The sequence below is a fragment of the Scyliorhinus canicula genome, chromosome 2 (genome assembly GCF_902713615.1).
Source record: "Scyliorhinus canicula chromosome 2, sScyCan1.1, whole genome shotgun sequence".
NCBI classification, from domain to species: domain Eukaryota; kingdom Metazoa; phylum Chordata; class Chondrichthyes; order Carcharhiniformes; family Scyliorhinidae; genus Scyliorhinus; species Scyliorhinus canicula.
Genome location: NC_052147.1, coordinates 154,520,013 through 154,664,191, shown reverse-complemented (window position 1 = coordinate 154,664,191; position 144,179 = coordinate 154,520,013). Strand labels below are relative to the sequence as shown.

Sequence of the window (144,179 nt, the reverse complement as noted above, 5' to 3'; positions counted from 1 at the left end):
CTCCACGTTCTAGGAGGAAATGCAGGCTGTGGTCAGGGGTGAAATTATAGCTCACAAAGCACAAAGAGATAGGGAAGAGAGGGTGGCTAGGTCACAGCTAGTTGACTCCATACTGGAGGTAGACCGGCAATACTCCGAGGCCCCAACTGTAGAGCTGCTGGCGGAGAGAAATAAGCTACAGATGAATTTTGACCTGCTCTCCACATGGAAAGAGTGCACCTATTCCGCCAGGCATGGAGGACCCTGCAGGAACATGGAGACAAAGCCAGCTGAGAAGTGTAGCCACCGAAGTTGGCCACTTCCCGACATAAAATGGAACATTGAGTTGCATGCAGGGAAAATTGGACAATGACAGAGAGGCAAGCAGGTTGCAGAACCTCTCTGTGGATTCTGTCTGTGAAGAAACCAGAAAGCATAGAAACGAACAAGCTGCACATATTAATTGAGCGATTCCCGGTGATTCCCGGGCACAATGGACACAATTAAGAATAACAAAGACCAAGCTAGAGTCTTCGGCGCCAGCAGGAGTCCCGGACAATAAGATACAAACAGCCCCAAGAACCGCCCAGTGATCGAGGAACAGCCCTGTTATTGGGGAAATTCAAATCAATCGATTGGGAAGAGACCCAATCAATTGCAAGTTTATAAAGGGTCCGCCCAGATGGGCGCAAAACCCAAAACGGTATAAGACAGAGACCCCGACCCCAGCTCTCTCTCTTAGCCAGCCCTCCTCGCTCTTAGCCGGCCCTCCCAGCAGAACACCTTTGCAGCAGCTCTCCAGGAACTTGGACGTGAGAAGGAGAGGCCTGGCCAATTGCTACACCGACAAGTAAGTGTCATACAACACACGCTACAAGAGTAGACACTCCTGACCCCTTTAGTCCACACCAACTGGAAGCCTGCAGATCCAAGACAAAGCAAGAGGCCATTGTTCCCTGATCCGGCAGTTCCCTTATTCCAGATAAGTGTTGGCCTAGTAGTGGTAGGAACAGTTTAGTCTTAGTATTATATGCATGAGTAGTAAATAACTGTGTAATAATAAACGTGTCTTGTTTGAACTTACTAACTGGTGTATTGAGTCATTGATCTGAACTTGAACTTGAACCTCGTGGCGGTATCATCAAGATACCTGGCGACTCTAGAGCTTAGGAATAAAACAGAGCCAATTGAGTGTAAAGCACACTCACCCAGAACGAGCAACAGAAAGCAGGCATGTGTGAGGGAAATAGCACAGATTAGAGACAATAGGACAAACTAGTAGTGGAGCCGGAAAAGGTCGTCAAGGCGTTCAAGACCTTCTACTGGGACCTGGAGACCTCCGAGCCTCCAGCAGGGCACTTGGGAATTAAAGAGTTTCTCGATGGACTGGACATACCAGTTGTGGGGAAGGATAGGAAATGGGGACTGGAAGCACCACTAGATCTGGGAGAAGTCATGGAGAGTATTAACTCCATGCAGGCGGGGAAGGCACCGGGATCAGACAGATTCCCAGCGGACTTCTACAATACATTAGAACTGCACTGGCCCGGCACCTGCCTCACTGGGGAGGGGTACCCTGCCGCCTACGCTAGCACAAGCCTCAATCTCGCTGATACCCCAGAAAGATAAAGACCCAGCAGAATGCATGTCCTACAGACCCATTTCATTACTAAACTTGGACGGGAAAATACTGGCCAAGATCCTAACCAGGAGACTGGATGACTGTTTACCAGGGGTGGTAGCAGAAGACCATACGAGCTTTGTCAAGGGTAGGCAGCTAACATCAAACATCAGGCACCTGCTGAATGTGATCATGACCCCATCCGGGAGAGAACACCTGAAGCGATCATCTCCCTGGATGCAGAAAATGCATTTGACAGAGTCAAATGGAAGTACTCCATAGAGGTACTGGAGTGGTTCGGGCTTGGAGCAGGGTTCACCACCTGGGTGAAACTCCTGTATAGCACTCCCACAGTGAGAGTATGGACAAATACTTCCAACTGCACAGGGGTACAAGGCAGGGGTGCCCGTTGTCCCCGCTGCTGTTTGCCCAAGCGAACGAACCACTAGTGATCGCGCTCAGTGCGGCAAAGAATTGTAAGGGGATCCAGAGAGGAGACAGAGAGAACAGAGTCTCGCTCTATGTGGATGACCTGCACTTCTACATCTCTGATCCATAAAGCAGCATGGAAATAATCATGGCGCTCTTGAAAGTGTTTGGAGCCTTCTCGTGCTACAAACTCAACCTGGGCAAAAGTGAGATCTTCCCGGTGAACCTGCAAAGGGAAGGTGCAGAGCTGTAAAGGCTGCCATTCAAACAGACCTGACACAAATTCTGATACCTGGGGATCCAAATCGCCCATGAGGCTGGACAGGGATCCCCAAATGGAACCTGGCCAGCCACATGGAGAAAGTTAAAAAGGACCTGCAAAGGTGTGATACACTCCGACTCTCCCTGATAGGGAGAGTGCAGGCAATCAAGATGAACGTACTGCCAAGGTTCCTCTTCCTGTTCAGATCCATCCTGATCTACATCCCCAAGGTCTTCTTCAACTCATTAGAAAAACTGATCATGGCGTTCATGTGTGTATGGGGTGGGGGTGGGGGGACCCAATGATCCCCAAAAAGGTGCTGCAGAGAACGAGAGCCAGTGGGGGACTAGCACTTCCAAACCTACAATATTACCACTGGGCGGCAATCACAGAGAGAGTAAAGGGGTGGATAAAAGAGCCAGAAGGGTGTGAATAGAGGAGGGCTCCTGCAGAGGGACCTCCTTCCGGGCCCTGGCCATGGCTGCACTCCCATCCCCACCGAGCAAACACTCAACAAGCCCAGTGGTGATAGCAACACTCCGGTTGTGGAACCAACCATTAGAACACTTCAGTTTATCTGAAATGTCCATTCAGGGCTCCATCTGCAATAACCACAGGTTCACGCCCACAACAATGGACGCCACCTTCAAAAGGTGGAGACAGAACAGGGGGACGTTGACAGTAAGGGACTTCTACACTGACAACAGACTGACAACTTTGAGGAACTAACAGAAGTTCCAGCTGACAGAGGGAAATGAACTAAGATATATGCAGGTCAAAAACCTCTTACGTAGGGAAACAAGGACATGCCAACGACAAAAGCAACAATCCTTGCTAGAGGACCTACTGGACTTGGACATCTTTGGGAAGGGGAACTGTGTCGACCTCTGTGGGTAACTACTAGGAAGGGTACACACACCACTGGACGAGACAGGGAAAAATGGGAGGAGAACCTAGGCTTTGAAATAAGGTGGGGACTCTGGAGCGAAGCACTGCACAGGTCAACTCCATCTCCACTAGTGAAAGGCTAAGCCTAATGCAGCTGAAAGTGGTACACAGAGCTCACTTAACCAGGACCCAAATGAGCAGGTTCTTCCCGGAGGTGGAGGATAAATGCGAACAGTGCCAAGGAGACCTGGCCAACCATGCTCACATGTTCTGGTCTTGCCCCAGACTTGTTGGGTTCTTGTCAGCCTTCTTTGAGGTAATGTCCAAGGTGGTGGGGCTGAGGGTGGAGCCATGCTCGAGGGTGGCAGTTTTCGGGGTATCAGAACAGCTTCATGGGGAGGAGGGCCAATGCCCTTGCCTTTGCCTCCCTAACTGCCCGCCGGAGAATCCTGCTCAGCTGGCAGACAGCAGCACCACCCGAAGCTGCAGACTGGCCGTCCGACCTTTAGGAAGTTCTGCAGATGGAGAAAATTCAATTTGCTATCTGGGGGTTGGAAGAAAGTTCCACAAAATATGGGAGCCATTCACCCAGTTGTTCTGAGACCTGTTTGCAGCCAACAGCCAGTAAGCCAGAGGGAGCTGAAAGCCACAACACAACAATGAATGCAAATGAAAGAGGGAGGGGGGGGGGGCGACAGGAGTCCAAGCATGCGCGGATGACGTCATCACGCAGATGCGTCAAACCCGCGCATGCGCGGGCCGTCATGATCCTGCGGGATGGCGGAAGAACAAATAGTGCACGGGTATCGGACCCGCTGCCCGCGATCGGTGTCCACCGATCGCAGGCCCATGCCACCCTTGGCACGGCCGTGGTGCGGCCGCGCCAATCGGTGCCATGGTTGTCCGGGACGGCACTTTGCGGCCATTTTCATGAACGGTGAGAACAGGTGTGATTGCGTTCGTGAAAACGTAAAAAATGGCGAGCAGCGATTCGTGTCGTGGGGCGGCCGTGGAGGGGGGGGGAGAATAGCGGGAGGGCGTGAAAATTGTCGGGAAGGCCCTCCCGCTATTCTCCGACCCATCGTGGGCAGCAGAGAATCGCGCCCATAGGATCTGAAGAGGGAAGAGGATGTGCCAGATGACCAAAAGTGGAGAGGGTCAGGAAGAAAAGGGGGAAAGGAAAGTTGGGGACCCGGCTGGAAGTAAACACCTGTTATATTACGAAATTGTAATATAAATATTACTCTTTTGTCTTGCCGAGTTGTCTTGAATTCTAAAGAGAAATAGTCAAAGTCTTCCAGATGATGACAAAATGTTTATTGAGTAATATATAATAAACTAGTGAGTTCTTGCACTTCAACACTAAACGAGTAAAACAAGTAAGTAAGTTTAGATTAAATTAACAATTAGAATTATAATACACTGCATTCTGATCTGATCACGTCTTCACTCTAGCTGTTCTCCACACGCACTAACTCACACACACTAAGAAAGAGCAGGAAACTCCTTTAAGGTCCTGTTAGTGTTGCCATGTAGTGATCATTTGTCTGTACTTACTTAACTTAACATGTATTAACACATACAAAGATCACTACATCCCCTTTTTTGTGTTACACTTCTCTATTTACATTAAAATAAAGAAAATTGTACATGAGAAATGCAGTATTCTGATATGCAGAATACAGCAAATTATGAATCACTTAAAAGTTCATAGATTCATATGAATTGGTTTTGTTCTACATCTTGTAGGTCTTCTCAGTTTGATCGGAGAGGTAGAAACTTTAATGTTCTGTTGTTCTGGTTGAACAGATTGTTGTTTTTGAACATGGCTGGTTACAGACTGGTTTAAGTTTAGATCTGGAAAATTTGGTTTGTGAACTTGAACTTTTAAAAGATCACTTTGATTTCTTCTAATCAGTCCAGAGTCTGAAGTTTTTATCAGATAGGATCTAATTGAGATTTTTCTAAGAACCATAGCCGTGTCAGACCAACCTCCATCAGGAAGTCTGATTCTTACAACATCTTCTGCTATGAGAATCTCTAGCTTTACTCAATAATTGTTTTACAATACGTACATCTTTTTCCACCTTTCCATTTGTGGAAAATGAGGACTTAACGTATCATGACTGAAATTGTATGTTGTTGAAAATTCCGTCCACTCCCAGCTTGCAAAGCACGGACCATTATCAGACATAACAGTTTGCGGTATGCCATGTCTCGCAAAAAAATTCTTTACATGCTTTGATCACAGCTGTAGAGGTGAGATCAAGTAGTCTCATTAATTCCGGAAAATTAGAATAGTCGTCAATCACAAGAACGTAGCCTTTTCCAAATGAATTGAATAAGTCTATTCCTACTTTCACCCATGGTGACCTAGTACTGTCATGTTGTTGTAACATTTCTTTGCATTGAGATGGTTGATGTTTCTGACATGTTGAACATAACATAATCATTTCAGCAATGTGCTTGATAATACCCGGCCAGCTTGCTTAGCTCTTCATTTGCACTTCTCGATGCCGAGATGGCCTTCATCAAGTTTGCTAAGCATATATCTCCTGAGACTTTCTGGAATGACAATTCTATCATTTCTGAGTAGTATGCCATCTAATATTGTCAGTTCAGCTTGTATACTTTGGTATTGTGGACAGTGTCCTTTTCACCATCCATGCTGTAGATGATGTATCACTCTACATAGGGTTACATCCTTCTGTGTTTCCTCACGGATCTGCTTCAGTTTTTGATCTGACGCAGGAAGTTTTTCCCTGTAGAGTTGTAAATGAGCTTCTATATCATTAATTGATTCCATTGGTCGAATTTCTGTGTTGATAGATCTTGAAAGTGTGTCTGCAATGACTAACTCTTTACCAGGAGTATAGATTAGAGTGAAATCATATCTCCTTAATTTCATCATCATTCTCTGTAACCTTGGGGTCATATCATTGAGATTGTTATCAATGATATTTATGAGAGGTCGATTGTCAGTTTCAACTGTGAATTTAGGTAGACCATAAACATAATCATGAAATTCCGAAATACCAGTTACGAGTCCTATTTGTTCTTTGCGATTGGGAGATAATTTGCTGATGATTTGCATTGAGAAGCAAAGTGGTTTAATCCTGAACACTTTAAACAGTGTTTTCCTTGAGCAGGACAATTTCCCTTTAAGTGGATGTTACCACATCTAGCATATCATGACATTGTCTCTCTGACTCATAAGTGACGTTCGCGCATGCGCAACTTCTGTTGCAGTCTCGCATTTCGGTATGAACTGCGCAAGTCCCAAGTTGGAACCTGCTCACGCAAAATAGCTGCCATCTCGAACATGCTTCTTTGCTGTCTGCGAAACCATTTTAACTTTCTCAACCTCGTGCTGGACTTTTGCGCCTTTTTCTCGTGGATAAAATTATAAGTATTGATTTTTACTGTGCTCATTTGAAATGCACTTTTCGATAGCGATTTTTAAAGTTAAATCATTTTGCTGTAATGGAGCTTCTCTGAGACTTTCGTCTGTTATTCCATAAATGATCTGATCTTTGATTAGAGATTCATGCAAATCAGCAAAATTACAAGTCTGGGCTAGAAGTTTAAGATCAGTGATAAAGCTAGTGATGGATTCTCCATTCTTTTGTAAATGCTGGTGAAATCTGAATCGCTCCAAAATTTCATTGGTTTGCATTTTGCAATGATCATCAAATTTTGCGACAATCACTCCAAATTTAATTTTATCTTTGCCTTCAGCAAAAATGAACGAATTATAAATTTTGATAGCTTGCTGACCTGCCGGGGACTGACGCGATGCATCTAGCTTCAGAGGCTGTATTTAAATTGAGAACTTCTAACTAAAGCTGGAATTGTTATTTGAATAACTTCCAATTAAGATTTAAGTTACCGGTAGTCTTCAGATGTCTGGGAGCTTGCACTTGTCCATCAAATCGATTTGCTGTAGATTACTATCCCCGTGTACTCCGCCCCCACCAGCCCCACCAACACCTCAAGGCTCATCACAAAGAAATCAATTCTGGAGTATACCTTATACACGTGCGAAAAGGAGTACTCCCTCCCCCCTGGGTTCTTAAATCACCACGGGTCCACCATACCCATCCTTTCCATAAACCCTCCTTTGCCTTCCCATTGACCTGGGGCTCGACCTGTCTTCCCTCAGCTCCAGCACACAATTAAAGTCCCTTCCCATAATCAACTGATGTGTGGCCAAGTCCTGAATCGCTCCCAGCAACCCCCTCACAAACCCCACGTTGTTACAATTCGGTGGGCATACCTTCACTAGTACCACCGGAGTCCCCTCCAACACTCCACTCACCACCATCACATATCTCCCACCCGGGTCCCTTTGCACTCACAAACCCAGGGCTGGATTCTCCGTTTCTGAGACTAAGTGCTGACGCCAGCATGGAAACAGTGGTGCTTTATGGCAGCAAAAACGGCGCAACAGCTGCACCGATTCAGCAACTCTAAATGCACCATCGCCACGTGGAACACAACCGGTTCCAAGCGAAGCGGCGCCGGATTCGCCAGGTCCATGATTGGCGCACATGAGGCTCACACGCCGCACTGAAATGATCCTTCCCCCCACACACACCGACCCAGCCAACAAGCTTGCTGCCAGGAAAGCAGCACCGCGGTTCAGGGACGCTGAGCTGGGGACGCTCCATTCAGGAACCCATTGGACGCCCTGAAGGAGAGAATGATGACTCTCTACCCCAGCCCGAGAGGAAGGCCACCAGGTGTGGTGGTATGATTTGCATAGCTGTCTGCCATTAGTGCAGAACACTGGCTTACCATTGGCCTGGTCAGTCATGTGCCTCTCGACCGATTGGTTGAGACCAGTCATGTGATGGCTCCCCAATTGGTCGAGAGGCTGAGTTAACCCCGCCTCCAGAGCGAGGTATAAATACCCAGAATGCCCGACGGTTGTCCATTTACTGTAGTCGACCACAGGGCTAACTTCTATCTTATTAAAGCCTAACTTTTGTACAGCAACTCGTCTCGCGTTCGATTGATGGTTCATCAATTTGATAAGCTAGAATTTTGAAGATGGAGCTCCAGATCAAGCCCGAATGCCTCCTCATCAACCCGCAAACTCAGAACGCTTCAGAAATCTTTCAACATTGGCTGGCATGTCTCGATGGATACCTGGCATCCGCAAATAGCCCCCCCATCATGGCACAGAAGCTTCACATCCTCCACTCCAGCGTGGGCACGGCGGCCTACGCGATGATAGCGGAGGAAAAAGATTACGATGCGGCCATGCTTAAGCTGAATGGACAGTTTCTTAAACCGGTAAACAGGGTATTCGCCCAACATCTGCTGGCTACCAGACAACAGCTCCCCGGTGAGTCATTAGACTATTTTTACCAGGCCCTCGCTGTCCTGGGATGGAATTGCTCCTGCCTCCAAGTTTCAGCCACGGAGCACATGGACTTCTGATTAGAGATGCTTACGTGGCTGGGATGCAGTCTGCCGCTATCCGCCAGCGGATGCTGGAGAAAGGCGACCTCAGCCTAACTGAAGCACGGACTCTCTCCACCTCCCTGGAGGTCGCCGATCTAAATGCCCGCGCCTAGGTCCCCAGCCGCGCTGCAGCACCCTGGGCCTCCTGGCACGCTTCCCCGCGGCTCCCGACCCCCCTCAGGCCTGCACCGCGGGACGCCCCGACAAGTCCGCGGGGCCCCGCTGCTATTTCTGTGGGCTCGCTAAACACCCTCCCCCACGCTGCCCGGCCCTCTCTGCCCTCTGTAAGAGCTGCGGGAAGAAGGGCCACTTTTCATCCGTCTGCCAGGCCAAATCGCTCGCTGCTGTACTGCGCAGCGACCGGGGATCCCCCGCCGGGCCCTTGCGGGCCCTTCCAGTATACCACGCCAAACTCTCACCCCCCGCCCCGGGCCCCTGCGCCCGGCCTGCGTGCCTCCCCCTCTCCTCCGGGCCTTTCCAGCGCACCGCGCAACTCTCTCCTCGCCGCCCCCGGGCCCCTGCGCCTGGCCAGCGCGCCTCTCTGCCCCCGCTCTCAGCCGCTCCGGTCGGCCCGCTGGCACCGCTAACTCCATCCCCAGCAACCACGAGGGCCCCGCGGGTGCCGCCATCTTGGGCCCCGGACGCCACATGTGGGTCCTGGGCGCCGCCATCTTGGGGCGCCGACTCCACGTGCGGGTCCTGGGCGCCGCCATCTTGGGGCCCCGACTCCACGTGCGGATCCTGGGCACCACCATCCTGGACTGGCACACAAGGTTCTGCCAGCTTCTACTCGGCCGATGACGACGATGGTTCTTCTCCACGGCTCGTGGCCATTCAACTCGACCAGTCACGGCCACGCACCCTCGCCAAAACAACGATGCTGATCCACCTCAACGGCCACGAGACGGGCTGCCTGCTGGACTCCGGGAGCACGGAAAGCTTCGTTCACCCTGACACGGTAAGACGCTGCGCGCTCCCTGTCCATCCTGTAAAACACAAAATCGGGTTAGCCTCAGATTCGCACTCCATCCGCATCACCGGCTGCTGCATCGCGGACCTCACGGTCCAAGGGAAGGTTTTTAAAAATTATAAACTCCTTGTCCTCCCTGACCTTTGCGCACCGGCACTCCTAGGACTGAACTTCCAGTGCAACCTGCAGAGCTTGACCTTCCAATTCGGCAGCCCTATACCCCCCCTCACTGTCTGCAGCCTTGCGTCCCTCAAAGTGGACCCCCCCTCCTTGTTTGCTAATCTCACCCTCGATTGCAAACCCGTCACGACACGGAGCAGACGGTACAGCGCCCATGACCGGACCTTCATCAGGTCCGAGGTCCAGAAGTTGCTGAAGGAAGGGGTCATCGAGGGCAGCAACAGTCCCTGGCGAGCCCAAGTGCCGGTGGTCCGGTCTGGGGAGAAAAACCGGATGGTCATCGACTATAGCCAGACCATCAACCGGTTTACGCAACTGGACGCGTATCCTCGCCCCCGTATTTCGGCCATGGTAAACGATATCGCGAAATACAAAGTCTTCTCCACGGTGGACCTTAAGTCCGCTTACCACCAGCTCCCCCTCCGCGCGAGTGACCGCAAGTACACCGTGTTCGAGGCTGATGGGCGCCTCTACCACTTCCTTAGGGTTCCATTCGGTGTCACAAATCGGGTCTCGGTCTTCCAACGGGAGATGGACCAAATGGTCGACAAGTATGGATTACGGGCTCCCTTCCCGTACCTCGATAATGTCACCATCTGCGGCCACGACCAGCAGGACCATGACGCCAACCTCCGGAAATTTCTCCAAACCGCAATACTCCTTAACCTCACTTACAATAAGGATAAATGCGTGTTTAGCACCGACCGCCTAGCCATCCTCGGCTACGTAGTGCGTAACGGAGTGATAGGCCCCGACCCCGAACGCAAGCGCCCCCTGATGGAACTTCCTCTCCCCAATACCCTCAAATCCCTTAAACGCTGCCTGAGTTTCTTCGCTTACTACGCCCTATGGGTTCCCAATTACGCTGACAAGGCCCGTCCCCTCATTCAAACCACGACCTTCCCGCCATCGACAGAGGCCTGCCAGGCCTTTAGCCGCATCAAAGCGGACATCGCAAAGGCCACAATGCGCGCCATCGACGAGGCCCTCCCCTTCCTGGTCAAGAGCGACGCATCAGAAGTAGCTCTGGCGGCCACCCTGAACCAAGCGGGCCGACCCGTGGCCTTCTTCTCCAGAACCCTCCAGGCTTCTGAACTCCGCCACCCCTCTGTGGAAAAGGAAGCCCAGGCCATAGTCGAAGCTGTGCGACATTGGAGGCACTATTTGGCTGGCAGGAAGTGTACCCTCCTGACAGACCAACGGTCAGTGGCCTTCATGTTAGATAATGCACAGAGGGGCAAGATTAAGAATGACAAGATATTACGGTGGCGGATCGAGTTGTCCACGTACAACTATGAGATCTTGTATCGTCCTGGGAAGCTCAATGAGCCTCCTGATGCCCTGTCCCGCGGTACCTGCGCCAGCGCACACATCGACCTCCTCCGCTCCCTCCACGCGGACCTCTGCCATCCAGGGATGACCCGTTTCTACCATTTCATAAAGGCCCGCAACCTGCCTTTCTCCATCGAGGAAGTCAGGACTGTCACTAGGGACTGCCACATCTGCGCAGAGTGCAAACCGCACTTCTACCGCCCCGAGCGCGCACATCTGATCAAAGGATCCCGCCCCTTCGAACGTCTCAGCATTGACTTCAAGGGGCCCCTTCCCTCTAGCAACCGCAACATTTACTTCCTGCCGGTAATCTACGAATACTCCCGCTTCCCCTTCGCCATTCCCTGCCCCGACATGACAACATTGACCGTCATTAAGGCCCTCCTCTCCATCTTCTCCCTGTTCGGCTACCCCGAGTACATTCACAGCGATCGGGGGTCCTCATTTATGAGCGACGAGCTGCGACAATTCCTGCTCAACAGGGGCATCGCCTCTAGCAGGACGACCAGCTATAACCCTCAGGGTAGCGGACAGGTTGAGCGGGAGAATGGTACCATCTGGAAGACCATACTACTGGCCCTCCGGTCCAGAGATCTCCCTATTTCCCGATGGCAAGAGGTTATCCTCGATGCCCTACATTCTATCCGCTCACTCCTCTGTACCGCAACAAACCAGACACCTCATGAACGTCTTCTTGTTTTCCCCAGGACGTCGTCCTCCGGATCCCCTCTCCCGATGTGGCTGGCCGCCCCCGGACCCATCTTGCTCCGGAAGCATGTGCAGGTGCACAAGTCCGACCCGTTGGTGGAACAAGTCCAGTTACTCCACGCTAACCCACAGTATGCGTACGTGGAGTACCCCGACGGTCGGCAGGAAACGGTCTCCCTCCGGGACCTGGCACCCGCCGGCGTGCGGCCTTCCCCCCGTTCACCACAGACCCCCCCTTTTTTTCCCCCCAGTGCCCCACCCTGGCCACCCCTTCCCCATCCATGGCGTCTCCGCCACCAGCCCGGGTGACGGAGACTGTTCAAGGACCATCGCTCCCGAACTCCAGGACATCAGCGGAACCACCACCATCGGCTGACCCAACGTCACCAACTCCACTGCGGCGGTCTGCCAGGACGTCACGGGCCACAAAAAGACTGATCGAGTCTATTTAATTTTCATCAACTCCATGGACCTTGTATGGACAATATGTACTATTGTTAATTGTCTGGGCCAGTGGGAAGCCAAAAAATTTTTTTCTCCCTTCTCTGGCTGCTACTCATACCACCAGTTCTCTCCCCCCACCCCCCCGGCTCTCGTTGATAACGCCCCCCCCCCCGGCTTCTTTCTCCGCAAGGGGTGAATGTGGTGGTATGATTTGCATAGCTGTCTGCGATTGGTGCAGAACACTGACTTACCATTGGCCCTGGTCGGTCATGTGCCTCTCGACCGATTGGTTGAGACCAGTCATGTGATGGCTCCCCGATTGGTCAAGAGGCTGAGTTAACCCCGCCTCCAGAGCGAGGTATAAATACCCAGAACGCCTGGCGGTCGTCCATTTACTGTAGTCGACCGCAAGGCTAACTTCTAGCTTATTAAAGCCATCTTTCAAGCCAACCATTCGATTGATGGTTCATCACCAGGTACCACCGTTCTCCCTGGCTGTGCGCAGGTGACACATACGGTCAGCGCTGTGGGGAATGTCATCTTGACTGGCATCCAGTGCAGGAAGAAACTGCATGACCCCCTCAGGGCGGCCAGGGTGAGTAGGCAGCGCTGTGCCCCTGCCACAAATCCCACCCCCTCCCCACACACACACACACACACGTAACCCGGCCCCTCACCCCAGAGAACAGCAGACCCCTCAACCTGTCCCACATGCCAGCACCCACCAGACCTGCAACCCCTCAAGGTGCCCGATCAGAGGGCACCTAACGTGGTCGGCAGCCCGGAGGAAAGGGAGGTTGCCGGCACGGCAGGCAAGCAAGTGAGACCCCACTTAGTTGCGGATCCCCATGACACATGTGTGGGCACCCCGCACCCCACCCCCGTCCATTCCCCTCAATCCACACCCCTCAGCCCCCTCCCACCTCCATCACTCACTCCCACGCCTCCTTAACCCCTCACCCCCGCCTCAGCCAGAGGGATGTGGCCCAGTGACAGGCTGATGTGGCACAGACCCTCAGGGTGGTGGCACAGTCAATGGGTGATGTGGCACAGTCGGAGATGGAAATGGTCCCTCCCTGTGCTCATGGCCCTGTATGTGCAGACCCTGGTCGAGTCCAGAGTGGGCCTCCAAGACTGACAGCGCCAGGTGGCGGGTGGGCCTCAGGGGATGTCTCCACTCGCACCCCTGTCCCATGGAGCAGCCCAGATATCATCGGGCAGCCCAAGGGAGGAGGAGGTGCTGGGGCCCATGCCGTGACTCCCGCAGGGGAGGTGCCGGAACAGAGCAGCACTTCGGACTCACCCATCCTACCCCTGGATGCATCTGGTGGGCATGGGCAGAGCAGGGCGGCACCACGCCACCCTGGACGCCCGAGCAGCGGCCGGGCCTATCCAGGCCAGATCGCCCCAGGTGACATGTACCAACAGGGACCCTTGTTGCAGGGCAGGAGTCACAGCAGGCCGCCTCCACTCCTACTGCACCGTTTGGTAGGCGCAGTGTTAGGGCCAGAAAGTTAGACACCAGTTAAGGTGGCACGGGTGCAGGGCACAGTTGAGTTATAGGGGCTAGGGCACAGACTGTATATAATCCTCAACAATAAACCCCTATTAACACCTTTAAACCTTGCCTCTGTGCTCTGTCTGATGGGGGTGGGGATGGGCCGGTCAGTGCTGGCCAAGGGGAGTGGGGGGTGAGGGACGAGTGCTGGCCCCATGGGTGGAACGTGCCTTCCCCCCTTCCCTCCCTCGCTGCCTGCTCCGACCGTCCCTAGCACCCAAACCCCAGTGATTCGACGGGACCATGTGATGAACTGGCCAGCTCTCATGCAGGGATGACCCGGGTGGACGGTGGTACTGTGGGCATGTCAGACATTGTCAGGCCACAACGATTCGGGCGACCCTCCTAGCCAATGTCCCACCCCCCAAGAGAGCATCCCCCAGGCGACCCCTAACCCTCCCTCCATCCCTCTCTCCTTTCAGCACCCCCTCCACCCCAACCCTCCCTTCACCCCCCCACAACTGTGAACCACGCGTGTGGCTAACGATGCCCTCTCTGTGTCCCATAAGTGGCAGGAGAGGGCCAAGACTAGCGGTGGTGTGCTGGACTTGAGTATCCTCACCTCATTCGAGGAGCAGGCCCTGGAGGTGACTGGTGTGGTCGAGGACAGGGTGGTCACCAACGCGGAGGCTGGCAGACGCCACAGAGGTGAGGAACCAAGCTCCGCCCAGAGGACCTGTCAAACAGAAGTAGTGATTGTCTTACTGACTGACCCATCCTCTCACTGACCACATGTCCATTCTCCCGCAGGCCCTCCAGCTGACAGCGCCGGCCCATCTTGGGCAGCACCCTCTCTTGACTCCAAGGAGAACATCTGGGAGAGCTCCAAGAATGCAACTGTTATCATCGCGACACAGTTGTCATCCCCACCCTCCACCAGCGCAAATACACACACCTCGGTGGGAAATGTTGGTGGTCAGGCTTCTAGGGCACAATCTGGTGACCACCACATAGCTGATGATGTACTTCAGGCGGAGGCAAGAACCCCCAGGCGAGGCAGCAGTCGGAGGTCAGCTGGATCCCAGGACCTATCTGGGTCTCAGTCTGATGCTGAGCTTGTGGAACAGAGCTTCCCGGAGCTGATGGAGATGATAGGGAGCGGCTGGGACATTCAGAGGAAGGTGTCAATGTCACTCCAGCAGATCCATGGCCGATTGGAAAAGTACCACAGGCTACAGGCGCAGGAGGTGGCGCCGGCAATGAGTGGCGCTGAGGCCAACGCTGCCAGGGTAGCAACCGCAGTGGAGAGCCTGCTGCACGACGGCAGCATGAGTGAAGGTGTCCAAGGTGTCGCTCAGTCAGTGACGGCCATGGTTGAAGGTCTTAGCAATATGTCTGCCTCACTGGGGGATGTCACCCAGTACCAGGCCGACCTTGATGGGGTTCTGCGGGACATGTCCCGCCCGCTGTCAGATGGGAATGGCTGAGGGGCTGCGGAGCTTGTCCCAGTCACAAGTGGGCATTGTTAGAGCATAACAATATAATAATAATCTTTTATTGTCACTGTGAAAAGCTCCTGGTCGTGGCCTGGTCACGGTGTGAGGGAAGAGGGTGGGGCTGATCACATGGAACGGGATGTGGTGATCCACCACTGTGTAATTGTGTGTGTGCCTGTATTAGGGGATGTACAGCAGTACCTGTATTACAGGTTCGCCGGTAGCCCCTGCTGGCTAGCTCCACCCACAGGGAGCAGTATAAATATGTATGAGTTCTCCTGAGCTGCAGTCGGAGGATAAACATCTAACTGTAATAAAGCCTCTCTTGTACCGATTCGAGTCTTTAAGTGCAATTGATAGCACATCAATTTATTACCGTGAGATTTTCCGCATCATGGACATCAGGATAAAACCCGATCGCTTGCAGCTGGATCCGCAATCGCCAAATGCCAGAAAACACTTTAATCACTGGCTGGCTTGCTTCGAGGCCTATATCACCTCAGCGGATCTCGCACCAACGGAAGCTCAGAAAATTCAACTTCTCTACTCAAGGTTGAGCTCCAGCGTATTCCCGCTGATACAGGACGCGCCGAATTACGCAGGCGCCATGGAACTCCTTAAAGAAAATTACGTCCAGAAGACGAACACTCTGTTTGCGAGGTATGTGCTCGCCACTCGCGTACAACTACCTGGTGAGTCGATTGAAGACTTCTGGCGGGCCCTTATCCCTCTCGTACGGGATTGCGACTGTCAGGCTGTCACGGCCACGGAACATTCCAATCTCCTCATGCATGATGCATTTGTGATGGGGATTGCATCGGACCCCATCCGGCAACGACTGATGGAAGGGGCCGCGCTCTACCTAACGCCGACAAAAACTTTAGCGCTCTCCATGACGGTCGCTTCTCGTAATATACAGTCCTACCCCGCTTGTCGCGCGGCCTACCCATCCTACCCCTCGTGGACCCCGCAACCGACCCACCCCCCTGACTGGGGCCGCTCCCGCACAATATGCCTGCGCTGCTCGCCACACCGCGCACTCTGGGGGTCCCCACTGCTACTTCTGCGGCCAACAGAAGCACCCCCGCCAGCGCTACCCAGCCCGCGCCGCCACCTGTAAATCCTGTGGCAAGAAGGGCCACTTAGCGGCGGTGTGTCAGGCCCGCGCAGTAGCCGCTATCGCACCCGACTTCTCTCCCTTCCCTCAGCCGATCGCACAATGGGCGCCGCCATCCTCTGCTCCCGGGGCCATGTGCGACCAGTGGGCGCCGCCAACTTCTCCCCCCAGGTCTACGTGCGGCCCATGGGCGCCGCCATCTTGCGCCGTCCCCACAACGTGCGCACCATGGGCGAAGCCATCTTCCCCCCCAGGTCCACGTGCGGCCAGTGGGCACCGCCATCTTGCCCCGCCCCCACAACGTGCGAACCATGGGCGCCGCCATCTAGCCCTGCGCCCGCAAAGTACGCTGCATGGGCGCCGTCATCTTCTCTCCCACAGGTACTTCGGATGCCGCCATTTTGTCCTCCCCTCGGGACTGGACCGCAGGACCCAGGTTGCTGCCGCTCCTCGTCGGACTCCTCAGATGATCGCCCGCTGCTCGCCTCCATGACGCTGGACCAGTCCCATCCTCACAACCTGGCTACCGCTTCGACGACGGTGCTCATCAATGGCCATGCGACCTACTGCCTACTAGACTCCGGGAACACTGATAGCTTCATCCACCCGGATACGGTAAGGCGCTGCTCCCTTGCGGTCCATCCCGCCAACCAGCGGATCTCCCTGGCTTCCGGATCCCACTCTGTCCCGATCCGGGGTTTCTGTATGGTCAACCTCACCGTACAAGGCGTTGAATTCAGCGGTTTTCACCTGTACGTTCTCCTCAACCTCTGTGCTACACTATTACTGGGCCTGGATTTCCAATGTAACCTCCAGAGTCTCACCCTCAAATTCGGCGGGCCCCTACCCCCACTCACCGTTTGCGGCCTCACGACCCTCAAGGTTGACCCTCCCTCCCTCTTCGCCAATCTGACTGCAGATTGCAAGCCCGTCACCACCAGGAGCAGACGGTACAGCACCCAGGACAAGACCTTCATCAGGTCCGAGGTCCAGCGGCTGCTTCGGGAGGGTATTATCGAGGCCAACAACAGCCCCTGGAGAGCCCAAGTGGTGGTGGTTAAAACTGGGGAGAAACACAGGATGGTCGTGGACTACAGCCAGACCATCAATCGGTACACGCAGCTCGACGCGTACCCCCTCCCTCGCATATCTGATATGGTCAATCAGATTGCACAGTACCGGGTCTTCTCAACGATTGACCTTAAATCCGCGTACCAGGGCAGCACGGTGGCACAGTGATTAGCATTGCTGCCTACGGCGCTGAGGACCCGGGTTCGAATCCCGGCCCTGGGTCACTGTCTGTGTGGAGTTTGCACATTCTCCCCGTGTTTGCATGGGTTTCACCCCACAACCCAAAAAAAGATGTGCAGTATAGGTGGATTGGCCATGCTAAATTGCCCCTTAATTGGAAGAAATTTTTTTAAATCCACGTACCACCAGCTCCCCATCCGCAAATCGGACCGTCCCTACACTGCCTTCGAGGCGGACGGTCGCCTCTATCAATTTCTTAGGGTTCCCTTCGGCGTCACTAACGGGGTCTCGGTATTCCAAAGAGAAATGGACCAAATGGTTGACCGGTACGGACTGCGGCCCACGTTTCCGTACTTAGATAATGTCACCATCTGCAGCCATGACCAGCAGGACCACGACGCCAACCGTGCCAAATTTCTCCACACCGCCTCTCTCCTCAACCTCACTTATAACAAGGAGAAGTACGTATTCAGCACAAACCGCTTAGCATCCTCGGCTACGTAGTCCAAAACGGACTCCTGGGGCCCGATCCCGACCGCATGCGCCCCCTCATGGAGCTCCCCCTTCCCCACTGCCCCAAGGCCCTCAAACGCTGCCTGGGGTTCTTCTCCTACTACGCCCAGTGGGTCCCACAATACGTGGACAAGGCCCGCCCACTGATACAGTCCACTCAATTTCCCTTCACAGCCGAGGCACAACATGCTTTCGCCCGTATTCGCTCAGACATAGCCATGGCCGGGACGCGTGCAGTAGACGAGACACTGCCCTTTCAAGTAGAGAGTGACGCTTCAGATGTCGCCCTTGCCGCCACACTAAACCAGGCAGGCAGACCCGTGGCATTCTTTTCCCGCACCCTCCATGCCTCTGACATTCGACATTCGTCTGTTGAAAAGGAGGCCCAGGCAATCGTTGAAGCGGTGCGGCATTGGAGGCATTACCTGACTAGCATGAGATTCACTCTCCTCACTGACCAACGGTCAGTAGCCTTCATACTTAACAACACGCAGCGGGGCAAGATCAAAAACGATAAAATCTTGAGGTGGAGAAACGAGCTCTCCACCTATAATTACGAGATCTTGTATCGACCCGGCAAGCTCAACGAGCCCCCAGACGCCCTCTTCCGAGGTACATGTGCCAGCGCACAAGTGAACCAGCTCCGTGCCCTGCACGACAGCCTTTGCCATCCAGGGGTCACTCGGTTGTACCACCTAGTCAAAGCCCGCAATCTGCCGTACTCCGTCGAGGAAGTATGGACAGTCACCAGAGACTGCCAGGTCTGTGCGGAGTGCAAGCCGCACTTCTACCGGCCAGACCGCGCGCGCCTGGTGAAAGCCTCCTGCCCCTTTGAACACCTCAGCGTGGATTTCAAAGGGCCCCTCCCCTCCACCGACCGCTACACGTATATCCTTAGTGTGGTCAATGAATTCTCTAGGTTCCCATTCGCCATCCCATACCCGGATATGACGTCTGCCACCGTCATCAAGGCCCTCGATTCCATATTCGCTCTGTTCGGTTTCTCCGACTATGTCCACAGTGACAGGGGATCCTCATTCATGAGCGATGAGCTGCATCAGTTCCTGCTCAGCAGGGGTATCGCCTCCAGCAGGACGACCAGCTACAACCCCCGGGGAAACGGGCAGGTGGAGAGGGAGAATGGGACGATATGGAGGGCCGTCCAGCTGGCCCTACGGTCCAGAAACCTCCCAGCCGCTCGCTGGCAGCAGGTCCTCCCGGATGCATTGCACTCCATCCAGTCTCTACTGTGCACTGCCACGAATAACACGCCCCATGAACGTGTTTTTACCTTCTCTAGGAAGTCTACATCCGGGGTGTCGCTCCAGACTTGGCTCGCAGCTCCAGGGCCGGTCCTACTGCGTAGGCATGTCCGACTCCCCAAGGCAGACCCTTTGGTGGACAGGGTACGCCAGCTCCACACAAACCCCCAGTATGCCTACGTGGAGTTCCCCGACGGCCGCCAGGATACGGTCTCGCTCAGGGACCTGGCTCCCTCGGGTGCCAATCCCACTCCCCACCCATGCGCCGCCCTCCCCTCCCCCGGCACTCCCGACATCAGCCCCACCAGGTCCCTCCCTCCTTCCCCTGCCCACGCTAGAGGACAAGGAAGATTTTGGCACGCTCCCAGAGTCATCCAGCCACTGGCTAGCACCAACACCGCCAGCACTAACACCGCCAGCACCGACGCCGTTGACGCCGACACCGCCTGTACAGACGTCGCCACCACTGTTGCGTCGCTCCCAACGAACCGTCAGACCACCGGACAATCTTAACCTCTGACGGGCACTGGGTTGCAAGATGGACACTTAATTTTTATCCCCCTCCCCTCTGTAAATAATTCACGGATTCTGTATATAGTTCCACGTCACCTCGGCCGGACTCATTTTTAACAGGGGGTGAATGTGGTGATCCACCACTGTGTAATTGTGTGTGTGCCTGTATTAGGGGATGTACAGCAGTACCTGTATTACAGGTTCGCCGGTAGCCCCTGCTGGCTAGCTCCGCCCACAGGGAGCAGTATAAATATGTATGAGTTCTCCTGAGCTGCCATTCTACCAGCTTCAGTCGGAGGATAAACATCTAACTGTAATAAAGCCTCTTTTGTACTGATTCGAGTCTTTAAGTGCAATTGATAGCACATCACGGGAGAAGGCTGAATGGACCGGTCAAGAGGGCCTGCGTGTTCGCGCTTCTGAGGAGTTTAAAGGCGGATTTGGCATTCTTAAGGGAAACATAACTGAAGATCGGGGATCAGACGAGGCTCAGGAAAGGGTGGGTCTTTCATTCAGGCTTGGATTTGAAGACGAGGGGGTAACGATCTTAATAAATAAACGGGTAGCTTTTGAAGTGGGCAGCATTGTGGTGGATTCCGGGGGTGGTTTGTTATGGTGAGTGGGAAACTGGAGTGAATGCCAGTGGTGTTGGTGAATATTTATGCTCTGAACTGGGATGATGTAGAATTTATGAGACGGGTGCTGGGGAAGATCCCGGACCTCATAATGGGAGGAGGGGATTTAACACGGTTCTGGAGCTGAAATTGGACCGGTCGAAGGTCGGGGTGGGTGTTGCGGTGGCGAGGCAACTGAGGGGGTTTATGAAGCGCATGGGGTGGGGGGTGTGGACCCATGGAGGTTTGGTAGGCCGAGGGCGAAGGAATTAATGTTCTCCTTTGTGCGAAGGGTGTACTCCCAAATCGACTACAGTGGAGGTTAGATGTTGGCATATGAGGAGGTTTGTGAGCGGGTAAGGGCTGCTATTCGGGGTATGTGGAGCTGAATAACATTGGTGAGGTTTTGGCCTCTGGGAGGCACTGAAAGCAGTAGCATGGGGGGAGTTTATTTTGATACGTGCACACAGAGATAAGACGGAGCGGGCGGAAATGGCGAGGTTAGTAGATGAGATTTTGCAGGTGGATAGGAGGTATTCGGAGGCGCCAGAGGCGGGGTTGTTGAGGGAGCGACAGAAACTTCAGATGGAGTTTGGACTAATATCCCCGGGTTAGGCGGTAGGGCAGTTGAGGAGAGCTAAAGGGGCAGTCTGTGAGTACGAGGAAAAGGCAAGTAGAATGTTAGAGCATCAATTGAGGAAGCAGGAGGCAGCAAGGGAGATCGGAAAAGTGAATGATAGGGCGGGCAAACACGGTCTTGGATCCGGTGGGGGTGAATGGGGTGTTCAGGGACTTTTATAAGAGATTGTACGAGTCAGAGCCCCAGCCGGGGTGGAGGAAATGAGGAGTTTTTTGGAGGGGTTGGAGTTTCCTAGGGTGGAGGAGGACCTGGTGGAGGGATCGAGCCCATTGGGCTGGTGGAAGTGGTGGAGGATATGGGCACGATGCAGGCAGGGAAGGCCCAGGGCCTGGGCGGGTTCCTGGTGGAATTTTACGTACATTTTTCGGGGAACTTGGGGCCACTGATGGTGAGTGCGTTTAATGAGGTGAGGGAGCAGAGGGTGCTCCCCCTGATGTTATCACAGGCCTAAATCTCCTTAATTTTAAAGAGGAACACGGATTCATAGATTCATAGAATTTTACAGTGCAGAAGGAGGCCATTCGGCCCATCGAGTCTGCACCGGCTCCTGGAAAGAGCACCCTACCCAAGCCCACACCTCCACCCTATCCCCATAACCCAGTAACTCCACCCAACACTAAGGGCAATTTTGGACACTATGGGCAATTTATCATGGCCAATCCACCTAACCTGCACATCTTTGGACTGTGGGAGGAAACCGGAGCACCCGGAGGAAACCCACGCACACACGGGGAGGATGTGCAGACTCCGCACAGACAGTGACCCAAGCCGGAATCGAACCTGGGACCCTGGAGCTGTGAAGCGATTGTGCATGGGTCGTGCAGGCCAATTTCACTGTTAAATGTGGATGTCAAGTTATTGGCCAAGATCTTGGCCTCAAGGGTAGAGGACTGTGAGCCGGGCGTGATAGGGGAGGACCAGACGGGGTTTGTTAAGGGGAGGCATTTGTCGGCCAACATCAGGCGGCTCTTGAATGTTATAATGATGCCCCCTGAGGGACAAAGTGTGGAGGTGGTGGTCGCCATGCATGCGGAGAAGGCCTTCGATGAGGTGGAGTGGGGCTATTTGTGGGAGGTGCTGGGACAGGTTGGGTTTGGGCAGGGGTTTGTGAACTGGGTCCGGCTGTTGTACCGGGCACTGTTAGCAAATGTGTGAACTAACTGGATGAGTTCGGAATATTTCAGGCTGCACCGGGGAACGAGCAGGGATGCCCATTCTCCCCATTGCTCTTTGCCTTGGCTATGGAGCCATTGGCAATGGCGCTGAGATTGCCACGAGAATGGCGGGGTATAGTGCGGGGGGGGGGGGGGGGGTTGGAGTACAGGGTCTCGCTGTACGCAGATGATCTGCTGCTCTACATTGGAAGGTATTTTGGGGGTTTATGGGTATATTGGAGGAGTTCTGCCAGTTTTCGGGATATAAACAGAACATGGGGAAGAGCGAGGTTTTTCCGATTCAAGCGAGGGGGCAGGAGAAGAGGCTGGGGGAGTTGCCATTTAGAGTCGTGGGGGGGGGGGGAACGTTCGATATCTGGGTATTCGGGTGGCGCGGGGGTGAGAGCAGCTGTACAAGCTGAATTTGGCTCAGTTGGTGGAACAGATGAAGGAGGATTTCAGGAAGTAGGAAGCACTCCCGCTGTCACTGGTGGGACAGGTGTAATCGGTGAAGATGGCGGTTCTCCCGAGGTTCTTGTTTGTGTTTCAGAATCTCCCGATCTTCATTCCTAAGGATTTTTTTTGGAGGGTGAATGCGCTGACTTCGGGGTTTGTTTGGAATGGTAAAGCTCCCGCGGGTGAAGAAGGTGCTGCTGGAGCGGGGTCAGTGTGGGTGGGTTGGGGGGGGTGGGGGGAGTGTTGGTTCTCCCAAATTTGATTAATTACTACTGGGCGGTGAATATAGCCATGGTTAGGAAGTGGGTAGTGGGGGAGGGGTCGGTATTGGAGCGGATGGAGGCAGCTTCTTATAAGGACTCGAGTTTGGGGGCACTGCTGACGCCGCCTTTGCCCATCTGGCTGGCCAGGTACACCACAAGCCTGGTGGTGATGATGGCCCTGAGGGTGTGAGGACAGTGGCGGCAGCACCTGAGGATGGAGGGGGTCTCGGTTTGGGCATCAATTTCACGGATCATAGGTTTGCTCCGGGCGGAGTGGGGGGGAGGCGGGGTATTGGGGTGGCAACGAGTGGGATTCAGCGGTTTGGGGACCTATTCGTTGGGGTCAGCTTTCTGAGCTTGGAGGGGTAAGTGGAGGAATTTGAGTTGCCCATCGGGAATGGGTTAAGGTATTTGCAGGTGAGTGATTTTGTCCGGAAGCAGGTACCGTCCTTTCCTCACCTGCCGGCGGGGACTACAGGACAAGATAGTGTCAAAAACAGGGGTAGGTGACGGTAAAGTGTCGGAAATTTATAAGGAGTTGATGGATTGGGAGGGAGCCCCGATAGGCGTAATGAAGCACAAGTGGGAGGAAGAGCTGGGTGGGAGATGGAGGTTGGGTTGTGCAGAGGAGGCTCTGAGGAGGGTGAACACGTCCTTGTGTGCAAGGCGTAGCCTTATACAGTTCAAGGTGGTCCACAGGGCACATATGACTGGGACCAGGATGAGCAGGTTTTTTGAAAGGGTGGTGGATAGGTGTGGGCGGTGCATGGGAGGGCCCACGAATCATGTTCACATGTTTTGGGCCCGCCCAAAGCTTGAGGTTTCTGGCGGGGGTTTGCTGACGTTAAGTCAGAGATTTTGGGGGTGAAGGTGGTACTGAGTTTAGAAGTGGCGATCTTTGGAGTGTCAGAAGATCCAGGAGTCCAGGTGGCGAGAGAGGCCGATGTTTTGGCCTTTGCCTCCCTGATAGCCCGGAGACGGAATGGAGGGACTCGGGGCCACTGAAACCGGGGGTGTGGGTGAGTGACCTGGCAGAGTTTCTTCGGCTGGAGAAGGTAAAATTCACCTTGAGATGGTCTGTGGAGGGATTTGCCCGGAAATGGCAGCTGTTCATCGACATCTTTGAGAACAGTTAGGATGTCAGTAGGGGGTTGGGAACGGGGTTAGAAAAGGAGGTAGGGGGGCTGGGGAGCAGAAGGCGGGATGTTGGGGTGTTAGGTATTTAGTTGGTTTGATTATTTACAGCCCTGTTGACTTGTTTTGATTTATGGTTGTGTTTGATGTGTAAATATATAAATGCCTAAATAAAATATTTTTCAAAAGAAAAGAAGTGCTTCCTGATTGGTCCAGCCCTAATTTTTAGATTATGCCCCCTAGTTTTAGAAACTCCAATCAGTGGAAATGGTTTACCTGTATCTATCCTGTGTATTCCTGTTAATACCTTGAAGATTTCGATCAGATCACCCCATAACCTTCTGAATTCCAGTTAAAATTTGTGTAATCTCTTCTTGCACATTAACGCCCAGTGATCATTTTTGTGAGCTTACGTTGCACTTCCTCCAAGACCAATATATCCGTCCTAAAGTGTCGTGCCCAGAACTACTCATGGTACTCCAAGTGGGGTCTAACCAGTGTTTTGTACAGCTGCAGCATAGCTTCTATGTCTTTATACTCCAATCCTCTATATGTAAAGGTTAGCATTCTATGAGCCTTTTTGATTATTTTCTGCATTTGTTCGTGGCATTTTAAAGATCTATGCACCTGAACCCCAAGTCTCTTTGGATATGCACTGCACTTAACCTCTTCCCATTTAAAAAGTACTCTGTTCTATCCTTTTTTGGTCCAAAATGGATAACCTCACATGTTCCCTCTTTTATCCACACAAAAGGTTGCTGCATAAGATAAAGATGCATGGCATTAAGGGTAAAGTAGTAGCATGGATAGAGGATTGGTTAATTAATAGAAAGCAAAGAGTGGGGATTAATGGGTGTTTCTCTGGTTGGCAATCAGTAGCTAGTGGTGTCCCTCAGGGATCCGTGTTGGGCCCACAATTGTTCACAATTTACATAGATGATTTGGAGTTGGGGACCAAGGGCAATGTGTCCAAGTTTGCAGATGACACTAAGATGAGTGGTAAAGCGAAAAGTGCAGAGGATACTGGAAGTCTGCAGAGGGATTTGGATAGGTTAAGTGAATGGGCTAGGGTCTGGCAGATGGAATACAATGTTGACAAATGTGAGGTTATCCATTTTGGTAGGAATAACAGCAAACGGGATTATTATTTAAACGATAAAATATTAAAGCATGTCGCTGTGCAGAGAGACTTGGGTGTGCTAGTGCATGAGTCACAGAAGGTTGGTTTACAGGTGCAACAGGTGATTAAGAAGGCAAATGGAATTTTGTCCTTCATTGCTAGAGGGATGGAGTTTAAGACTAGGGAGGTTATGTTGCAATTGTATAAGGTGTTAGTGAGGCCACACCTGGAGTATTGTGTTCAGTTTTGGTCTCCTTACTTGAGAAAGGACGTACTGGCACTGGAGGGTGTGCAGAGGAGATTCACGAGGCTAATCCCAGAGCTGAAGAGGTTGGATTATGAGGAGAGGTTGAGTAGACTGGGACTGCACTTGTTGGAATTTAGAAGGATGAGGGGGGATCTTATAGAAACATTTAAAATTATGAAGGGAATAGATAGGATAGATGCAGGCAGGTTGTTTCCACTGGCGGGTGAAAGCAGAACTAGGGACATAGCCTCAAAATAAGGGGAAGTAGATTTAGGACTGAGTTTAGGAGGAACTTCTTCACCCAAAGGGTTGTGAATCTATGGAATTCCTTGCCCAGTGAAGCAGTTGAGGCTCCTTCATTAAATGTTTTTAAGGTAAAGATAGATAGTTTTTTGAAGAATAAAGGGATTAAGGGTTATGGTGTTCGGGCCGGAAAGTGGAGCTGAGTCCACAAAAGATCAGCCATGATCTCATTGAATGGCGGAGCAGGCTCGAGGGGCCAGATGGCCTACTCCTGCTCCTAGTTCTTATGTTCTTATGTTATGTTTAAAAAGTCACGGAAGTCCCCTATATGCAAAAGGAATTATGCTTTTTAAAATCCCAGCTAAGAGCCTTCAATTTTATGAAGAACTCCGCTGACGTTAGCTGTCAGAGTGTCTCAAAACCCTGAAGGATAACTTGAAACACTGGTTCTTAGTGGTGTATATTTGTTTGGAATAATGGGAGGAACAATGTACAACCCAGTGATGAACCAGTCCAGTCTCTAGATGCCTATTAATCTTGTTACTGGGCATTTCATTATTCCTCTAGATGCCTGCTAGTCTTATTATTTGTCTCTTATTTTGTTTTCATCTTAACTTCAGTTAACTTCATTAATTTCCCAAATTCCTAACAAGATGACAAAGAGGTTGTTTTCATTTATATAAAAGGAAAATACTGAGGATGCTTGAGATCTGAAATAAAAACACGAATTGCACCTTTTGAAGATGATTCATATTGGACACAAAAGGTTAACTTTTTCACTTTGTGTAGATGTTGCATCAAACTTGCTGAGTTTTTCCAGCATTTTCTATTTTATTGCTTTTATTATTGTAAGTATTAAAGAGCAGCACCTCAGAATAGAACACACTGCATGGAGAAAAGTAGAATTTTAATGCACTTGCTGTAATATTAAATTTAAAATGTTTTATGATGTACTTTTACAAATTTTACAAGTATGGTTTTGTGAAAGAAACTAATTGATCACTTTGAATTTGCAAGGGCAGCATGGCCAGGGACGTGGGTTGAATTCCAGCCTTGGGTGACTGTGTGGAGTTTGTGCATTCTCCCTGTGTCTGCATGGGTTTCCTCTGAGTGCTCCTGTTTCCTCCCACAGTCCAAAGACGTAAAGGTTAGGTGGATTAGCACCCCACTTAACTTTTAGGGCAGCACGGTAGCACAAGTGGATAGCACTGTGGCTTCACAGTGCCAGGGTCCCAGGTACAATTCCCTGCTGGGTCACTGTCTGTGTGGAGTTTGCACGTTGTCTGCATGGGTTTCCTCCGGGTGCTCTGGTTTCCTCCCACAGTCCAAAGACGTACAGGTTAGGTGGATTGGCCATGATAAATTGCCCTTAGTGACCAAAAAGGTTAGGAGGGGTTATTGGATTACAGGGATAAGTGGGTCGGTGCAAACTCGATGGGCCGAATGGCCTCCTTCTGCACTGTATGTTCTGTGTTCTAAGCCCACACGCGTAACGCAGTAATCCCACCTAACCTTTTTGGACACTAAGGGCAATTTAGCATGACCAATCCATCTAACCTGCACATCTTTGGACTGTGGGAGGAAACTGGAGCATCCGGAGGAAACCCACACAGACACGGGGAGAACGTGCGGACTTCGCACAGACAGTGACCAAGCCGGGAATCGAACCTGGGACCCTGGAGCTGTGAAGTAACTATGCTAACCACTATGCTACCGCGCTGCCCCTGGTTACAGGCATCAGGAGGGGTGGGGTGGGGTGGGGTGGGTGTGTGCGTGGGCCTAGGTAGGGTGGTCTTTTAGAGGGTCAGTGCAGACTTGATGAGCCGAATGGCTTCCTTCTGCACTGTCGTGGTTGTATGATTCTAAGCCAGTTTGTATGCCTATATAAGATGTCAGAGTAATAAACTGGCAGTTGCACAACACATTTGAACCTGAATCAATAGGAATTGTTCAACTGCATTAAAAAAGTTTCTGAGGGCAGCACGGTGGCCTAGTGGTTAGCACAACCGCCTCACGGCGCTGAGGTCCCAGGTTCGATCCCGGCTCTGGGTCACTGTCCGTGTGGAGTTTGCACATTCTCCCCGTGTCTGCGTGGGTTTCGCCCCCACAACCCAAAAATGTGCAGAGTAGGTGGATTGGCCACGCTAAATTGCCCCTTAATTAGAAAAAATAATTGGCTAATCGAAATTTTAAAAAAAAAAGTTTCTGAACAGCAGCCAACACCACCATTTAAATCAGAGACGAGTAGGTAGGAAATGTACACAGGTGACCACAGTCGGTTCATCTACAGATGAGGGCTTCATTGCAGCTACAAAAAAAACATTGTGGACCCCACAATACGTCAAATGGCTCCACATCCACAACAGCATCAGACCCAGGGTTATCCATATCAGACCCAGAGTTATCCATGTCAGACCCAGGGTTATCCATATCAGACACAGAGTTATCCATATCAGACCCAGGGTTATCCATATCAGACCCAGAGTTATCCATATCAGACCCAGGGTTATCCATATCAGACCCATGGTTATCCATATCAGACCCAGGGTTATCCATATCAGACCCAGGGTTATCCATATCAGACCCAGGGTTATCCATATCAGACCCAGAGTTATCCATATCAGACCCAGGGTTATCCATATCAGACCCAGGGTTATCCATATCAGACCCAGGGTTATCCACGTCAGACCCAGGGTTATCCATATCAGACCCAGGGTTATCCATATCAGACCATATCAGACCCAGGTTATCCATATCAGATCCAGGGTTATCCATATCAGACCCATGGTTATCCATATCAGACCCATGGTTATCCATATCAGACCCATGGTTATCCATATCAGACCATATCAGACGCAGGTTATCCATATCAGATGCCCTATTATGTATTATCATGTATTTTCTTGAATTTTGTTTAATTCCCTTTTCTTCCATGTACTGAATGATCTGTTGAGCTGCTTGCAGAAAAATACTTTTCACTGTACCTCGGTACACGTGACAATAAACAAATCCAAATCCAATCCATATCAGACCCATGGTTATCCATATCAGACCCATGGTTATCCATACCAGACCCAGGGTTATCCATATCAGACCCAGGGTTATCCATATCAGACACATGGCTATCCATATAAGACCATATCAGACCCAGGGTTATCCATATCAGACCCATGGTTATCCATATCAGACCATATCAGACCCCTGGTTATCCATATAAGATCCAGGGTTATCCATATCAGACCCAGGGTTATCCATGTCAGACCCAGGGTTATCCATATCAGACACAGAGTTATCCATATCAGACCCAGGGTTATCCATATCAGACCCAGAGTTATCCATATCAGACCCAGGGTTATCCATATCAGACCCATGGTTATCCATATCAGACCCAGGGTTATCCATATCAGACCCAGGGTTATCCATATCAGACCCAGGGTTATCCATATCAGACCCAGAGTTATCCATATCAGACCCAGGGTTATCCATATCAGACCCAGGGTTATCCATATCAGACCCAGGGTTATCCACGTCAGACCCAGGGTTATCCATATCAGACCCAGGGTTATCCATATCAGACCATATCAGACCCAGGTTATCCATATCAGATCCAGGGTTATCCATATCAGACCCATGGTTATCCATATCAGACCCATGGTTATCCATATCAGACCCATGGTTATCCATATCAGACCATATCAGACGCAGGTTATCCATATCAGATGCCCTATTATGTATTATCATGTATTTTCTTGAATTTTGTTTAATTCCCTTTTCTTCCATGTACTGAATGATCTGTTGAGCTGCTTGCAGAAAAATACTTTTCACTGTACCTCGGTACACGTGACAATAAACAAATCCAAATCCAATCCATATCAGACCCATGGTTATCCATATCAGACCCATGGTTATCCATACCAGACCCAGGGTTATCCATATCAGACCCAGGGTTATCCATATCAGACACATGGCTATCCATATAAGACCATATCAGACCCAGGGTTATCCATATCAGACCCATGGTTATCCATATCAGACCATATCAGACCCCTGGTTATCCATATAAGATCCAGGGTTATCCATATCAGACCCAGGGTTATCCATATCAGACCCAGGGTTATCCATATCAGACCCATGGTTATCCATATCAGACCCAGGGTTATCCATATCAGATCCAGGGTTATCCATATCAGACCCAGAGTTATCCATGTCAGACCCAGGATTATCCATATCAGACCCATGGTTATCCATATCAGACTCAGGGTTATCCATATCAGACCATATCAGACCCAGGGTTATCCATATCAGACCATATCAGACCCATGTTTATCCATATAAGATCCAGGGTTATCCATATCAGACCCAGGCTTATCCATATCAGACCCAGGGTTATCCATATCAGACCCATGGTTATCCATATCAGATCCAGGGTTATCCATATCAGACCCAGGGTTATCCATATCAGACCCAGGGTTATCCATATCAGACCCATGGTTATCCATATCAGATCCAGTGTTATCCATATCAGACCCAGGGTTATCCATATCAGACCCAGGGTTATCCATATCAGACCCATGGTTATCCATATCAGATCCAGGGTTATCCATATCAGACCCATGGTTATCCATATCAGACCCATGGTTATCCATATCAGACCCATGGTTATCCATATCAGACCATATCAGACGCAGGTTATCCATATCAGATGCCCTGTTATGTATTATCATGTATTTTCTTGAATTTTGTTTAATTCCCTTTTCTTCCATGTACTGAATGATCTGTTGAGCTGCTTGCAGAAAAATACTTTTCACTGTACCTCGGTACACGTGACAATAAACAAATCCAAATCCAAATCCAATCCATATCAGACCCATGGTTATCCATATCAGACCCATGGTTATCCATACCAGACCCAGGGTTATCCATATCAGACCCAGGGTTATCCATATCAGACACATGGTTATCCATATCAGACCATATAAGACCCAGGGTTATCCATATCAGATCCAGGGTTATCCATATCAGACCCAGGGTTATCCATATCAGACCCATGGTTATCCATATCAGACCCAGGGTTATCCATATCAGACCCATGGTTATCCATATCAGTTCCAGGGTTATCCATATCAGACCCAGAGTTATCCATATCAGACCCAGGATTATCCATATCAGACCCATGGTTATCCATATCAGACTCAGGGTTATCCATATCAGACCCATGGTTATCCATATCAGACCCAGGGTTATCCATATCAGACCCATGGTTATCCATATCAGATCCAGGGTTATCCATATCAGACCCAGGGTTATCCATATCAGGCCCATGGTTATCCATATCAGACCAGGGTTATCCATATCAGACCCAGGGTATCCATATCAGACCATATCAGACCCAGGGTTATCCATATCAGACCCAGGGTTATCTATATCAGACCCATGGTTATCCATATCAGACCATATCAGACCCATGGTTATCCATATCAGATCCAGGGTTATCCATATCAGACCCAGGGTTATCCATATCAGACCCAGGGTTATCCATATCAGACCCATGGTTATCCATATCAGACCCAGGGTTATCCATATCAGACCCAGGGTTATCCATATCAGACACATGGTTATCCATATCAGACCCAGGGTTATTCATATCAGATCCAGGGTTATCCGTATCAGACCCAGGGTTATCCATATCAGACCCATGGTTATCCATATCAGACCCAGGGTTATCCGTATCAGACCCATGGTTATCCATATCAGATCCAGGGTTATCCATATCAGACCCAGGGTTATCCATATCAGACCCAGGGTTATCCATATCAGACCCATGGTTATCCATATCAGACTCATGGTTATCCATATCAGACCCAGGGTTATCCATATCAGACCCATGGTTATCCATATCAGATCCAGGGTTATCCATATCAGACCCAGGGTTTTCCATATCAGACCCAGGGTTATCCATATCAGACCCAGGGTTATCCATATCAGACCCAGGGTTATCCATATCAGACCCAGGGTTATCCATATCAGACCCAGGGTTATCTATATCAGACCCAGGGTTATCCATATCAGACCCAGGTTTATCTACATCAGACCCATGGTTATCCATATCAGACCCAGGGTTATCCATATCAGACACCGGGTTATCCATATCAGACCCATGGTTATCCATATCAGACCCAGGGTTATCCATATCAGACCCCGGGTTATCCATATCAGACCCATGGTTATCCATATCAGACCCAGGGTTATACATATCAGACCCAAGGTTATCCATATCAGATCCAGGGCTATCCATATCAGACCCAGGGTTATCCATATCAGACCCATGGTTATCCATATCAGACCATATCAGACCCATGGTTATCCATATCAGATCCAGGGTTATCCATATCAGACCCAGGGTTATCCATATCAGACCCAGGGTTATCCATATCAGACCCATGGTTATCCATATCAGACCCAGGGTTATCCATATCAGATCCAGGGTTATCCATATCAGACCCAGGGTTATCCATATCAGACCCAGGGTTATCCATATCAGACCCAGGGTTATCTATATCAGACCCAGGGTTATCCATATCAGACCCAGGGTTATCCATATCAGACCAGGGTTATCCATATCAGACCCAGGGTTATCCATATCAGACCCAGGGTTATCCATATCAGACCCAGGGTTATCCATATCAGATCCAGGGTTATCCATATCAGACCCAGGGTTATCCATATCAGATCCAGGGTTATCCATATCAGATCCAGGGTTATCCATATCAGATCCAGGGTTATCCATATCAGACAATATCAGAACCCGGGTTATCCATATCAGATCCAGGGTTATCCCTATCAGACCCAGGGTTATCCATATCAGATCCAGGGTTATCCATATCAGATCCAGGGTTATCCATATCAGACCCAGGGTTATCCATATCAGATCCAGGGTTATCCATATCAGACCCAGGGTTATCCATATCAGATCCAGGGTTATCCATATCAGACCAGGGTTATCCATTTCAGACCCAGGGTTATCTATATCAGACCCAGGGTTTTCCATATCAGACCCATGGTTATCCATATCAGACCCAGGGTTATCCATATCAGACCCAGGGTTATCCATATCAGACCCAGGGTTATCCATATCAGACCCAGGGTTATCTATATCAGACCCAGGGTTATCCATATCAGACCCAGGGTTATACATATCAGACCCAAGGTTATCCATATCAGATCCAGGGCTATCCATATCAGACCCAGGGTTATCCATATCAGACCCATGGTTATCCATATCAGACCATATCAGACCCATGGTTATCCATATCAGATCCAGGGTTATCCATATCAGACCCAGGGTTATCCATATCAGACCCAGGGTTATCCATATCAGACCCATGGTTATCCATATCAGACCCAGGGTTATCCATATCAGACCCATGGTTATCCATATCAGACCCAGGGTTATCCATATCAGACCCATGGTTATCCATATCAGATCCAGGGTTATCCATATCAGATCCAGGGTTATCCATATCAGACCGAGGGTTATCCATATCAGATCCAGGGTTATCCATATCAGATCCAGGGTTATCCATATCAGATCCAGGGTTATCCATATCAGACAATATCAGAACCCGGGTTATCCATATCAGATCCAGGGTTATCCATATCAGACCAGGGTTATCCATTTCAGACCCAGGGTTATCTATATCAGACCCAGGGTTTTCCATATCAGACCCATGGTTATCCATATCAGACCCAGGGTTATCCATATCAGACCCAGGGTTATCCATATCAGACCCAGGGTTATCCATATCAGACCCAGGGTTATCTATATCAGACCCAGGGTTATCCATATCAGACCCAGGGTTATACATATCAGACCCAAGGTTATCCATATCAGATCCAGGGCTATCCATATCAGACCCAGGGTTATCCATATCAGACCCATGGTTATCCATATCAGACCATATCAGACCCATGGTTATCCATATCAGATCCAGGGTTATCCATATCAGACCCAGGGTTATCCATATCAGACCCAGGGTTATCCATATCAGACCCATGGTTATCCATATCAGACCCAGGTTATCCATATCAGACCCATGGTTATCCATATCAGACCCAGGGTTATCCATATCAGACCCATGGTTATCCATATCAGATCCAGGGTTATCCATATCAGATCCAGGGTTATCCATATCAGACCGAGGGTTATCCATATCAGACCCAGGGTTATCCATATCAGACCCAGGGTTATCTATATCAGACCCAGGGTTATCCATATCAGACCCAGGGTTATCCATATCAGACCCAGGGTTATCCATATCAGATCCAGGGTTATCCATATCAGATCCAGGGTTATCCATATCAGATCCAGGGTTATCCATATCAGACAATATCAGAACCCGGGTTATCCATATCAGATCCAGGGTTATCCATATCAGACCCAGGGTTATCCATATCAGATCCAGGGTTATCCATATCAGACAATATCAGAACCCGGGTTATCCATATCAGATCCAGGGTTATCCATATCAGACCCAGGGTTATCCATATCAGATCCAGGGTTATCCATATCAGACCCAGGGTTATCCATATATGGGTTTTCTTCCTAGTCTGGGGGAGAATATCCTGACTGATTTCAATACAAAAAAAGTTGGCATCTCAGCTCTTCCAGGTGTGAAAGATGTACAGCAAGGCTGCTTTTTCCACATTATATGATTCTGTTTGCATCAATTTCTTGTTCCGGCAACAGACATTTCCCCCAACCGTCCAAACAGAAAGGACAATAGTACCCGCCCCCTCCGCTTCTATTGGGTAGGTGTGTGTGTGTGATTGACAACGCATGGCCAATAGAGTTAAGAGGGTAGGGATGATTTGATTGACAGCGAACTACGCCAATCAGGTGATGGGATGCTGCAGGGTTCGGCCCTTGGAAGGAGCTTCCGTGTGGCTGGGCATGCCTTGCTCCTGTTGGATAAATGAGCGTGTGTGACAGTTGGATTGTCCACTCGGACGCACCGTGTAGAATACGGTGGGTGGGACTGCGCGAGAGAGCTGGAGAGGTTCGCCTGGTGGGTGGGAATAGCACGCCTGATCTCACTGCTATTGGACACGCGTTTCTGACTGACAGTGAGGTGATCCAACCAGTCGAGCCGGGGTGCAGGTGCGAACCCCCTGGTTGTCCAAAGCTTATCTTTGTTCCCATTGGATGATTGACAGCGGAACAGTCCAATCAGCGACCCCGTAAGGGTGGGGCGCGCGGGTTTCGAACGGCCGGGTTGCCGGTGGGCCTCGCGCCCAATGCAGGGAGGACGATGCGGAGGCGGCAGGAGCAAAATGGTGGCGCCGAACACCAGGCTTGTACTTCAGGGCAAAGCAACAGCCTCAAACAAGTGGAGGTGGAGACCGCCTTCCAGGAATTGTAAGACTCCTTTCGTATATTTTATAGTTGCGCGCCCCGCGCCGGATGAATAATTCGCGCGATGATTCGTTATGCCGAACTGCCGAAGAGAGCAATTTCAGGGTGGTTACGGAATTCGGCATTTGCGAAGTGTTCAAGCTGCTGCAGGGAGACCAAGTGAAATGCAGAAACAGAGGCTTTCTTTACAAACGATTCTCCAGGTCTCCATGCAGCTGCCATGTGGAAATAAACTTCGGCCAGGCGTGTTTTTAAAAAACCATTCCTTGGCGTGACATTTCCAGGGGGACTCCGGGACCATCACCTCACTCGGCATCTCCGGTAAAACGCCATGCGGGAGACCGAGCTGGATCATCCACTTGGCGCTTCGGCTGAAGATTGTTTCCTTATCTTTTGCACAGGTGTGCTAGACTCCTCCATCTTTGAGGATGGGAATATTTGCGCAGCCCCCTCCAGCGAGCTGTTTAATTGTCCATTCACGGCTGGATGTGGCAGGAGTACAGAGCTTAGATCTCATGTCCTTTGTGGAATTGCTTAACTCTGTCTATTACATGCTGTTTGGCACACAAGTAGTCCTGTGTTGTAGCTTCACCAGGTTGATGGCTCATTTTTAGGTAGGCCTGGTGTTGCACCTGACCTGCCCTCCTGCACTCTTAATTGAACCAGGGTTAATCCCCTGCCTTGGTGGTGATGGTAGAGTTGGCAATATGCTGGGCCATGAGCATGCTGGTTGTGGTTTAGTACAATACTGCTGATGGGCCACAGCACCTCAAAGATTTGTTGTGTTTGGGAAGGTTAGCAAAATGTTTCATATTTTTTCATCAGGTGAAAACAAGTTTAACATTTCTGCAAGTGAACTGAACTGGATTGATTATCTTAACTCTGAACAGAAAATTCTGGGAAAACTCAGATCTGGCAGCTTTTGTGGGGAGAGAAACAGTTCATGTTTCAAATTCATGCGACTTTTCTTCAGAGCTCTATTTTCTGTTTTTATTTCAGATTTCCAACATTGACAATATTTGTTTTAATTTTTGTATTTATTTCCTTTTTGTTTTTATTGAACCATTTGTATTTATAGCCCAAATCTTACATTTATTCACCCTTTTTGAAATTTAGAAAAACATGAGACTTGTCAATCCAGTGAGCAAATTACACTAACAACTTTCTGTTCAATTCCTGGGCCACACATCACCATTAGATGTTATGCATACACGGTCACACTTCCTTCTTTGGGGACAGTTGAGTTTTCTTAAGGAGTGTCCTTGTTGAGTACAAGATAAATAATTGGGTTTTGATGTTCATTATCCATTCACTTGTCTTAGATCTATTATCATTTTCAGCTACTTGTGTACAATTGTGGAAGTCAGTTTGATTCAAATTATTGAATATCTATAGACTGACTTTTGAAGACATTTCTCGAAAAGCGATTTGACTGACTGTATTCCTGAACTACAAACCTGATATTGGTCTCACTGCTTTATGTACCATGGAGATCCAGTGTATTAATTGGCTTTATTTCACTCTGCACTCTTTTTCAGTTTGAATTTAAGCACCATTGGAAATATATTTGTGGCATCAGTTAGTAATGTGAGCCAGCAAAAAAAATTATAAATTAAAACAGGACAATAATCTTGTTGTTTTTTAAAAAAATATTTTTATTCTCTCCCTTTTTCACATTTTCTCCCAAATTTACACCCAACAATAATCAGTAACGAATGTATTGTCAATCACCATATCAATAACAACGATCCCATCCTCCCACCAAACCCCAGACATTAGCCCGCATGTTAACATAAACATGACAAAAAGGAATCGAAATCGCCATCGTCACCATTAACACACACAGTCCCTCTCCCCGCAACACCCCCCAATGTTCAATATGATCCAATTCTTGAAAGTCCATAATGAATAACGGCCATGAATTGTAGAACCCCTCCATCCTTCCCCTCAGTTCAAATTTGACCTTTTCAAGCATTAAGAATTCCAGCAGGTCCCCTGCCACGCCAGGGCACAGGGTGGAGAGGTTGATCTCAACTCTAACAGGATCCAACTCTGGGCATTCAACGATGCGAAGGATACAGCATCTGCCTCCGCACCTATTTCCAACCTCGGATGACCCGACACCCTGAATAAGGCCTCCCTAGGGCCCGGGTCCAGTTTTACGTGCACCACTTTAGATTACCCAAAACCCTTCCTTCCAGGAATCCTCCAACTTTGGACAGGGCCAAAACATATGAATGTGGTTTGCGCCCCACCCCACCCCTGCAACATTCTCACAATCTTCTACCCCCTCAAAGAGCCGGGTCATCCTTGCCCTTGTATGGTGCACTCTATACACCACTTTCAGCTGTATCAGCCCCAACCTCGCACACGAGGTGGAGGCTTTCACCCTCCGGAGCACCTCACACCAGAACCTTTCCATACCCTCTCCCAACTCTTTCTCCCACTTTGCTTTGATCCCTTCCAGTGGCACCTTCTCCTCTTCCAAAATAGCCCCATAAACCGCCGCCACTAGCCCCTTCTCCAGTCCACCTGTCGTCAATAATCTTGAGTTAATTTTTTTTTGGTTCCCCATCTTGAGAAATGTGTGCGTTATTTACTCTATTACTTGCGTTACAGGTATAGTTCTTTGCTTGGTAACAAAGAAAAAGTTCAAAAATCAGCACCAACAGACAAGCATTGTGCTCACACCAAGCCACGTAAAGATTTGTACAACCTCCTAGCACTGGGCAATGTCCCAAAAAGTAACCTAATAAATGCCCCTCGGGATGTCCTTAAAACGGGGTGTTCCATCCTATCTGAGCACGTACTGCTGAGGAATAGTGGCAGTGGCCCAGCCATCACTAGCATCTGCAGCACTGAAGCTGAAACTGCAAAGCCTCCCACCAAAAGACCCAATCTAAAATGTACCACATTTCCAGGGAAGGCAGAAGAAAACTTGAAGTCAGACACTGAGTGTCCGTTCTTTGCTCGAAAGCAACCAATTCTCCGAGCAGTGGGATCAAGCTGCAAAAACAGCAATGAGAATGGAGAAGACATTTTTGAATTATCTTCTGATGACGATGATGCTATCTCGACAAACTCTGGAGAGGATTGCAGAGAAACAGTCACCTGTGAGGCCTGTTCAGAGATGTTTTGGAAAGTAATAAATAAAAAGGAAACTAAGAAAAAGGGGCGCCCATCAGGCAAGAAACAACCTTATGGTAAGATGGTGCACTTTCACAATCCTTTCTTAATGCTGACTGTACACCAAGTACAGTGTATATGTGTGTCCTGGTATAAGCAACATTTGTACCATGGGTGAAAATCGCCGATCATTTGTATCCATTGTTTCATTAGTGAGAGAGCCTGATATCAGTTTGGGTGAGAAACACTGATTTAAAAGTTCACTTGTATCCGTTTTAGGAATTATTTGTCTTTTACATGTTTACTATGTCGTGATACAGTTGTAGAAAACTTTATTCCCAGGAAGATCGTGTGTCCAACATTTAGGAAATGGTGCACAACTTGCTTTACATTGAAATTTTCAGTAACTTCATTGCAGTGTTAATTCATGTAAGCCTACTTGTAACACTAATAAAGATTTTAATTATTATTACAAAATATAAATTGACCTTTCAGTCACGAAAACTTTTTTAGAATTGTCATTCCCTATAGAATCAGAGTGGAAAACATTGCAGGGCTAATGGGCGAAGGTCAGTAGATTGGCAGGAGGTGAAATGCCTTTTCAGAGGGCCAGCACACTATGAATAATGGCCTCCTATGCTGTAACCATCGTAGAATGCTGGCAACACTCAGGAAGTCCAGCAACATCTGTGGAGAGAGAGAAGTAGAGTTAACGTTCCAGGCTGATGAGCCATCTTCAGAACAGCTCTGAACCATTGACTCTTTCTCTCTCTACAAGTTGCTTTCAGACCTGCTGAGTGTTACCAACATTGTTTTGTTTTTATTTCAGATTTGCAAAATCCAGAGTATTTTACTATCGTATTTGCATGAGAGTACAGAAGAATAATTAGTGTTACCCTAGTGTTCTAAATGCCAATTAAAAAATCGTTTAGAAAACTCCAAACGGTGAGAATGGCTGCCCTTGACATCAAGGCACCCTTTGATCGAGTATGGCATCAAGGAGCCCAAACAAAACTGGAATCAGGGGGATAACTCGCTACTGGTTGGAGCGATACTTGACACAAAGGAAGATGGTTGTGGTGGTTGGAGGTCAATCATCTCTGCTCCAGGATATAATTGCAGAAGTTCCTCAGGGTAGTGTCCTAAGCCCAACCGTCTTCCACTGCTTAATCAATGACCTCCGTTACATCATAAGGTCAGAAGTAGGGCTGTTCACTGATGACTGTACGATGTTCAGCACCATTCACAACTCCTTAGATACCAAAGCAATTCATGTCCAGATGCAGCAGGAAGACCTGGATAATATTCAAACTTGGGCTGACAAGTGGCAAGTAACATTCGTGCCACAGAAGTGTCCGGCAATGACCATCTCCAACATGAGAGGATCTAAACATTGCCCCATGACATTCAATGGCATTACCATCACTGAATCACCCATAGTCAACATCCTGACAGTTACTATTGACCAGAAATTGAACTGGACAAGCCATGTAAATACTGTGGCTACAAGAGCTGGTCAAAGGTGCACTGCAGGAACTCAATAAGGTTCTTTAGGCAGCACATTCCAAACCCACAAACATTATCATTAGATCTAGAAAGGAAAGAGCAGCAGATATCTGGGAACCCCACCACCTGGAGGTTTCCCTCTAAGTCACTCACCCTGACTTGGAAATATATCACTATTCCTTTACTGTCGCTGGGTCAAAATGTGAAAACTGTATCTCTAACAGAAGAATGTGTGTACTTACAGCACAGGGACTGCAGCAGTTCAAGAAGGTGGCAGCTCACAACCATGTTCTCCAGGGCAGCTAGATATGGGTAATAAATGCTGGCCTAGCCAGCGATGCCTACATCCCATGAATGAATTTTTTTTAAATGTAAAAATTTGCTTTCACTTTTTTTAATAAACAATTTTAATGAGGTATTTTTGGCATTACAAACAACAGCATGTTTAAAAACAATGTATAAAGAACAAGAAACATAGTGCAAACACCACTCCCATCCTGCCAAGACCCGTCTAATTGACCCCCTATTCTACACTACCCTAAGCCCCCCCCCCCCCCCCCCCCCCCCCCCCCCCCCCCCCCCCCCCGGGCTGACGATTAATTCTCCGCGAATAAGTCGATGAATGGTTGCCACCTCTGGGTGAACCCTAACAGTGACCCTCTCAAGGCAAACATAATCTTCTCTAGGCCGAGAAAGCTAGCCATGTCAGTCATCCAGGTCTCCGACTTAGGGGGCTGAGTCCCTCCAAGCTGGCAGTATCCGTCTCCGGGCTACCAGGGAAGCAAAGGCTAGAACATCTGCCTCTTTCTCCTCCTGGATTCCTGGATCTTCCGACACACCAAAAATCGCCATCTCTGGACTCATTGCCACCCTTGTTTCAAAACTCTGGACACGACGTCCACAAACCCCTGCCAATATCCCCTATTCTTTCACTTCTAAATATGCATTTATAAGTAAATTACTCGGTTGGAAAATAAATGTTTTAAATGTTCTGGTGGAATTTATTGCAGTAACTTGGTTGGACATTGACTTGTATTCTGAATGAGAAGGGGGAATATTGTGCTTGGACATAAAGAATGAAAATAAAACAAAGGAACTGCATATGTTGGAAATCTGAAAGTGCTGGGAGTACTCAACCACCCTGACAGCATCTGGAGAGAGAAATAGTTATTCTGGTACTTGGACAAATGCTTTGACTATTTACTTCAGCCATGACCACTCCTCTTGCCTTTGGTTCCATTATTTTGTTTATCGTTTAGTTTCTCCTGCTCTATCCCAGAACTTCCCTTTGGTTTTTCTCTCCCCCTCCTGCCTTTCAATAGTATATAAACATCACACTTCTACCTGAATCAGTTGTGAAGAAGTCATATTTGATTCAAAGCATTAATTTTCTCTTTTCGCTCTCCGCAGATGCACTCAGACCCACTGAGTATTTCCAACATAAAACAAAGCATCGCTGTTCAATGAAAGTTATTAAATCATAGAATTTACAGTGCAGAAGGAAGCCATTCGGCCCATCGAGTCTGCACCGGCTCTTGGAAAGAGCACCCCACTTAAGCCCACCCCTCCACCCTATCCGAGTAACCCCACTTAACCTTTTTAGACACTAGGGCAATTTAGCATGGACAATCCACGTAACCTGCACATCTTTGGACTGTGGGAGGAAATCAGAGCACCCAGTGGAAACCCCCACAGACACTGGGAGAATGTGCAGACTCCGCTCAGACAGTGACCCAAGCCGGGAATCGAACCTGGTACCCTGTAGCTGTGAAGCAACTGTGCTAACCACTATGCTGCCCTTTAACACATTGTGAGAAGTAAATTTAATTTTCATGAACTTTCATGATCTTGATTTAAATTGATGGCAGATCACACAGATTAGGGAGAGAGGACAGTGCTTTCCGCGCATCTAGCCTATCACAGGACCCTGATTTTTTTTTTAAATTGTTTTTCCATTGATAGTCATGCCTTCAGCTGCTTGGGTCCTAAGCTATAGAATTCCCTCCCTGAAACATAATTTCTATTTAAAAAGCTCCTGAAAAGTTGCCTCTTTTCTGGTTTAATGTTTCTTAAACAGCTGAATATGAAATGTTGGTTTGGTAGCCCTCTTGTGAAGTGCCTTGGCAAGTTTGATTTATGTTAAAGTTTCTGTGGAGATTCAAGTTGCTGTTGGTGTTTTGTTTTGCAACCTGAAGGGTAGGTTTAAAATTAAATCTCTTATCATGGTAAGAAGTGAGGCTTCAGTGCTGTGACATGAAACATGGGTGATATGCACAATCAATGGATATTGACATTTGGTTTTTCCATATATTAGCGATTCAGAAACTGTTCCCAATGAAGATGCCTGGCACTATTGGGTAACAATTGTCTATTTAAATTGAGCACAGTCTGGACTGAAACTGCTTTTTTTTTTTAAAAACTTAATTTTTTATATTGATTTTTTTTTTCAGATCCGACCTCTTTATCATGTGACCAATGGGTCTTGAGAAAACCTTTGTTGCCTAGAAGTCATCAACAGAAACTTGGACGGTACTGTAAATTGTGGTATATAAGTCAACCCGGCGTATAAAATGGCCCTGGTTTCCGCCCCCAAAAATCATGTTTTTACATATAGTCTGTGACCTCGCCAACTATTTTTCAGCCACGGCATGCTATACTTGCACTGGTAATAAACCTCAATTTTGCACCCAACAAATACATGTTTTACTTATACCCTGTATCTTATAACTTAGTACATGGGTTCCATGGGTGCCTGTGATAATGTTTGATTAGTTTTTTACTGCCCTTCCTGTCTTCCCCTACAATTTCTCCTAAATTCAGGTTTTTCCGATCCATCAGTTCTACGTTCTCTGTTAGAACCACACAAAGTCAGCGTTTGTATTTGCACCGTGCATCAATTCCGTTCATATATTGGTCTGTTTTTGTTCTTTTTCCATTTGTGGTGGAATTCAGATAGAGCTTGATGTATGTGCTAAATCGACTTGTGGTTGTAATTGCAGTGAAATTTCTTATCTGAACAACTGGATTGGTACATCTGTTCCAGAAGTTACTAGAAAATGGATTCCACAATGTTCCCGGCCTCATGTGTTTCTGCAGAGGTAAACATTTTATTTCTCCCCAAGAGCAGTTCTGTCTTCTGTGCAAAATGAGTTTTTACTAACAAACTTAAGTCAGTCTTCCTTTCCCCTCCCTATCTAACAAATGTTCACGACTCTCTGAATTACACGCTTTTAATAGTTTTTAATCTGGCTTGGAAGATGCATAACCCAATAAATCTTTGTCTGAATTCTACATCAAGTTGGTGCCTCTTTGGAAGAAATTGAAAACAGCGGTGTTCGAAAATCAAGACGAGGGGGGGGGGCACCTAATATGAGTGCGGGAGTACTGGCTCTACTAGTTTTTTAATTTTTTATTTTATCCTAATGCAAGTTTCATAATCTTTCGTTGGAATATGTATGTTGGAATGTATCTTGTACTATGTCCCTGGCTGATCCTGGTCAGAGTTCGGTGACGAGCCGAGTTGAATCGGAGTGAATCCTTGTTTGCTTGAGGCGGCTGGGGTGGGGCCCAGCTTGCAGTGAGTGAATGGGCCTATGCCTCGGCGGTGCCGTCGACATGAGGATGATGGCTGCCATTGCAAATAGTTATCTGGATGATTCTCTCTCTCTCTCTCTCTCTCTCTCTCTCTCTCTCTCTCTCTCTCTCTCTCTCTCTCTCTCTCTCTCTCTCTCTCTCTCTCTCTCTCTCTCTCTCTCTCTCTCTTCTCCCCCCCCCCCCCCCCCCCCCCCCCCCCGGCTGGGGCCCAAGTTCTTTGTTGTCGGGGCAATGGCATTGATGGAGTTGAAGGTGCTTTGTTTGATGAAATTTGAGAGATCCTGGGGATTGTTCGATGATCCTGTCATAGCTTTGAGCTTTCCAAGCGACATAGATGGTTTTCCTGCAGTCTATCAATAATCCAGGACTTTGTCCCCTTGTGATTATTCTTGTTGTCTTTTCTCCTAGCAGGGGCAGTCGAGGTGTGAGTACGAGGGTGAAGGTTGTATTATCCTGTTTTAGCAAAAATCATTGAGTTGGTGATGTGTGGTTTGTGCACTGTCTTGCTCCTTTTTTATGTACTGTAATCCCCGCAGTTTGAGAAGGAAGCACATTTTACACACCCCTCATCGCGTTTATGAAGAATGAGTGGAGCCACTGTGGGGTGGTGGGTGGGTGGTTGGTGTGGAGCTGGGTAATAGGGTTAATTAAGTCCTCACTAGGGTTAAAGAAAGCCCCCAGTTAGAACTAATTGTGTTGGGTTTTTAACTTTGCTTATTTTTTGTTACTTTGAATTTTGAGAATACGTGCTCGTCTCTTTTGAAGGCCCGGGCAGATCATGTTTCCTGGAGAGGACTGGATTCCTTGATTCTTCCTTGTGGTTGGTGTTTTTCTTTGAGCTATTAGAGTAGGGATGCATGCTGGGTTGGGGTTGGTTAATCCTTGCTCAATTTGTTGAAGTGAGAGCCTGTATACTGGGCCTCTATGTTGTTGGAGCCCTTTGGCCCGTGGCCTTAATGGGGGAGTTAGGCGCCCTCCTCCAAGTGGTCTTGTACAGTAGTTTCCAGAGTGTCCTCTTCGTTATGGTTGTGTCTTCCATGGAGAGGCAGTGTCTTTGTCTCTGTTGTGGTAATGCTGTCCTGTCCCTGAGTATCCTCTTTACACTGGCATACAGTGCTGGTCTGTGGCTAGAATACCTGGGTTAGATCCCTGGGGCGGGGGGGGGGGGGGTTCCCTCTCCACCTGGGTGAGCACTGTACTGTTATAAACTCTTGTTTGATTCAGTGAGTTTGGGGGGTGTTAATTTATTGTTCCAGGTGGGAGGGTGAATCAGATTCCTTTCATTGGTGGAATCTCTGGTTGAGGTTGGTGTGGTTTTTCTAGTATTAGTGGGGTTGGTCCACTAACCTGAGTGTGGTTGGTGAGCTTCAGGATCGGCTGGGTGCTAGATCTTTATCCTGGGGGTAATGACTGTTTCACTGTGTGCTTGTCCAGGCTAGGTATTATGATCTCTGACCAGATCCCAACCATTGCTAGGATATCGGATAAGAACCCCAATCGCTTTTTTTAAATTTGTAAAACTGGGAGGAATGGATACTTCGCTTCAGGAGTGGTTCTGTGCGCAAATATGTACATTAAAACAAACTTTGTTATTAACACCGTATTGAACAAGTTTTAACAACAGAGAAATATACCATACAATTACCTGTTATACAATGCTTAACAATAAAATGAAACACTTTAACTCCTAACTGCTACCTTCTTTATCACAAAGCAAGACCCATCACAGGTCAAATCCCAATTTTAAATAAAGTTAGCAAATACAGGATTACTTTCCTATCTGGATAGGAAGATCTTTTGAGAGACTGCTTGAAGAGAGAGAGATTCTATCAAACAGCCTGCAGATTCCTGTCTGTATCAGAATACTGCTCAGCCTGACAGCTTTTTTGCAGAAGCTGCTGTTCAGCTCACACCTTCCAAACACACTAACTCAAAACTGACTGCCACAGACCTGGCTCCTCACATTACTGCATCATCTTAATCCCATGATCTAATTACTTAAGTTTAAACACACTGCCTCTAATTATCTACTCCCCAGAAATCATAAAAAACAGTAGGCCCCTCCTTGTAAACATAAGCATGGCTTGAAAGAATGATTTCACTTTTACAGTATCTTAATTGCACCTTCTGCAACAAGTGTCTGACTTTTAAACCAAGAATTTAAAAAACATTACTGCAGCAAATATATACATATCTCGGGGACGTCTCCAGAGGCTGGGTTTTTCTATTGATGTGTTTAAATATCCCTGATTGACTGATTCCTTGCTGCTCAAGGGCCTGGGGTTGAGCCGAGTCTTGTACTATGGTTAGGATATTACCCTGAATGAGTTTTTTTTCTCTCCTTCATTGATAGGTGTATGCCAAAGGAATACTGACCTTTGGTTGGGTCCTGGTCCTCTTTTATCCTGTGACCTTCTGCTTCTAGTAGTTCTCCCTCCTTTTTTTAACCTAGATTTGATTAGTTTGTTGAGAGGCACTGACAGTACTGACCACTATCTGAATCTATAGCTGCTGGTCCTCTCTGTTTGTTTAAATATGTGAGATGAGCATCATTCTGTTCTGTGCCTGAGGTTTGGGTTATGTTGCTGTGTGTGGAATATGTATAACATTCTTTTAGAACTGTTCTTTTGTATTCTTCCTTTTTTGTTATGTCGGGGATAAAGAATCTGTGATTTGTTTGTGCATGGGAGGGGGTGGTTGTGTTGTGCCATTGGCGCCCCTGGAGTTGCCATGGATAAATCCTTGAGGAACACCAGGGCTAACAGAAAAACCATTGCGGGTCAATCCATGGCTATGGCTAAATAGATATTATCGGAACCATCTTGAGCTTCCAGTCTACTAAGACTCCTAGGTTCTACTCCGCTCCATTCTTTACTATTTCAACAATATTTGTGGAATATCTACTTTGCCTATTTTGCATTCCTGTTTGCGCTATCTTGATCTTAAATCATAGATTTCCTACAGTGCAGAAGGAGGCCACTTGGCCCATCGAGTCCACACTGACCCTACGAAAGAGCACTCGACCTGAGCCCATGCCCCCATCCTATTCCTGTAACCCAGTAATTCCACCTAACCGTAATCTTTTGGACACTAAGGGGTAATTCAGCATGGCCAATCCACCTAACCTGCAAAACTTTGGACTGTGGGAGGAAACAGGAGCATCTGGAGGAAATCCACGTCAACATGAGAAGAATGTGCAAACTCCACACAGTCACCCAAGGTTGGAATCAAACCAAGGTCCCTGGTGCTGCGAGGCAGAACTGCTAACCGCTGTGTCGCCCGTAATAATTTTTCTCCCCATTTGCGTTTTGATCAACTCCTTTTATAATGAGTTTTTAATTTTTATTAAACCGTAAAAGTTTAAACGCATATTCTTCTGCCCCTTTTCTTTCGAGAGTAAATTACCCACCCTCACAACTGTCAGTGTATTTGCTCAGACCCTGTTTTTTGCGAATAATTATTTCCACTCAGCCAGTTTCTCCATCTCTGTCGTATCTGTTGTGACCATGCAACTCTCCATACCAATGCTTTCTGTGGTAGAGAATTCCTCAATTCTGAGAAGGAAATTTTTTCTCATCTCAGTCCTGAATGGCTTACACCTTATTCTTAGGCTGTTACCCCCTAGTTCTGGATGTCCCCAACATCGGGAACATTCTTCCCGCATCGATCCTGTTCCGTCCCATCAGGATTTTATGTTTCTATGAAATCTCCTCTCATTCTTCTAAACTCCAGTGAGTAGAAGCACAGTTGATCCAGTCTTTCTTCATAAGTCATCCTGCCATCCCTGGAATTAGTGAACCTTGGCTGGACACCCTTAATAGCAAGAATGTCCTTCGTCAAACTAAGAGACCAAAATAGCACACAATACACATGGCATGAGGACAGCACGGTAGCACAAGTGGATAGCACTGTGGCTTCACGGTGCCAGGGTCCCAGGTTCAATTCCCCGCTGGGACACTGTCTGTGCGGAGTCTGCATGTTCTCCCCTTGTCTGCATGGGTTTCCTCCGGGTGCTCCGGTTTCCTCCCACTGTCCAAAGACGTGCAGGTTAGGTGGATTGGCCATGATAAATTGCCCTTGGTAACCAAAAAGGGTAGATGGGGTTATTGGGTTCCGGGGATAGGGGGGAAGTGAGGGCTTAAGTGGGTCGGTGCAGACTCGAATTGGCCGAATGGCCTCCTTCTAAACTGTATGTTCTTTGGCCTCAACGAGGCCCGATATAAGTGCAGCAAGACATCCCTATTCCTATACTCAAATCCTCTCACTATGAAGGCCATTGTCAATTAGCTTTCCTCACCGCCTGCTGTACCTGCATGCCAACCTTCAGCGACTGTTCCAACATGACACCCAGGTCTCGTTGCACTTCCCCTTTTCCTAAACTGCCATCACTCAGATAATCTGCCTTTCCGTTTTTTGTCATCAAAGTGGATATCCTCACATTTACCCACATTATATTGTATTTGCCCACTCAGCCAGCCTGTCCAAGTCACCCTACAACATCTTTGCATCTTCCTCACAGCACACCCTGCCACCCAGGTTAGATATTTCTGCAAATTTAGACATATTGCATCCAATTCCTACGTCCAAATCATTAATGTATAATGTGAAAGGGCAAAACGGTGACAGTGGTTAGTGCTGCCGTCTCACAGCGCCAAGGTCCCAGGTTCGATTCTGGGTCACTGTCCGTGTGGAGTTCGCACATTCTCCCTGTGTTTGTGTGGGTCTCACCCCCACAACCCAAAAGATGTGCAGGGTAGGTGAATTGGCCACGCTAAATTGTCCCTTAATTGGAAAAAATGAATTGGGTACACTAAACTTTTTTTTTAAGAAAAAAAATGTATAATGTGATCAGCTGGGGTCCCAGTACTGAACGTTGCGGTATCCCACTAGTCACTGTCTGCCACTTTGAAAAAGGCCTGTTTATTCCCACTCTCTGCTTCCTGTCTGCCAACCAGTTCTCTACCCCCAATACCATGAGCTTTAATTTTGCTCACTCATCTCTTGTGTGCGACCTGGTCAAAAGCCTTTTGCAAGTCCAGATACACGACACCCACTGGTTCATCCTTGCCCACTCTACTGGTCACACCCTCAAAAAATTCTAGCAGATTTGTCAAGCATGATTTTCCTTTAGTGAATCTATGCTGACCCAGACTGATCCTGTCCCCGCTTTCCAAATGCTCAGTTATTTCATCCTTAATCATTGGCTCCAGCATTTTCCTTACCACTATAGTCAGGCTAACCTGTCTATAATTCCCTGTTTTTTCTCCTTCCTTTTTTAAAAAGTGGGTACATTCGCCACTCCCAATCCATTGGAACACTTCCAGAGTTTATAGAATGCTGGAAAATGATCACCAATGTGTCCACTATTTCTTGGGCCATTTTCTTAAATACTCTGGGATGCAGAGCATCAGGCCTTGGGGGATCACAGGCTTTAATCTAATCAATTTCCCCAAACAATTCCTGACTAATAAGGATTTCCTTCAGTTCCTCCTTCATGCCACACCCCCTGTCCCCTAGCATTTCCGGAAGATTATTTGTGTCTTCCTTAGTGAAGACAAACCCAAAGTATTTGTTCAGCTTGTCTGCCATCTCTTTGCCCATTGTGAATTCACCTGATTCTAACTGGAAGGGATCTGCATTTGTCTTCAGTCTATTTCGCTTTGCATATCTATAGAAACTTTTGCAGTCAGTTTTTGCATTTTCTGAAAACTTACACTCTTATTCTATTTTCCTCTTCTGAAATAAACCCTTTTCCTTCTGCTGAATTAAAAATTTCTCCCAGTCCTCGGGCTTGCTGCTTTTTTCTGGGCAATTTACATGCCTCCTCTTTGGCTTTAACACTATCTCTGATTTCCCTTGTTAGCCATGGTTGTGCCACCTTCCCTGTCTTACTCTTGCATCAGGCAAGGATGTACAATTGTTGAAGTTTATCCATGTGTTCTTTAAATGTCTGCCATTGCCTGTGCACCATCAATCCCTTGAGTATCCTTTGGCAGCTTATCCTAGCCAATGCACGTCTCATACCATCAAAGTTAACTTTAAGTTCAGGACCCTAGTCTCAAACTTAACTGTGTCACTCTCCATTTTCATGAAGAATTCTACCATATTTTGGTCACCCTTTCCTAAAGGACCTCACCACAGCGTTGCTAATGAATCCTCTCTCATTGTACATATCTTAGTCTAGGATGGCCTGCTCTCTAGCTGGTTCCTCGACATATTGGTTGAGAAAACCATCTTTTATACATTCTTGGAAATCCTCCTCCATTGCATTGCTACCAGTTTGATTAGCCCATCAATATGCAGATTGAAGTCACCCATAATAACTGCCGTACCCTTACTGCATGTATCTCCAAATTCCTGTTTGATTGCATCCTCAACCTCACAACTACTGTTTGGTGGTCTACACAACTCCCCACTAATGTTTTTTGCCCTTTGGTGTTCCGCAACTCCACACCTACAGATTCCACGTGTTCCAAGTTAATATCCTTCCCTATTAATGCGTTAATCTCCTCTTTAACCAGCAACATTACCCCACCTCCCTTTCCTGAATATTGAATACTCCTGGATGTTGACTTCCCATCCTTGGTCACCCTGGAGCCAGGTGTCCATGATTCCAATTACACCATATCCGTTAATGATTGTCAGTGCATGTTAATTCATCAACCTTATTCCTAGCACTGAGGCACAGCCTTCAGGCTTATTTTTGTTCACATTTTTTGCCCTTTTAGAATTATGATGTGATGTGGTCCATTTTATAGAATATACAGTGCAGAAGGAGGCCATTCGACCCATCGTGTCTGCGCGGACCCAATTAAGCCCACACTTCCACCCTATCCCCGTAACCCAATAACCCCTCCTAACCTTTTTGGACACTTAAGGGAAATTTAGCATGGCCAAACCCCCTAGCCTGCATTTCTTTGGACTGGGAGGAAACCGAAGCACCCGGAGGAAACCCATGCCGGCACGGGGAGAACGTGCAAACTCCGCACTGACGGTGACCCAGCGGGGAATCGACCCTGGGACCCTGGCGCTGTGAAGTCACAATGCTAACCACTGTGCTTTTTGTTGCTGGTTACTCAGCCTTCCAATTTTCCCTTTACTGTCTTTCGTTTCTGTCCCCATCTTATTTCCCTCTGATTTCCTGCATCAGTTCCCATCCCTCTGCCACATGAGCTTAAACCCTCACCAACAGCACGAGCAAACAGTCCCCTTAGGACATTGGTTCTGGTCCTGCCCGGGTGCAGACCATCCGGTTTGTACTGGTCCCACCTCCCCTGAACCGGTTCCAATGTCCCAGGAATTTGAATCCTCCCTCTTGCACCATGCCCCAAGCCACGTATTCATTTTGGCTATCTGCCATTCTTGCCCTGGTAGCACTCCTGAGATTTGAGATCATTCTTTTTAGTTTAATTCCCAACTCCCTAAATTCGGCTTGTCGGACCTCATCCTGTTTTTACCCATATTATTGGTGCTTGTATGCACCACAGCAGCTGGCTGTTCACCCTCCCCCCTCCAGAATGCCCTGCAGCTGCTGCGAGACATCCTTGACCGTTGCACCAAGGTGGCAACACACCATCCTGGAGTCTCATTTGTGACCTCAGAAACGCCTGTCTATTCCCCTTACAATTGAATCCCCAATCACTATCACTCTGCCACTCTTTTTTCTGTCCTCTGTGCAACAAAGCCAGCCATGGTACCATGAACCTCATTGCTACTGCCTTCCCCTGGTGAGCCATCTCTGCCAACAGTATATCTGTTTTGGAGGGGGATGACCACATGGGACACCTGCACTGCCTTCCTACTCTTCCTCTTTCTCGTGCCCACCCATTCCCTATATTCCTCAGTCACTTTTTATTTGCAATGTGACCAATTTACTGAACGTGCTATCCACGATTTCCTCAGCATCGCGGATGCTCCAAAATGGATCCACCTGCAGCTCCAGAGCTGTCAAGTGGTCTGACAGAAGTTGCAGTTGGACACATTTCCTGCACGAGGAGTCTGGGACACTGGTAGGGTCCCTGAATTCCCACATCTCACAGGATTATGACACGAGTCTGGAGTCTCTTGCCATGATTTAACCCTCAAGTTAACTTTACAACAAGCCAAGAGAAAGTGAAAAATAAGTAAAAACTGCTTATCAGTCACCATCCAATCACTCACTTGCAAGCTGTGATGTCACAGGTCGATTTCTTCCTTGCAGCTGTAATCAGGTTCCCAGTACCTTCTAGGTAAAACGAACTTTCCAGCAGCCCCTCTCAATCTCTCTCCTTTTTTCTTTGCTTAGAGGAGCGAAGGGTAGGAACAGTAATGTAGTGTTTGGGGCTTGCCATTCCTTGAACCAAGTTCTTCTGCAATCTGTGTGGTGACTGCTGACTGCTCTCAGAATGCACCTCGATGCTGTCTCTCTGCTGCCCTCTGCTGGATGCTTTGACATCTCTCTCTGCCGGTTCTTCAGCTACCCACAGTACAGTCGTGACTGAGATGACTTCTCCCAGAATCCTTGTTCTGCCACCTCTGCTAGATGATCTTGCCGTCCTTCTAGCGTCTGGTCATCTACAGTGCTGTTAGGAAGGGAGATTACTGTTCTCACTAAACTTAATACAAACTCTCAGAACACCACCTCATTGTCCTAATACGCACTTTACAGCCTTAACATAAGGTTAACACTTTAGAACTTAGCCATTTTCTCATACAGCCAGTCAGGGAGGATGATTGCACCAGAGCCACTGGGAATGGAGGTGGTGTGGACTGGTGCTAGGGGTAGGGTATTTCTGATCAATACCCAGCCCAGGGGGTATGCTGTTGACCGGGATCTTTTCTCCAGTCAATTGATAGACACAACTTTATATTTAAATCAAACCTTGAGAAAAAATATTCAAAAACATAAATACTTACAACTGCTACAAGACTGATTCTCTTGCACTGTCTCATGTGTAAATAGTTTTAAATCGAGCACTATAAGTTTACAAGCAGAGATTTTAATGTCTAATAATATAATGGACCTGTAGAGGCATCGCTACCCATCGCAGGGGGGGGGGGGGGGGGGGGAGAGAGAAACCAGACTATCTTCAAGCTGGAGGCTTCTTCCTTCTACAGTGTTGCTCCTAACGGTTTCACTGATGAAATTGTCTCTCCTTATACAGATCTTGCTGGCACTGATCTCATGTTGCCAGTCACATGCTCACTGGGCAACACTAATCAATCACTGTCTTTTGAGTCACAAATGTTCAGAGTCATGACACACTCGGGTCATAATTCTCTCTGGAACACTACACACAGGGGTCTGTGTTTAATTACTGTCAGCCCAAGGCATAGCAACAGCCATTGTCCAATCAGCTCCTGCGCCTTGAGCTGATAACTATCTCCTTTGAGGCCAGGGGCCTTCTGCTGTCCTGCATCCTGTTGTTGAAACTGCATTCCCAGAAAGCCTCTGATTTCTTTAATATCTTTGTTACTTGACCACATTTCCCACCGGGCTACAGTGTCTCTTGCAACTTGGCCATATATTTTTTTTAATTACTTTTTCTGAGTTACAAAGCCAGGGCTCAAGTGTGGACAGGGGCAGACCCCTAATCCAGCTCCTTGCTTGCTCCAAAAACCAATTCAAAATCAAATTGAATCCAATTCTGGCCCCCACAAGAGAAACATACCAGATCCGAGCCAAAAGGTAGAGCAGATACTACACTTGATCTTAGCCAAAAGGCCGGGAAGCGATGCAACTTGGCCATATTTCCCAGTAGACCTAGGGCTACAGCTCCATAATTCAGGGATCTGTCCGCCCTTCTCTACCAAGTTCCTGAACCACAGCAACCCTCCCTTTTTGACAGATGTTCCATGTGTTCCTGACCATTGAACCAACTCTGGATCTATCTTTTGTTTCTTTGCCTATCCCATTACCACAATAAATATAGCTTATTTAATGTAATAAAACATTCCAAGGTGCTTCACAAAAACATTGAAGCAATGTTTGACACCAAACCAGATAAAAAGATATTACGTCAGGCAACCAAAGCTTGTTCAGAGGTTTGAAGAAGTGTCTTAAAGGAAGAAAGTAAGGTAGTGAGGCAAAGAGGTGTACGGAAGGAATTCGAGATTAGGGCAGTAATGAGCAATCTAGGCTACTGAGTGGGCCTCCATCTCAGTGGGCTGCAAGATTGAAATCGAGTTTATTGACTCAATGAATAAAATTGAATAAGTTTGATATGCACCAAGTTATAGAAAATGCAAAATCATTTATATGCTAATGGAGCTGTCAACAACTTCAGATGGTAAAAATAAAAATAAATATTTCCACTTTGGACACAGAGGGAATGCACGGCTCTCAATGTTGTGAGCAATCGGCACACACCTCCCTTCACTTGCCCTTGCTTTACATGCGTATCACTTCAGTCATACCAGAAGGAAAAAAACTAAGTGGATGGAAATCAGTCGAATATGGCAATCCTGCATGTGGGCAACCGGCAAGAAAATGTCTCATAGCCCACATTTAGAACCCAGTTAGGCCGCAGGTTGCCCATCACTGATTTAGCACCACAGCCATAAATGGTGGAGTGGTTAAACTCTGGGTGGAATATTGGGTTGTGGGCAGGGATGAGGCTGTGGAGGTATTTGGGGGAAAAAAGATGAGAATTTTAAAATCAAGGCATTGTTTGACTGGGGACCCATGTTGGTCAGCGAGCACAAGGGTGATGGGTGACTGGGACTTGTGGCAAATTAAGACATAGGCAGCAAAGGTTTTTTTTGACGTATGATGGCAGATTTAAAAGAAGCGGCAACCCCTGAAGAGAGAACTATTAACTGCCAAACATGGGGAGCAAGATATTAGAATTGGTAGTCAGCAGTTTAATAGGATTTGGGTTGAGGGAGCAGCAAGTGGGTCCCATGGACAAGATGGGGAGATGTGTGAGTAACGAGAGAATGATGGTTTGGGGGGGGGAGACGAAACATGGCCTGGTGAGTTAATGAAAAGGAGAGTTGTGGCAGAGGTAGCTGATTGAATGTTCTTGATATGTGATAAAGGTCAATAGGTACTGTTGAGGTAAGGGTGGAGATGAGGTTGTAGTGGAGTATTTGCAGTGAAGTAGGTTGGGGGTCATCTTCGCAGGATAGTTTTTGGAGGTCACCAATTTGGGGAATAAGTTGAATTTTGGCACTTAACTGTGCCATAAAAATCAAATTTGATTGAGTATTTAATGCTTGTAGTAGATTTGAAAAGTGGCAAATATATTCCACAGCATTTCACCTTGATAACTACAGAATTAATCCTAAAAAGGGGAAAAATTGAGTCATGTGTTCTCCAGATTATCTCCACTAATGTCAGACAGGAATCAATCCATTACTTAACCATACTAAGGTGTTAAACCATACTAAAGTGTTAAATACTACCTTAATGAAATTCTTTCAAATTACTTCAAAATTTTTAAAAATCCAGTTTAAAAACGAATTGCATGTTTCTTTGGTAAACAGTTCAATTGTCTGCATAAAACAAGTGCAATTGTGGTGGCAAGCACAAATAATAATAGAACGTTTAATGGTAGGAAAAGTGGTATGATGGGGGAAGATTAGAAAATCAGGGTCGAATACACTTTAGATTGAATATTTTGTCTGATAATTTTAAGTTTTATATTCAAATAATTACTCCTCACTTCAGTTTGACCATTGTGATGTGCTCCTGGTGTATATCTCCTACAAGTCCTAAAAGATGGGCTGTTCGGCAATTTGGACATTCTGAATTCTCCCTCTGTGCCCAAACAGGCGCTGGAATGTGACGACTAGGGACTTTTCACAGTAACTTCATTGCAGTGTTTAAGCCTACTTGTGACATTAATAAAGATTAAGGAGATATTTTCATAGTGAGTTACAGCTCAAGATTTATATTCTGGTAACCACAGATGCAAAGTTGCAAAATCACATGGGATTGTTTTAATGCACAGCTTCCAACATATAACAATATCAACTTGTCAATTGGACAACCTTGTTTCTGAGGCTATAATGTGACTTGTTTTTGTATATTGCAGAGACCTTTGTTTTGGATCAAATTAAGTTATGCTATTTTATTTGCAGGAATCTACGATCTTGTAGGCGAAAAGTTGATGACTTTCTGGCTGAACATAGTAAAAAACAGCCTAAAAAAAAGACAAGAAAAAGGTCAAGAAAGAAAGAGCTATTTGTTTTCATGCTTCCTGAAACTCTTGCACCTTCCACTGTAATCTCAGATAATGAAGATTCTGAAATGAAGATCACTACCATTAAAAGAAAACTAACCTCTGCTGTCTTGAGCAGAGAAGAGAGGACAAAAAAGGGCAGCTGTGATTTCTCCGATGATTTAAATAGCTGTGAAAGTGGGTTTTACAGCTCTGACAGCAAATCAGTGCAGTGTAAGAGTGGTAACTTTACCAACCCTGCATTTAATTCCACGCATTTGAATTTTAGTCCAGGAAAAGCAGTGCCTGCCTTTTCAATTTCAACTTCATTATGCTCTGAAAATCAGTTGCGTTCTACAAATGAAAAAGCAAAAACGTGGGAACCAATGCAAAGAAACATAAATTCTAGAATCACTCCCAGTTCTTTTGGTTGGTTAAAACCTGGTGGTTTTACGTCTATGATTGCTAAGCTGAAGGCTAGATCTTTGACTTCATCAGGCAGTGTTGTCAAAGAAACATGACTTGCCATTTTCATTCAAACTTAAATGATTCACTACAACTGTTCTCCTTCTATTCTCACATGCACTTGTGTATGCACTTTGTGTAAAACTAATGGTTAGTTTGTTGCAATGTTTGTCATTGTCATTATTTTAATTTGACCAGTTAATGTTTATATTAAACACAGCAGTGATTAACATTGCTTTCTTTTCTATCCCCTCAACATTCCTTTTCAATTACTGCCTTAAAATAGAACTTAAAGACCATTGTGGTTTGTAGTAAATTATTTAAATTACAAGCTAGTGTTGTAGCCAAGTTGCAATCATGGGTAAAGGCTTGACTGACTTTCTAAATGATCCCAAAATTAGATTGAAGCTAAGTGTAGTCCATTGACTGTAAATGAACATCCAGTTCCCACGTCAGATGATGAGTTACAGCTTCCGTATCAAGACTTTTCCTAGTTTGATGGAATATACTTTGAAGTTTTAAAAAAGATTATTTGAATGTTGATCCAAGATAGCATGCAAATTTTTTGATTTGTTTACCTGGCTCTTACCAAGTTAGTTGCAAGTAGAATCTGATTTTCAAAAGTCAGTAATTGCATTTTGTCAATTGAATAATTATTTTAAAATCCCATGTTGCCATAAGGGATATTCTGAGAAAAAGCTTTGTACACAGTATGCCCTGCATTCTTGATGGTACGAATTGCACAGCTGTCACATTCTGTATCTGAACTTTATTGGTAATATTTAGGACCTAAATGCTTTTGAATAAAATATGCTTTTTGGTTTTGTATGTAGTGCTAACATGAATAATAATAAATAAGGCATAGAAAAAACCAAAACAAAAGCCCCCCCCATCCTACCATACAAAGCAATAAATTAACTACAAAAAAAAGTAACAAACACAGGGTTACAAAAACAAACCCCCTTAACAGACAGATAGGGTTGCTGCTGAAATTGACCACCCCCTAGGCTCGTTGGTCTAGGGGTAAGATTCTCGCTTCGGGGTTTGTATTGTATGAAAATGTGAGATCCCGGGTTCAAATCCCGGACGAGCCCTTTGATGTTGGGGCAGCAGGGTAGCATGGTGGTTAGCATGAATGCTTCACAGCTCTAGGGTCCCAGGTTCGATTCCCGGCTGGGTCACTGTCTGTGCGGAGTCTGCACGTCCTCCCCGTGTGTGCGTGGGTTTCCTCCGGGTGCTCCGGTTTCCTCCCACAGTCCAAAGATGTGTGGGGTTAGGTGGATTGGCCATGCTAAATTGCCCGTAGTGTCCTAAAAAGTAAGGTAAGGGGGGGGTTGTTGGGTTACAGGTATAGGGTGGATACGTGGGTTTGAGTAGGGTGATCATTGCTCGGCACAACATCGAGGGCCGAAGGGCCTGTTCTGTGCTGTACTGTTCTATATTCTAACACAGACAGGAAATCGAGAAAAGGCTGCCACCGCCGAAAGAACCCTTGCACCGACCCCCCCTCAGGGCAAACTTAACCCTCTCCAGTTTAATGAACCCGGCCATGTCGCTGTTCCAGGATTCCAGGCTCTGGGGCTTCGCGTCCCTCCACTGTAACATGATCCTACGCCGGGCTACTAGAGACGCAAAGGCCAGAATACTGGCCTCTCTCGCCTCCTGCACTCCCGGCTCTGATGCCCCCCCAAAAATAGCGAGCCCCCCATCCCGGTTCCACCCTGGACAAGATCCTTGCCGCTCCCCCCTTCCAGAAAGCCGGACACACCCAGAACATGTGGGTGTGATTCGCTGGGCCTCCCGAAAACCTCCCACACCTGTCCTCGGCCCCAAAGAACCGGCTCAGCCTGATCCCAGTCATATGCGCCCCATGCAGCACTTTTAGCTGAATTAGACTGAGCCGTGCGCAAGAGGAAGAATTCACCCTCCCCAGGGCGTCCGCCCATGTCCCCTCGTTGATCTCCCCCAGCTCCTCCCACTTCGCTTTCAGCTCCTCCACGGAGGCCTCTTCCCCCTCCTGCATCACCTGATAAATTGCAGAGATCCTGTCCTCTCTGACCCACGTCCCCGACAGCACCCTATCCTGAACCCCCCCCCCCTTAGCGGCAATAGCGGAATCTCCACCACCTGCCACTGAACAAAAGCCCTAATCTGCATATACCTAAAGGTATTCCCAAGGAGAAGACCCCACTTCCCCTCCAACTCCTCAAGTCACAAACTTCCCATCGAGGAAGAGGTCCACCTGATGCCTGCCCTATGCCAACTCAAAACCCCCACCATCCATTCTCCCTGGTGCAAACTGGTGGTTGCCCTTTATCGGAAAAGACTGAGACCTTCTCCTCCCCCCTATGCTGCCCCCAAATTTTGAGGGAAGCCACCACTACTGGACTCGTAGAATACCTTACCAGCACCTCCAAGGTTGTGCCCACACAGGATACCACCTCCATCCTCTTCCATGCAGCTCCATCACCCACCTACGGATCATTGCCACATTCGCAGCCCAGTAGTACCCAGACAGGTTGGGCAATGCCAGACCACCTGCCTCACTCCAAGAATACCCTCCTCACTCTCAGGGTCTTCAGCACCCACACGAACCCCAAAATACTCGTATTAACCCTCCTAAAAAAAAAGCCTTCGGGATCAAGATGGGGAGACACTGAAAGAGAAACAAAAACCTCAGGAGCACCGTCACCTTAACCGACTGGACCCTGCCCGCCAAGGAGAGTGGCAACACATCCCACCTCCTGAACTCCTCCATCTGTTCACCAGCCTCAAAGTTTAGCCTATGAAGGGTCTCCCAGCTATCTGGACACCCAGATATCTAAAGCTCTTCAATGGGACCTCTCCTATCTCCCTCACCTAGTTCCCCTAGTTTGTGCAGCACAAACAACTCACTCTTCCCCACGTTGAGCTTATAGCCTGAAATGTCCCCAAACTCCCCAAGTATCCTCAACACCTCAGGCATCCATCCCCCCCCCCCCCCCCCCCCCCCCCCCCAGCCAGATCAGCAAATCATCTGCGTACAACGACAGCCGGTGCTCCTCCCCACCCCACACAATCCCCCTCCAGTTCTTCGAATCCCTCACGCCATGGCCAGGGGTTCAATTGCTAACGCGAAGAGCAGGGGAGACAAGGGGCACCCTGCCTCATTCCCCCAGGACAGCCGAAAGTCCTCCGACCTCCTCCAGTTTGTCACCACGCTCGCTACCGGAGCACTGTACAGCAGCCTCACCCACCTAATGAATCCCTCACCAAACCCAAATCTCCTCAGCACCTCCCACAGGTAGCTCCACTCCACCCTATCGAAGGCCTTCTCCGCATCCATTGATGCTACTATTTCCACCTCCCCATCTGCCGCTGACATTATAACATTAAGTAACCGCCGCACATTGACATTCAGCTGCATCCCCTTCACAAACCCCATTTGGTCCTCATGGATAACCAGCGGGACCACATCTTCCACCCTCCTGGACAGTATCTTGGCCAACAACTTTGCGTCCATGTTGAGAAATGAGATCAGCCTGTAAGACCCACACTGGAGGGGGTCCTTAACCCGCTTCAGAATCAGTGAGATTATTGCTCTGGACATCGTCGGGGGCAAAGCCCTCCCACTCCCTCGCCTCATTCAGGGTCCTCACTAACAACGGGCCCAGCAGGTCTGAGAACTTCTTATAGAACTTCTTATAAAACTCCACCGGGAACCCATCAGGTCCTGGTGCTTTCCCTGTCTGCATGCTCCCCAACGCCTCAATCAGCTCCTCCAACTCGATTGGGGCCCCCACCCTCTCCCCTCCACTCTTGGGAACTCCAGCTTATCCAAAAAGCGGTCCATTCCACCCTCTTCCCTAGGGGGCACCGACCGATACAGCTCCTCATAGAAGGACCCAAACACCCCATTAATGTCCCTAGCGCCCAGCACCAGGTTCCCTCCTACATCCCTAACTTGCCCCCCCCCCCCCAACCCAACCCCCCACCCACCCACCCATCTCTCTCGCTGCTTCCAGTTTCCGGAGCTGATGGGCCAGCATCCGACTTGCCTTCTCTCCGTATTCGTATACCGCCCCCTGTGCCCTCCTCCACTGCACTTCTGCCTTCGGGGTGGTCAGTATATCAAACTCCGCTTGGAGACTGCAACGCTTCCTCAAAAGCCCCTCTTCCGGGACATCCGTATACCTCCTGTCCACCCTTACCATTTCTTCCACCAACCTCTCCCTCCTCCCTGTGCGCCCGAATAGATATCAGCTCCCCTCTAACCACTGCCTTCAACGCTTCCCAGACCACCTCCCCATTATCATTAGCTTCCAAATACCCCTCTATGCACCTACGGACCCGTCCACATACTTCCTCCTCTGACAGAAGCCCCACATCCAACCTCCACAGCGGGTGCTGGTCCTTCCCCTCCCAGAGCTCCAGGTCCACCGAATGTGGAGCGTGGTCCGATATAACTATCGCCGAATACTCCGCCCCCACCACTCTCGGGATTAGTGCCCTGCTGAGGACAAAAGAATCAATCCGGGAATAAGACTTATGGACATGGGAGAAAAAGGAGAACTCCCGGCCTCAAGAACCTCCAAGGATTTACCCTTCCCCTCTGACCCATAAACCCCTCAGCACTGTGGCCACTGCCGGCCTCTTGCCTGTCTTAGACCTCGAACGATCCAGAGCTGGGTCCAGCACCGTATTAAAATCCCCTCCCAAAATCAAACCCCCCCATTCCAGGTCCAGAATCCGGCTCAACATTCGCCGCATGAAACCTGCATCGTCCCAATTGGGGGCGTACACATTAACCAGAACCACCCACTCCCCTTGAAGCCTACCACTCACCATTACATACCTACCACAGCTATCCGCCACCACACTCGACACCACAAATGACAAGCTCTTACTAACTAAAATCACCACCCCTCGATTCTTCGCATCTAGCCCCGAGTGGAACAGCTGTCCAACCCAACCTCTTCTCAGCCTCACCTGATCCGCCACCTTAAGGTGCGTCTCCTGGAGCATGGCTACGTCCGCCCCCAGCCCCTTCAAGTGCACCAAGACCCGGGACCGCTTTACCGGCCCATTCAGCCCCCTCACGTTCCATGTGACCAGCCGAATTCGGCGGGGGGGGGGGGGGGGGGTCTTCCCCCTCCCTCTGTGCCGATCAGCCATAACTCTCCCTCGGCTCCCCATGTGCCCGCAGAACCCGCCAGGCCCGTTCCCCACGGTGGCAGACCCTCCTCCCAACTCCCCCCATCACCAGCAGTTCCCCTCCAGCAGCAACCCGGTACCTCCCCCCTATTCCTCTCCCCCCACCCCCCCTAGCTAGGGCCCCCCCACCCCCAGCTGCGTAATCCCTTCCATCGTACTTCCGTAAGTCAGCCGACTCCTGCTGACCCCGGTTGCTCCCACCACCCCAACGACCCTCCCCGGTGGAACACAACCACCACTCCCCCCACCCAGTGCTGGTCCTGCCCACTACGCCTCCAGCGCGGGAAGAAAGCCCGCGCTTCCATCTCAGACCCCGACCCATCACGCGGGAAAAAGGGCGCATGACCCAGCGGGCCCGCAAACAGTTCCCCAGCCCTCCACCAGTGAAAAAACAAGAAAGCACCAAAATGAATAAATAAAAGCCCCGAAAAAGCAAAAGACATTAACAACCAAACCAGAAAAGCGAAAGGAGGACAAGGCCTCCGGACCATGTAAATCAGTCCCCAGTCCGAGTCCAAGTTCTCTGCCTGGACGAAGGCCCAGGCATCCTCCGGGGAATCAAAGTAAAGCTGGCGGTCTTTGTAAGTGACCCAGAGGCGTGCCGGCTGTAACAGGCCAAACTTCACCCCTTTCTTGTGAAGCAATGCCTTCATCCGATTAAAACCAGCCCTTCTCTTTGCCACCTCCGCACTCCAGTCCTCATAAATCCTGATCTCTGCATTCCCCCACTTGCTGCTCCTCTCCTTCTTCGCCCATCTCAGCACACACTCACGGTCAACGAAGCGGTGAAAATGGACCAGCACTGCCCTAGGCGGCTCATTCGGCTTGAGCTTCCTCATCAGCACTCGATGGGCACCCTCCAGCTCCAAGGGCCCCTGGAATGGCCCCGCGCCCATGAGCGAGTTCAACATCACGGCCACATAGGCCTCCAAGTCCGAACCTTCCAGCCCCTCCGGGAGGCCCAGGATCCGCAGGTTCTTCCGACGGGAGCGGTTCTCCATCTCCGCCTGCTATTTCTTGTGGAGTGCCTCGTGCGACTCCACCTCCACTGCCAGGCCTAGGATCTCATCCTCGCTCTGAGGCCTTTTGCCGTAACTCTCGGAACTCGACACACTGAGCCATCTGAGTCGCCATGAGCTTGTCAAGCGAGGCCTTAAGCGGTTCCAAAAGCTCAGCCTTCAGCTCTCTGAAGCAGCTCCTGCGCCCACTGCTGCCGTCTCCCTGCCCGACTCGCACCGTTCTCTGCTCCAAAGCCGATTTTTTAACCACTCCTCCATCCACTGGCAGAAAAGCGCAGTGGATGTGTTCCCACACCGGGAAAAGTCCAACCAGCACCGCAACGGGCCCTTAAAAGAGCCCAAAAGACCGAAAATAGCAGGAGCTACCGAACGTGCGGCTTAGCTCCGCATCACCGCAACCAGAAGTCATCAACAGCTGGCTTTTAACTATGCTGGCTGAGTGGCTTTTTTACCATATATTTTTAAAAATGCGGCCGCACTGTGCGTGTGCACTCATCGGTGCACTGCGCAGTGCAGCCACATTTTTTTATATGGTAAAAAGGCAGCTTGCAGCAGGCATAGTTAAAAGCCAGCTGCTGCTCGCTCTGCCCCGTTCGCAAGTGCTCGATTCTTCTGACCAAAGCGACGGCCGAGTTTCCTCCCCCAGCGACTAGCAGAGATCCAGCACCATGGCCTTCACCTCAGAATCGCCTGTATCTAGTGTGCTCATCCTGCCTGACGAGGTCACTGAAGACAAACTCAATGCCCTGATTAAAACAGTTGGTGTGATCATTGAGCCTTTCATGCCTAGTCTGTTTGCCAAGGCATTGGCTAATATTGACACCAATAGTCTGATCTGCAACGTTGGTGCTGAAGAGAAAAAACAGGAAGAATCTGAAAAGTCTGACAATGACATGGGCTTTGATTAAACATGCCCTGCAACAACATTGTTACAATTTACAAAAAAATTAAATTTGAATATAAAAGCCGGCTGCTGCGGCTGAAGATTTAAAAAAAAATTCATGGTAATCTTACTGCTTGAGGGAGGCAGACAGCAGGTCACAGCCCCCAAACATCACCATCACATGCTTTGGGCACAATTGCTCCATTTTGTCAGCAGCAAACAAGGCAAGAGAAAATGGTGGGTGGTTAATCAGCCAGTTGGTAGAAATGGGTTCCCGGAAAAAAAATTTTGACAGTTCCTGCAACCATGATCATCCTTCCTGCTATGATAGGCTTAAAACTGATTTGAATGCCCTGGAGTGAAAAAAATAATTGGCTACTATATATAAAATTTTGCATCTAAAAAGGGACTGATTTCCCCTTTGGGGGATACTAATTGATGCCTGGGCAAAATGGTCTTCTGATGCAAAATGCTGGGAGAAAGCAGTCATGTGGATGTTTGTGTACATTAAAATTTGCTACACTTGCTCTATTGCAAGGGCACAGCTGAATACCTTGGCTGGAGGCAGATTGTTGCTGGATAAAGAGGTGGTGTTTTACACAATTGCAGAGAGGGTGTGTTCTGGCCCAGGCTAATGATGTGGTGGTCCAGTTAAGTGAAATAAAACTTTAATCGTATTATTTTTATATGGAAGGGTGGAGCAAAGGGAGAAGCCCAACCTTGTGCACGTGTCAGAGATGCAGAAAGGTGGTTATCTTGACAAGTGGCCTAAGCTGGAGTTGAACCAGACAATTCTTGACTTTTACAGCAGACCACATTTTGAAACATATTCTCATTAAAGTTTTCCATTGAATTACAGAACTAGAGCTCTGTTTAAACTGCTTACTGTGGCCATTAATACAAAGGGACAAGGAACCTCATGTTCGTATACACACAAGGGCTGCTTCACAACTACAGAAACTCCTATTATTCAAGTCATTTGGCAACAGGTCCTTGAAAGAGAATGCTATATTAATCCCCAATACACAGATTCAATAAGGTGGGGTGGTGGAGGGGAGAGAAATTTGCATTTGAAAATGAACCTTAATGTATCACATTGGAGAAACTCAACCCTGACAAAATCTAGGCGGCTACATTTGTGGGGTTTGTGTACAAACCTCCTTTTATCAACCCGTGACAGATATTTTTACCAAAAGGCATCACACGCTTCTCCATTGAATTTAGTTTGCCGTTGGTTTTCATTTGGTGGTCCATTACCCTCTGTCTCAGTTTAAGACCATAAGACATAGGAGTGGAAGTAAGGCCATTTGGCCCATCGAGTCCACTCCACCATTCAATCATGGTTGATTTCAACTCCATTTACCTGCTCTCTCCCCATAGCCCTTAATTCCTCGAGAAATCAAGAATTTATCAATTTCTGTCTTAAAGACACTCAATGTCCCGGCCTCCACCGCCCTCTGTGGCAATGAATTCCACAGACCTACCACTCTCTGGCTGAAGAAATTTCTCCTCATCTCTGTTCTAAAGTGACTCCCTTTTATTCTAAGGCTGTGCCCCCGCGTCCTAGTCTCCCCAGCTAATGGAAACAACTTCCCTACGTCCATCCTATCCAAGCCATTCATTATCTTGTACGTTTCTATTAGATCTCCCCTCAACCTCCTAAACTCCAATGAATATAATCCCACGATCCTCAGACGTTCATCGTATGTTAGGCCTACCATTCCTGGGATCATCCGTGTGAATCTCCGCTGGACCCGCTCCAGTATGTCCTTCCTGAGGTATGGGGCCCAAAATTGCTCACAGTATTCTAAATGGGGCCTAACTAGTGCTTTATAAAGCCTCAGAAGTACATCCCTGCTTTTATATTCCAAGCCTCTTGAGATAAATGAAACATTACATTTGCTTTCTTAATTACGGACTCAACCTGCAAGTTTACCTTTAGAGAATCCTGGACAAAATTTGAATTCAATATAAATCTGGAATTATGAAACCTTGGTAGATTGTCATAAAAAAAAACTTGTTCATGAATGTCCTTTTATGGAAGGAAATCTGTGATCCTTACCTGGTCTGGCCTACATGTGACTCCAGATCCACAGCAATATGGTTGACTCTCAAATGCCCTCAGGAATGGGCAATAAATGCTGACCCAGGCAGCAATGCCCACATCCCATGAACAAATAAAAAATATATACCAACTACACTGCTTTCATCCATCTTTCTAGTTCAGAAACCACAACCAACAATTTTCCATTACATCCACGATGGCTCCTTTCAGTGTATGCTTGTCCAAGTGGCTGTTAATTTTCTCCTGGAGTATTTGCAAAAAGCTTCCTCACCCCTGATGTGACACTGATCTGTAACTACTAGGTTTAGTAGTAGGGGCTGAACCAACCAGGGGCTGGTTTAGCTCACAAGGCTAAATCGCTGGCTTTTAAAGCAGGCCAGCAGCACGGTTCGATTCCCGTACCAGCCTCCCCGGAATGTGGCGACTAGGGGCTTTTCACAGTAACTTCATTGAAGCCTACTCGTGACAATAAGCGATTTTCAATTTCAATCCTTTTTGTTTTTACAAATAAAAGTCTCAATTTCAGAAAAAAAACACATTGGTAAAAACACTTCATTGGAAGATGGTGATCAGATCAGAAACGTAAGCACAAGATTAGAAGCACTGATCCCATTTCTCTTGAGGTAGGCCAAAATATATTTTTAAGACAATCTCTTGCAGAGCACCACTCTTTTTTGCAGATGATTAGTTGTCCAAAACACCTGGCCATTATTGGGAACTTGAATAATAGAGTAACATGAGATAGCAGTCTTATGGGTCTGCTCAAAAGGAGATCATACAGGTTTCAGTATACACTGGACAATTTCAAACTTTGCGAGCAGGCACTATCTACAGTTAGTCAAGGACCAATGCATAGTTGTTTACTATAGGGTAGGTGCTCACATACAAGATCAAAGGACAAATCAAAGATTGAGGCAAGGGACAGTTTTTGACTAAAACCTCTCACCCAAGGATCCAAATTTTAGAACTTGAAATCAAGGGAGCCAACAGAACACATGTTGGTAAATGGAGTGCACTCCATATTAAAAAAATACAGCAACTTTCTCAGTACTTCATTTCCACTCAAGATTTGGGTGTCTGATGTACAAAAACAGACACCAGGTTCAGGTAAAATGCCAATAGGGCAGATAATTTTGTTTTCGCACATGGCAACAAATTGAACAGTACCTTGAAGCTATTTTGCTTTTAATAGGAGCTCATATCTCATGCTGCACTCAGCAGAAAATGTTTAATGGGAACAATTATGGAAACAACTCCGTTTCAATAGGCACAAGCAACTTCAAATCGATTAATTTATATACAGAAGAGCATTTGGGTAAAACAGCCTTAAAAATACATTTGTGACACTGCTTCACCGAGCAATAGAAAAAAACTGCTCAGTTATGTCCATTATGAAGTTAAGGAGCCAAAGGACACACCAGAAACTTTGTGTACCACATTTACAAACCGAAATGCACAACTGCAAAAAGCCAGTGTTCTAGGTAGATTGGTTGATAAAAAGTAGTTTAATTTTTGGTACATATATAACCAAAGTTAACAATTCTTTTACTGTAATGGGAAGGATTCTCCATCATTTAACACTTATATGAACAGTGTGGAAGGGTTTTCCAACCATGATTTGAGAAAACATTTTGTATCCCTCCTACTGGCTTAATTTAATTTGTACGTAATGACCACCAAAAGAAATGCACTTAAGGTGGCTTCTGTGCATTACAAAAATGGGTTAAAAACTAAGTTTATTCACATGAGTATCTCATGAAAGCAAAAGATTCAAAACCATTTATCTAATAACCTGTAGTCATTGCGCACATTTGTAGACTGACGGACTGTGCTTCTTGGGTTAACAGATTTGTCAAGAGTACACTGAACAACAAAGGAACCAACTTGATTTAAAATCACTCTGTATACTGGTAAAGGGATTGTATGACTACACAAAATAAGATGCACTTGAAATTCTCCATTCACAATGCAAGAAACTATTAAGTCACAACACTACTGCTTTAGTTGGGACTGAACAAGCACTCAATTTCAATTTGGACAGAATACAACTGTGTAGTCAAAAAAAGGGAGATTGTAATAAAATGGTCTTATTTTCTGGACTTCATCCTCCTGTAAATTCTTGGTAACTTTAAAAAACAGACTGAACAAGTTGTACTTCATGTATAGAATAACCTAGTGGCATAACACATCCTTAATTTAAATCTCTCAACTCCCACAGGCCTACAAGATGCTGCCACTTGGTTCTACAGTGCTGAGTTCAAGGCTTAACTGAAGATTAGAGTACAACTTGTGCGCTCTGATACAACCAAGACTGATCAAGAAAGCATTGATTCACCATTAAATCTGAAAATGAGAACTTCCTCAGAAAAATATAAAGCTTCTTCATCAATATGAACAGCAAACAAAAAACAACCGCTCCAAAGTAATTGCAACTGACTTTTATAGCCGATAATTTGAAGTCAGAAGACGTTTGCAATAACTTTATTATATAGAAAACTGAATTAAAACAAACCAGTGCGATCACTGTAAAGCCCTTAATTTACATCTAGATATTACAGTAGAAAATACAGGAGGTAGAATGCCAAATCAAGACAATTTCTGAACTCTGAAATTCAATTCTACAACCCCTGTGGTTTATTAAAAATACAGAACATGATTTCAATTGACATTCTTCCAATTTCAGTCCTCTTCACTTTCAGACTCCGATTCTGTGGAGAAGAAGAAGTTATCAATTTGGGTAGCCATTTTATTTTAAGCAGGAAAGCAATGCAGCATTTAAAAGTAAAATGTAATTTTGTAAATCAATTCGTTCTTATTCTTGGAAGATAAACAAGAGATTTGAGCACCAGTTTAGACAAAGTACTGAGCAATGAGGTTGTGTTTAAGCTCCACTTCAGAATTCGATGTTCCAGTGGAGCGCTGATTTGTTGTTGGTATGTTTCAGATGAGATGCTAAATTTGCCGGCCCAATCTGACTGTTGAGTGAGTGTACTGAAATCATCCTGTGGCACCATTATAAAAGAGGGAAAAACAGGAAATTGACCTGGGTCAATTGATCTTCAACCAACACAGCCAAAGCTGATTAATCAATCGCTGGTGCCTCAGCAGGCAACTTAATTAAAGCCGCCAAAACCTGCGTCCTCTCATCTGGTAAAACCTTTACTATGTCAGCGTGTAGGTCTGACAGATGGTCCAGGTACCAAATAGCCATCTCAATTACTTCCCATTTCAACTGCAGAGTACTCAGTGATATGAAAATCTCCACAGCCAAATGCAGTATAACCCCATCTCTTACAGCATTCAACTGCTTTAAAATCTCCCATTTCCAAACTACACCTCCGATGACCAAGCAGGTTATCTATCCTATATTCATCACCATGGTCGTACTAAACATATTTGAAGTTCCTTCCAAAATATTCCACCCCCTCTTTTACTGCAGAAGTTGACAATCTCTATAACACGATCTTGCATTAACATTCTAGTTACTGTGTACTTGTTAAGATGCAGAAAAACAATCTGATTGATGCAGCATAATGTCATGTTCTGTAAAATAGCCGATAGGAATGATGCACTACAGAACATCTAGTTTAAATAAATTATGAAACAACTGTGTGGGGAGACATGTGGTACAGTGGTTAGCACTGGGACTGTGACGCTGAGGACCAAGGTATGAATTCCGGCCCTGGGTCACAATCCGTGTGGAGTTTGCACATTCTCCCCATGTCTGTGTGGGTTTCACAAAGATGTGAAGGTTAGATGGATTGGCCTCGCTAAATTGCCCCTTAATTGGAGAAAAAATAATTGGGTACTCTAAATTTAAAAAAAAAACAATGAAACAACTGCGTGGTAAAGATAACTGGAATAAATATATGACAAACTACAAACACTAACTATTCTAGTGCTACTGCAAAACATGTCCATCCACCAACACGGCATACTCCCAACTGCCTCGAGACAGAGCCGCATGGTAGATTTACACTGCCACCTACTTGTCGGAGGTAGTGTAGAATATTAAATATAGAATTGCTTTATGCATATCATCACACAACACCTTAGCATAGCCTCAAAACATACATACTAATATTCCAGCTATAAAACTTGTTTGTTGCATATATTGATTGTGACAAGTAGTTTCTTTTCAACTCTTCCTGTGTTAATTCGGTTGAATCCACTGCCTAGATAGGTTCCTATTTAAAAAATGGTGCGATACCTGGATTGGTCAGTGTGAAATTTGTTAATCCTTTGAACACAGTCTACTGACATCTCAAATTTGACAAGCTCACAAATTATTTTGAACTGTTTTCCAAAAATGAATTAGTCAGGTGGGCAGAGCAATTATTCTTTGAATGATGATTGCTTTGCAGTCATTCTGCACCAGCAATATATCAAGAAAAGTGATTGATTAATGAGCTTTGGCTGCGTTAGTTGATGGTTAATTGACCAGGTCAATTTCCTGTTCCTCCCTCTTATAATGGTGTCACAGGGTCCAGTGCACCCATTCAAAGGCAGGTTAGGCCTTAAAATTTACAATCTCATCTGAAACACAACACCTCCGATCAGCACTCCGGTCCTGAAGTGGAGCTTAAACATAACTTCATTGCTCAACAGTGTCGCAACTGAGCAAGTATAAAACAAGAAATCTTACTAGAGGGTAAGAGGTCACTCCCTCTTAGACATTTACTCTTACAAAAAAATCCAAAAATAATCAACCCTCCCATAAGTATTGGTTACAATCTTGCAATTACATGGCCTAAAGTACTGAGTACCATTTACAGTATATACTAACTTACAGACAATTCAGCCCCTCGAGCTTGTTCGGACATTGAATTAGACAATGGCTGACAGTCAGGCACATCTGTGCTGGGTCGCATAAAACACCACTATAGATCATCTTTGTAGCCAAGCAATATTCCTGTATCATAATATTATGCAAAGGATGCTATACAAAGTATACTATACTAAGATTCGGACAGACTTCCGGTGGCAACATGTAGGTTGAAGTCACATGTTAGGTGGTTCCTGCTAGGGTCTTTATGCCTGGTCTCAGGGGTATTTTTTAAATGAGTGGGGTGGGAAGGCCTGAGGAGTCGGTAGAATGTCGAAGTTCCAGAAGAAAGGTCAGGGTCAGAAGGGGGTGAGCAACCGTCCCCTGGCGAGTATTGCTGTGAATTCAACAGGAAGAAAGATGGCGAGGGCTGGTTCATCAAGTGGGGCCGCTCCCATCACGGTTGAGACTCTGACCGAGGTGGCGTCGGGGGAGTTCGCCAAACATTTAGAGGTGCTGCAGCAGCTTCGCTTAAAGAGTGGGTGGAGGAAGTGCTTGCCCCGATAAAGGTTGCATTAACAAAGACGTCGGTCGAGGTGTGGGAGCAAGATAGGTGAAGGGAGTGGAGAAGACATTGTCGCAACATAGCGACCAGTTCACCTCGATAGGTGAGGAGCTTCGGAGGGTGGCGGAGGTCAATAAAGGATTAAGAGCCTAGGTGGAGGACCTGGAGGAGAACAGATCAAGGAGACAAAAATTGAGGGTTGTGGGTCTGCCTGAGGGGATGGAGGGCCTGAAGCCGAACAAGTATTTTTCAAACACGTTTGCCAAATTGATGGTGGAAAAGGGAAGAGCCCTCCCTCGATGAGCTGAACAAGGCACATTGGTCAATCCGGCCAAAGTCTAGAACAAATGAGCCACCATGGGTGGTCATGGTCTGCCATGGCCGCTATCACGTGAAGGAGGTTTTGAGCTGGGCAAAGTAGAAGTAGGACGTGAAGTGGGAAGTCGATGGTACACATGTATACCAAGATCTTATGGCGGAGTTGGTGAGAAAGCAGGCAGCTTTCGGACGGGTGAAAGTAGTATTGTACAGCAGCAGGGTGAGGTTTGGAGTAGTCTACCCTGAGAAGCGGAGTGTGATTCATAATAAGACTTTTATTTTGAGGCGGCAGACGCGTTGGTGAAGTCTAAAGGATGGGATTGAGATGAGAGTTGGGATCTGGACTTTGATGGTGCGGACTGGGAATGGTTTTCTTAGAGCTTTTACCTGGATCTTTTTCAATGTTTTTTTTAAAAAACTGTGTTCTTGTTTCTTCTTAGTGATTTGTTTTTTTTTGTTTAGGGGATGTGATCTCTCCACTTTGGTGGTATGGCTGGCGGGGGAGGGGGGAGTGGAGTTGACTTTTGGTGAGTGTAGGGTGGGGGTTTAGAAGGTTTCTGGGCTTGAGACCGGCTTATGGAGGGTTTGGTGGGGGGAGGGCTCTGGCAGGAGTCACTGTGCTAGCAAATAAAGGTTGGCTGGTGAACAGGGTATGGTGGGGGAGGGGCCTCAGTCATTGAGAGTCTGGTTGAGCAAGTTTCGATGGACCTAGGAGGTGTGAATGGTGGGGGAGGGGATAGACACTGGGTGAGGTGTTTGTAAGAGGAAGTGGACGAGAGGTATATTCTTGGAAGGGGGCGTGGGGGTCAATGGTAACAAAAGGATGGGGATGGGGTCTGGTCGGATGGACATGCCCGGGGTAATGGTGATGACGGATATTTTTTTTGGGAGGGGGCAAGAGGAGAGACAGCCCCCAGGTCAGAATGGTGACGTGGTGCATGAGGGGGTTTGGAGGACCAGTGAAGAGAGCCGAGAGGAATTGCGCAATGAAGAGTTTAAACGCCGATGTGGTGATGTTGCAACAGATGGGGCTTAGGAAGGGTTGGGTGAGCCAGGTGGTTCATTTGGGGTTTGATAGCAGGGCTTGGGAATTGGGGGAGGGGGGGGGGCTATTCTGGCAGGCGAGGTTCCACATGGAGGTGGTGGTGGCAGATCAGGAGGGCAAGTTTGTGATCGGGACAGATGTACTTGGAGAGGTTGTTGGCGTTGGTAAGTGTATATGCCCCAATTGGGATGATGCGGGCATCATGAAGAAAACATTATTAGGTGATCACAAGGATTGACTTTTTTGTGGTGGGGAAGGCACTGTTGGCTGGATTGAAGAGGGCAGAGCAACCAGTAATTGTGATCTCAGATCACTCTCTGCACTGGAGAAGGGGGTGACCCAGAAACCGGGGTTGAGGATGGATGTTGGGCTGACTGAGTTTCTGTGATGATATGAGTATGTGGCATTCAAATGTACGGGGGAAGTCATGCCGTCAGTGGTTTGGGAGGCCCTAAAGACAGGTGATCTTGTTTAAGGCTAAGGTGGACAGGAAGGGCATGGAGGAACAGCAACGGTGTTAAAAGATGGTGTTTGTCAGCTTTGACAAAGGGTCATCTGAACTCGAAACGTTAGCTCTTTTCTCTCCCTACAGATGCTGCCAGACCTGCTGAGATTTTCCAGAATTTTCTCTTTCGTTTCAGATTCAAGCATCCGCAGTAATTTGCTTTTATCCGGTGTTAGAACAGATTTGAGGTGGATGAGAGGTATGAAAAATGAAATGAAAATCGCTTGTCACAAGTCGGCTTCAAATGAAGTTACTGTGAAAAGCCCCTAGCCGCCACATTCCGGCACCTGTTCGGGGAGGCTGGTATGGGAATTGAACCGTGCTGCTGGCCTGCCCTCGTCTGCTTTAAGAGCCAGCTATTTTAGTCCTCTGCTAAACCAGCCCCACCTATTTTAGCCCTGCGCTAAACCAGTGGGGGACTCAGATTCAGGAATCCTGGCAAAGAGGAAGTAGTTGCAGGTGGGGTTTGACTGTTGACCATGGGGAAAGCAGTGAGTCAGCTGAGTAGGGTGAGGAGGTTCTGTCTAAGAGTACGGGGAGAAGGCGGGTCGTATGTTGGCAGATCAGCTTCGTAAGCAGGCCTCAGTGAGGGACATAGTTCGGGTTAGGATGGAGGGAGTTGGTGGTGGCTCTGGAGCAGATTAACAAGGTGTTTGTGGAGCTCTATAGGGTTTTGTACAAGTTGTAGCCACCGGAGGATGAGCAGGAGATGAGGGAGTTTTTGTGAGGGGTTAGAGTGCCCGAGGTTGGTTGATGTGGAGAAGGCGGGGCTGGAGGAGCCACTGGGAGTAGAGGAGGTGAAGGTGGCAATCGGGAAGATGCAGGCGGAGAAGGCGGTGGGGCCCAATGGGTTCCCGGTTGAATTTTACAAGAAATTTCAGGACAAACTGATGCCCTGCTGGTGGAAATGTTGAGTGTATGCGATGGTCAGGGGGATCTTGCCAAAACGATGGGACAGGCCCATATCTCGTTGCTGCTTAAGGAGCCGATGGAGTGTGGGTCGCACAGGCCCATATCTTTGCCGAATGTGGACACCAAGATATAGGACATCGTGTTGGCATGAAGGTTGATGGGGAGGCTTCTGAGGGTAACTGGGGAGGATCAGACGGGGGTTCGTTAAGGGCAGACAGTTGTCATCGAATGTGGGGCAGCTGCTGAATGTGGTGCTTTTTCCAACAGAGGGAAGGGAATAGGAGATTAAATGAAAATTGCTTATTCTCATGAGATGCATCATGAGATGGCATTAGATGCAGAGGAGGCATTTGAGCGGGTGGAGTGGAGTTATCGGATTGCGGCGTTGGAGAAATATGGGATCGGGCCGAAGTTTGTGGCATAGGTGCAGTTGCTGTGTAAGGAGCCGATGGTGAGCGTGCGCAGAAATCGTATGAATTCAGGTCATTTTTCATTGCACCGGGGAACGAGGCAGTGGTGTCCCATATCCCCCCCTTCTGTTTGTGTTGGCGATTGAGCCCCTGGGCCATTGTGCTGAGGAACTCGGAGTTGTGGAAAGGGATAGTGAGGGAGGTGTGGAACAAAGGGTGTCATTGTACGTAGATGATGGGGGATATAATGGGTTTGTTTCAAGGATTTGGGAGGTTCGGACGGTATAAATTGAATTTGGGGCAAAATGAATATTTTGTGGTTTCCTTTTGCGGCGTCTCACTGGGTATCTGGGCTGGTGGTGGCTCAGGACTGGGTAGGTCATTGAAAGTTTAATTTTTTTAGCCTGCTGGGGAGGGCGTAGGCTGATTTGTCGAGGTGAGGTAATCTTCCTCTGTCTTGGCGGGCCAGGTATAGACAGTGAAGATGAGCATTTTACTGCGATTTTTGTTTCAGTGCCTGCCGGTCTTTTTTGCTTAAGCCATTTTTCAAGGAGGTGAATAGGCTGACCTCTTCGTTTGTATGGGTGGGGAAGGGGGCCAGGATAAAGAAAGTGGTGCTACAGAGGGGTCTTTGTGGGTAAGGATGGAGGCGGACTCATGCAGGGGGTCAGGGTTGCAGGTGCTGGCAACGGAGCCGCTCCGGAGGGCCCCAGGGAAGTATTCAGCGAGTCCAGTGGTGGTGGCCACACTGAAGAGGCAGTTTCGGCAACATTTTAGATTGGGAGGAGGGTCGGGCAGGAAGAGAAGAGAAGATGTCGATCAGGGGAAGTCACAGATTTGAGCCGGGGAGGATGGATGTGAGGAGAGGGGAGGGAATCAGTGAGATGAAGGATTAGTTTCTGGGAGGATGGTTTGGAGATGAGTGAGAAGCTTGGTTTGGCACGGGGGGGGGGGGGGGGGGGGGGGGGGGGGGGAGAGAAGAGATGGATAGCACCCGCCTCTTCATTGTTGGAGGGGTTGCTGTCGGTGGGGTGGTTGGAGAGGAGTTTGGGAAGCGTTGGAGGAGGGTTTGTGGTGTGAGGTGCTGCAAAGAGTGAATGCCTCTACTTTGTGTGCAAAGCTGGGGCTGATAACGCTGAAGATGGTGTACAGAGCGCACCTGACAAAGTCATGGATGAGCCAGCTGTTTGAGGGGGTGGATGATGTCTGGGCACGGAAGTGGGAAGAGTCCTACGAATCACAAGCATATTTTCTGGTCCTGACCAAAGTTGGAAAGGTTTCGGACGGTGATTTCATGGACCATTTCAAGGGTTTTGCACGAAGACATGGAGCCCGGTCCCCTGGAAGCCACATTTGGGGTGCCTGGCTGGCTGGAGTTGCAGACATCTTGGCCTTCGCCTCGCTGATTGCTCGCAGGCAGGAGTTGTTGGCGTGGAGATCAGCTACTCCACCCTGTGCCTCTGCATGGTGGGGGGGACCTGGAGAAGGTGAAATTTGTTTGGGGGGGGGGGGGGGGGGGGGGGGGGGATTTTGTAGAACAGTTGACTGCTGAGGGAAGTGTGGGGAGGTTTAATGTGTTGGGTGGGTTTGCTATTGTTGTAAAATTTTAAAAGTTGAAAATTTGGAAAACAAAATCGAAGATTGGGGGCCAGTTTAGCTCACTTGGCTGGACAGCTGGTTTGTGATGCAGCGCAAGGCCAGCAGCACAGGTTCAATTCCCGTACTGGCTGAGGTTATTCATGGTGGCCCCGCCTTCTTAACCTTGCCCCTAGCCTGGAGGTGTGGTGATCCCCAGGTTAAATCACCCCGAGTCAGCTCTCCCCTTCAAAAGGGAAAGGAGCCTATGGTCATCTGGGACTATGGCGACTTTACCTTGCCTTGTACGGAGCTTCCAATTAGGTGGGATTAAGTTTACAGATCGGCTTTCAATGTCAACATAACATTGCATTATTTACAATTAAGTTGTAGGGTGGCAGAATGGTTGAATTCTACACTATGCCAGAAGGCTAGTTTAAATGTTTGCTTAATAAATTCAACACTATGCGTTCCTGCACCCTAAAGTTTTTATCTATTAGATTCTACCTTCTTCAGCATTCTTGAGCCACTCGACAAATTTCTTCATCTGGTCCAGGAAAATGCTTCTCCCTTTTGCCATATTAGGCTCTCTGTACCATTTCAAGATGGCTTCTTCACTCAGAACATCAGCTATATTGTGGATGAAGGAAAAGATAAAAAGATTGTGTTAGCAATGCTAATCTCAAGACATAAAATGCAATCTTCTCCAATTCCAAAGTAGGAAGAGAATATCCAAATTCTTTGATTTATATTTGTCAGCGGGATCATTATCGGAGCTGGATTCCAGTAATTGTGTTTCTTTGAGATTTAAAATAGAAACATGAATAAACTGAGGGCAGGTAGCTGGAAAAAAATGAGAGAGAAATATTATGTTAAAGAATAGACAGGCATTTGGCCGAAATAGCCTATGCTGATCTCCCAAAAGCGGGGAGAACAGAAATGAAATGGCAACTGACAGATCAGGAATTAGAAACAGTGTACGAGCCTCCTCGTCGAATAATATGTAATTGCAGTGCTGCAGCTGTAATTGTATTATTCTTGCAATTAATTAGATTGTTTCATACCCAGCATTTGTATGACAGTTATTGACTCTGGTCCCAGAACCAGGATTCATTTGGTGCTGGGCTGAAACACTTGCTTGAAATTCATGTGTTTCATGAAAGCTGGTTGTCCGGTAACCAAATATCCTGCTGTCCTAATCTTTGCTTAACAAAGATTTATTAGAAATAGAAATTAGAAACAGTTGTCTACAATGTGTGGAACAATTTGTGCATTCATACTGGTAATTACACCATAGCCAAAAAGTTCTTACTGCAGGCCACTATAGAAAGGTCCAACTTAATTCCCAGTTTGCAAGTCTACTTTTCTTAGATTACTCAAGGCCTCAAATATCATCTGTCCCAAAATCACACCCACCATAAAGGGCAAAAATCTCATTTGAGATGGGCTTACTGCCAACTATTTCTTGGAATGCAAGAAATTTGCAATAATTTCCTCTTGTATTAAAAAAGACTTACTTTTAGAAATCTCAGTTCCCAATATGAATGCTTGAAAGAAAAAACTCAGCCATTCTCCTGTAGACCAATTTCTGAACAGTCTTCTTCACCGACCTATGAGAAGTCCCAATTCAAAAACCAAAGCATGACCTTAACTTTGAAGACTTCCTTCAATGAAACTTTAAATCCAGATGGCAAAGCTCCATCAGGGACAGGAACAGCTTCACCTCAATTGCTGTAAAGCATCCAAGCACATGCTGACTGGATCTGGTATTCAGAGGCCAATTCCTTTAAAGACATGTGTAATTTTTTTTTTTTATTAAAGCTTTCCGTGTTCTTTGTCGAGCAAGGAATCTAGAGAACTGCTGGTGACTTGTCCAATTCAGTATTTTTATTAATCCTATAATGTGGTAATGATCTGATACAGAACAAGTTATCATGAAGTTTCTTTTAGACTCCCTGGAAGTACACCTATGCACGACTGTTCTCATGTATGTCTTACAACCTTGAGGATCACCAGATCTGCCCTGGTTGTCCATGTGGAGTTTGCACATTTTCCCCGTGTCTGCATGGGGTTCACCCCCACAACCCAAAGATGTGCTGGTTAGGTGGATTGGCCACACTAAATTGCCCCTTGGGGAAAAAAAAACAATAATTGGGTACTCTAAATTTATAATTAAAAAAATATCAGCCCTGGCTTATCGCCGTGCCTTGTCACGTGACCACTGTTGAGACCGCATGGTGAATCTGTACCGCCACCTGCTGGTTGGAGGTCACATCATCAACTAGGTGCAACACTGTTTACAGGCATATCACCACAATTTCTAGCATTCGATAATTACTTGATGTGTAAGTTTTAGCCATGGTTAACATTTTTGAAACTTAATATTCAAGTTACGAAGAAGAATTATGGATAAAGGCATCACATCAAAATAATTTCCTTTGAACAGGATCTTGGACTGAGAATGGGACCGATTCTCCCAGTTCAAGATAAGCCATGGAAGAGTAAAAAAAATCAGAATCTTAGTTTAGGAGTGATGTGGAGGTGCCGGTGTTGGACTGGGGTGAGCACAGTAAGAAGTCTTACAACACCAGGTTAAAGTCCAACAGGTTTGTTTCAATTCACCAGAGGAAGGAGCAGTGCTCCGAAAGCTAGTGATTTGAAACAAACCTGTGGACTTTAACCTGGTGTTGTAAGACTTCTTAGTTAGTTTAGGAGGACATACCCAAGATGCAATCAGCATTCTTCAGTATGTGAAATTACAGGAAATACTGCTTATGGTGAGAAAGAGTGTGAAACCAGGAATAGTAAGGTAGGAATGAAGAGTTTCAGCATCCTATTCCTGGAAGAAAAGCTACATTGAAATGTGCTTTCTGGTCCCAAGACTTGCTAATTAACTCAATATCGATAGCCAATTAACAAGCCAACACTATCAAGTAGAATTGTATGTCAGCAACAGCATTTATCAACCCAAATAAACCAAACCTCATACTGAGGAAATGATCCAAACAAAAAAATCTTCCCGTAACAGCCTCCCCAAACAGGCGCCGGAATGTGGCGACTAGGGGCTTTTCACAGTAACTGCATTGAAGCCTACTCGTGACAATAAGCGATTTTCATTTCATTTCAAATTGGATCGACATATGGAGAGATCCTTTTCATAGGAAACAGAACTTTGTTTTCACTTCAAGTATCAAAATACCATTCTTGTCAGAACTGCCTTCCTGGAGAGAGAATGGATTGTTTCTGCTGCAAGGCATGAAGCATCTCACAAATCAATACAAACAAATACAGCAGAACCAACAAATAATTCAAACATCCAATACGAGACTTAAGTCAAATACAAACAGATGGAACAAGATGCAAAACTCTCGCTAGATGAACACGTGAACAATTGTGTTTCAGATAACACTCACTAAAAACTTAGCTGGGCATAAACATGCAAAAAACAAATACTTATGGTACCATTTAAGTTACCCCCACAAAATCAAAACCGCAGAGATTAACCATGCAAACAAACAGAAGAAAAGCTACAATTCAGGAACATCATGCAAATCCCATTACCGGGAACCGGATGAAATTTTTAAAACTGTTTACACTGGGCTAAATCGCTGGCTTTTAAAGCAGACCAAGGCTGGCCAGCAGCACGGTTCAATTCCCGTTCCAGCCTCCCCGAACAGGAGCGGAATGTGGCGACTAGGGGCTTTTCACAGTAACTTCATTGAAGCCTACTCGTGACAATAAGCGATTTTCATTTAATTTCATTACCCCCACCCCCAATCCTCACAGCTCATATTCAGAGAACATTTTTTTTTTTGCATATGAAACATTATCCATGATTGTACACCTTTAAAAATAGTTGAACAACTTTCAACAGTTTTATTCCCAAGATACATCCAAATATTTCCCAATGTCCTCAGTATTGATTATCCATTGCACATATTTACCTTTGTAGAAAAGCACCACAATTTTCTGAAAGGCCTTCATGAACTGAATATTGTCATAACAGTATTCCTGAATCTTCAGCAGCAAAGTCAGCTCAGACTGACCTTGGGTGGTGAAGGCAGCAAGGAGAGGGCTGTATTGCTGAAAAGATACAAGTGAAAGTTACCATTCCTAGTCCAGTCAGACCTCCAAGCACCTGAATAAACAAATTTCAGACATCCAACCTTCAAGGCTACTCCAAAAAAATTCTAGAATAGATCAAGATTGCTCAGGCTCTACAAAGATAGATCTTGGCTTCCTTTTAGTGTGAATTATGGAGTATTTCTTTCAAGATTAATTAGTAGAATGATATGGATAAAATGGGATCAAATGGACAATGGGCTCAACGCTGATGTTAGTTAGTGACTTGTGTCATCTTCTTTCCTCCCATCTACCTTTCCTATAAGGTAGCCCCAAATGTTTATAGGATTTATACTAAAGGAAACCTTAAATATTAGTTGCATACTGTAGAGCCACATAAAATTCTCTATAGCAAGGTTTTTTAAAATGAACTATATGAAAACTGGATACGCCACCCCATACGCAACAGCAGCATCTGCTAGTCAACTTTTTTTCAAAATTATCTAGGAAGGCTTCTAGCCACCAAGCATTGCTGGTTCGACTATTGAAAAATGTTAATATAACGGTGCGGCAGGTGCTGAATGCAGTGGTTGGGGGGGAGCTAATTTCGAAATGGGCTCATAGGGAGAAGGTGGAGATGGGACAGCTGGTTAGGGAGATACTCCAAGTGGACAGAAGGTATCTGAAGTCCCGGAGGCGTGGTTGTTGAAGAAGCAGCACATGGAGTTTGGTCTGATATCCACAGGGAAGGTGGTGGGGCAGTTGAGAAAGGCAAGAGAGGCAACATACGAGTATGGTGGGAAGGCCAGGAGGATGCTAACACAGCAGCTTAGGAAAAGGGAGGCGGCCAAGGAGATAGGAAGAGTGAAGGGCAGAGGGGGGAAACACAGTCTTGGACCCAGCAGGGGTGAACGGGGTGTTCAAGTTTTACAGTTGGCAGTATGAGTCGAGAGCCCCCAGCTGGGGTGGAGGGGATGAGGCAGTTTTTGGAAGGGTTGAAGTTTCCGAAGGTGGAGGAAAGATTGGTGGAGGGGTTGGGAGCCCCGATCGGGATTATAGAAGTGGGAGAGGAATTGGATGCCATTCGGTAGGGCAAGGCCCCGGAACCGGGCGGCTACCCAGTGGAATTTTATAAGATGTTTTCTGGGATGGTGGGCTCGCTGCTGGTGAGGGCATTCAATGAGTCAAGGGAGCAGGGTGTCCTTCCCCCAACAATGTCGCAGGCTTCGATTTCATTGATCCTGAAGCAGGAGAAGGACCCAGAGCAATGTGGGTCATACAGACCAATCTCCCTACTGAACGTTGATGCCAAATTGCTAGCCAAAATACTGGCCTCGAGGATGGAGGATTGTATTCTGGGAGCAATAAGGGAGGACCAGACTGAGTTTGTCAAAGACAGGCAGCTAACGGCAAATGTTAGAAGGCTCATGAATGTGATCATGATGCCCTCCGGAGGGAGAGGTGGCGGTGGTGGTCACTATGGACACGGAGGAAGACCTTTGACCGGGTGGAGGGGAATTAGTTGTGCGAGATCCTGGAGCGGTTTAGGCAGGGCTTTATTAACTGGGTTTGGTTGCTGTACCAGTCACTGGTAGAGAGTGTGTGGATGAGCCGGGTGCGTTTGGACTACTTTAGACTGCACCGGGGGACAAGGCGGGAATGTCCCCTCTCCCCACTGTTGTTTGCCTTGGCTATAGAGCCATTGGTGATGGCGCTGAGAGCGTCGCAGGACGGGAAGGGGAGAGTAGGGGGTGGAACACAGGGTCTCATGAAATGCCGACGACCTACTCCTACATATTTCTGACCTGTTAGGGGTGATGGGTGAGATTATGCGGATCATAGGGGAATTTGGCCGGTTCTCGGGGTACAAATTGAATATGGGCAAGTGCGAGGTTTTTGTGATCCAGGCGAGAAGGCAGGAGAGGAGACTGGGGAAGTTGCCGCAAGAGGTGAGAGTTTTCATTACTTGGGTATTCATGTGCATGGGGATGTTACACAAGTTAAATTTGGCCCGGTTAGTTGAACAAACGAAGGAGGACTTTTGAAGGTGGGACATGCTCCTGTTGTCACTGGCGGGGAGGGTACAGACCTTAAAATGACACCTCGAGATTTCCCGAGATTTTGTTCGTTTTACAGTGCCTCCATATTTTTTTATACCAAAGGCCTTTTTTAAGCAGGTGCATATGGTGATCTCTGGGGTTGTGCGGGCGGGTAAAACTCCGCGAGGAAAGAAAATGCTGTTGGAGTAGAGCCGGGAGTCGCACTGCCGAACTTGACTGGGCAGCAAATATAGCCATGATTAGGAAGTGGGTAGTTGGGTAGTGGGGGAGAGGTCAGTGTGGGAGCGGGTGGCGGCAGCCTCACGTAAGGGCACAAGTTTGGGGGCATTGGTAACTGCTCCTCTGCCGTTCTCGCCGGCCCAGTACTCCACAAGCCCAGTGGTAGTGTTGGCCCTGAGAGTTTGGGGGCAGTGGCTGAAGCATATGGGAGTGGAGGGAGCGTCGGTGTGGGCGCCAATTTGTGGTAATCACCGGTTTGTACCGGGGAGAATGGATGGGGAGTTTCGGAGGCGGCAGAGAGCAGGAATTGAGAGGCTGGGAGCTTTCCCTGTTTGGAGGATTTAGAGGAGAAATTTGAATTGCCGAGAAGGAATGGATTTCGGTATCTGCAGGCAAGGAATTTTGTGTGAAGACAGGTTTCAACCTTTCCGCTTCTACCGCCGCAGGGGATACAGGACAAGGTAGTTTCCAGAACGGGGGTAGGGGAGGGGAAGATATCGGAAATCTATAAAGAACTTATGGAGTGGGAGGAAACCCAGATAGGCAGGTAGGTGAGCTAAAGCGTAAATAGGAAGAGGAGTTGGGAAAGGAGCGAGAGGCAGGTCTGTGGGAGGATGCTCTGAACAGAATCAATGCGACCTTATCAGCCTGATCCAATTCAAGGTGGTTCACCGGGCACACATGACGGTTGCCTGGATGAGCAGGTTTTTTGGGGTGGAGGACAGGTGTGCGAGGTGGAACCTCAAATCATGTCCACATGTTTTGGGCATGTCCAAAGCTCAGGGGATTCTGGCAGGGATTTGCGGATGTCGTGTCCACGGTACTAAAAACGAGGGTGGCGCCGAGTCCCGCTGACATTTTGGCCTTTGCCTCCTTGGTAGCCCGGAGCCGAATCTTACTCGTGTTGAGGACTCGAAGCCTCCAAAAATCAGGGCTATGGGTTAGCGATAAGGCTGGGTTTCTCAGGCTTGAGAAAATGTAGTTCGCCCTGAGAGGATCAATGTTCGGGTTCATTCGGAGGTGGCAGTCGTTTCTCGACTTCTTCGGGAAAAACAAAACTGTTAGCAGATTCAATAAGGGGGGAGGGGAAGAGTTAGGCTATTTTTTGTCTAGCTTAGTGAGAGATGGAGGTGTGCTTTACATACTGAATCTTGTTTACATTTGTTTTTTTTTTAAATAATTTTTATTGGAATTTTTTACAGAAAATATAACAATGAAATACAACAAAATAACCCCATAATAACTGTAACGCCCCCCAGACCGTATCAGCGCATGTATCACATCCCCCCCCACCCCCCCCACCCCAATGAACAACAAAAAAAAACTTAAGAATAAATTAAAGTTAAATAGACAAACATAGTCATCGTACCCTCCCCCTTCCCCCCGGGTTGCTGCTGCTGCTGTACCAGTACCCTATCGTTGAGCCAGAAAGTCGAGGAAAGGTTGCCACTGCCTAAAGAACCCTTGTACCGATCCTCTCAGGGCAAATTTGACCTTCTCCAGTTTGATAAATCCCGCCATGTCATTGATCCAGGTCTCCACGCTTGGGGGCCTCGCATCCTTCCATTGTAGCAAGATCCTTCGTCGGGCTACTAGGGACGCAAAGGCCAGCACACCGGCCTCTTTCGCCTCCTGCACTCCCGGCTCCACCCCAACCCCAAAAATCGCGAGTCCCCATCCTGGCTTGACCCTGGATCCCACCACCCTTGACACCGTCCTCGCCACCCCCTACCAGAACTCCTCCAGTGCCAGGCATGCCCAGAACATATGGGCATGGTTCGCTGAACTCCCCGAACACCTGACACACCTGTCCTCACCCCCAAAGAACCTACTCATCCTAGACCTGGACATGTGGGCCCGGTGCAGCACCTTGAATTGGATGAGGCTAAGCCGCGCACATGAGGAAGAATTAACCCTCTCCAGGGCATCAGCCCATGTCCCGTCTTCGATCTGTTCCCCCAGATCCACCTCCCACTTAGCTTTCAGCTCCTCGACTGACGCCTCCTCCATCTCCTGCATAACCTTGTAGATATCAGATATCTTCCCCTCTCCGACCCAGACCCCCGAAAGCACCCTGTCACTCACCTCCCTCGCGGGAAGCGAAGGGAATCCCTCCACCTGCCGTCTAGCAAACGCCTTTACCTGCAGATAGCTGAACATGTTCCCCGGGGGAGCCCAAATTTCTCCTCCAACTCCCCCAGGCTCGCAAACCTTCCGTCAATAAACAGGTCCCTCAGCTGTCTGATGCCCGCTCTGTGCCAACCCTGAAATCCCCCATCAATGTTCCCTGGGACGAACCGATGGTTCCCCCTTAACGGAGCCTCTACGAGCCCCCCACTTCTCCCCTATGTCGCCTCCACTGCCCCAAAATCTTGAGGGTAGCCGCCACCACTGGGCTCGTGGTATACCTCGTGGGAGGGACCGGCCACGGCGCCGTTACCAGGGCCCCCAGGCTTGTATCTCCACAGGACGCCCTCTCCATCCGTTTCCATGCTGCCCCCTCCCCCTCCATCACCCACTTGCGCACCATCGACACATTGGCCGCCCAATAATACCCCGAGAGATTGGGTAACGCCAGCCCCCCCCCCCCCCCCCCCCCCCCCCCCCATCTCTACCCCGCTCCAAGACGACCCTCTTCACCTTCGGGGTCCCATGCGCCCAAACAAAGCTCATGATGCTGCTAGTCACCCTTCTAAAAAAGGCCCTAGGGATAAAGATGGGCAGACACTGGAAGAGGAACAAGAACCTCAGGAGAACCGTCATTTTGACGGACTGCACTCTACCCGCCAACGATAGCAGCACCATGTCCCACCGTTTAAATTCCTCCTCCATCTGCTCCACAGCCTGGTAAAATTAAGCTTATGGAGAGTCCCCCAACTCCTGGCCACCTGCACCCCCAGGTATCTGAAACTTTTCACTGCCCTCTTAAACGGGAGCCTCCCAATTCCCTCCTCCTGATCACCCGGGTGTACTACAAATACCTTGCTCTTGCCTAAATTTAACTTATAGCCCGAGAAGCCCCCAAATTCCGCTAACAGCTCCATCACCCCTGGCATTCCCCCTTCTGGGTCCGCCGCATACAGCGATACCCGATGTTCCTCCCCACCCCGCACCAGACCCCTCCATCTCCCTGACTCCCTCAACGCCATAGCCAGAGGTTCAATCGCCAATGCAAAGAGCAAGGAGGACAGGGGGCACCCCTGCCTGGTCCCACGGTAGAGCCTAAAGTACTCCGATCTCCTTCCATTAGTAACTACACTCGCCATCGGGGCCGCGTAGAGCAGCCTCACCCATTTGATGAATCCCTCCCCAAATCCGAACCAGCACCTCCCACAGGTACCCCCACTCAACTCTATCAAACATTTTCTCTGCATCCAGCAGACTATCTCCGCCTCCCCCTCCACTGCCGGCATCATAATAACATTTAGCAATCTCCGCACATTCGTGTTGAGCTGTCGTCCCTTGACAAATCCTGTCTGATCCTAGTGTATCACCCCTGGCACACAGTCCTCTATCCTGGTGGCCAGGATCTTCGCCAGCAACTTAGCGTCAACATTGAAGAGCGAGATAGGCCTGCATGATACACACTGCAAGGGGTCCTTATCCCGCTTCAGGATCAGAGAGATCAGTGCCCTCGACATCGTCGGGGGCAAAGCCCCCCCCTCCCATGCCTCATTGAAAGCTCGCACCAATAGGGGGCCCACCAGATCCGCATACTTTTTATAAAATTCCACCGGGAACCCATCCGGCCCCGGCGCCTTACCTGACTGCATTTGTCCAATCCCCCTGACTAGCTCCTCCAACTCTATCGGCGCCCCCAGCCCCTCTACCAGCTCATCTTGAACCTTTGGGAAACAGCCTGTTCATGAAGCTATCCATCCCCCTCTCCCCATCGGAGGTTCCGACCGGTACAGTTCCTCGTAGAAGTCCCTAAAGACCCCATTTACTTCTGCCCCCTTCTGCACTACATTCCCACCCCTATCCGTCACTCCACCAATTTCCCTAGCCGTATCCCGCCTACGGAGCTGATGCGCCAACATCCTGCTCGCCTTCTCCCCATACCCATATACCGCGCCCTGCGCCTTCCTCCACTGTGTCTCCGCCTTTCTGGTGGTCAACAAGTCAAATTTGGCCTGCAAACTACGCCGTTCCCCCAGCAACCCCTCCTCCGGTGCCTCCGCGTATCTCCTGTCCACATCCAGGAGCTCCCCCACCAGTCTCTCCCTCCTTTCCCTATGGGCCCGGATGGAGATCAGCTCCCCCCGGATCACTGCTTTCAGGGCCTCCCAGACCATTCTCCTCCCCCCCCCCCCCAGGCTAGGACCCCTCCTAGCCGTGACGCACCCTCCATGGTACTTCCGTGAGCCAGCTGACTTCTGCTGACCCCGGCAGTTCCCGCCAAAGCCCATCCCCTCCCGGCATGGGGTCATCCCCTTCTTGCCACACCTCCTTGGCACCGCTTCAGCGCGGGAAAGAAAACCTGTAGAGGCCATGCCCCCACCGCCAGCTCCGCCCCCCCTTCCCCACAGCGCGGGAAACCAGAGGAAAGCCCACGCTTTCATACTGCCACACCCCACCCTTCTGACGCAGCTCCCCAAAATCCAGTTTCACCCCAACCCCCAGCCCCATACAGAAGAGAAAACACAAACCCACAACATTCCCCACAACCATACCCAACAGACAGACCCACCCGGAAACAGAGCAAAAGGAAAACCAGCATAAAAAAAACACGTGTCAAAATTGCAGAACAACAACAGCGAAAAACAACAACGGCCATAGTGTGTCCCCAGACCCTAGTTCGAGTCCAGCTTCTCCGCCTGTACAAAGGCCCACGCCTCCTCCGGGGACTCGAAGTAGTGGTGCCGGTCCTTGTATGTCACCCACAGGCGCACAGGCTAAAGCATTCCAAATCTGACCCGCCTGGCATGCAGCACCGCCTTCGTCCGGTTGAACCCGGCCCGCCGCTTAGCCACCTCCGCACTCCAATCCTGGTAGGTTTGCACTACCGAATTCTCCCACTTGCTACTCCTCTCTTTCTTGGCCCAGCGCAGCACACACTCCCGGTCGCTGAATCGATGGAACCGCACAGGCACCGCCCGCGGGGGTTCATTTGCCGTGGGCCTCCTGGCCATCACTCTGTGAGCTCCCTCAAGCGCCAGGGGCAAATGGAAGGACCCCGCTCCCATCAACGAGCTCAACATCATGGTCACATACGACGGGAGATCCGACCCCTCCAGCCCCTCCGCCAGGCCCAGGATCCTTAAATTCCTTTGCCTCGTGCAAACGTCCAGCTCCTCCAAGCGGTCTTGCCACTTTTTGTGAAGTGCCTCGTGCAACTCCACTTTCCCCACGAGGACCACGGCCTCCTCCTCCCGCTCAGCGGCCTGCTGCTGCAACTCCCGAATGGACACCTCCTGGGCCGCCTGGGTCTCAAGCAGCCTGTTGGTAGCTGCATTCCGGGAGTCCAGCAACTCAGCCTTCAGCTCCGCAAAACAGCGCAGAAGAGAAGCTTGCTGCTCCTGCGCCCACTTCCACCAGTCCTCGGGTGTTCCGCCGGCCGCCATTTTGTCCTTCTTCCCCCGCTTTTCTTGGGGAGCTGCTGCAGCTTTTTCCTTTGCCCCACTCCGGGTGAGCACCATAGATTATGGGGAATGCTCCTCTAGACACCTTCCCCCACCGGGATTTGTCGAGACAGCGCCGTTTGGGGCCCTCAAATCGGCCCAAAAGTCCTTAAGTAGCGGGAGCTGCCGAACGTGCGGCTTAGCTCCGCATAGCCGCAACCGGAAGCCTCCTTGTTTACATTTGTATTTACATATTTTGATGTTGTAAAACCATAAATGCCTTGATAAAATGTTTGTTTAAAAAAAAATGTATGAGGAAATCCCATGAGAAGACGTTTCCGAAGACACCATAAAAATAAAACTTTAGGCAAGCACCATCTAAAATGCTGAAGTAACAGAAACTTACCTTTAAGTGCTTAATGGCTTGTTCTGTTAGCAATTCCTCCTTCTTGTTCCATTCCACTGCACCCATTACACAGCTCCAGACAATGCTTATCATTGTCTGTTCAGAGATGCTATTTTTCTTCATCTCTTCTTTGGCATATGTGATAATCTGTCAAATAAAATTAGGGAATTAATTTTCTCATTTCACACTTCCCCCAAACACTGTTTAATTTTCATCCAAACTCATCCATCCAATCAGATTTTATCCAACTCTAACATGGTCACTGCAGTATATCCTTCTATTCCACGATGATATTTATTGAATCTTTGTGACTAAGCAACATGCTATGAAACAGGGCAACTGTTCAATGTTTTAAAAAGTGACTCCTTTCAAATTAATTTTATCGGCTCACAGCTTGCTATTTTTAAAAACGGCCCATAATATAGAAATTTAAACCTTCTTGCCGATTTATGCATCAATGCCAATGTTCCCCCCCAAGCTGAGCTCCTATGGCCACTGATATAAAATGCATTGCAATAAATTTATACGTTGAATACAACCCCAGGGATTTAGCTTTTGCATTTGTTACTGGCCAAACCAACACAACTTAAACACCATTGGACATTTACAGAATTGCCATGATGAGAACTTTGAACAAACAGGGTGAAGCTGAAACCATAAAAGGAAGTAATTGAGGCAGTCAAGAAGTGGCTGAAAACTGTGTTCAACATTTAGAGTGGTTTTGGGACATGAGAAAACAACTGAGGTCTCTGGTAGGGGTATTACAAAACTGGGAAACATTTATCAGTATTTACGAGTTGCGGGGCTGTGTGTAAATTGTGTTCCGAAACCAAGTTAAATAAAGAGCTTGCAAATTACTTTAAAAATGGACTGATTTGCACTGAACGGTCATTTAATTTAAAAAAAGCTAAAAGCTGATGCAGCTAAAACCGAATGCAAACAGAAACATAGCATTGGAATTTAATACTTATTTGCTGAGTCTACAATCAACAGATCTATATTGCGAATTGGGCAACACAAGAATCATTTTTATAATGTACTTCCTGTTATTAAAAAAATGTTGCATTCATATTGTAGGTGTAGTTTTTTTTTAAAAATAATTTTTATTGAAAAGTTTTGATTTTATACAACATTGACGCACCTTAGTAAAATACCGAAAATAATAATAATATTAACAATCATATACATTCGCCCCATCCCCATGAACAACCCAGCATTTTAACAACAACGCAAATTAACACACTATAAAGTTACAGAATAAACACTACAATAATGCACCCCTCCCCCCGGGTTGCTGCTGCTATTGACCAAGTTACCCATCTCTGAGCCAGGAAGTCCAGAAAAGGCTGCCATCGTTTATAGAACCCTTGTATTGATCCTCTCAGGGCAAATTTGACCTTTTCCAATTTTATAAATCTCGCCATGTCACTGATCCAGGTCTCCACGCTTGGGGGCCTTGCATCCTTCCATTGTAACAGAATCCTTCGACGGGCTACTAGGGACGCAAAGGCCAGGACATGGGCCTCTTTCGCCTCCTGCACTCCCGGCTCTACCGCAACTCCAAAAATCGCGAGTCCCCACCCTGGTTTGACCCTGGATCCAACCACCCTCGACACCGTCCCCGCCACCCCCTTCCAGAATTCTTCCAGTGCTGGGCATGCCCAGAACATATGGGCGTGGTTCGCAGGACTCCCCGAACATCAGGTGCACCTGTCCTCACCCCCAAAGAACCTACTCATCCTAGTCGCGGACATGTGGGCCCGGTGCAGCACCTTAAATTGGATGAGACTAAGCCTCGCACATGAGGAGGAAGAGTTGACTCTCTCCAAGGCCTCCGCCCAAGTCCCGTCCTCTATCTGCTCCCCGAGTTCCTCCTCCCATTTAGCCTTCAGCTCCTCCACTGACGACTCCTCCACCTCCTGCATTACCTTATAGATGTCAGACACCTTCCCCTCTCCTACCCACACCCCCGAAAGCACTCTGTCCATCGTCCCCTGCGAGGGCAGCAAAGGGAATCCCTCTACCTGTCGCCTAGCAAACGCCTTTACCTGCAAGTATCTGAACATGTTCCCTTGGGGAAGGCCAAATTTATCTTCCAGTTCCCCCAGGCCCGCAAACCTCCCGCCAATAAACAGGTCCCTCAATTTGCTGATGCCCGCCCTTTGCCACCCCCTGAATCCCCCATCCGTGTTCCCCGGGATGAACCGATGGTTGCCACCCAGTGGAGCCTCCATCGAGCCCCCTGTTTCCCCCCGATGCCGTCTCCACTGTCCCCAGATTCTTAGGGTCGCCGCCACCACCGGCCTCGCGGTAAACCTCTTAGGGGACAGCTGCAACGGTGCCGTTACCATGGCACCCAGGCTCGTACCTCTACACGACGCCATCTCCATTCTTTTCCACGCCGCCCCTCCCCCCTCCATCACCCATTTACGCATCATTGACACATTGGCTGCCCAGTAGTACCCCAGAAGGTTGGGCAGCGCCAGCCTGCCTCTATCCCTTCCTCGCTCCAGGAACACCCTCCTCACTCTCTGAGTCCCATGTGCCCACACAAAGCTCAGAATACTGCCGGTCACTCTCCTAAAGAAGGCCCTGGGGATAAATATGGGCAGGCACTGAAAAAGGAACAAGAACCTCGGAAGCGCTATCATTTTGACGGACTGCACCCTCCCTGCCAACGACAATGGCAGCATGTCCCACCTCCTGAACTCCTCCTCCATCTGATCTACCAGTCTGGTAAAGTTATGCTTGTGGAGAGTCCCCCAGTCCCTGGCCACTTGCACCCCAAGGTACCTAAAGCTCTCCCCTGCCCGCCTAAGCAGGAGCCTACCAATTCCTTTATTGTAGGTGTAGTTAATTAACAGCCATGTCGCAAAATATGTTGGGAAAGAATGATAGCCTTTGAATTTGTGCACTCTATTAACGTTGCAATCCTGAACAGCACATTATCAGCTGTACACAATCTCCCAAGTTCATACGCTGATAGTTGGCAGGAGCATTGACATAATTATGTAGAGTTAACATTTTAGCACCTAGCATTGACAGCAGAACTATGTCAGCCACAAGGCTGTCTTTACTGACATTATCCAGTCATCACCCACAAGTCTGGCTTGCTGACATTACCCAGTCACCACCCACAAGACCGTGTTTACTGACATTACCCAGTCATCACCCACAAGGTAGTGTTTACTGACATCACCTAGTTAATTGCATGCAATTCTCAGGACATCAGATTTTAAATTAAACAATTCTCTATTGATCTGGTCAAGAACATGAGGATTTAGCTGCTCAGCTCATTAAATGCAACATCCAGTCTTAAACACCGTTAACCAGACAGAAGATCTGGAAATCGATAATATTTGAAACACTAGTATAAATTGCATTTGCGATATTTAGCAGATCATCAGTTCAGAGTAAAGTTTGAGTTAGCCAGCATTTCAGAAGTTGATGCACTGTTACTCAGGCATTTGAAGTGTTCTGTTTTCACAAATTTGCTGCTGCGAATGAGAAACATACTAGGAGACTACCTGCACAGTGGAAGCCAAAGATTATACAGCATAGTAGTGTGTAAAGAAGCTGACCAATCAACATCATGGCACTCCGACTGTGCCAGATGTTACTTTGAGAGAAAGTATATGAACCATGCCACGTTTTCCAAATAGTTGCTTGTTCTTGAAACCTACAGTAAGCAAATGCCAAAAATTGAACAAATGGATCCCCAGAACCTCAGGAAGCAACTCACTGCAATAAGAAAGTGTAGCTAAGTCTTCCGGTGGCACCCATGGAGGTGTAGGTCGCACAAATTATAGCTCCTGCCTGTGACGGACGTTTGAACCTTTTTCTCCCCTTTCCCCTCCCCCAGATTTTAATGGATGAATCGGTGGAGAGTGAGTCGGTGAGAAGTCCCCCTCCAGTGCATGGAGAATTGGACCAGAAATGGCCATGTGAGAAGACAAAGTTTTACAAGAACAACGCGAGCAGAGCCAGCAACGCGGGAAAACATGGCGGAGAAGCAGGGCCGCGGGGAGATGGCACAGTAGTTGACGGAGCAACCGTGAAGTTTTTTGAAGAATGCTTCGCCAAGCTTAAGGACACGCTGGACCCAATCGATCAGGTGGTGCAGAATCAAGAAATCCACGGACATGCGATCCAGGTGAAGAAAAAGGTGTCCAAGCACAAGGAATATATAAACAGGTTGGAGACCAAGGTGGAAATGATGAATGACCGCCAGAAAAGAATGCAGGAGAAGCTGGAGGACTTGGAGAACAGATCCAGGAGGCAGAACCTGAGAATCCCTGAGGGCAGTGAGTGATTGGATACGAGGGCCTATGTGACGAACATGTTGGAGAAGTTTTTTTTTAAAAATAATTTTCATTGGAATTTTTTACAGAAAATATAAAAATATAACAACAAGTATAGCAACAAGCAGTAATATGCAACTAACAGCCCCATAACACCCACAATTACCCCCATACCATAACATCACATGTATCACACTCCCCCCACCACCCCCCCCAACAAGAGAACATAACCATAAATTAAAATTACATAAATCAAATTTAAATAAAATAAGCACACATAATCACCCCCCCCCCCAGCCCCCCCCCCCCCCCCCCCCCCCCCCCCCACCCCCCCCTGCTGCTACTGTCCCAGTACCCTATCGCCCTATCGTTGAGCCAGAAAGTCGAGGAAAGGTTGCCACCGTTTAAAGACAGTAAGAAGTCTTACAACACCAGGTTAAAGTCCAACAGGTTTGTTTCAAACACGAGCTTTCGGAGCACGGCTCCTTCTTCAGGTGAAGAAGGAGCCGTGCTCCGAAAGCTCGTGTTTGAAACAAACCTGTTGGACTTTAACCTGGTGTTGTAAGACTTCTTACTGTGCTCACCCCAGTCCAACGCCGGCATCTCCACATCATGACCGTTTAAAGAACCCTTGCACCGATCCTCTCAGGGCGAATTTAACCTTCTCAAGCTTAATGAAGCCCGCCATGTCACTGATCCAGGTCTCCACGCTTGGGGGCCTCGCGTCCTTCCACTGTAGCAAAATCCTTCGCCGGGCTACTAGGGACGCAAAGGCCAGCACACCGGCCTCTTTCGCCTCCTGCACTCCCGGCTCTACCCCCAACCCCAAAGATCACGAGTCTCCATCCTGGCTTGACCCTGGATCCCACCACCCTTGACACCGTCCTCGCCACCCCCTTCCAGAACTCCTCCAATGCCGGGCATGCCCAGAACATATGGGCATGGTTCGCTGGACTCCCCCAGCACCTGACACACCGATCTTCACCCCCAAAGAACCTACTCATCCTCGTCCCAGTCATGTAGGCCCTATGCAGCACCTTGAATTGGATGAGGCTAAGCCGCGCACAGGAGGAGGAAGAATTTACCCTCTCCAGGGCATCAGCCCATGTCCCGTCTTCGATCTGTTCCCCCAGTTCCCCCTCCCACTTCGTTTTCAGCTCCTCTACTGACGCCTCTTCCACCTCCTGCATAAGCTTGTAGATATCGGATATCTTCCCCTCCCCGACCCAGACCCCCAAGAGCACCCTGTCACTCACCCCCCTCGCGGGGAGCGCAGGGAATCCCTCCACCTGCCGTCTAGCAAATGCCTTTACCTGCAGATATCTAAACAGGTTTCCCGGCGGGAGCCCAAATTTATCCTCCAACTCCCCCAGGCTCGCAAACCTTCCGTCGATAAACAGGTCCCTCAGCTGTCTAATGCCCGCTCTATACCATCCCCGAAATCCCCCATCCATGTTCCCCGGGACGAACCTATGGTTCCCCCTTAACGGAGCCTCCATCGAGCCCCCCACTTCTCCCCTATGTCGCCTTCACTGCCCCCAAATCTTGAGGGTAGCCGCCACCACTGGACTCGTGGTATACCTCGTGGGAGGGAGCGGCCACGGCGCCGTTACCAGGGCCCCCAGGCTTGTATCCCCACAGGACGCTCTCTCCATCCGTTTCCATGCTGCCCCCTCCCCCTCCATCACCCACTTATGCACCATCGACACATTGGCCGCCCAGTAGTACCCCGAGAGGTTGGGCAACGCCAGCCCCCCCCCCCATCTCTACTCCGCTCCAAGACCCTCTTCACCCTTGGGGTGCCATGCGCCCAAACAAATCCCATGATGCTGCTGGTCACCCTTTTAAAAAAGGCCCTAGGGATGAAGATGGGCAAGCACTGGAAGAGGAACAAGAACCTCGGGAGAACCGTCATTTTGACGGATTGCACTCTGCCCACCAGCGATAGCGGCACCATGTCCCACCTTTTAAATTCCTCCTCCATCTGTTCCACTAGTCTGGTGAAGTTAAGCTTATGAAGAGCCCCCCCAACTCCTGGCCACCTGCACCCTCAGGTACCTGAAACTCTTCACTGCCCTCCTGAAGGGGAGCCTCCCAATTCCCTCCTCCTGATCTCCCGGGTGCACTACAAATACCTCGCTCTTTCCTAAGTTCAGCTTATAGCCCGAGAAGCCCCCAAATTCCGCTAACGGCTCCATCACCACCGGCATTCCCCCCTCTGGGTCCGCCACATATAACAGCAGGTCGTCCGCATACAGCGATACCCGGTGCTCCTCCCCACCCCGCACCAGACCCCTCCACTTCCCTGACTCCCTCAACGCCATGGCCAGCGGTTCAATCGCCAGTGCAAAGAGCAGGGGGGACAGGGGACACCCCTGCCTGGTCCCACGGTAGAGCCTAAAATACTCCGATCTCCTTCCATTTGTGACTACACTCGCCATCGGCGCCGCGTAAAGCAGCCTCACCCATTTGATGAATCCCTCCCCAAATCCAAACCTCTCCAGCACCTCCCACAGGTACCCCCACTCAACTCTATCAAACGCTTTCTCTGCGTCCAGCGCCACCACTATCTCCGCCTCCCCCTCCACTGCCGGCATCATGATAACATTGAGCAGTCTCCGCACATTCGTGTTGAGCTGCCGCCCCTGGAAAAATCCTGTCTGATCTTCATGAATTACCTCTGGCACACAATCCTCTATCCTGGTAGCCAGGATCTTCGCCAGCAACTTAGTGTCTACGTTAAGGAGCGAGATAGGCCTATATGATCCGCACTGCAAGGGGTCCTTATCCCGTTTTAGGATCAAAGAGATCAGTGCCCACGACATCGTCAGGGGCAAAGCCCCCCCCCCTCCCACGCCTCATTGAAAGTTCGCACCAGCAGGGGACCCACCAGGTCCGCATATTTTTTGTAAAGTTCTGCCGGGAACCCATCCGGCTCCGGGGCCTTACCTGACTGCATTTGCCCTATCCCCCTGACTAGCTCCTCCAACTCTATCGGCGCCCCCAGCCCCTCTACCAGCCTCTCTTGAACCCTTGGGAAACATAGCCTGTTCATGAAGCTCTCCATCCCCTCTCTCCCCCTCAAAGGTTCCGACCGGTACAATCCCTCGTAAAAGTCCCTAAAGACCCCGTTTACTTCTGTCCCCTTCTGCACTACATTTCCACCCCCATCCTTCACTCCACCAATTTCGCTAGCCGCATCTCGCCTACGGAGCTGATGCGCCAACATCCTGCTCGCCTACTCTCCATACTCGTATACCGCGCCATGCGCCCTCCTCCACTGTGTCTCCGCCTTTCTGGTGGTCAACAAGTCAAAATTGGCCTGCAACCTGCGCCGTTCTCCCAGCAACCCTTCCTCCGGTGCCTCCGCATATCTCCTGTCCACCTCCAGGAGCTCTCCCACCAGTCTCTCCCTCTCTCTCCTTTCCCTGTGGGCCCGGATGGAGATCAGCTCCCCCCGGATCACTGCTTTCAGAGCCTCCCAGACCATCCTCACCTGGACCTCCCCCGTATCATTGGTATCCAGATACCCCTCAATGCTTCTCCGAACCCTCTTACACACCTACTCCTCCGCCAGCATCCCCACATCCAGGCGCCAGAGCGGGCGCTGGTCCCGTGCCTCCCCATCTCCAGATCAACCCAGAAATCGCTATGGCCGAATACTCGGCATCCTGCACCCTCGGGATCAATCCCCTGCTCAGGACAAAAAAGTCTATCCGGGAATAAACCCTATGGATGAGAGAGAAAAAGGAATACTCCCGCGCTCTCGGTCTCCCAAACCGCCAGGGATCCACCCCTCCCATCTGGTCCATGTATCCCCTCAGCACTTTGGCCTCCGCCGGTCTCCTACCAGTCCTTGAACTGGACCAGTCCTGTGTGGGATCCAGCACTGTGTTAAAATCTCCCCCCATGATCAGGCCCCCTGCCTCCAGGTCCGGGATGCGGCCCAACAATTGCCTCATGAAGCCAGCATCATCCCAATTCGGGGCATATACGTTCACCAGCACCACCTTCTCTCCCTGCAGCCTACCACTAGAATCGCCACCCCCCCGGTTCTTCGCGTCCAATCCTGAATGATAAACCTGCCCCACCCACCCCTTCCTCAGACGGACCTGGTCCGCCACCTTCAGGTGGGTCTCCTGGAGCATAGCCACGTCCGCCTTCAACCCCCTTAGATGGGAGAACACCCTGGTTCTCTTAACCGGCCCGTTCAGCCCCCTCACGTCCCAGGTAATCAGCCGGATCAGAGGGCAACCCGCCCCCCCTCCCCCGCCGACTAGCCATAGCTCGGCAGATGTTCGCCCCAGGCCAGCACACCCCGCTCGACCCGTTCCGCATGGCGATAGCACCTTCCCCCCCCCCCACCCCCATCCCCATCGGCTCCTTCCTAGTCGTTCCAGCAGCAACCCGGTATCCCCCCCCACCCCCAGGCTAGGACCCCTCCTAGCCGCGACGCACCTTCCATGGTACTTCCGTGAGTCAGCTGACTTCTGCTGACCCCGGCAGCTCCCGCCAAAACCTATCCCCTCCCGGCTTGGGGTCATCCCCCTCTTGCCACACCTCCTTGGCATTGCCGCAGCGCGGGGAAAAAGACCTGTAGAGGCCCCCCCGCAACCCAAGCTCCACCCCCCCTGCACCGCAGCGCGGGAAACCAGAGGAAAGCCCGCGCTTTCACACTGCCACACCCCACCCTACTGACGCAGTTCCCCAAAATTCAGTTTCCCCTCAATCCCCAGCCCCGTACAGAAGAGAACATATGGAACACAAATCCCCAACACTCCCCACCTAACCCACAACCATTTCCAACAAACAAACCCACCCGTAACCAGAGCAAACAGAAAACCAGCATACATAACACACATGTCGAAGTTGAAAAAGTTGAAACAGTTGGAACAAAACAGCCACAGCGGAAACAACGCCGGCCAAAGTATGTCCCCAGGCCCTAGTTAGAGTCCAGCTTCTCCGCCTGTACAAAGGCCCACGCCTCCTCCGGGGACTCGAAGTAATGGTGCCGGTCCTTGTATGTCACCTACAGGCGCGCAGGCTGCAGCATTCCAAACCTGACCTGCTTAGCATGAAGCACCGCCTTCGTCCGGTTGAACCCGGCCCGCCGCTTAGCCACCTCCGCACTCCAGTCCTGGTAGATCCTCACTACCAAATTCTCCCATTTACTGCTCCTCTCTTTCTTGGCCCAGCGCAGCACACACTCCCGGTCACTGAATCGGTGGAACCGCACCAGCAACGCCCTCGGGGGCTCACCTGCCTTGGGCCTCCTGGCCATCACTCTGTGCGCTCCCTCGAGCTCCAGGGGCAAATGGAAGGACCCCGCTCCCATCAACGAGCTCAACATCGTGGTCACATACGCCGGGAAATCCGACCCCTCCAGCCCCTCCACCAGGCCCAGGATCCTCAGATTCTTTCGCCTCGTGCGAACGTCCAGCTCCTCCAAGCGGTCCTGCCATTTTTATTTTTATACATTTAGATTACCCAATTATTTTTTCCAATTAAGGGGCAATTTAGCGTGTCCAATCCACCTACTCTGCACATTTTTGGGTTGTGGGGGCGAAACCCACGCAGACACGGGGAGAATGTGCAAACTCCACATGGACAGTGACCCAGAGCCGGGATCGAACCTGGGACCTCGGCGCCGTGAGGCGGTTGTGCTAACCACTAGGCCACCGTGCTGCCCATCCTGCCACTTTTTATGAAGTGTCTCGTGCAACTCCACTTTCCCAACGAGGACCACGGCCTCCTCCTCTCTTTCAACGGCCTGCCGCTGCAACTCCCGAATAGACTCCTCCTGTGCCGCCTGGGTCCCAAGCAGCTTGGTCGTAGTTGCATTCATGGAGTCCAGCAGTTCAGCCTTCAGCTCAGCAAAACAACGTAGGAGCGAGGCCTGTTGCTCCTGCGCCCACTTCCACCAGTCCTCGGGTGTTGCGCCGGCCGCCATTTTGTTTTTCTTCTCCCGTTTTATTGGGGGCATTACTGCAGCCTTTTTCACCATATAATGTGGGGCAAGTTCTTCCAGGCACCTTCCCCTACCAGGATGCGTAGAAACAGCGCCGTTTGGGGCCCTCAAAACGGCCCAAAGGTCCCTAAATAGCAGGAATGCCGGCCGCCATTTTGTTTTTCTTCCCCCGTTTTTTTGGGGGAGTTACTGCAGCCTTTTTCTTCTTCCCCCTCCGGGTGAGCACCATATAGTGTGGGGCAAGTTCTTCCAGGCACCTTCCCCCACCGGGATGCGTAGAAACAGCGCCATTTGGGGCCCTCGAAACGGCCCAAAAGTCCCTAAATAGCGGGAGCTGCCGAACGTGCGGCTTAGCTCCGCATAGCCGCAACCGGAAGTCACATGTTGGAGAAGTTGATGGGGGCTGAGGCTTTCCCTCGGCCCCTGGAAGTGGATAGAGCGCAGAGAGCCCTCGCGAAGAAATCCCGAACAAACGAGCCGCCGAGGACAATGGTGGTACGTGTGCACCGGTTCCTGGATACAGAACACATTCTGCGGTGGGCCAAAAAAGAGCGGAGCAGCAGGTGGGAGAATTGTGAGCTGCACATTTATCAAGACCTGGGCGCGGATTTGGCCAAGAGGCGAGCTGGGTCCAATCAGGCAAAATTGGCCCTCTTTAAGAAGGGGGTGAAGTTCGGGATGCTGTATCCAGCGCATCTGTGGATCACATATGAGGACCAGGTATTCTACTTTGAAACACCGGACAATGCATTGACTTTCATCAGGGAAAAAAGACTGGATGTGAACTATACACTGGAGCACTGGGGAGAGTATTGTAATGGTGATTTGTTGATAATCACTTTTGTGCTGGTTTGAATAAGTAGTGTTATGTGCAATATGGCACTGTTTTGAGGTCTAAATGTAACTGTTTTACTGGGAGCTGGATGGAGGGGGAGGGGATTCTGTGGTGCTTTCCCACTGTTTATTTTTGCTTGTTTACTGGGGAATGTGATGCTTTGAATATGTATGTCCAAGTGGGGGGTGAGAACAATGGGGAGACAGTCAGTTTGTAGCCATGGGCAGGAGCTATCAGGTCAGCAGGCTCACGGAATAACAGTGGGGGGGCGAGCAGGTGATGAGCTGGAGCTTGATATGGGGGCTTGGGTTTCTGGTGCTGTTACCAGGGGGGAGGGGGGGAAAGCTGCTCTGCTGACAGGAGAGGAACCGCTACTAGGGGACAAGCAGAATGTTAGGGCACCAGCTTAGAAAAAGGGAGCCGGCCAGGGAGATAGGGAGAGTAAAGAGTAGAGATGGGATCAAGGTCATGAATCCAGTGGGTGTGAATGAGGTGTTCAAAGACTTTTACAGCAAATATGAGTCGGAGCCCCCGGTTCGGGTGGAGGAGATGAGGCAGTTCTTGGGTCAGTGGAGGTTCCCGAGGCTAGATGAGAATGTGATGGAAGGGCTGGGAGCCACAATTGAAATTGAAGAAATAATCAAGGAGCTGGAGGACATGCAGTCGGGCAAGGCCCCGGGGCCTGACGGCGACCCGGTGGAATTCTACAAGACGTTTTCAGAGATATTGAGCCCACTGCTGGTGAGGACATTTAATGAAGCAAGAGAGAAGGGAGTCCTCCCCCCAACAATGTCGCAGGCCTTGATTACATTGATCCTGAAACGGAAGGAGGTTTGGAGCAATGCGGGTCATACAGGCCAATTTCTCTACCGAATGTGGACGTCAAACTACTGGCGAAGATATTGGCCACAAGGAAAGAGGATTGAGTCCTGGGGGTGATAGGGGAAGGCCACACAGGGTTTGCAAAGGGCAAACAACTCACGGCCAATGTACGAAGGCTTCTAAATGTTATTATGATGCCCTCAGAAGGAGGGGAGAAGGAGGTGGTGGTCGTGATGGATTCGGAGAAGGCTTTTGATCAGGTGGAGTGGGATTACCTGTGGTTTGGGTTTGGTGTGGGCTTCATTGACTGGGTGCGGTTGCTCTATCAGGCACCAGTAGCTAGGGTGCGTACAAACCGGTCGGGGTCGGGTTATTTTAAACTACACTGAGGGACCAGTGTAGTTTAAAATGATGCACCATTTAATTAAGCCAAGTTCAATAAACATCAACTTTTTAAATTGTTCTTTAAGCCTGTGGGGAACACAAAAACAGACTGTAAAAGCTCCTATAGGTATGTGAAGAGAAATAGATGGGTAAAGACAAATGCAGTCAGAAACAGGAGAATTTATAATGGGAACAAAGAAATGCCTGAGCAATTAAATACATACTTTGGGTCTGTCTTCACAAAAGAAGACACAAATAACATACAAGAAATGTTGGAGAATACAGGGCTTAGTGAGAGGGAGGAACTGAAAGAAATTTGTATTAGTAGAGAAAAGGTGTTGGGGAAATTGATGTGATCGAAGGCTGATAAATCCCCAGGGCCTGATCATCTACATCCCAGAGTAGTTAAGCAAGTGGCTCGGGAAATAGTGGATGCATTGGTGGTCACCTTCCAAGGATGTAATCCAGAGTCCAGATTGGAGGGTAGCTAATGTAACCCACTATTTAAAAAGGGAAGTAGAGAGGACTTCTGGTGGCAACCATGGAGGAGTAGGTCACGCATTCAATAGCTCCCGCCTGAAACGGACTTTCGGACCTTTTTTCCCCTGACCTTTCTCAGACTTTATGGAATAGATCGGTGAATTGGATAATATTAAGAAGGATTCCCTCTCCGACGTATGGCTAATTGGACTAGAAGTGGCCGTGTGAAAAGACTCAGCCCTGATAGAGTGAACCAGTCGGAGCTGGTATCGTGGCGCAGCTTGGCGGAGGGTCAGGACCAGGGAGCAGGTGGCTCAAAGGTCTAAGGAGCAGCAGATGAAGTTCTTTCAGGACTGTTTTCGCTGAGCTGAAAAAGGAAACGTTGGACCCAATCAAGGCTGCAATCAAGCAAGTGGTTTTGAACCAGGCTGCCCAAGGGAAAGCGATACAAGAAATTGAGCTGAAGTTGTCCAGCCAGGACGATCTAACCGTGCTGGAACACAAGGTGGAGGTGTTGGATGAGCGCAACAAGACAATGCAGAAGTTGGAGGACCTGGAGAACAGGTCCAGGAGGCAGAACTTAAGGATCATTGGCCTCCCCGAAGGAACTGAGGGGTCGAATGCGGGAGCATTTGTGGCGAGTATTCTGGAGACACTGATGGGGCCCGGGTACTTTTCTCGGCCCCTGGAAGTGGACAGAGCGCATTGAGCCCTCGCAAGGAAGCCTAAGGCGAACAACCCGCCGAGGGCCATGGTGGTGCGATTCCACCGTTTTTCGGATAAAGAACTTGTCTTGCGGTGGCCGCGGAATGAGTGAACAGCAGATGGGAGAACAGCGAGGTGCGCATCTACCAGGACCTGGGAGCGGAGTTGGCCAAGAGATGTGCTGAGGTTAACCGGGTGAAGACGATCCTCTTCAAAAAGGGGGTGAAATTCGGGATGCTGTATCCAGCGCGGTTGTGGGTTATGCACGAAGACCAGCTCTTTTACTTTGAGGCACCGGACGATGTATGGTCTTTTATCAAGGAAAAGAAGTTGGAAGCATGTTAAAGGACACAAGTCTTGAAGGAGTTATGTGGTGGCGGTTTGTAATTCTTGTATCGGTTCAAAGAAGACCTTATGGAGCTCTGGGTTAAGTACTGGGCTGGGGTGAAGGGTGCTTTGTTTTTGCAGAGATTGGATGCGGAGATGGGCCCCGATTCTGTGGAAGTTTGGGTCTGGTTTCAAGCGATTGTTTCTGCATTGGTTTAGGTTAATTTCTTTTACTTGAGGTTGTTTACTTACTGGGGACTGCGATGTTTTTAAATGGTTTACGCATGACGGGAGAGGGGTTCGAGGGGAGCCAGACTTTTTGGCACCAAGGGGTGCTGTCGGGGTCAGCATGCGTCAGCTGACTGTCAGAAGTGTGGTGGGGGTGCACATGTGCTAAGATGGTGCTTGACCAGGGGGATTAGGTTTCGGGGGCTGGTGTGAGAGGGGGGGGCTGCTTCACTGACAGAGGGGGGGGGGGGGGGGGGGGGGGAGAAACTATTATCGGGGAACAAAAGGGAGGCCAGGGTCGGTTGCTGCTTGTGGGGGAGCTCGGGGGGGCCTCTGGGCTGGCCAAAAAATGTTATGGCTAGTCAGCAGGGGAGGGGTTGTGGTGGTAGCCCCCCATCCAGGCTGGTTACGTGGAATGGGAGGGGTTTGAATGGGCTGGTCAAAAGGGCTCGCGTTTTCGTGCATTTAAAGGAGTTGAGGGCAGACGTAGCAATGCTTCAGGATACACATCTAAAGATTATTGATCAGACGAGATTGAGAAAGGGGTGGGGTGGTCAGGTGTTTCACTCTGGGCTGGACTCAAAGACTAGGGGGGTAGAGATATTGATCAGCAAGCGGGTGGCCTTTGAGACTGGAAGAATTGTGGCAGATAAGGGGGGTAGATATATTATGGCGAGTGGGAAGCTGGAGGGTGTACGGGTGGTGCTTGTAAACGTATACGCTCCAAACTGGGACGATGTGGGTTTTATGAGACAGGTGTTAGGCAAGAGCCTAGACCTAGAGTCTCATGGCTTGATCATTTGGGGGCGACGGCTCTGGGGCTGGAAGGTTACCAGGTAGAATTTTATAAGAAGTTCTCAGAGGTGTTGTGCCCACTGCTGATAAGGACCTTTAATGAGACTAAAGAGAGGGGACTCCTCCCCCCAACCATGTCACAGACCTCGATTTCGCTCATCCTTAAACGAGAAAAAGACACGGAGCAACGTGGGTCATATAGGCCAATCTCGCTTTTGAATGTAGATGCCAAGCTGCTGGCTAAGATTTTGGCCACTAGGATAGAAGACTGTGTCCCGGGGGTGTTAGGGGAGGACCAAACTGGATTCGTTAAGGGTAGACAGCTCAAAGCTAACGTTCGGAGGCTTTTGAAGTAATTATAATGCTCTCAGAAGGAGAGGCGGAGGTGGTGGTTGCGACGGACGCGGAGAAGGCTTTTGATCGTGTGGAGTGGGAGTATCTTTGGGAGACGTTGGGAAGGCTTGGGTTTGATGAGGGCTTCATCGACTAGGTGAGATTGCTCTACCAAGTGCCAGTAGCGAGTGTGTGCACAAACCGGCTGAGGTCGGGGTACTCTAAGCTACACTGAGGGACGAGGCAGGGGTGCCCCCTCTCCCCGTTGCTGTTATTTAGGAGTCTGGTGACGGTGGGGAAGAAGCTGTTTTTGAGTCTGTTCATGCGTGTTCTGACTTCTGTATCTCTTGCCCGATGGAAGAAGTTGGAAAAGTGAGTAAGCCGGGCAGGAGGGATCCTTGATTATACTGCCCGCTTTCCCCAGGCAGCGGGAGGTGTAGATGGAGTGCATGGATGGGAGGCAGGTTTGTGTGATGGACTGGGCGGTATTCACGACTCTCTGAAGTTTCTTGCGGTCCTGGTCCGAGCAGTTGCCATACCAGGCTGTGATGCAGCCCGATAGGATACTTTCTATGGTGCATCTGCAAAAGTTGGTACGGGTTAATGTGGACATGCCGAATTTCCTTAGTTTCCTGAGGAAATATAGGCGCTGTTGTGCTTTCTTGGTGATAGCGTCGATGTGAGTGGTCCAGGACAGATTTTTGGTGATGAGCACCCCTAGGAATTTGAAACTGCTAACCATCTCCACCTCGGCCCCGTTGATGCTGACAGGGGTGTGTACAGTACTTTGCTTCCTGAAGTCAATGACCAGCTCTTTAGTTTTGCTAAAGAGGAGGAGGAGGTATAAGAAGGTGGAGGGTGCGTCAGTCTGGACGATTTGCAATAACCACACGTTTGCGCTGGGCAGGATAGATGGCAGGTTCCGAAATTGCAAGAGAGCAGGAATTAGATGGATGGGAAATCTATTCATAGACGGGAGCTTTCCCAGTCTTAAGGCGCTGGAGAACAATTTCAAGCTGCCGCCGGGGAATGGTTTCAGATATTTATAAGTCCTGGACTTTGAGGAAACAGGTGTTGGCTTTTTAAAAAAAGGGAAGTAGAAAGAAAATAGACAATTATAGACCAGTCAGTCTGACATCAGTATTGGGGAAAATTCTAGAGTCCATTATAAAAGATTTAATAGCAGAGAATTTGAAGAAGTGTGGCAGAATCAGCATGGTTTTACAGAAGGCTTGACAAATCTACTGGAATTCTTCAAGGGTGTAACTAGCAGAGTTAGTAAAGGAAAATCAGTGAATGTGGTTTATTTGGACTTGCAGTCGACGAAGTCCCACATAAGAGATTAGCATGTAAAATTAAAGCGCATGGGACCGAGATGGATAGAAAACTGGTTGGCATACAGAAAACAAACAGTAGGAATAAACTGGTCGCTTTCCGAATGGCAGGCAGCGAATAGTGGGATACCGCAGAGATCAGTGCGGGACCCCAGCTATTCTATGTATATTAATAATTTAGATGATGGAACTAAATGTAATATCTCCAAATTTTCAAAGCTGGGTGGTAGGGTGGGCTTTGAGGAGGATGCAGAGATGCTTCAGTGTGATTTGGACAAGTTGATGATTGGGAAGTTGCAGTTATGTGGATAAATGTGTTACCCACTTTGGTAGCTTAAACAGGAAGGCAGATCATCTGAATGACTATAAATGGGGGATGAAGGTGCATCGAGACCTGTGTGTACTCGTACACTAGTCGCTGAAGGTATGCATGCAGGTGCAGTAGGCGGTAAAGGCAGCAAATGGTATGTTGTCCTTTGCAGGTGCAAGGATTCAAGTACAGGAGCAGGGATGTCTTGCTGCGATTATACAGTTCCTTGGAGAGACCACACCTGGAATAATGTGTGCAGTTTTGTTCTCCTTATCTGAGGAAGGAGGTTCTTGCTATAGAGGGAATGCAGCAAAGGTTTACCAGACTGATTCCTGGGGTGACACGAGGAAAAATTTGAGTTAGGATTACATTCGCTGGAGTTCAGAAGTATGAGGGAGGGCGTCTCATCAAAACCTATAAAATTCTAACAGGACGAAATAGGAAAGATGCAAAAAGGAAGTTCACAATGGCGGCGGCGGGGGGGGGGGGGGGGGGGGCACCATTTAGGACTGAGATGAGGAGAAATTGCTTCACCCAGAGAATGGTGAGCCTGTGGAGTATTCACTACCACAGAAATAGTTGTGGCCAAAGCATTTATGTTTTCAAGAAGAAATTAGATGCAACTCTTTGGGGGAACGGGATTAAAGGATATGGGGGAGGAAGGTGGGAACAGACTGTTGAGTTGGATGATCAGCCATCATCATAATGAAAGGCACAGCAGGCTTGAAAGGCCAAGTAGCCTTCTCCTGTTCCTATTTTTCTATGTTTACATGCTTTAGGTAATACCCATTAGACTTAACAAGAATAAACGGTGACTTTATTGAAACAGAAGATCCCAAGAGAAGTTGATATGGTGGATGTGGAGAGGATATTTCACCTTGTGGGGGGAAATCTAGAACAAGGGGACACAATTGAAAAAAAATCACAGGTCTCCCATTTTAAACAGATGAAGAGAAACCTTTTTCTCAGAGGAATTCTCTTCCCCAGAGTGCAGTGGAGGCAGGATCAAAGACTATGGTTACAGTTGAGATAGGCAAGGGGGTCTAGGATCATGCAGGGCAGACCATAATCTTAATGATCAACCATGATCTTAATGAATGGCAGACGGGTGTGCTCCTTTTTCTAGTTTGCTTGGTTGTTGGGACTTACCTGATCTCAAACTCTGTTACACAGGAGTGGGGAAAGGTCATTCTTGAAGGGATCGTGTTCCAAGACAACACTAGATGTATAAGCACCACATGCCTTGACTATATTCACAACAATCGCAAATATTTATGTCTCCTTGGTTGCCTGTACAAAGGCATATCCTCCAGCTCAAGACAGCCAGTGATACCAATCTCTTCTGAGGCAATATTAAAATCACCAGAGGCTGGGTGGCAATAGCACGATTATATTGATACACCTCAATTATCCTTCATGACTTGCAATTTTCAAAGTCCAGTGCAGGCATGAAACTAGGTTAGAGAAGACAACAGACCTCAAGCAACCATCAAGACCATCTAAAATCCAAGACGCGTGCACTGAACATGAATCCACTTGCTCGAGGCAAGAGACTCGCAACAGCGCTAAACACTATGCCACCCTCATTATCCAACGGGGAGGCAATTGCGCAGTGAAATTGATGCTGGATTAGTAATCCAGAGACCCAGGCTAATGCTCTGGGGACGTGGCTTCAAATCCCACATGGGGCCAAGGGAACACTGCAGGGAGCAGCCAAATGTAATTTTAGCCGATGAAGCATATTATTTCATTGCAGATTAAGTCGATCCGTGATGTTACCAAAAATTCCATTAAATAGCAATAAATTTAAGCTATAATGCCAATCAGAAACCAATAGCAGCAATATCACACAATTTCAGTTATATATTCCAATTTCTACGTTCTGTGGAGGTTTATGGAGAACGGGTAGGACGGTGGAGTTAAGGCCAGTATGAGATCAGCCCTGATCAAATGGCGAAGCAGACTCGATTGTCCTAAAGGCCTAATCCTGCTCCTATATCTTATGTTCTCCAACCAACCTTGAAGCAAGTTACAGTTAATGTCACTAACTCTCACTATTACCTCTTTGAGGGGATCACCACGGGCCATTTGATCTTGGAGCTCCTTTTGCAGCTCCTTCCGTGCACCAAGAGATTGCTGGTTGCGGACAAAGTCTGCGAGTTCCTTCAGGCCTGCATCAGTGAAGTACTTGACAAAGTGATCATAACTCTGTTTATTAGCTGGGAACAATTCCTGCAAAAGATTTAGAAAACAATTTTATAACAAACTGTGTTGCAAAAGATATTTTCGGGGGGGGGGTGTCCCATACGTGCACGTGACTGAAATGAGAATTCTGCTCTCCAGCAGCAATACCAGTTTTAAAGGAAAAGATCAGCATCGCTCCTCCCATTAAAAATGACAAAATGGCACTGCCAAACTTTTGTAATTACTACTGGGTGGCTCATATAGCAATGATTAGGAAGTGGGTTGGGGGGGGGAGAGAGAGAGAGTAGGAGCGAATGCAGACAGTGTCATGTAAAGACAACTTTGGGAGCACTGATAACGGCACTCATGTTCTCGCTGGCCCAATACTCCACAAGCCTGGTGGCAGTGGCAGCTCTAAGAATCGGGGGGCAGTGGAGGAGATACGAGAGTGGAGGGAGCATCGGTTTGGACCCCGATTTATAATAACCATAGGTTTGTACTGGATAGGCTGGATTGTGGGTTGCGGAGATGGCAAAGGGCAGGAATTAGGAGGATGGGGGGGGATCTATTTATAGATGCGCGCTCAGAGTCTCTAAGTACTGGAAAGGGCTGGTTCAGGGGAGGGGTGTGGTGGTGGTGGGGGGGCCACCGGGTTTCGCTTTACACAGATATGACTTGCTCTTGTATATCTCAGACCTGTTGGAGGGGATGGGGGGAGGTTATGGGGAATTTGGTAATTTTTTGGGGTATAAATTGAACATGGGGAAGAGAGACATGTTTGGGATCCAGGCAAGAGGGCAGGAGAAGAGACTGGGAGAGCTGCCGTTTCGAATGGTAGGAAGGAGCTTTCAATATTTGGGAATCTAGGTGGCTCGGGAATGGTAAGCACTGCACAAGTTAAACCTGTCCCGGCTCGTGGAACAAACAAAGGAGGATTGGGACATGCTCCCGCTATCACTGGCGGGGAGAGTACAGACTGTGAAAATGACGGTCCTCCCTAGATTTCTGTTTGTCTTTCAGTGCCTCCCCATCTTCATCCCGAGGGCCTTTTTAAAAATGGGTGAATAAGGTTATTTCGGGCTTTGTGTTGGCGGGTAAAACTCTTTGGGTGAAGAAAGTGCTGCTGGAGCGCAGTTTTGGAAAAGGGGGGGGGCTCCTGAGAATTTGGGGGCAGTGGAGGAGATACAAGAGAGTGGAGGGAGCATCGGTTTGGACCCCAATTTGTAATAACCGGGTTTGTACCGGGTAGGTTGGATGGTGGGTTCAGGAGTTGGCAGAGGGCAGGAATTAGGAGTATGGGGGAACCGATTTTTAGATGGGAGCTTCCCTAGCTTGAAATCCTTGAAGGATAAATTTGAATTGCCAGCAAGGAACGGGTTTAGGTATCTGCAGGTACGAGACTTCTTGAGAAGGCAGGTTCCGGCCTTCCCGTTGCTGCTGCCACAGCGGATACAGGACAGAGTGGTCTCCAGAACATGGGTGGGAGAGGGGGAAGGCATCAGATATCTACCAGGAACTTTTGGAATCGGAGGAAACTCCGGTGGAGGAGCTCACGGGCAAGTGGGAAGACGAGCTAGGGGGAGTGATAGAGGCGGGTCTGTGGGCGGATGCCCTAATCAGGGTTAATACATCCTCATCATGTGCCAGGCTTAGCCTGATACAGTTCAAGGTAGTCCACCAGCACACATGACAGTGGCCGGATGAGCAAGTTTTTTGGGGGCAGAGGATAGGTGTGCGAGGTGCGTGGTAAGTCCAGCAAATCATGTCCACATGTTTTGAGCATGCCCGAAGCTTAGAGGGTTTTACCAGGGTTTTACTAGGGTGACCCTCTTAATGCGAACTTTATTTTCTCGAGACTGAGAAGCCCAGCCATGTCACTAACCCAGGTCTCTACACTGGGGGGCTTAGAGTCCCTCCACATCAATAAGATGTGTCTCCGGGCTACCAGGGTGGCAAAGGCCAAAACGTCGGCCTCTTTCGCCCCCCGGACTCCCGGATTTTCCAACCATCCAAAGATCGCCACCTCTGGACTCGGCACCACCCGTGTTTTGAGTGCCGTGGACATCACCCTAGCGAAACACTGCAAGTGGAATGCCAAAGGGCTCTTATTTTAGGGTTGGGGTGTGTGAAGATTGTGATGGGGTGGAAATGTTTATTGTGCCATGTTTATGTCGTGTTATTGATATTATTATAAAAATTGCAAATACCCGTATAAAATTATTTTAAAGGGCAGCACGGTGGCCTAGTGGTTAGCACAACCGCCTCACGGCTCTGAGGTCCCAGGTTCGATCCCGGCTCTGGGTCACTGTCCGTGTGGAGTTTGCACATTCTCCCCGTGTCTGCGTGGGTTTCGCCCCCACAACCCAAAAAATGTGCAGAGTAGGTGGATTGGCCACGCTAAATTGCCCCTTAATTGGAAAAAATAATTGGGTAATCTAAATTTATTTTTTAAAAAATAAAATAATAAAAAAAAATTATTTTAAAAAAGAATGACAAATTGATCAGACTTGGAAGTATTCGTTACACAACAGAACATGTATATATAGTTATCCCTTAATTGGAAAAAAATAATTGGACACTCTAAATTTTAAAAGAAAGACTCTTGGGGAGGTCAGCAAGGTTCCGTAGCTGAAAAAGTTTGGGAAACCTCTCGACCATACCTACTGGGCACAATCAATACACAATCTACAAACTAGACATTTAACTCAATTATGCAAATCTAAAACACCAGGTTCTCCTGATCATCTGTCGTAATTCTCAGACATCCGTGCAAAATGGCACTCTCTGGGGTCTCTCAAGTCAACAAGAAAACAATGGGAAAACAAAGAAATTCTATTCTATAGAGGTTTGTACCCAGTGAAGAATCCGGCAAGCATCAAGCCAGGAGTCAAAGTGGCTAAAAAAATGAATGGAAATTTTCCTAGTCACATTTGCTTCAACCTGAATACTGAAATAGTAAGTACCGCACAATAAACACTGACTGAAACCATAAAGATTTTCATCCACTTGCCAACCCAAATTCTAGAGAACTCTATTTTTCCAGGGAGATTAAAATCAATTATCTAAAAACTGCTAGAAGTGCACCGGGGGGGGCTGGATGGAGTTTTTTGGGGTGGCGAGCTGGGATCGAGCAGTTTGGGCACTTGTTTATCGATGGGGGCTTTCCATGTTGGGAGGAATTGGAAGAGGACCTTGAGCTGCCTGGTGGGAATGGATTCTGCAACTTGCAGGCAAGGGACTTTGAGCGGAGGCAGGTTTCGACCTTTCCCCACCCACCGCCCTAGGGGGTCCAGGACAAGGTAGTGTCGAAAACGGGAGCGGGGGGAGGGAAGGTCTCGGAAATTTATAAAGTGTTCATGGTAGGTTGCCCGATAGGGGAGGTGAAGTGAAAGTGGGGAGGAATAACTGGGCAGGGAATTAGAGGCGGGGTTGTGGGAAGATGCCCTCAGTAGTCAACCCGTCCTCATCATGTGCCAGGCTTAGACTGATACAATTCGAGGCGGTCCACATGACGTATATGACCGTGGCCCGAATGAGCAGGTTCTTTGAAGGGGTGGCAAACAGGTGTGGATGGTGTGCGAGTGGGCCCGCAAACCATGTCCATAGGTTTTGGGCATGTCCGAGGTTTAGGGGATTTGCTGATGTCATGTCAAAGATATTGAAGGTACAGGTTCAGAGACTTTTGGTGTGTTGGAAGACCAGAGAGTCCAGGGGCCGAGAGAAGCTGATGTTTTGGCCTTTGCCTCTCTGGTAGCCCAGAGACGGATCTTATTGGTGTGGAAGGACTCAGAGGTATGGGTTTGTGACATGGCCAGGTTTAAGTGGCTTGAGAAGATCAAGTTCAGCCTGAGGGGCTTTGATGCGAGGGTGCACCTGGAGGTGGGTGTTTATTGACTTGGAGAGAATTAAGCTGTCAGCTGAGAGTGGCGGAGGGGGAATAAAAGGAAAGAGGGAAGCATGGGAGGTTGGATGAGGTGGGAAATGGTTAGTCGGAAATGGGGAATTGTGTGTGTTGGCTGGGTGGGTATTATTTACTTTGTTGTTTTTCCTCAAAAATTGTTGAAAATATATATGCCTTTATAAAAATATAAATTTATAACTTAGATAAACAATTTAATAGTAAATATAAATTTTCTCAAGTGGTTTTGCTCTCTTAAGGGTGTATCGGGAGCGAAAATCATTGGTACAGTTGTCATTTCCAGTTTGGATGATTTGAACAAAAAATCAACGTACAATGGCATGATGTGAAACTTTAATTTACCAACTTGAACATGTGGTTTTCCACAGGAAAGTGTTACGCATTTCTCAACTTCAATTGATTGTCATTTTTTTAACGCTCACCAGTAATCTATTGTCCATATTGAACTTTCGAAGGCCCCCAGCAACAGCATTGATGTCCTTTTCAGATATCCAAGATTTGAATAGTTTTACAGCAAATCCTGCTGAAACACCTGAAACAAAACCAAGATTAGACACAAAGCAGACAAAAGCCCCGACTGATCCACTGCTAGACATGATGCAATCACGTCCACCATCAATCCATATCAAAATATGTTGTTATTACTGTAATCCATGTTATTTTATAAACCTCATTATGCCTCATCCTTCTTACATAAAGTAGATCCAGGATCTAGAGCTAAGAGACGAGGTGTCACTATGGTCACCCTTATCTGTACCACAATTTGCAGTGACCAAACAGAACATTACTCAAAACGCAGATAAATCACTTACACAGCCTGGAATTTCTCAATATCTTTTAGTTAAAATTAACTGAATTCTAGGGCAGCACGGTGGCCTAGTGGTTAGCACAGCTGCCTCACGGCGCTGAGGTCCCAGGTTCGATCCCGGCTCTGGGTCACTGTCCGTGTGGAGTTTGCACATTCTCCCCGTGTCTGCGTGGGGTTCGCCCCCACAACCCAAAAATGTGCAGATAGGTGGATTGGCCATGCTAAATTGCCCCTTAATTGGAAAAAATAATTGGGTAATCTAAATTTATTTTTAAAAAATTTTTTTTTTTAAAAATAGAAATTAACTGAATTCTAGCAACATTCATCAAAAATAAAAGCACCCACAAGCTTTTTATTTTATTTATTCTTGTATGCAATATGGGTGCCGCTGGCAAAGTCAGCATTGTTGCCAGTCTCTAATTGCCTTTGAATAGAGTGTTTTTTGCGGCCATTCAAGAGGGGCATTAAGAGTCAATCACATTAGGTGGATCTAGAGTCACATGTAGGTCAGTCCAGGTCAGGATAAGATTTTTTCTCCTAAAGTTCATTCGTGAACCAGATGGATTTTTACAACAGTCAATGTTAGTAATGATAACCATGAATCATCGGTGAATAGCAGCGTAAGTGAATCAATGCATGAAAAATAAACTAAGACGTAACAAGCAATGTGGATAATGGGGATCCTGCAGATGTTGTAGGCGTTTGAAAAGGTGCCGCACAGAAGAAGGATAATACAAAAGGTGAGGGGGCAGCACGGTGGCACAGTGATTAGCATTGCTGCCTCACGGCGCCGAGGTCCCAGGTTCGATCCCGGCTCTGGGTCACTGTCCGTGTGGAGTTTGCACATTCTCCCCGTGTTTGCGTGGGTTTCACCCCCACAACCCAAAGATGTACACGGCAGGTCAATTGGCCATGTTAAATTGTCCCTTTTTTTTTTAAATTTAGATTAGCCAATTATTTTTTATTTTTTTTTTTTTTAATTAAGGGGCAATTTAGCGTGGCCAATCCACCTACTCCGCACATTTTTGGGTTGTGGGGGCGAAACCCACGCAGACACGGGGAGAATGTGCAAACTCCACACGGACAGTGACCCAGAGCCGGGATCGAACCTGGGACCTCAGCGCCGTGAGGCGGTTATGCTAACCACTAGGCCACCGTGCTGCCCTATGTTAAATTGTCCCTTAATTGGGAAAAATGAATTGGGTACTCTAAATTTTTTATTTTTTTTTAAATACACAAGGTTAGATCACAAGGAGTTAGGGATAATTTATTAGCTTGGACAGAAGACTGGCTGACGGACAGGAAATGTAATTTGGGAGAAATGGGTCTTTTTCTGCATACAAGATGTAATTAGTGGGGTGCCATAGTGTTCTGTCCATGGGCCCCAACTATTTACAATCTATATTAACGACTAGGATACAGGGATAGAAAGTTCTACAGGAAAATTTGCAGACAACACAAAAATAGGTGGGACAGTAAGTTGCAATGAGGAAATAAGAACCTTACAAATGGATATAGACAGGTTAGGAGAATGGGCCAAAATATGGCAGATCGGGTTTAATGTGCAAAAGCGAGGTCATGCATTTTGGACAGCAAATTAGAATTAACAATGCTAAAGGAAACATTCAGCCCATCAAGTGTGCATCAGCTCACGCCTCCACCTCATTCCCGCAACCCCACCCAACCTTTTGGACAATATGGGAAAGTTTAGCATGGCCAATGCACCTAACCTGCACATCTTTGGACTGTGGGAGGAAACCAGAACACCCGGAGAAAACCCAAGCAGACATGAGGAGAAAGCGCAAACTCCAGAGAGACAATCACTCGAGGTCGGAATTGAACCCGGCTCCCTGGAGCTGTGAGGCAGCAGCGCTAACCACTGTGCCACCCATCTCTAAATAATCTAATTGGGGAGACACTTCGGGATGCTCTGGTGCAGAGGATCTGGGTGTCCTCGTGCATGAGTCACAGAAAACTAGCATACCGGTACAGCAAGTAATAATGAAAGCAAATGGAATGTTGGCATCGAGAGCTAAAGGAACAGAGCATAAAGGTAAGAAAGTGTTGCTGCAACTGTACAAGGCATTGGTGAGACTGCACCTGGAGTATTGTGCACAGTTTTGGTCCCCTTATTTGAGGAAAGATGTAGTGGCAATAGAGGCAGTTCAGGGAAGGTTCACTAGATTGATTCTATAGATGATGGGATTTGTTGTATGAAGAAAGGTTGAGCAGTTTAGGCCTATAGCCTCTAGAGTTTAGAAGAATGAGAGGAAATCAAATTGAGGTACACAAGATGATAAACGGTATAAATAAAGTAGACGTGGAGCGGATGCTTCCTCTGTGGGGCATTCTATAAAAAGAGGTAATAGTCTCAGGATAAGGGGTAGCAAATTTAAAACAGAGACGAGGAGAAACTACTTCTCCCAAAGGGTTGTGAATCTGTGGAATTTGTACAGTGAGTAAATTTGAGGAGTTAGACAGATTTATAATTGGTAATGAGTCGAAGGGTTATGGAGAACGAGCAGGACGGCAAACTTGAGGCCATGACGAGATCAGCCATGATCGTATTGAATGATGGGGCAGGCTTGAGGGGCTAAAATTGCCTGCTCCTAGTTCTGATATTCTAAGAAAGAATTATTCTGTCGATTTCACCATCCAGCTATTGGTCTGTAGCCCTGTAGTGATTTCTTGATTAATATGGAGATCAGGGGTTATAGGGAGAAGGCTGGAGAATGGGGATGAGGAATATATCAGCCACCATCGAATGACAGAGCAGACTCAATAGGCCGAATGGCCTAATTCTGCTCTTATATCTTATGACATTGAATATGATTTGGACATAGGAATCAAACACCTCAGACTAAGATTTATGACAAGGCAACTGAATGAATGTAGAATTTACCTTCCTTGACCAAGTTCTCATTGAAGAGGCTGCTCAGAATAGAGGATGATAATGTTCCATTGCCTAACAAAATCCCAGTCAACATGGCTAGCTTGGTTCGTTCAGATTCTGTAAAACCCTTCAGGAACAACAGCAGCTGCAACAAACCAGTGGTGATCAATATTAGTCTCTTATCCATCAGTTTTCAGGAAATATTTAATATTGCAAACATAATTGGCACAAGTTCCTTAAAAAATATATATATTTGCTCATGCAGGTCAGTTTGATCAATTGCTCTGGTTATAAAGGTAGAGCAATTATGTGCACAAATACCAATAATGAATTAGAGCTATAAAAAATTTCATCAATTACTGATTCCACATTGCAAAGCATAGATTTGCTGTTTGAAGTTCTATTATTGGTAGCAAAAAAGTTTTTTAAATATTTCAATAAGTGGCTAAGATAATCACTTGAATTAGCTCAGACCTTTTTTATTTCCTCTTCGAATCCTCTCTCCAGATATTTGTAACGCCTGATCAGCTTATTAAACACCTGCAATGCAAAATTTTAGTGTCACTAAATATCCTTCAGCAAGTGGCTGAAAGCTACAGCAAAAAGTGAATACCAGCAGATAGAAAAAGGAATGCTCAGCAATTCATCCTTTGGCTTGCCTCATTATAAAGATCCTTGCAACTACACTGAAAATTCAGCCACAATGAAATACAAGCAGTCTCACACATGATGAAACACGTTTAACTGTTAGGAGTCCAGCTTTCGAAAGGCAAGATATTTCCAACTCCAAAGTTTTGTTATTGGTTTCAGAACTCAAACTATTCATGTTTATATTATCCAGGCAAAACATGTGTTAATTTCAGGGTTGCTGTTATGGGACAGGCCCAAATCACTCAGTTTTCTACAACCTCAACCATTTTAACGTAGGAAACATCAGCAGCTCATCATTCAAAAACAGATTGCAACAGGTTAATTTGTCGCGGGTTTAAAGCAGTTAACAAAACTCCAACATTTGAACAAGTTGTGCATTGACTACACATTAATGTTTATGTCTGGTTCCACAAAGTACAACATAGGAACAAAGCACTCCCTTAAAAATAGTATTTTCACATTTTCTCTGTATGTGCGCGAGTCTTACCCCCCACAATCTTTTTTTTAATATAAAGTGTTTTAGTTTAGAAGTCTCATACAATTTGGAAGAGTGCAATGCAAAACATTCCCATTTGACAAATAATCAGCATTTGTCCAGACAGAGGCGCAAGAAATACTACTTGCCGGTCTGTCAAAAATTGACATGTTTAATGTTCTTGTGTATGGCATTTTATCTCCATGCAAATCAGCTCATGTTACATGGATTCGCAGTGCTTGCTGGTTCACCTTATTGCTTCACTTTAAAACACAAGAGTGGCTGCAGAATTCCCACTATCGTGGCATCCTACCCCATCATGTTAACTACTATTTTAACAAAACATAAGAACTAGGAGCAGGAGTCGGCCACCTGGCCCTTCGAGCCTGCGCCGCCATTCAATGAGATCATGGCTGATCTTTTGTGGACTTAGCTCCACTTTCCCACCCGAACACCATAACACTTTATTCTTCAAAAAACCATCTATCTTTATCTTGAAAATATTTAATGAAGGAGCGTCAACTGCTTCACTGGGCAGGGAATTCCATAGATTCACAACCCCTTGGGTGAAGAAGCTCCTCCTAAGATCAGTCCTAAATCTACTTCCCCTTATTTTGAGGCTATGCCCCCTAGTTCTGCTTTCACCCGCCAGTGGAAAAACTTTCCCGCATCTATCCTAACCCGTCATAATTTTATGTTTCTATAAGATATCTGGCATCCTTCTAAATTCCATCTCGTACAGTCCCAGTCTACTCAAACCTCTCCTCGTAATCCAACCCCCTCAATTCTGGGATTAACCTAGTGAATCTAGGAGCATTTTGGGAGTATTTAGTAATGGTATCTAAATATACTTTGGCCACAGTACCATCATTTCATGCTGCAAAACTCCCAATAGATACTACATTTGAACAAAATCTAGTAACATACCGTGCTAAGATAGTGTACAGTGAACACCATTTTTATATTCAGCTGGAGCTACAAGACTAATCCAGTGAAGCTCAAATGCACAAACTATACAAAACATTGTTTAAAACACTTGCATTGGCTGAATATTTCCTTTATTCTTCCTTATTAAGCCAGCAATGAGATTAGTTGGACCACTATATTTTATACATCAACTTAATTCTAGCAGGGCAGCGTTCAATCCCGGCCTGGGGGCGTTGTCCGTGTGGAGTTTGCATATTCTCCCAGTGTCTGCTCGGGCCTCACCCCCACAACCCAAAAGATGTGCAGGTTAGGTGGATTGGCCATGTTAAATTGCCCCTTAATTGGGAAAAACAGAATTGGTACTTATGTATCTTTAAAAACTTAATTCTAGCAAACTTATCAACTATCGGGTATGGTGCACAATTTGTATGACAAAATATAAGCCAGAAGGAAATTGTCTTTACAGTTGCAGTATAGAATTTAGTGAGACAAAGAATTTGTAGAGGTGAGGAGAAATGTTATTTTAATATTTTAGAGGATCATTGTGTAGCCATCTAAAATAGACACCAGTATACAAAATGGAGAACTGCAAAGACTGCAGGGAAAAACGGACATAGTCCAGGACAAACAGCTTGCAGAAGCTTTCAACAGTGAGACACTCGTAAAAACCGGTTTCCCCACAGCTGCAGAGTCCAGGCAGCGCTGTTAATGGGAAAACGATCTGCATACTAATGAGGTGATACCGGGACAGTCCCAGATACAATAGATACATTTAAGTATCGATTGATACTTTTCTATAGCTACCCAGCCAGGATGGCGCCAGAGAAACCAGAACAATGAGCCCTAGGAACCACCCCAGCCATCGAGAAACGACCCCAGGATAGAGGGGTTCGAATCATATCGATTGGGAAAGACCCAATCGATCCCCAGCAGGTGAGAGAGCCCGCCCCAAGGGGCACGGACCTCTGGGGACCTATAAAAAGAAGGTCCCGCATATGGTTCTGCCTGTTGCATCCCGACTCCGGCCTCCGACTCCAGCCTCCAGATCCTGTCTTTCATCACCGGCCATTGAGCAACAGCCATCTATCAGTAAGTGCCAAAACGACGATCGCTACGTGACCCAGGCATTGCTTGTACTCTTGCCGACTATTAGCGAACAGAAGTTGCAGACCAGAAAGGAACAAAGGCCTTGTCCCCTGACCTTGCTTGTTCCTACTTAGATAAGTATTAGTCTTTTAGCGTGTGCATGAGTATTTATTATAATTGTTATAATAAACTCTAATTGTTTTGGACTTACTAATCGGTGTATGACTTTATTGACTTGAACTTGACCTTAGCACTTGTGACGGTGTCTCTTACGGCACCTGGCGACTCCAGAGCATAGAAGTAAGAAACAGAGCCAAACGAGTGTTAAGCACACTGCCTCTATTGGAGGAGTGTTAAACACGCTAACGTAGAACGACCAACAATTGGATTAACCAGTTACGGAGTGCCGCAAATCAAAGTGAGCCAAGTTTCATTCTCTGTCAGTTTTAAAGATCTATTGCAGCAAGGCACTTTTTTAACACTTAAAAAAAAACTTGTAAAAAAGATTGTTGGGGGGTGGTGGGGGTGGTGGTGGTATAAGACTCACGCATATACAGGGAAAATGTGAAAGTACTATTTTTAAGGGAGTGCTTTGTTCCTATGTTGCACTCCCATTCCAGGTATCTTTTTCAAGTGAAGGACCACAAAGTTAAATCATTAGTATGAAGCCTTCAGTAATAATTTCCAACTGTGCTCTGAAGCTAAAAATTGCAAATTGGGTGGGAAAAATGCTTGCATGCCGTCTTAATTTAAAAGCTTCATTAAAAGAATACATAAACATGTCAAACAGCAATTTACCAGAGTCGAATGGAGCTACCTCCTCGAGGTACTGGAACGGTTTGGGCTAGGAGCGGGATTCACCGCCTGGGTGGGGCTTCTGTACTACAAAGTGAGTGTCCGAACTAACACCACCAGCTCTGAATACTTCCAGCTACAGAGAGGAACAAGATAGGGCTGCCCCCTGTCCCCACTCTTGTCCGCGCTAGCGATCGAACCCCTAGCAATAGCCATGCAGGACGCAAAAAGCTGGAAGGGAATCCGCAGAGGAGACAAAGAGCAGAGTCTCACTCTATGTAGATGACCTGCTCCTCTATGTCTCGAAGCCACAGGAGGTACTGAAGGCAATACTGCAAATACCGAAAGAGTTTGGAACCTTCTCGGGCTACAGACTTAAACTGGGCAAAAGCGAGACATTCCCAGTGAACCCAAAAGGGGAGGGACAGAGCTGAAGGGGCTCCCGTTCAAAACGGCCCTGAACAGATTCCGTTACCTGGGGATCTAAATAGCAAGGGACTGGACACAGATCCACAAGTGGAACCTGACCAGCCTGATGGAGGAAGTAAGAAAAGACCGTCAACAGTGGGGCTCACTCCCACTCTCCCTGGCAGGAAGAGTGCAGACGATCAAGATGAACATACTACCAAGGTCCCTCTTCCTGTTTAGATCCATCCCAATCTTCACCCCAAAGGCCTTTTTTCAAAACATAAGACAGGCTAATCATGGCGTTTTTTGTGTGTGTGTGTGTGTGTGTGTGTGTGTGTGTGTGTGTGTGTGTGGGGGGGGGCATCCTCCTCAACAAGGTACACAACAAGCCCAGTGGTAGCAGCCACGCTGAGAACGTGGACCCAGTTGAGACAGCACTTTGGGATAGCCAAAATGTCCCTGATGGCCCCCATCTGCGGCAATCACAGATTCCCCCCAGCCATGTTAGATACCATCTTCAAAAGATGGAGGCGGAAGGGGGCACACTGACGGTCAGGGACTTCTACATAGGGCACAGACTGGTGTCACTGGACTAACTGACAAGGAAGCGGAAACTAGCAAAAGGACAGGAATTGAGACACCTCCAAATAAAGCACTTCCTCCGCAAAGAGACAATAGGGTGCCTCGGGGCCCCAGAAAGCACACTACTAGAGGACCTGATAGGCCAAGCAGCGAGAAGGGAAAATATACGGACAGCTAGTGGACAGAGCCCGAACACCACAGGACAGGACTAGACAAAAATGGGAGGACAAACTGGCAACTGAGGTGGGATGGGGACTCTGGAGCAAAGCACTGAGCAGGGTGACTCCACCTCATCCTGCGCAAGGCTAAGCCTAATGCAGCTCAAAGTGGTGCACAGAGCGCACCAGACCAGAATCTTAATGAGCAGGTTATTCCCGGAGGTGGAGGACAAATTTGAACAGTGCCAGAGGGGCCCGGCCAACCACACCCACATGTTTGGGGCTTGCTCCAAGCTTGCTGGGTTCTGGGCAGCCTCCTCAGAGGCAATGTCCAACGTTGTGGGGGGGGAGGGTGAAGCCATGCTCAAAAGTGGCAAGCTTCAGGGTATCAGAGCAGCCAGAGCTACACATGGGGAAGGGAACCAACGTCCTTGCTTTCGTTTCCCTACTCGCATGCCAGAGAATCCTGCTCGGCTGGCAATCGGCAGCACTGGCTCGCTGACCTCTCGGAATTTCTCCACCTGGAGAAGATTAAGTACGCCATCCAAGGGTCAGAGAAAGGCTTCCTGATACTTGGGGGCAGTTCGTCGGCCTGTTCCAAAACCTGTTCAAGGCCAGCAATGAGGAGTAAGCCAGGGAAGAAAAAGGGAAAAAAAGAACCAAAGGACAAACCGCGGGCAAGAAAAATGTAATGTATATAAGTAACAACTGTTTATAAATATGAGAAAAGGCAATAAAAAGATTTTCAAAAAAACAACAATTTACATTTAATATAGCACCTTTAACATTGTCAAATAGCATTAAATGATACAAAGCCACATAAGGATATACTAGGGCAGATAACCGAAAGCCTAATCAAATGAGGCTGGTTTTAAAGGAGCGCTTTAAACTGGGAAAGAGGCACAGGGGTTTATGGAGAGAATTCCAGAGCTTAAACAACTGAAGGTGCATCTACCAATAATTGCGCTTAAAGGCTGCTCGACGACCAGAACTGGAGGAGTTCAGATATCCGAGGGCTATACAGCTGAAGGAGGTTACAAAGGCAGGGACAAAGGCAGGTGGGGCCATGCAGCGAGTTGAAAATAAAGATTAAAGTTTTTTAATTAAGGTATTGCTTAATTGGGGGCCAATGTAGATCAGTGAGCATGGACGGACAAAGCTTGCTACAAGTTAGGATAATGGTCAGTAGAGTTTTGAATGACCTCAATTCTACGGAGAGTAGATGTGGGAAGCCAGCCAGGAATATGTTATCAAGCTTGGAGGTAACAAAGGCATGGCTGAAGGGTTCAGTAGTGAGAAGCTGAGGCATGGACAAAAATGGACGATGTTACAAAGGCAGAAACAGGTGGTCTTAGTGATGGCAGACTTGTCCAGTTAGGAGTTCACTCCGGAATCAAATAAGGCATCAAAGCTGTGAACAATCTGGTTCAGTTTCAGCCAGTTGTCAGGGAGAGAAGAAGTAGGCAGCTAGGAACAGAGACAATGGCTTCCACTAGTGGGCACTTCCGACAAGTTAGATCCATAAATAAATGAAGTGAACTTTGCATTTCTCGGATAGGAGGAAAAATGTAGAAGCAATAGAACTTGCCTGAGCATATGCACGTATGGTCTCTAGGTTTTCTTGAGCAGCAAACACACAGACATCTGTACGGCTCACGTTATCAGCAAGGGTACCCCCTGGAGCTATAAAGTAGAAAGGAAATTAAGATTTAAAATGAATGGTAAACGAACCAAAAGGCACGAGGAAAATGTTTTTTTTTTTTTTTTAAATACAAATTTAAAGTACCCAACTATTTTCTCCAAATAAGGGGCAATTTTAGCACGACCAATCCACTGACCCTGCACATCTTTGGATTGTGGGGGTGAGACCCACGCAGACACTGGGAGAATGCGCAAACTCCATACGGACAGTGACCCGGGGCTGGGATCGAACCCGGGTCCTCAGCGTCGTGAGGCAGCAATGTTGACCACTATGGTGCCCCAGAAAATGTTTTTAACTCGTGAGTGGTTAGGATCTGGAATGCATTGTCCAACGTGGAAGGAAGCTCAATCAAAGCTTACGAAAGGGGACTGGATAATTACGAGAAAAAGTTGTGCAGCTACAAGCAAAATGTGGGGCAAGCGGGATTATGAGCTCTGCTGCTTTTGCAGAGAGCTGGCATGGACACGAAGGGCCAAATGACCTCCTTTAGTGCTTAACAAAATTTTGTTAATATATTCAACCATGTGTTAGGTGCCTCAGATAAAGTGTCCAAATGAGACAGCAAAATATACTTCCTAGATCTACACAAATTTAAATCTGCAACAAGGATTCAGGGGAGGGCAGTATAGAGAGAGGAAGAAAAGAGAGAGAGAAAAAAAAAGAGAAAAGAGGGAGAGAGAAGAGAGAGAGAGAGAGAGAGAGAGAGAGAGAGAGGAGAGAGAGAGAGAGAGAGAAGAGAGAGAGAAGAGAGAGAGAGAGAAGGAGAGAGAGAGAGAGAGAGAGAGAGAGAGAGAGCGCGAGAAAAGAGAGACCTTTTTAACCAACGAGTTTTGAAGTAGAAAGCTAAGCAAATAGTCTTGATCTAGTTCTTAAAAATCACAATGCACAGCACATTGCAGTAATCTCTGAAAAATCACCGTGAACCTACAGGGCTTCCAAGCTATCCCATTGTGACAGATCAGCTGGAATGCCATCTGTCTCACCAATATTCAGTGTTAGTTTGGGAAATGACCTTGTATTTTAGCAAACAATCAGCAGATAAATAGTGCTAAATTGTGTACTGGGGAATTCCGGCACTCAAACCACAATCCAATACAGGACTTGAAAAGCACATCAACTAAAATTAATTCTCTTCAATGCACTAAATTAATGTACTCAGAGGAGCTTGTAACAAATTGATGACTTCATAGAAGCACTGCTTTGATGTGCTGGACAATGGTGCGGGAAACAGTAAAATGGGCGGATGCTGCATTTGCTTCGGTTGCACAGGAGATGCTGGGAAGTGACATTGGAAGTGTGAACATGGATGAGAGTGAAAAAGACTGACACACCACACAGACACAAAGAATGTCACTATTTTAGAACGCTTAACACGTGGCTTGTGGGTCAAATTGGTCCTTTCTGATTTTTTTTTTTAAAAACAAGAATTGTCCCCTGATTTGGTTTATCCAGCAGCAGTTTTTACAAGCCTAGTCATTACCAGTTCCAAGTCCCAGGGCATTTAAAAGATCTGGGGTTTGAGGGGATGGGGAAAATAATTTTGTGCAAATCATTACTTTGTACCTAATTGCATATAGATTGCTTAATCGAGTTACAATATCCCACCCTCGCATACATGTAAACTCCAGCCAGGAAACTCATTAAAGCAGAATGCCAGCTGAACACTGGTTCAGTGGAAATACAGACAGTTACTTCTCCTACAGGCAAGGATCAGTTTATGATGTGTATTTATTAATTTTCCCTTCCAAACCATGTATTACTTTCCCTTACATTTAGAAGCCATCCTCACAACAACTGAAACAAAATTAGCAATACAGATTCAAAAGTTTTCAAAAAACAAATGGAGCTCTTACCCAGCATCCCGCCGGCCACCAGGATATCAAATAGAGTTTCAGCATAGCGGCGATAGTCGAGCTTTGCTCCAGAAGCATCAAGAAACTTTGCTACAGCTTCCAAATCACTGCCATTTTCATTCAAACCTTGGATAATAGAATCTTGGAACTGAGTAGGCTCAAACTTCTCTTTTTCATCTACATAAGGAGAAACTCATCAGCACGGCAAACTTTTTTTTTAGAAAATATTTTTATTGAAGCATTTGTAATTTTACAGTTTCAACACTTTAACATTTCTTAACCCCCCCCCGATCTTCCAATGCCCCATACATTGCCAATTCTGGACTCGGAGTCACCCTCCCTTCCAGGACCTCTGACATGACGTCCACAAATCCCTGCCAGAATCCCTTCAACTTCATCACGTCCAGAACATATGTACATGATTCACCGGGCTTCCACCACAGCATCCACATCCATCCTCCACTTCCTCAAAAAACCTACTCATCTGGGCCAGTCATATGAGCCCTATTGACCACCTTGAACTGGATCAGACTAAGCCAGGGACACGAGGAGGAATCGACTCTCCTCAAGGCCTTTTCCCATTGTCCAACTTCCAACTCCCCTCCCAACTCTTCCTCTTCTCCTCCCAATTCCTTGTATATCTCCAAGACCCTCTCCTCCCCAACCCCTGTTTTTGACAACCTTATCCTGTAGTCCCGAGCTTGGAACCTTCCTCCGGACAAAATCCCATACCTGCAGGCATCAAAACCCATTCCCACCCACCAATTCAAACTCTTCCTCTAAAGCCTCCAGGCTCGGAAAACCCTCCTGAATGAAGAGGTCCCCAAATTTCTCAATCCCTGCCCACCTCCTAAAGCCCACATCCAGCCCCCCGGAACAAAACTGTAATTGGCACAGATTGGTGACCCCACTGACCTCCAATATCCCGTGCTGTCTCCATTGCCCCACACCCTCAGGACTGCCACCACCACTTGTAAAGTACCGAGCCGACGAGAACGGCAGGGGCACAGTTAGCAAGGTCTCCAAACTCGTACCTTACAATATGCCATCTCTACTCGCTCCCAAACCGACCCCTCCAAAAAGGCCTTTTCTGCATCCGTAGCTACTACCACCTCAGCCTCGCGCCCCTCCGCTGGCATCATTATAACATTTAAGAGTCGTCTAATGTTGGGCATCAGGTGCCTGCCCTCAAGAAATCCCCTCTGGTCCTCCCCGATTATCTCCGGGACACAGTCCGACGAGAACGGCAGGGGCACCGTTAGCAAGGCCTCCAAACTCGTACCTTACAATATGCCATCTCTACTCGCTCCCAAACCGACCCCTCCAAAAAGGCCTTTTCTGCATCCGTAGCTACTACCACCTCAGCCTCGCGCCCCTCCGCTGGCATCATTATAACATTTAAGAGTCGTCTAATGTTGGGCATCAGGTGCCTGCCCTCAAGAAATCCCCTCTGGTCCTCCCCGATTATCTCCGGGACACAGTCCGACGAGAACGGCAGGGGCACCGTTAGCAAGGCCTCCAAACTCGTACCTTACAATATGCCATCTCTACTCGCTCCCAAACCGACCCCTCCAAAAAGGCCTTTCTTGCATCCGTAGCTACTACCACCTCAGCCTCGCACCTCTCCGCTGGCATCATTATAACATTTAAGAGTTGTCTAATGTTGGGCGTCAGGTGCCTGCCCTCAAGAAATCCCCCCTGGTCCTCCCCGATTATCTCCGGGACACAGTCCACTATACGTATGGCCAGGACCTTTGCCAGCAATTTAGCGTCTATGTTCAAAAGGGAGACCAGCATGTATGATCCACTGCTCTCTGGGTCCTTATCCCGTTTCAAGACGAGGGAGATCGATGCCTGTGATAGTGTTGGGGGGAGCACTCCCAGTTCCTTAGACTCATTAAAAGGCCTTAACCAGGAGCTGCCCCAGTAACACCGAAAACATTTTATAAAACTCCACTGGGCATCCATCTGGTCCCAGGGCCTTACCCGATTGCATCGCCGCCAATCCGTCTATCACCGCCCCGAGCCCAATTGGGGCCCCGGGCCTTCCACCAGCTCCTCATCTACCTTCAGGAACTCTAGCCCCTGCAAAAGTCGCTTCATACCCTCCTCCCTGGCTGGGGGTTCCGATTTATAAAGTCGACTACAGAATTCGCGAAACACAAAGAACAAAGAACACAGAGTTTACCGCTCCCGGGTCCACCACCTTCCCCTCATATCCTTTACTTTCCCAATTTCTCTCGCCGCCTCCCACTTCCTCAGTTGATGTGCTAACATCCTACTAGGCTTTTCCCCATATTTGAGTATCGCCCCTTTCACCCTCCTCAGCTGCCTTTCTGCCTTACCTGTGGACAGGAGCCTAAATTCCATTTGAATTCTCTGATGTTCCTTCAGGAGCTCCTCATCCGGAGACTCTGCATAATCTCCTGTCTCCTCTGATAAGCGCCTTCAATGCTTCCCAAAACACCCTGCCGCGATCTCACCCACGTCGTTGCCCTTTATGTACCCCCGGATGGCTTCCCTCATACGCTCACAGAACTCATCCTCCGCTAACAGTCCTACATCTAACCTCCACTGCAGACACTGGGCTTTCCTGTGCTCACAAGTAGGTCTATCCAGTGTGGCGCATGATCCAACAGCACGATTGCCAAGTATTCAGAGCCCTCCACCCCTGCCAACAGCGTTTTGGCAAATACAAAAAAGTCTATCCTGGAATACACCTTGTGCACTTGAGAGTAGAATGAATACTTATTGCTCCTTGGCCTCCCGAATTTCTACAGATCTCCCTTGCCCCCCCCCCCCCCCCCCCCCCCCCGGGCTCCATGAACCCCCGCAGCTCTTTCACCACTGAAGATACGTTTCCCCATTGGTGAAGAGAGAAAGGCGGGAGGAGCTTGAATCGCCGTCAAGCCCTGAGATTTAAAAAAAAATAAAGTTAGAGTACCCAATTATTTTTGTTTCCAATTTTAGGGGCAATTTAGCGTGGCCAATCCAGCTGCACATTTTTTGGTTGTGGAGTGAAACCCACGCAGACATGGGGAGAATGTGCAAACTCCACACGGACAGTGACCCAGGGCCGGGATTCGAACCTGGGTCCTCAGCACCTCAGTCCCAGTGCTAAAACATCAAACAGGGAATTATGCTTCTTACTGATTTCCTAGAAATAAAAATGTTACAACTTGACATTATTCATGTCAGAGCTCAGGGAAATGTTTAACCCAGTGGCAGTAGAGGGGCATGGGAGTGTAACATTTGCTTCTGGCGTTTCAACTGCTGAAAGCACCAAGTTCAAACTGATGTACCAGATGTACCAAACTGATGCACTGTACCAGAAGAGACCCATGTCATAGAAAAACAAAACTCCACACTGAGCTTCTGATCTCAACCATACTCATTTAGCGAGATGTTGAGAAAAGGATAAAAAATGGTTTGACACTCCAAGTGTTACCTCTCCTCCATACCACTTGACAGCACATAACCATCCCTCTAAATTGAGAGCAAAAAACGGAACAAGCTCATCCAATTGTTTTCTTTCAATCTAAAGTAGGTTGACATTCAATGGGCATTTTCATGAACAAGAAATTAACACTAAATACCAAAGACATGTCCACATTCTTTTCCATGCTTTATAATTATATACAATTACATATGGTCAAGCTGTAGAACTATAATTTTCAAATATTTACTTCAGTAACATACCTCTTTTCCTAGTTTTAAAACGCTGGCCAGTTAGCGTTGGCTTCTGCTGCTTTGGATTATTCATAAAAGACACCCTGCCAATAAAGTGAATAAAAAGGTTACAGGTGCCCCTATACAACCTAATTCAGTCCAGCATAGAACATATCAATTTAAACTAATCCAAGCCATATTTAGACGGATATAATTAGATTTTAGTCACCCAAAACACAGAAAAAGTAAACTCACAAAAGAAAACTTGTGAATATGAACCATCAAATGACTCAACTAAAATAACATGATCATATTAAAACAATTTTGAAGTTTTAGGTCACTACACACTTCAGAGACTTCCAGTGGCAGCATGTAGGGAGAAGTCGCACATTAAGTGGCTCCTGCAGGGTACTTTGTTTTTGGCCCTTCTCGCCCAGTTTCTGGAGATATTTTTACGTAAAGTCCCATCTGATTGATGGTATAAGGTGCCCACATAAGGGAAATGCCAAGAAGGATCAGGGCAAAGAAAATTCTAGATAGAAATTAGTCGACAGATTCTCAGGCTTCTCAAGTCTCCTCTGCTAAAAATGAAAGAGGCTTGTCCTGCGATTCCGGCCACTTCATTAATTGCCAAGAAGCTTGCTGGCGTGGAGGGGGGTGCTCCTATTCAACCGAAGTTAGAAAAGACCTCTGAAGCATGGCACAGCGGTCAAAGGCGTGGAGATGGCTCTCTCAAAACACAGTGACCAAACTGCCTCGCTGGAGGCCATCCTGTATAAGTGTCGAGCTCGGTTTGGGGCGGTGTATCCGGCATGACTCCGAGTGACTTTTGAGGCGAAAGATTATTTTTTCGATACGCCAGAGGATGCCAATGCCTTCATAAATTAATATGGGCACAGTTTGAGTAGGCAGAGGCTGGTGGACAGAATCCTTAAGGTGAACCATCAGTACACGCTTGACCCTACCCCAGAGTTGCTTGCAAGCAGGAGAAAGCTGCAGATTCCATTTGAATTATCAACAGGTAATTCAGTGAGTTAGAAGTGGCACTCGAAGGGGATATTCTATGAATACGGGGAGAAGGCCAGTCATCTGAAGCACCAGGCGGTATCCCAGGAGATTAGGCACTCGGCTGGTAGCTTAGCTTCAGCCCCATCTAAAGCCAATGCAGCTTTCAAAATATTCTATAAGTATCTTTATAGATTGGAGACTCTAGAGAAGAGTTTGGACATGGCGAATAGTGGCATTTTCAGATGGGTTGACCTCCCCATTGGTGAAGAGAGAAAGGCAGGAGGAGCTTGAATCGCCAATGAGCCCGGAGATTTAAAAAAAATAAAGTTAGAGTACCCAATTATTTTTGATTCCAAATTTAGGGGCAATTTAGCATGGCCAATCCACCTCCACATTTTTTGGTTGTGGGGTGAAACCCACACAGACATGGGGAGAACGTGCAAACTCCACACGGACAGTGACCCAGGGCCAGGATTCGAACCCGGGTCCTCAGCACCGCAGTTCCAGTGCTAACCACTGTGCCACATGCCGCCACTGTCGAGTTCCGAGATATTAGGTTAATGCAGACGGATAAAGTTCTCGGCCCTGATGGCTTCCCCATTGATTTCTCTTTTTTTAAAAAATTAAATTTAGAGTACCCAATTGTCTATTTTTTCCAATTAAGGGGAAATTTAGCATTGCCAATCCATCTAGCCTGCACATCTTTTAGGTTGTGGGGGTGAGACCCACGCAAACAATGGGAGAATGTGCAAACTCCACACGGACAGTGACCCAGGCCTTCAGCGCCACTATGCCACCGTGTCACCATTCCCCATTGATTTCTTCAAGTTTGCGGGTCAGTTGATCCCGTTAATATCTGACATTTTCAATGATTCCTTGCCCATTGACACTTAAATTTCTCTGATCCCGAAGGAGGACAAGGACCCTACAGAATGTGGGTCGTTTCTCCCATATCACCTTTGAACGCAGATGTTAAATTACTCTTTAGGTCTGTCCTTGGGGGAGTTCAGACCTTATCCCAGTGTCTGCGTGGGTCTCACCCACATAACCCAAACAAATGTGCAGGTGAATTAGCCACGCTAAATTGCCCCTTAATTGGAAAAAGAAATTGGGTACTTTAAATTTCACAAAATTACTTTAGGTGCTGGCGCTGAGATTGGTGCCCTGCCTCCCAGAGCGTGATCGAGGGAGGCCAGACAGGCTTAGTTAAGGGTCTACAATTCTCGGCCGATATACGGTGTTAAACATTGTTCTTTCCTTCTCTTGTGCCCGAACCAGAAGTGATGGTGTCCATGGATGCCGGAAAACCATTTGTTAGATAGAGTGGGGATCTCTCTTTGAGATCCCTGGGAAGGTTTGACTTGGGACAAAAGTTCATATCTTGGGTTTGGTTACTATATACAGCCCCCAAGGTCCGCACTAATGCCTTGAGCTAGGGGTATTTTTTGTTGAAAGGGGTACGAGACAGGAACGTCCACTGTCTCCGCTTTTATTTGCTTTAGCAATTGAACCGTGGCATGGAGATCTTCAGATAGGTGGAAGGGGATACAAGTCAGGGAAGGAGGAACATAGGGTGTCCATGTATGCAGATGATCTGTTCCTTTATATTATGGGCCCAGTCTCCACTATGGATGAGATAATAAAGCTACTTAGAAGTTTTGGCTCCTTCTCTGGATGCAAGTTGAATCTGGATAAGAGCGAACACTACCGGGAGGGGAGTCAATTCTGGGGATGTTACTTTTTCACCTGCTCAGATCTAGCTTTTGTTATGGGACCCCGAGGGTGAAGAGGGTCTTCTTGGAGCGGGGCAGAGATGGTGGGGGGTTGGCGTTACCCAACCTCCCGGGGTATTATTGGGCGGCCAATGTGTCGATGGTGCGCAAGTGGGTGATGGAGGGGGAGGGGGCAGCATGGAAAAGGTTGGAGATGGCGTCCTGTGGAGGCACAAGCCTGGGGGCCCTGGTAACGGCGCCGTTGCTGCTCTCTCCTACAAGGTATACCACGTGTCCGGTGGTGGTGGCTACCCTCAAGATCTGGGGGCAGTGAAGGCGACATAGGGGGGAAGTGGGGGGCTCGTCGGTTCGTCCCGGGGAACATTGATGGGGGGTTCCAGGGTTGGCACAGAGCGGGCATCAGAAAGCTGAGGGACCTGTTTATTGAGCCTGGGAGAGTTGGAGGAGAAATTTGAGCTCCCCTCGGGGAACATGTTCAGGTACCTGCAGGTAAAGGCGTTTGCTAGGCGGCAGGTGGAGGGATTCCCTTTGCTGCCCGCGAGGGGGGTGAGGGACAGGGTGCTTTCGGGGGTCTGGGTCGGAGATGGGAAGATATCTGATATCTACAAGGTAATGCAGGAGGTGGAGGAGGCGTCAGTAGAGGAGCTAAAGGCTGAGGGGGAGCTGGGGGAGCCTCCCTACTCTGTTGGCTGAACTTTTCATTCACAAATTCCACCAGCTGCTCCGTTGACCATTGGGCTGGTAGGGCCAACCCTTTACCCTCTGCCATCTTCCCCCATATTCGTGCAACTCCTCTCTTTTCGAGCCACTTCTGGTCCGCGGATCCATCCACTAGCCTCACTAGTGGAGTATAGCTTTCCTCCAGCAGCTCTGCACCTTTTTTCTCCAAAACATCCACTGGCAACCGGGCAAAAGGATTGAAAAAAACCGCCTTGAGCGGGAGCTGGCAAATGTGCAACCACTCACACCATGGCTGCCACCGGAAGTCTCTAGTCTCTGTCAGTTGTTAAGGGTTTTTATTTAAGTTTCTTGTTGGAGGGGGGGTGCGTTTAAGGGTTGGAGGTTTCTTTTTTTTAATAAATTTAGAGTACCCAATTCATTTTCTCCAATTAAGGGGCAATTTAGCGTGGCCAATCCACCTACCCTCCACATCTTTGGGTTATGGGGGAGAAACCCATGCAAACTCCACACGGACAGTGATCCAGATCCAGGATCGAACCTTGGACCGCGGCGCCGAGAGGCAGCAGTGCTAAACACTTCGCCACCATGCTGCCCTTGGTTTGAAGGTTTTTTAACTGTTGATTGTGTTCTTTTTATATTGCAACCTGAAGCATCTGTTTTATATTATATTGTGGAGGTGCTGGCGTTGGACTGGGGTGAGCACAGTAAGAGGTCTTACACCAGGTTAAAGTCCAACAGGTTTGTTTCAAAGCAGCTTTCACCCGAGGAAGGAGCAGTGCTCCGAAAGCTAGTGATTTGAAACAAACCTTTTGGACTTTAACCTGGTGTTGTAAGACTTATTATATTATATTGTTGTACCATTTTGTCTAAATAGAAGTTTAATAAAAAGATATTTTCAAAAATGCACACTTCAAACAATTCACCTAATGAGTTCCAAGTTTTTGTTACATCAAGGTTCAGGATTTAAAATACTTTTAACCTCCTTTAAAAAAAAATTTATTTAGTGTACCCAATTCATTTTTTCCAATTAAGGGGCAATTTAGCCTGGCCAATCCACCTAGCCTGCACAGCTTTGGGTTGTGGGGGCGAAACCCATTCAAACACTGGGAGAATGTGCAAACTCCAGACGGACAGTGACCCAGAGCCGGGATCGAACCTGGGACCTCAGTGCCATGAGGCAGCAGTGATAACCACTGCACCACCGTGTTGCCATACATTTTACCTCCTTAACAGCAACCATCTCTGCCCACCTCAGCCCTCATGCTGCCGAAATACTCAACCATGCCATTACTGCCAAACACCATTGTTCCTATGCTCACCTGATCATCCTTCCACCAACCACCCTCCGTAAACTTCAGCTCATCCAAAACTGTGCCACCCATATCCCAACTCACACCTACACCAGTCCAGCAACTCCTCCAGATTAAAATCATCCTCCTTGTGTTCAAATCCCTCAATGGCCTTGCCTCAAAAAACTTCTGTGGCCTAAGTGATATAATTCTCTAAAATTTCAGCACTCCTCCAAATCTACTCTCTTGTATATCCCTGATTTTCATCACTTAACCAATGCCAGCCAAACTTTCAGTTGCCTTGGCCATAGATCAGTTAACATAGTGGAGATTGTAGCCCCCATGTGGGAAATGGATCACCACACCGAGTACTTCATGCACCCCTGAACTATCAGACAAGTCATTACCAAACACTTTTTTTAAAATACTGTGGATGCTGAAAACATGAACTATAAACAGAAAATGCTGGAAAGATTCAGGTCTGGTAGAATCTGTAGTGGGGGAAAACAGAGTTAACTTTGTTGAGTCTGTATGATTCTTTATGTCGCAGAGTCTTTCCAGCATTTTGTTATTATTCTAAAATCCCTAGCTTTCATGACATTTGAAAAATGAAATAGAAATGGTTAAACACTATTCGCAGCCACAATTTCGAATGTGCTGCCTGTTCGAGCAGCAGATACAGATTCAAATATGGTTGTCAAAGGGAATTGGAGAAATACTCAAAAGGTAGAAAATTTGTAGGGATTGGCAGACGGGGGCATAAAAAGTGGCGAGTGGAACAAACTCTTTTTGCCGTACTACTCTATTCAGTATATATCGATGTTCAATTTCACAATGATTATTGGCATTTTCACAATGGAAACTGGCAGATAACTGGCCATTCCAAAAAACACTGTCCCAGAAGCTTCTGTAGCAACAGATTTATGCTGCATAATACTATAAATATGATCTGATACCCCAGCAATGTCAACGCTACACCTCAGATCTTGTGAGCATAATGTGCAATGATTTTTCTCTTTAAAGAAAGGATGGAAAAGGATGTAGAACGAGTGCAAATACAAAAAATGAATCAGATTTAACTAGAGTCAAGCAAAAAAGACAAAGAGGAGTGGAAAAGAAAGACAGGATTAAAAGATACAGACAGAAAGAAAGATGACAAATGCAAAAGCAAGCAGAAAGACTGCTTGGTGATAAAAAAAGATAAAGGTCCAGCTAATTTGTATTCTACCACCCTGCAGTTGCATGGTACAAGGATAATTAATTTGTTGACTAATCATAGCAACCAATCTCTATGAATTAGTCAACAACAGACCCAAACACGAGGAAAAACCCCAGTGGTGCAATTTTGCAAACCATAGGTCCAAGGTCACCCTTTCAAGCTACACTTAGAACATAGTGCAGGAGGCCATTCGGCCCACCGAGTCTGCACCGACCCACTTAAGCCCTCACTTCCACCCTATCCCCGTAACCCAATAACCTCTCCTAACCTTTTTGGTCGTGGGCAATTTATCATGGCCAATCCACCTAACCTGCAGTCTTTTGGACTGTGGGAGGAAACCGGAGCACTCAGAGGAAACCCACGCAGACACAGGGAGAACGTGCAGATTCTATTATTAAATATATCATCGTTCCTTCACTGTCCCTGGGTCAAAATCCTTGAACTCCTTCCCTAACAGCACTGTGGGTGTACCTACACCACATGGAATGCAGTGGTTCAAGAAAGCAGCTCTCCACCACCTTCTCAAGGGCAACCAGGAATGGGTAGTAAGACGACTTCCGGTCGGCGAGCGGAGCGGTCGCACGGAGAGGGGCTCCCGCAGGGTAACGAAGTCGGGGCCTTTCTCTCCGTAGCGGCAAAGAGCAGGGAGGGGGACCCCCCCCCCCCCCACAAACCTGTCGGCGGAGGATCCTCGGCGGCGGCAGCAGCAGGTCCCCCCCCCCCCCCCGCCCCAACGCAGGCCAGGAGCGGTGTGGCAGCGGCCAGGACCGAAGCAGGGCACAGCCGGCTGCAGCGACCTAACCACCCCCACCGGGAGGGCGTGGGGTGCGAAGTGAGGCAGCCCGAACGGAGCAGCGGGGACCGACCCAAACCCCCCCCCCCCCCCCACATCCCAAACCGGCAGCGACCACCACGAGGCAAGGACAAAGAGACACTGCATAGGGTCAACTCCACCTCCACGTGCGCAAGGCACGTACAAAGAGCCCACTTAACAAGAAACCGTATGAGTAGGTTCTGCCCGAAGGTGGAGGACAGATGTGAACGGTGCCAAAGAGGCCCGGCCAACCATGCCCACATGTTCTGGTCTTGCCCCAGACTTGTGGAGTACTGGACAGCCTTCTTCAAGGCTATGTCCAAAGTGGTGGGGGTGAGGGTGGAGCCATGCCCGATAGTGGCAGTCTTCAGGGTTTCAGACCAGCCAGATCTATTCCTGGGGAGGAGGGCGGACGCCCTTGCCTTTGCCTCCCCGATAACCCGCCGTAGAATCCAGTTTGGCTGGCGGTCAGCAGCACCACCCAGAGCTGCAGACTGGCTGTCCGACCTCTCGGAATCTCTCCAAATGGAGAAAATCAAATTCGCCATACGAGGGTCAGACGACGGTTTCCACAGAACGTGGGAGACATTCATGCAATTGTTCCGGGACCTGTTTGTGGCCAACGAACAAGAGGAAGAATAGTTGGGTGGCCAAGAATCAGGGGAAAATGGACGGGAATCGGGGGAAGGTAGCCGGGGGGCCCGGCGGGGGGGGGGGGGGGGGGGGGCGGGGGGGGGGGGGGGTTCGTTATGGGGGGGTTTGTTCTCATGGTTTTACACTTATTTATTTTTCTTGTTAACTTATTGTTTTATTGGAGGGGAGGGGGTACTGTTTTTCTCTGTTGTGATAACATTTGTTGTTGAAAACTTGAATAAAAATTATTCCAAAAAAAAAAAGGATGGACAAAGCCGCAAGCAAGTCTGATGGCAAGCTAAGGCCCAAAACCAAATTGTAAATAAATGCCTATAAACATGTGCCTTGGCCATATTGGGGAATGTAAAATATGTAAAGGGGGTGCCCACAGTTGTTATTATGAAGATGCTTACCTGTAAATATACATGTTAATTTTTACGTGTTTTTTTTTCTAATAATTTGTAATTTGTTGGATATAAAATATGAAAACTCAATAAAAAACATTTCCAAAAAAAAAGGAATGGGTAGTAAACGCTTGCCTAGCCAATAACACCCACATCCTGTAAATGAATTTTTTAAAACCGATGTCGTCAGTGAGACTGACAAAAATATTGCCACAGCAACAAAATAAATTCACTCCCCACTGGAATGGGAAGCCACAATTTCACTGGTTCCTTTATTAATTGATCTTTAAGGTCATGTCACGTCAGGATCATAGTTCAGGTCATTAACAGGTATGCTAAGAAAGGAATCTCAACCATTCTGCTCCTGGGGCCACCCCCAACACACACACCTTTCCCATGTTATTAAAGTTTAATGGGCCCCTGTATAACCAAACATTTATTTTTAAACTTTGCTGATGTTGAGCAACAATTCTGTGAAAATGTTGAAACATCTTCAACAAGAATTTCTGAGTAAAGTGAAATGAAGAACCACAATGCGTAAAGAGACAAGGAAATTAATTAGAGTCTGGAAAAGGAAATTGTTAACCAAAGAGCAGGGAGATGATAATCAATAACATGCACAGAAAGTGGGGGAACAGATAAAAAGTGAAAAATAGTTCAGACGTTAGATCCAAAGTGCCTTCCTGATCAAAATGTATGGTGCTTGAGGTTGGGGTGTGGGGAGGTCTGGAATTACCACAGTGACAGGAATAATTAATTAAAACATAAATCCAACAACTTCACAAATCGCCATTTGCTGGCCCAGAGTGTTGTAAATCGTCCAGCATATCCTTTTGCCCATATCAATGCCCAAAGCTCTGCCCAAGTATTTATTTTTCCAGTTCCCCTTTGAAGGCTAGTGCTATTGAATTGTAGTTTGTTTCATAAAACCAGATCAGGTCATTATCACACTGCCATTTGTCTGTTGCATATATTACAACAAACACTTCAATGGCTGCAAAGCACTTGGGTATGTAATGGCCATCGAAGGTCCTATATCAATAGAACCAGAGAATTCCTACAGTACAGCCCATCGAATCTGCACCGACCCTCTGAAAGAGCACCCTACCTAGGCCCAGCCCCACCCTATCCCCATAACCCCAACTAAGCTGCACATCATTGGACTGTGGGAGGACACTGGGGCACCCAGAGTAAACCCAGGCAGGCACGGGGAGAATGTGCAAAATCCACACAGATAGTCCACCCAAGGCCGGAATTGAATCCGGGTCCCTGTTGCTGTGTTGCAACAGTGCTGACCACTGTGCCACCCCACAAGTAATTACAAGTCTTTTCTTCAACAATTTATGCAGAATCATTAACATTCTTCTTTTTCTCTGTAATAGCCTTTTTTTTAATAAATAATGAAAATATATCCCGACAGCCTCCTCATTTATCACAATTTTGACTGTCTGCTTCTCCTGGCGATAAATACAAAACACTCCTTTGGTACCTCAGCCATGCCTTCTCCATGCACCTGGTCCTTAATCATCCCACCCTCACCTCGAATTTCTATCAATGCGCCGGACTAGTTCACTTTTATTTTAGCGTCAGAGTAATTTGTGGCTGCCTCTTTGCCCTTCACTTCCTTTTTCACGTCTTGTGCTCAGAATTATCCCTGTATTAAGTTGACCTCTGAAATACACCCACTTTTCTTGTTTTAACCTACTCTTAACTCCTATCAGGCGAGTAAAGTAATAAAACATACCAAAGTACTTCACTGGAGCATTTTGGAACAACATAAGTCACCAAGCCACATTAAGGAGATATTTGACCAGATGACTAAAAGTTTGGTCAAAAAAGGTTGGGTGTAGAGGAGAAAAGCAAGAGGTTTGGGGGATGGGAGGCGAGGCTGAAGGCACAGCTGCCAATTATGAAGTGATTCAAATGAGAAATGTTCTACAGGCTAGAATCTGTGAAGCATAGGCATCTAGGGAAGTGGATGCAGGACGAAAGGCAAGTCGGAAAGGATTTTAAATTAAGGATGCAAATTTTAAAAATCAGGGATCATATGATCTGGAGCCAATGCATGCCAGCAAGCACTTGGAAAACATTTCCTCGATTCTATCAATAGTAAATTGGGGATAGAACATCTGCAGTAAAAGTGAAAATCTATTCTGAAATCAAAACTCAGGAACAGTTTCATGCCAAGTATTTTACAAAAGGTTAAAAGTTGGCCAAGTAACTTACCTAAACAAGTTATTCCCATTGGTATTGTAAAGAACAATTTTGTCATCACTGATCTAAATCCAAGAAGTTCCAATTTACTTTTACCACAGACTGCAACAGTCTGATGCAGCGGCATACCATGGTGACATGGCATGGGCAATAAATGCTAGCCTTGCTAGTGATAGTCAATTCACACAAACAATAGAGAGCATGGACTAATCCCTCGGATGCCCTATAAGCTTATCCCTGCATAAAATTGTCACTTTGTGCTGTACACAAAAATCTCTATTTGTAGGTACTGAGGTAGGTGACAGAAATAACCCAATTTAGAATGTGCAGCCTTTTCAAGTTGTTTGGTTATTGGGGGATAATGCAGCTCAATGTCACATTAAAGACAGGACCCCCATCTTGCAACAATTCTGGGGCTGCAGAATCACACAATCGTGGTAGCCCTTGCACCACCTGTGTTCTCAACTTAATTGTTTGCAAACATGCTGGAGAGAATTGCTTCACTTTCTTGTGGAGAATTAAAACTAACCAGATCAGGGGTAGCACGGTGGCGCAGTGGTTATCACTGCTGCCTCATGGCACTGAGGTCCCAGGTTCGATCCCGGCTCTGGGTCACTGTCCGTCTGGAGTTTGCACATTCTCCCAGTGTTTGAATGGGTTTCGCCCCCACAACCCAAAGATATGCAGGCTAGATGGATTGGCCATGCTAAATTGCCTCTCAATTGGAAAAAGTAATTGGGCACTCTAAATTTATTTTTAAAAAAGGAATGTGGGGTTGAAGTTACTATCAGATCCACCATGATCTTATTGAATGGTGGAACAAGCTCAAGGAGCCAAAAGGACTACGCTCTCCTAATTTGTAATTTCATATGAGTGAGTTGTGAATGGCACACTCACCTGGAACATCGAAATATCATTGCACACATCTAAATTGACTTATGAACATACTGACCCAATATATTTATCAACATAAAAGTACAATTTATGGGTTCATGTTCTTTTTTTTAAAAAGACAAATCGAGGCAGGGAACTACAGGTCTATCATCATGATATACTTGATGTGGAGATCGGTGTTGGACTGGGGTGAGCACTGTAAGAAGTCTTACAGCACCAGGTTAAAGTCCAACAGGTTTGTTTCAAATCACTAGCTTTCGGAGCTCTGCTCCTTCCTCAGATGAATGAAGAGGTAGGTTCCAGAAACATATATATATATATATATATATATATATATATATATATATATATATATATATAGACAAAGTCAAAGATGCAAGACAATGCTTTGAATGCGAGCATTTGCAGGTAATTAAGTCTTTACAGATCCAGAGAGAGGGGTAACCCCAGGTTAAAGAGGTGCGAATTGTCTCAAACCAGGACAGTTGGCAGGATTTTGCAAGGCCTGGCCCGATGGTGGGGTATGAATTTAATACGACATGAATCCAAGGTCCCGGTTGAGGCTGTACTCGTGTGCGCGGAACTTGGCTCCAAGTGTCTGCTCAGCGATTTTGCATTGAAGGCAGCCTTGGAGAACGCTTACCCGGATATCAGAGGCTGAATGCCCTTGACTGCTGAAGTGTCCTGGCTTGAGACAATTCACACCTCTTTAACCTGGGGTTACCCCCATCTCTGGATCTGTAAAGACTTAATTACCTGCAAATGCTCGCATGCAAAGCATTGTCTTGCATCTTTGAATTTGTCTATATACATGTTTCTGGAACATACCTCTTCATTCACCTGAGGAAGGAGCAGCGCTCCGAAAGCTAGTGATTTGAAACAAACCTGCTGGGACTTTAACCTGGTGTTGTAAGACTTATCATGACAATACATCAATGGAGGATGCTTTAAGGGATCCCAAAACATACCCCCCTTCATCAATTTAAAAGAAAATGGGTCATTAGACATACTCAACGTGCCTTGTAGAAAAGGAGGTTATGCCTTTAAGGTTTTATTTTTTTAAATATTTATTAATAAATTATGAAACCCCTCCATCTGAGGGGCAAGACCTCAGCCCACTGGTGCTTGTTTTTAAATCAATGACCTGGCCAATAAGTTTGCAGGATATTTTATCTGAGGGGTAAGCAAGAAGTTAGATGCTCCAGGCAAGTGGGCCATTCACATCTCCCACTTTTGACTTTTAAACAATCTGGGCCCCAACTTGTGGGATTCTCTCTTTCACCACTTTCCTCTTAAGGCCCAGCTTTCAGCCACCCCCAAAGTAACTTTAAAAGATAGGCGGTTACAAGAAAAAGGTACGCTTTTTTTTCCCCCAGAGGCTGAACGGTGGTGATATTCACCCTTCCTTCTCACCCACTTGCTGCACTAGCCCCAACCGACTCAGCAAGTAACAGGAAATTAACCAAGAACAGCCAGGGGATCACTTAAAACCCATTGCACAAGGACAGTGCTGATCACTGGCTCCATTTGTACCCACCACCACTTTGAAATCAATGCAGAAACAACTTCCCTTTTTTATTCAGTACCCAATCTCCCAGCCTGGTGAGTGAAAGCGAGTGACCTGAATCAGCAATTTGGAGATGAAGGAGACATAGGAAACAATCAGGATTCAGATCCACTTGATCTCACGAAATCAGTGACAAAAGCCCAAACATTGGACCACAGGAGGCTATTCAGCCCCTCGAGTCAGCCCTGCCATTCAATATCCGATCATCTACCTGAAAACGCAATTTGCCAGCACCATCCACCCCTTGTTCTCAGTGAAGATGGAGGGAAATGGCATCAGACTCAAATGGATAATGCTGTTTCTCTCCACATATGCTGCCAGACCTGCTAGGGTCTTTCTCGTACTTTACAATTTTTGTCCCACATCCCTTGAAATCACTAGGGGGCAGAACGGTTGTTAGCACTGCTGCTTCACAGCACCACGACCCAGGTTCAATTCTAGCCTCGGGTGACAGGGCAGATTTTGCACCTTCTCCCAGTGTCATGGGTTCCCTCCGGGTGCTCTCATTTCCTGCCACAGTCCAAAGAAGCGGTTAGGTGGGTTGGCCATGATCAATTATCCCTTAGTGTCCTTGGGTGAGCTTGGGTGGAGTGCTCATAGAATCCCCAGTGCAGAAGGCGGCCATTAACCCATCTGCACCAACCCTCCAAAAGAACACCTTACCGAAGCCCACACCGCCATGCTATCCTGATCTTGGTTTCGGACAATGCTCGGCACAACATTGAGGGCCGAAGGGCCTGTTCTGTGCTGTACTGTTCTATGTTCTAATTAATCTTTGGGATTAACATCTAGGAAATAACTGGAAAAACACCTATTGTCCCAACCCTACCAATTCATGGACAATGGTAGGTACACGAGGACCACAGACGATGCCAGTCAGGGAGCACATGGCCATAAAATAAATAATTTAAATATATGTACAAATAAAGTATTTTACATTATATAGTGCTAAATATGCGCTTGCATACATACGTATTACATATAGTCACATACACATGTTACATACAGACACGAAGAAAAAAACTAATTCTGAGAAAAAGGCCCGTCAGCCATTTTGTTGTCAGAGTAAAGACACAGAGATGGAGAGAGAAGGCGAGCTTCTAACGCTCAGAGAGCGGAAGTGGGGATGTCCCGGGGGTCGTGGTCTTGCCGTAAGGCCCGCCGGGAATTACCCCTCTCCCTCGGCCAGACCACGTCGCTCGCGTGCACACCACACACACCCTCCCCCGCAAAACAGGAACAGACCGGAACAGACCAGACCCGCCCCCCCCCCGCGCGGCCAGCCCCAGCCCCGCGTGGCCGGGCGCGAGCGACTTCCAACTGCCGCCCAGCGCGAGTGCAGACAGGGAGAGAGCGCGCGGCTCTCGCTGCCCTCACCTCACATCCCCCACCCCTCAAACCACCAGCGACGGGACAGTGCCGTGCATCCCGAAACCCCGTAGCGAGAACGGTCGGATTTCTCCCCCTCCCAAATTGTCATATATTTGTATATATATTACAAATATTTATTGGCCATATATATATATATATATATATATTGAACTCACCGAGATAAATACTGCTGTGAAAGTCAGTGACACGCAAAGAGACTTGGGTCTAACGTTCAAATGGTGTCCGGCAGTGAGAATCTGAACTGAGTGCGCATGCACAGTGTTTGTACCCCCTCCCCCTCCCGGGGCTGGGACTATTTCACTCGCTGGAGAGGGGTGGGTGAAGTCCTGATGCTGATGGTATAATCCAACCGGGTTACGGACCATTTACAAATGCGGAGTGGGCGGGGGGAGTCTCAGTTGATGCATCATTCGGAACCGCGACTCGAAATACATGCCAAACTACGGTACTGATTTTATTATTTAATTTAATTTTCATCACGTTCAAACCGAATTACATCCTCCCTTTATTCTTGTGAACAGTCATTTTGGTTTTATCTTGCACTGATTGTCAACCCTTTCCGGCTCAGCCCTTTGGTTGCGCCCGCCGGCACCTGACGTCGCCCCGCATAGCTTGACTGTTGACGTATAAAAACTTGAAAAAAATACGGCGTCTCGCATGCGTCAGAGGTAGGGGTGGGTGGAGTGTGATTGAACAATGCGTTGCAGCAAGGCAGGCTGTATGCTCCTGCTGCTCAGTCCAGTAGCACCACAAGGCAGCAAAGGCATAAACAAAGCCCTCCTAACTTATTGCTGTAGAAAAAGTAGCATCCAACTGTGTAGCCTTTTATTTTGCTTTCACTCCTCCATCCGGATAGCCAGATGAGGAGGAGGCCACTCCGCCCTTCCAGTTTGTCCTGCTGCCCTTCAATGAAATGGTAGTTGCTCTGCATGCAACCCTTGGCCCCACAGTCTATACAAGTAAAATACTGTGGATGCTGGAGACCCCAGGCATAAACAGTGCTGGAAAAACTCAACAGGTCTGGCAGCATCTGTGGAGAGAAACACAACTCGCGCTTCATGTCCATAAGAACTAGGGATAGGAGTAGGCTATCTGGTCCCTTGAGCATACTCTGCCATTCAGTAAGATTATGGCAGATCTTTTGGTGGCCTCCACTTACCTGCCCACTCACCATAACCCTTAATTTGTTTTACTGCTAAAAAATCTATTTCTCGAAGTAGCCGCAACTGCTTCACTGGGCAGGGAATTCTTCAGATTCACAAGCCTTTGGGTGAAGAAGTTCCTCCTCAACTTAGTCCTAAATCTACTCCGCCTTAGTTTGAGGCTATGGCCCCTAGTTCTAGTTTTGTCCACCAGTGGAAACAACCTCCCTGCTTATACCTTATCTTGATGGCCAAATGGCCTGCTTCTGCACTGTATGTTCTATCTGTTCCCTTTATAATTTTATATGTTACTATAAAATCTCGCCTCATTCTTCTAAATTCCAATAAGTATAGTCCCAGTCTACTCAGTCTCTCCTGATAAGCCAATCCTCCCAACTCTAGAATCAGCCTAGCGAATCTCCTCTGCACCCCCTTGAGAAAGGACATACTGGAGACCAAAACTGTACTCAGTACTCCAGGTGTGGTCCCACCAGCACCCTATACAGCTGCGACATAACCTCCCTATTTTTAAACTCTATCCCTCTAGCAATGAAGGACAAAATTCTATTTGCCTTCTTAATTACCTTAAAACCAACTTTTTGTGATTCTTGCATAAAGACACCCAGGTCCCTCTGCACAGCAGCATGCTGCAATTGTTTGCCATTTAAATAGTGGTCTTTTGCTGTTATTCTGACAAAAATGGTGGCCTCACATTTATCAACATTGTACTCCATCTACAAGACCCTTGCTGACTCACTTAAACTATTTATACCCCTCTGCAGACTTTGTGTCCACTCACCTTAGTGTCATCTGTGAATTCTGACACATTACACTTGGTCCCCCAACTCCAAATCATCTATGTAAATTGTTAAAAAATTGTTGTCTCGGGGCGGCATGTGGCACAGTGGTTAGCACTGGGACTGTGGCGCTGAGGACCCGGGTTCGAATCCTTTTGTGTGGCACCTTGTCGAATGCATTCTGGAAATCCAGATACACCACATCCAGGCCACATCCATCGGTTCCATGTTGTCCACTGTGCTCGTAATGTCCTCAAAGAATTCCAGTAAATCAGTTAAACATGACCTGCCTTTCATGAACCCATGCTGCATCTGCCCAATGGGACAATTTCTATCCAAATCTTTCTTCAGAATCATAGAATCCTACTGTGCAGAAAGAGGCCATTCAGCCCATCGAGTCTGCACTGACTCTCTGAAAGAGTACGCCACATAGGCCCACTCCCCCATCCCAGCCCCATAACCCCACCTAACCTGTACATCTATGGACACCCTGGGGACAATTAGCATGTCCAATCCACCTCACCTATCAATCTCACAAAATGGGCAATCAAACTGGCATTAGTTGCTGTTTGTGGAAACATCTACTACTTGAGGTGTTAATCACTATCCACACAAGCTGTTGGCATCAGGTCCTCAGCATAGCATTTTGTCAAAATATTAAATTCGCAGGTTGTGCCTCTGCTCTTGCCCTGCTTTAAGTATTTATTCAACTTTCCCTGTAAAGATACACAATGGTCTCTCCCTCCTCCACTCTCTGAGGCAGAGGGCTTAAACACAAAAAGTACATCTTACATTTATACAGCCCCTTTCAAGGCCACAAGGCATTCTAAAGTGAAATGGAAAATGAAAATCGCTTATTGTCGCGAGTAGGCTTCAATGAAGTTACTGTGAAAAGCCCCTAGTCGCCACATTCTGGCACCTGTTCGGGGAGGCTGGTACGGGAATTGAATTGAATTGAATTGGCTTGCCTTGGTCTGCTTTAAAAGCCAGCGATTTAGCCCAGTGTGCTAAACCAGCCCCTAAGTGCTTTACTGTCAGCAAACTCTCACAAACAGGGATATGATAATGACCAGTTGATCATTTCATAGAATCCGGACAGTGCAGAAGGAGGCCATTGGGCCCATTAAGTCTGCGCAGACCCTCCAAAAGAGCACCCTACCTAGGCCAACTGCCCCGCTCTATCCTGTTCAATTTCAGCCTCGGGTGATTGTGTGGTGTTTGCACTTTCTCCCCGTTTCTGGATGGGTTTCCTCCGGGTACTACGGTTTCCTCTCACAGTCCAAAGACGTGCAGGTCAGGTGGATTGCCAGGCCAAATTGCCCTTAGAGTCCAAAATGTTAGCTGGGGTTACAGGGGTGGGGTGGCAGTATGGGCTTAAGTAGGGTCCTCCTTTCAAGGGCTGGTGCAGACTCAATGGGCCAAATGGCCTGCTCCTGCACTGTGTTCAATGATCCTATGATCCCTGTAACCCCACATAACTTGCACATCTTTGGGCACTAAGGGATAATTTTGCATGGCTTATCCGAAGCAGGCACTCAAAGTGCAGACTATGGAGTTGTTGCAGTGGTGGAGAATGGCTGCTGCTGCTCTCTCTCTCTTGCTGCTGCTGCTCATCATTTTGCTGCCTTTTCCCAGTTCTTGTTTGCTGCTGAGCTGACTGTCTGACTGGAGAAAGCAGGGTGGAGAGAAGGAAGGGGAGGGGAGAGAAGAAGGCGATTTCCGAGACTAGGGTGGGAGCAGAGCCCTCTGGACTGCTTATTTGCTGGGGCCCTCTCGGGCTGAGAGCCCTGCCCAGCCTAGTCTTCCCACCCATCAACAACTGCCTCTCAGCGAGGGCAAAGCATTTTT

The 144,179-nt window shown here is 47.8% G+C and overlaps 3 protein-coding genes and 1 pseudogene across 5 annotated transcripts; 2 read left to right on the top strand and 2 right to left on the bottom strand.

The window, feature by feature from the left end:
• The first annotated feature begins 34,921 nt into the window (after positions 1 to 34,921).
• On the top strand, positions 34,922 to 56,877 carry si:ch211-227n13.3. Of its 2 annotated transcripts, none has more exons than XM_038788021.1 (5): positions 34,922 to 35,218; positions 37,835 to 38,418; positions 42,298 to 42,376; positions 42,847 to 42,945; positions 55,505 to 56,877. In XM_038788021.1, exons 1-5 carry the CDS (start codon positions 35,112 to 35,114, stop codon positions 56,103 to 56,105), a joined length of 1,470 nt encoding a protein of 489 aa, XP_038643949.1. In that variant the 5' UTR covers positions 34,922 to 35,111; the 3' UTR covers positions 56,106 to 56,877. The 2 variants fall into 2 exon arrangements, with proteins under 2 accessions (XP_038643949.1, XP_038643956.1); XM_038788028.1 differs by having other exon boundaries at positions 35,106 to 35,218; positions 38,137 to 38,418.
• On the bottom strand, positions 52,953 to 53,156 carry LOC119962544 (annotated as a pseudogene).
• Positions 56,878 to 62,929: 6,052 nt separating the features above from the next.
• Positions 62,930 to 63,169, top strand: LOC119962286 (60S acidic ribosomal protein P1-like). Its single transcript, XM_038790274.1, has one exon. It carries the CDS (start codon positions 62,930 to 62,932, stop codon positions 63,167 to 63,169), a length of 240 nt encoding a protein of 79 aa, XP_038646202.1.
• Positions 63,170 to 66,695: 3,526 nt separating this feature from the next.
• LOC119960260 (basic leucine zipper and W2 domain-containing protein 1) lies at positions 66,696 to 140,691 on the bottom strand. 2 transcript variants are annotated; one of them, XM_038788009.1, is made up of 12 exons: positions 140,548 to 140,691; positions 126,575 to 126,648; positions 122,876 to 123,052; positions 120,909 to 121,003; positions 114,713 to 114,778; positions 114,248 to 114,383; positions 110,960 to 111,069; positions 106,496 to 106,666; positions 87,613 to 87,759; positions 79,249 to 79,387; positions 75,812 to 75,934; positions 66,696 to 67,917 (listed from the first exon to the last, which is right to left on the bottom strand). In XM_038788009.1, the coding sequence occupies exons 2-12, from the start codon at positions 126,636 to 126,638 to the stop codon at positions 67,889 to 67,891; spliced, it is 1,257 nt and encodes a 418-aa protein (XP_038643937.1). In that variant the 5' UTR covers positions 126,639 to 126,648; positions 140,548 to 140,691; the 3' UTR covers positions 66,696 to 67,888. The 2 variants fall into 2 exon arrangements, with proteins under 2 accessions (XP_038643937.1, XP_038643945.1); XM_038788017.1 differs by lacking the exons at positions 122,876 to 123,052; positions 126,575 to 126,648; positions 140,548 to 140,691 and having other exon boundaries at positions 114,248 to 114,385; positions 114,714 to 114,778; positions 120,909 to 121,004.
• Between the last annotated feature and the right edge of the window lie 3,488 nt (positions 140,692 to 144,179).

Coding starts and splice junctions, on each gene's coding strand:
- si:ch211-227n13.3 (XM_038788021.1), top strand. CDS start 35,112: ATGCGGAGGCGGCAGGAGCAAAATGGTGGCGCCGAACACCAGGCTTGT. Junction 38,419..42,297: donor AGGCAAGAAACAACCTTATG/GTAAGATGGTGC, acceptor TTTTTTTTTCAG/ATCCGACCTCTTTATCATGT. Junction 42,377..42,846: donor CATCAACAGAAACTTGGACG/GTACTGTAAATT, acceptor TTGTAATTGCAG/TGAAATTTCTTATCTGAACA.
- LOC119962286 (XM_038790274.1), top strand. CDS start 62,930: ATGGCCTTCACCTCAGAATCGCCTGTATCTAGTGTGCTCATCCTGCCT.
- LOC119960260 (XM_038788009.1), bottom strand. CDS start 126,638: ATGAATAATCCAAAGCAGCAGAAGCCAACGCTAACTGGCCAGCGTTTT. Junction 114,384..114,712: donor TCGAAGAGGAAATAAAAAAG/GTCTGAGCTAAT, acceptor GGTTTGTTGCAG/CTGCTGTTGTTCCTGAAGGG. Junction 111,070..114,247: donor TGAGAACTTGGTCAAGGAAG/GTAAATTCTACA, acceptor GTTTTGTTTCAG/GTGTTTCAGCAGGATTTGCT.